At 40.8% G+C, this 124,159-nt stretch overlaps 3 protein-coding genes across 6 annotated transcripts; all 3 read right to left on the bottom strand.

The window, feature by feature from the left end:
- Positions 1 to 21,672: 21,672 nt before the first annotated feature.
- Positions 21,673 to 81,912, bottom strand: LOC110503512 (ATP-binding cassette sub-family G member 1). Its single transcript, XM_021581856.2, has 15 exons — positions 81,668 to 81,912; positions 79,021 to 79,264; positions 56,919 to 57,036; positions 56,307 to 56,439; positions 55,816 to 55,866; positions 43,914 to 44,059; positions 34,117 to 34,240; positions 33,720 to 33,834; positions 33,276 to 33,421; positions 33,051 to 33,152; positions 32,779 to 32,947; positions 32,492 to 32,592; positions 31,412 to 31,570; positions 30,660 to 30,778; positions 21,673 to 23,669 (listed from the first exon to the last, which is right to left on the bottom strand). The coding sequence occupies exons 1-15, from the start codon at positions 81,728 to 81,730 to the stop codon at positions 23,441 to 23,443; spliced, it is 2,019 nt and encodes a 672-aa protein (XP_021437531.1). The 5' UTR covers positions 81,731 to 81,912; the 3' UTR covers positions 21,673 to 23,440.
- Positions 81,913 to 88,291: 6,379 nt separating this feature from the next.
- LOC110503513 (probable signal peptidase complex subunit 2) lies at positions 88,292 to 103,532 on the bottom strand. Of its 2 annotated transcripts, none has more exons than XM_021581857.2 (5): positions 103,377 to 103,532; positions 92,463 to 92,546; positions 92,185 to 92,345; positions 89,807 to 89,941; positions 88,292 to 89,612 (listed from the first exon to the last, which is right to left on the bottom strand). In XM_021581857.2, exons 1-5 carry the CDS (start codon positions 103,413 to 103,415, stop codon positions 89,426 to 89,428), a joined length of 606 nt encoding a protein of 201 aa, XP_021437532.1. In that variant the 5' UTR covers positions 103,416 to 103,532; the 3' UTR covers positions 88,292 to 89,425. The 2 variants fall into 2 exon arrangements, with proteins under 2 accessions (XP_021437532.1, XP_021437533.1); XM_021581858.2 differs by having other exon boundaries at positions 89,133 to 89,612; positions 92,463 to 92,543; positions 103,377 to 103,526.
- A 3,520-nt stretch (positions 103,533 to 107,052) lies between these two features.
- Positions 107,053 to 116,263, bottom strand: LOC110503514 (E3 ubiquitin-protein ligase RNF169). Of its 3 annotated transcripts, none has more exons than XM_036962188.1 (6): positions 115,666 to 116,263; positions 115,019 to 115,089; positions 114,433 to 114,525; positions 114,200 to 114,309; positions 113,857 to 113,959; positions 107,053 to 108,288 (listed from the first exon to the last, which is right to left on the bottom strand). In XM_036962188.1, exons 5-6 carry the CDS (start codon positions 113,890 to 113,892, stop codon positions 107,068 to 107,070), a joined length of 1,257 nt encoding a protein of 418 aa, XP_036818083.1. In that variant the 5' UTR covers positions 113,893 to 113,959; positions 114,200 to 114,309; positions 114,433 to 114,525; positions 115,019 to 115,089; positions 115,666 to 116,263; the 3' UTR covers positions 107,053 to 107,067. The 3 variants fall into 3 exon arrangements, with proteins under 3 accessions (XP_036818083.1, XP_036818082.1, XP_036818084.1); XM_036962189.1 differs by having other exon boundaries at positions 107,879 to 108,288; positions 115,666 to 116,259; XM_036962187.1 differs by having other exon boundaries at positions 114,200 to 114,525.
- Between the last annotated feature and the right edge of the window lie 7,896 nt (positions 116,264 to 124,159).

Below are 124,159 nucleotides of genomic sequence, written 5' to 3' on the forward strand. Positions count from 1 at the left end.
AAAAAGTAAGGAAACATAAACAAATTCGTGATGGTACCTGCCCATTAAAACATATTCCAAATGCACAGTGACTTTGAAAAAGTAAGGAAACCAAAAAAAATACATCTAAAAAATTTTGAGCATGACAAATTCGTGATGGTACCTGCCCATTGAAACATATTGCAAATGCACAGTGACTTTGAAAAAGTAAGGAAACATAAACAAAAAAACATCCCAAAAATGTTTGGGTAACCAGCTGCATATTTTAGATCACAAGCTTGAATTTTGAGCATGACAAATTCGTGATGGTACCTGCCCATTAAAACATATTGCAAATGCACAGTGACTTTGAAAAAGTAAGAAACAAAAAAAAAATACATCTAAAAATTTTTGAGCATGACAAATTCGTGATGGTACCTGCCCATTGAAACATATTGCAAATGCACAGTAACTTTGAAAAAGTAAGGAAACATAAACAAAAAAACATCAACACATTTTTTGGGTAACCAGTTGCATATTTTAGATCACAAGATGACAAAGGTATAGTTTGAGCAAAGTAAAGCTTGAATTTTGAGCATGACAAATTTGTGATGGTACCTGCCCATTAAAACATATTGCAAATGCACAGTGACTTTGAAAAAGTAAGAAACCAAAAAAAATACATCTAAAAAATTTTGAGCATGACAAATTCGTGATGGTACCTGCCCATTGAAACATATTGCAAATGCACAGTGACTTTGAAAAAGTAAGGAAACATAAACAAAAAAACATCAACAAATTTTTTGGGTAACCAGTTGCATATTTTAGATCACAAGATGACAAAGGTATAGTTTGAGCAAAGTAAAGCTTGAATTTATAGCATGACAAATTCGTGATGGTACCTGCCCATTAAAACATATTGCAAATGCACAGTGACTTTGAAAAAGTAAGGAAACATAAACAAAAAAACATGCCAAAAAATTTTGGGTAACCAGCTGCATATTTTAGATCACAAGCTTGAATTTTGAGCATGACAAATTCGTGATGGTACCTGCCCATTAAAACATATTGCAAATGCACAGTGACTTTGAAAAAGTAAGGAAACAAAAAAAAATACATCTAAAAATTTTAGAGCATGACAAATTCGTGATGGTACCTGCCCATTGAAACATATTGCAAATGCACAGTGACTTTTAAAAAGTAAGGAAACATAAACAAATTCGTGATGGTACCTGCCCTTTAAAACATATTGCAAATGCACAGTGACTTTGAAAAAGTAAGAAACAAAAAAAAATACATCTAAAAAATTTTGAGCATGACAAATTCGTGATGGTACCTGCCCATTGAAACATATTGCAAATGCACAGTGACTTTGAAAAAGTAAGGAAACATAAACAAAAAAACATCAACAAATTTTTTGGGTAACCAGTTGCATATTTTAGATCACAAGATGACAAAGGTATAGTTTGAGCAAAGTAAAGCTTGCATTTATAGCATGACAAATTCGTGATGGTACCTGCCCATTAAAACATATTGCAAATGCACAGTGACTTTGAAAAAGTAAGAAACAAAAAAAAATACATCTAAAAAATTTTGAGCATGACAAATTCGTGATGGTACCTGCCCATTGAAACATATTGCAAATGCACAGTGACTTTGAAAAAGTAAGGAAACATAAACAAAAAAACATCAACAAATGTTTTAGGTAACCAGTTGCATATTTTAGATCACAAGATGACAAAGGTATAGTTTGAGCAAAGTAAAGCTTGAATTTATAGCATGACAAATTCGTGATGGTACCTGCCCTTTAAAACATATTGCAAATGCACAGTGACTTTGAAAAAGTAAGAAACAAAAAAAAATACATCTAAAAAATTTTGAGCATGACAAATTCGTGATGGTACCTGCCCATTGAAACATATTGCAAATGCACAGTGACTTTGAAAAAGTAAGGAAACATAAACAAATTCGTGATGGTACCTGCCCATTAAAACATATTCCAAATGCACAGTGACTTTGAAAAAGTAAGGAAACAAAAAAAAATACATCTAAAAAATTTTGAGCATGACAAATTTGTGATGGTACCTGCCCATTGAAACATATTGCAAATGCACAGTGACTTTGAAAAAGTAAGGAAACATAAACAAAAAAACATCCCAAAAATTTTTGGGTAACCAGCTGCATATTTTAGATCACAAGCTTGAATTTTGAGCATGACAAATTCGTGATGGTACCTGCCCATTAAAACATATTGCAAATGCACAGTGACTTTGAAAAAGTAAGAAACAAAAAAAAATACATCTAAAATTTTTTGAGCATGACAAATTCGTGATGGTACCTGCCCATTGAAACATATTGCAAATGCACAGTAACTTTGAAAAAGTAAGGAAACATAAACAAAAAAACATCAACACATTTTTTGGGTAACCAGTTGCATATTTTAGATCACAAGATGACAAAGGTATAGTTTGAGCAAAGTAAAGCTTGAATTTTGAGCATGACAAATTTGTGATGGTACCTGCCCATTACAACATATTGCAAATGCACAGTGACTTTGAAAAAGTAAGAAACCAAAAAAAATACATCTAAAAAATTTTGAGCATGACAAATTCGTGGTGGTACCTGCCCATTGAAACATATTGCAAATGCACAGTGACTTTGAAAAAGTAAGGAAACATAAACAAAAAAACATCCCAAAAATTTTTGGGTAACCAGCTGCATATTTTAGATCACAAGCTTGAATTTTGAGCATGACAAATTCGTGATGGTACCTGCCCATTAAAACGTATTGCAAATGCACAGTGACTTTGAAAAAGTAAGGAAACAAAAAAAAATACATCTAAAAAATTTTGAGCATGACAAATTCGTGATGGTACCTGCCCATTGAAACATATTGCAAATGCACAGTGACTTTGAAAAAGTAAGGAAACATGAACAAATTCGTGATGGTACCTGCCCTTTAAAACATATTGCAAATGCACAGTGACTTTGAAAAAGTAAGAAACAAAAAAAAATACATCTAAAAAATTTTGAGCATGACAAATTCGTGATGGTACCTGCCCATTGAAACATATTGCAAATGCACAGTGACTTTGAAAAAGTAAGGAAACATAAACAAAAAAACATCAACAAATTTTTTGGGTAACCAGTTGCATATTTTAGATCACAAGATGACAAAGGTATAGTTTGAGCAAAGTAAAGCTTGAATTTTGAGCATGACAAATTCGTGATGGTACCTGCCCATTAAAACATATTGCAAATGCACAGTGACTTTGAAAAAGTAAGAAACAAAAAAAAATACATCTAAAAATGTTTGAGCATGACAAATTCGTGATGGTACCTGCCCATTGAAACATATTGCAAATGCACAGTGACTTTGAAAAAGTAAGGAAACATAAACAAAAAAACATCCCAAAAAATTTTGGGTAACCAGCTGCATATTTTAGATCACAAGCTTGAATTTTGAGCATGACAAATTCGTGATGGTACCTGCCCATTAAAACATATTGCAAATGCACAGTGACTTTGAAAAAGTAAGGAAACAAAAAAAAATACATCTAAAAAATTTTGAGCATGACAAATTCGTGATGGTACCTGCCCATTGAAACATATTGCAAATGCACAGTGACTTTGAAAAAGTAAGGAAACATAAACAAAAAAACATCCCAAAAAATGTTGGGTAACCAGCTGCATATTTTAGATCACAAGCTTGAATTTTGAGCATGACAAATTCGTGATGTTACCTGCCCATTAAAACATATTGCAAATGCACAGTGACTTTGAAAAAGTAAGGAAACATAAACAAAAAAACATCCCAACATTTTTTTTTTGGGTTACCAGTTGCATATTTTAGATCACCAGGTGCACATTTCAGGTCACCAGGTGCACATTTCAGATCACCAGGTGCACGGAGGAAAATATTTACTTTTGACTTTGACTTTTGACTTCCTATGACATCATATTGCAAATGGAGAAAACATATGCCTTATGCACAAGTAAAACAAAAATAAATATGTAATACAAGTTGACAAAGGTATAGTTTGAGCAAAGTAAAGTTTGAATTTTGAGCATGACAAATTCGTGATGGTACCTGCCCATTAAAACATATTGCAAATGCACAGTGACTTTGAAAAAGTAAGGAAACATAAACAAAAAAACATCCCAAATTTTTTTTTTTGGGTTACCAGTTGCATATTTTAGATCACGAGGTGCACATTTCAGGTCACCAGGTGCACATTTCAGATCACCAGGTGCACGGAGGAAAATATTTACTTTTGACTTTGACTTTTGACTTCCTATGACATCATATTGCAAATGGAGAAAACATATGCCTTATGCACAAGTAAAACAAAAAGAAATATGTAATACAAGTTGACAAAGGTATAGTTTGAGCAAAGTAAAGTTAGAAATTTGAGCATGACAAATTCGTGATGGTACCTGCCCATTAAAACATATTGCAAATGCACAGTGACTTTGAACAAGTAAGGAAACATAAACAAAAAAAAATCAAAAAAATTTTGTTGCACATTTTAGATCATCAGTTGCACGGAGGAAAATCGTTACTTTTGACTTTGACTTTTGACTTCCTATGACATCATATTGCAAATGGAGAAAACATATGCCTTATGCACAAGTAAAAAAAATATGATAATAAAGCATGACTAAAGTATGTTGATAAAGTTCTTATACATGTGTTATTGACACAAAAATCGAAAGAATTTTGAAAAAAGGTCCAGAAAGCACTTTTTTAAGGATGTATGAAGTTTTTTACCAAATTTTGACATTTTTGACTTTTGACTTTTGACTTCCTATGAAATCATATTCCAAATGGAGAAAACATATGCCTTATGCACAAGTAAAAAAATATATATATATATGATAATAAAGTATGACTAAAGTATGTTGATAAAGTTCTTATACATGTGTAATTGACACAAAAATCAAAAGAATTTTGAAAAAAGGTCCAGAAAGCACTTTTTTAAGGATGTGTGAAGTTTTTTACCAAATTTTGACATTTTTGACTTTTGACTTTTGACTTCCTATGAAATCATATTGCAAATGGACAAAACATATGCCTTATGCGCATGTACTTAAAAAATATATATATATGATGACAAAAGTATACTCATACAGTTCTTACACATGTGTAATTGACAAAAAACTCGAAAGAATTTCGAAAAAAGGTCCAGAAAGCACTTTTTTAAGGGGTTTTAAGTTTTTTTTTTTTTATTTCTTTTTTCAAAATTTGGCTTTTGGATGTTGACTTGGGTGCCATTTGCAATATGAAATGCCCCGGTGGAACGCACACGCCCCCTATTGGAATTTTGAAGTGTTACAATTGGCAATTGCCATATGGCATTTGCAATATACTTTGCATGAATCAACGCCAAATTGGGTGGTATTGGCCATCGTGTATATGGTTTGTCCAATGCCAATATTCCGCCATTTGTTTTTGTCCAAATCAGGGGGGTATTCCCTTACATGAGTTTCTGTTACATTTTGGCAAGCAGTGTCTATTTTGACCAATACTGCAACAGGTTAAACAAGATTTTAGAGTGAATGGGATATTCGTCTACTTCTCTGCTATTCATAGCTGTGTGCAGAATCAAAATATTCCATACGGAACTTACGGTACAGCTGTTTTTGTAACTGCATTACCACGTGTTTTCAACCTTCCCAAACAACGGTCGTTTTGACCACTTTCGGAGCATTTTTGAGGAAAAAAGTTCCACAAGCTAAAATCTTCCCCTGCTTCTTTCTCTGCTCTTCATAGAAAAGGGCGGATTTTAAATCGGGGCTACCAATCTGTAACTATAGCCGTTTTCGTAACCCATCGCCTCACTTTCAAGTGTCTGTAAATCATGCCAGCAGCAAGGCAATTTATTACTTTCCCAAACAACTATCGTTTTGACCACTAAACAAACAGTTACACAAACATAGTTTGGCATAAAATCTTCCTCTACTTCTCAGCTTCTCAAGGGCGGAAACGCTTTTAAAATTGGGTCTACCGTTCTCGAGGGAGAGCGATTTAAGAAACCCCTCACCTGCTCTTCACTAACAGCTCTCTGTGTCAATTCTGATATTCCAAAACGGAACCGTTGGCTAGGATACTCGCAGACGCTGCAGGGCCAAAATCATGAGGAGACACTCCTCCTACACCGTTTAAGCTAGAAATGCCGTTCCAATATGAACAAATTCGCAACGGTCTCGATCAAGTTGTTTGTATAGAATATTTGATATCTGTTATACTGTTTCCGTTTTTCACTTTCTTGTCCTCTTTATGTCCTCCTTCCGCTTTCATTGGATCTCTCAAGTGACTCAAGTGCCCCATTGTGACATCCTCACATCCAAGTGACATTCTTTGTAAGTGAAATCAAGCAATTTTTGACACAAATCAGCTAATAAATCCACTTTGCAACCACTTAGACAAGACATGTCAAGTGTTCCAGCTTCGTCTACTTCTCTGCTACTCAAATCTGGAGTTTGGAGGCAAATATGATATTCGCATCAAAAGTTACAGGAGTTTAAGTAACAGCACCAACATGAGTTTCTGTTACATTTTGGCAAGCAGTGTCTATTTTGACCAATACTGCAACAGGTTAAACAAGATTTTAGAGTGAATGGGATATTCGTCTACTTCTCTGCTATTCATTGCTGTGTGCAGAATCAAAATATTCCATACGGAACTTACGGTACAGCTGTTTTTGTAACTGCATTACCACGTGTTTTCAACCTTCCCAAACAACGGTCGTTTTGACCACTTTCGGAGCGAGCATTTTTGAGGAAAAAAGTTCCACAAGCTAAAATCTTCCCCTGCTTCTCTGCTCTTCATAGAAAAGGGTGGATTTCAAATCGGGGCTACCAATCTGTAACTATAGCCGTTTTCGTAACCCATCGCCTCACTTTCAAGTGTCTGTAAATCATGCCAGCAGCAAGGCAATTTATTACTTTCCCAAACAACTATCGTTTTGACCACTAAACAAACAGTTACACAAACATAGTTAGGCATAAAATCTTCCTCTACTTCTCTGCTTCTCTAGGGCGGAAACACTTTTAAAATTGGGTCTACCGTTCTCGAGGGAGAGCGATTTAAGAAACCCCTCACCTGCTCTTCACTAAAAGCTCTCTGTGTCAATTCTGATATTCCAAAACGGAACCGTTGGCTAGGATACTCGCAGACGCTGCAGGGCCAAAATCATGAGGAGACACTCCTCCTACACCGTTTAAGCTAGAAATGCCGTTCCAATATTAACAAATTCGCAACGGTCTCGATCAAGTTGTTTGTATAGAATATTTGATATCTGTTATACTGTTTCCGTTTTTCACTTTCTTGTCCTCTTTATGTCCTCCTTCCGCTTTCATTGGATCTCTCAAGTGACTCAAGTGCCCCATTGTGACATCCTCACATCCAAGTGACATTCTTTGTAAGTGAAATCAAGCAATTTTTGACACAAATCAGCTAATAAATCCACTTTGCAACCACTTAGACAAGACATGTCAAGTGTTCCAGCTTCGTCTACTTCTCTGCTACTCAAATCTGGAGTTTGGAGGCAAATATGATATTCGCATCAAAAGTTACAGGAGTTTAAGTAACAGCACCAACATGAGTTTCTGTTACATTTTGGCAAGCAGTGTCTATTTTGACCAATACTGCAACAGGTTAAACAAGATTTTAGAGTGAATGGGATATTCGTCTACTTCTCTGCTATTCATTGCTGTGTGCAGAATCAAAATATTCCATACGGAACTTACGGTACAGCTGTTTTTGTAACTGCATTACCACGTGTTTTCAACCTTCCCAAACAACGGTCGTTTTGACCACTTTCGGAGCGAGCATTTTTGAGGAAAAAAGTTCCACAAGCTAAAATCTTCCCCTGCTTCTCTGCTCTTCATAGAAAAGGGTGGATTTCAAATCGGGGCTACCAATCTGTAACTATAGCCGTTTTCGTAACCCATCGCCTCACTTTCAAGTGTCTGTAAATCATGCCAGCAGCAAGGCAATTTATTACTTTCCCAAACAACTATCGTTTTGACCACTAAACAAACAGTTACACAAACATAGTTAGGCATAAAATCTTCCTCTACTTCTCTGCTTCTCTAGGGCGGAAACACTTTTAAAATTGGGTCTACCGTTCTCGAGGGAGAGCGATTTAAGAAACCCCTCACCTGCTCTTCACTAAAAGCTCTCTGTGTCAATTCTGATATTCCAAAACGGAACCGTTGGCTAGGATACTCGCAGACGCTGCAGGGCCAAAATCATGAGGAGACACTCCTCCTACACCGTTTAAGCTAGAAATGCCGTTCCAATATGAACAAATTCGCAACGGTCTCGATCAAGTTGTTTGTATAGAATATTTGATATCTGTTATACTGTTTCCGTTTTTCACTTTCTTGTCCTCTTTATGTCCTCCTTCCGCTTTCATTGGATCTCTCAAGTGACTCAAGTGCCCCATTGTGACATCCTCACATCCAAGTGACATTCTTTGTAAGTGAAATCAAGCAATTTTTGACACAAATCAGCTAATAAATCCACTTTGCAACCACTTAGACAAGACATGTCAAGTGTTCCAGCTTCGTCTACTTCTCTGCTACTCAAATCTGGAGTTTGGAGGCAAATATGATATTCGCATCAAAAGTTACAGGAGTTTAAGTAACAGCACCAACATGAGTTTCTGTTACATTTTGGCAAGCAGTGTCTATTTTGACCAATACTGCAACAAGTTAGACAAGAAGTTAGAGTGAATGGGATATTCGTCTACTTCTCTGCTATTCACAGCTGTGTGCAGAATCAAAATATTCCATACGGAACTTACGGTACAGCTGTTTTTGTAACTGCATTACCACGTGTTTTCAACATTCCTAAACAACGGTCGTTTTGACCACTGTCGGAGCATTTTTGAGGAAAAAAGTTCCGCAAGCTAAAATCTTCCCCTGCTTCTCTGCTCTTCATAGAAAAGGGCGGATTTTAAATCGGGGCTACCAATCTGTAACTATAGCCGTTTTCGTAACCCATCGCCTCACTTTCAAGTGTCTGTAAATCATGCCAGCAGCAAGGCAATTTATTACTTTCCCAACAACTATAGTTTTGACCACTAAACAAACAGTTACACAAACATAGTTTGGCATAAAATCTTCCTCTACTTCTCAGCTTCTCAAGGGCGGAAACGCTTTTAAAATTGGGTCTACCGTTCTCGAGGGAGAGCGATTTAAGAAACTCACCTGCTCTTCACTAACAGCTCTCTGTGTCAATTCTGATATTCCAAAACGGAACCGTTGGCTAGGATACTCGCAGACGCTGCAGGGCCAAAATCATGAGGAGACACTCCTCCTACACCGTTTAAGCTAGAAATGACGTTCCAATATCAACAAATTCACAACGGTCTCGAATGAAGTTGTTTGTATAGAATATTTGATATCTGTTATACTGTTTCCGTTTTTCACTTTCTTGTCCTCTTTATGTCCTCCTTCCGCTTTCATTGGATCTCTCAAGAAACTCAAGTGACCCATTGTGACATCCTCACATCCAAGTGACATTCTTTGTAAGTGAAATCAAGCAATTTTTGACACAAATCAGCTAATAAATCCACTTTGCAACCACTTAGACAAGACATGTCAAGTGTTCCAGCTTCGTCTACTTCTCTGCTACTCAAATCTGGAGTTTGGAGGCAAATATGATATTCGCATCAAAAGTTACAGGAGTTTAAGTAACAGCACCAACATCAGTTTCTGTTACATTTTGGCAAGCAGTGTCTATTTTGACCAATACTGCAACAGGTTAAACAAGATTTTAGAGTGAATGGGATATTCGTCTACTTCTCTGCTATTCACAGCTGTGTGCAGAATCAAAATATTCCATACGGAACTTACGGTACAGCTGTTTTTGTAACTGCATTACCACGTGTTTTCAACATTCCTAAACAACGGTCGTTTTGACCACTGTCGGAGCATTTTTGAGGAAAAAAGTTCCGCAAGCTAAAATCTTCCCCTGCTTCTCTGCTCTTCATAGAAAAGGGCGGATTTTAAATCGGGGCTACCAATCTGTAACTATAGCCGTTTTCGTAACCCATCGCCTCACTTTCAAGTGTCTGTAAATCATGCCAGCAGCAAGGCAATTTATTACTTTCCCAACAACTATAGTTTTGACCACTAAACAAACAGTTACACAAACATAGTTAGGCATAAAATCTTCCTCTACTTCTCTGCTTCTCTAGGGCGGAAACACTTTTAAAATTGGGTCTACCGTTCTCGAGGGAGAGCGATTTAAGAAACCCCTCACCTGCTCTTCACTAAAAGCTCTCTGTCAATTCTGATATTCCAAAACGGAACTGTTGGCTAGGATACTCGCAGACGCTGCAGGGCCAAAATCATGAGGAGACACTCCTCCTACACCGTTTAAGCTAGAAATGCCGTTCCAATATCAACAAATTCTCAACGGTCTCGATCAAGTTGTTTGTATAGAATTTTTTATATCTGTTATACTGTTTCCGTTTTTCACTTTCTTGTCCTCTTTATGTCCTCCTTCCGCTTTCATTGGATCTCTCAAGAAACTCAAGTGCCCCATTGTGACATCCTCACATCCAAGTGACATTCTTTGTAAGTGAAATCAAGCAATTTTTGACACAAATCAGCTAATAAATCCACTTTGCAACCACTTAGACAAGACATGTCAAGTGTTCCAGCTTCGTCTACTTCTCTGCTACTCAAATCTGGAGTTTGGAGGCAAATATGATATTCGCATCAAAAGTTACAGGAGTTTAAGTTACAGCACCAACATGAGTTTCTGTTACATTTTGGCAAGCAGTGTCTATTTTGACCAATACTGCAACAGGTTAAACAAGATTTTAGAGTGAATGGGATATTCGTCTACTTCTCTGCTATTCACAGCTGTGTGCAGAATCAAAATATTCCATACGTTCTTACGGTACAGCTGTATTTGTAACTGCATTACCACGTGTTTTCAACATTCCTAAACAACGGTCGTTTTGACCACTTTCGTAGCATTTTTTAGGAAAAAAGCCGAAACTTGGTGAGCGTAGGTTTGGCATAATGGGCAGTTGGCCCCGAACAAGATGGCGTCTAGGCCTCAACAGTTTTTGAGTTATGACCATTTCTCTGGGATTAAAGGTCCAAAATGGAAAAAGAGAAATTATTTTTCCACTTCACGTCAAAGTCAAGGAGCCTCCGGTGTCAATAAAAAAAGAACTTATCTATCGTCATTTAAGAGAAATTGTACAATGACAAATTGGTGATGTTCACAAATAGGCGTTTTTTTTTCAACAGTTACAGATCCAGTTGCAGGGTGTTCATACTAATCTTTTTAAAGTGTGCTGCGGAGCTCTGCGAGATTTCTGTGATTTTCTATGATTTTCTGAAATAACACACACTCACTAAACCCTCCGTAAATAACTCAGTTCTTAACATAAAGACTTAAAACTCAGGATTCTGTAAAGGCATACCCCAATCAGGATATGAGTTTATTTATAGCTTCCTGTGCCAACCGGAAGTGCCATAAATGGTGTCATAGTGGCAGTTCCCAAGGGTTAAAAAGGTCAGATCTTTGCAAAACTTCATATGTGTGATTAGGCAAACCCCATAAACTGTAAGTCAGTCATTTCTCCCAACAGATGTCAAAGAAAAGCTCTCACACACACAAACAGCAAGGATGGAGTGACAAAGTGCGGGAAGTGGTTAAAATCCCCCTAAAAGTGTATATCCATACCCTGCCTGCAGTTTGATAGACATAGTGCATTCAACCCGGTGTAAATCAGTCAGTTCTTAACGTAAAGACGTAAACTCAGGATTCTGTAAAAGCATACCCCAATGAGGATGTGTGTTGACTTATAGCTTCCTGTACCAACTGGAAGTGCCATAATCGGTGTCTCAGGGGCTGTTTCGAAGGGTTAAAAAAGTCAGATCTGTCCAAAACTTCATATATGTGATTAGGCAACCCCCATGAACTGTAAATCAGTCATTTTTCCCGTGAAATTTTTAAGGAAAACTAAATCACTCACACACACAGCTTGGAAGGAGGGACCCATCGGGGTGCGTAGAGACATACACTGCCTGCATTAGTTAACCTTGTTGGAACTTTTAAAAAGAACCGTCAGACCTAGATTTCCGAAACTTTAGAATCCTGTTCTAGACCTCATGTCGATAGTGCGTGGGGAGTTATGTGGCTCTAGAAGGTTCTCGGACCGAGAAACAGCCTCGTACATTTGCAATGACTTCAATTCATTTTGACCATTACAAAAATGACAACATTTAGAAAAGTCTCAGAGACGCAAGACTAGGTGCATTGAAACCGGCTCGGCCCATAGAGACGGACCCCAATGTTTCTGTCCGATAGCTCATTCAAGGACCCCATAGCAAGTCATGGGAAAAAAGTGGATTTTCAGCACCAATTAGGGTTTTGCTCGGACACCAAATGACCTATCGAGCCGAAACTTGGGATTCAGGGTCGCCTCAGCTAGGCCAACACATAACATAAGAAATGGACCCGCAGCTAGAACGTAACTACGTGTTTTATGTTTTTTTTTATGGTTTGAACCGAAGGCGTTGTGAATTTTGGGCCAGCTCTGAAGTATGTGATAGTTGGCTACTAAACGAGTTGGAAAAAGTGGGTTTTGTGTCAGTTTGTATCAGTTTGGTGTCAGAATGATATCTAATTGACTGATGGACTCTTGTCCACTTGACTCTTGTCCATTTGCAATATGTTTAAACAGTGAGGTACCACCACCAAAGTGACATTCTGAAATCTACCCTAACGAGCGATTGAGATGAACCAGAATCACTGCAAAGCCATCCCGAGTTCATCGGGCCAGTCAATTTCAAATTCCTGCAGGATTTTTATAGCATGACAAATTCGTGATGGTACCTGCCCATTGAACCATATTGCAAATGCACAGAAACTTTGCAAAAGTGAGAAAACATAAACAAATGGACATAATGAAATCACCATATTTTTATTTTTGGGTTACCAGTTGCACAACAATGCACGTGCATATGATTCTATAGTGAAAAAACATCACCAAATGGACATTCTGAAATCAACCCTAACGAGCGATTGAGATGAACCAGAATCACTGCCCAGCCATCCAAAGTTCATCGGGCCAGTCAATTTCACATTCCTGCAGGATTTTTATAGCATGACAAATTTGTGATGGTAAATGCCCATTGAAACATATTGCAAATGCACGTGCATTTGCAATATGATTCTATAGTGAAAAAACATCACCAAATGGACATGATGAAATCAACACAACGAGTGATGGAAAGGAACAACTATCACTGCCCGGCCATCCTGTGTTCATCAGTTCAGTCAATTTTGGCCCCCAAAAAATTGACTTTTGACTTTGACTTTCGACTTCCTATGAAATCATATTGCAAATGGACAAATCATGTTCCTTATGCACAAGTAAAACAAATTAAAAAATTATGATAATAACATTTTACAAAAGTATATTCATACAGTTCTTACACATGATTAATTGACTTAAAATCGAAACCATTTCGAAAAACGGTCCAGAAAGCACTTTTTTTACGAGGGTGATAAGTTTTTTTTTAAAGTTCACATTTTCGACTTTTGACTTCCTATTAAATCATATTGCAAATGGACAAAACATATGCCTTATGCGCATGTAATTAAAACAAATGTTTTTAAATGATAATAAAATACGACTAAAGTATGTTGATACAGTTGTTATACATGTGTAATTGACACAAAAATCAAAAGAATTTTGAAAAACGGTCCAGAAAGCACTTTTTTAAGGATGTGTGAAGTTTTTTACAAAATTTTGAAATTTTTTACTTTTGACTTCCTATGAAATCATATTGCAAATGGACAAAACATATGCCTTATGTGCATGTAATTAAAAAAAACAATTATGATAATAAAATTGGACAAAAGTATATTCATACAGTTCTTACACATGTGTAATTGACAAAAAAATTGAAAGAATTTTGAAAAACCGTCCAGAAAGCACTTTTTTAAGGGGTGATAAGTTTTTGACAAAAAATCATTTTTTCAAAATGTTGCTTTTGGATGTTGACTTGGGTTGCATTTCCAATATGAAAAACCCCGGTGGAGCGCACTGTTGGATTTTTGAAGTGTTACAACTGGCACTTGCCATATGGCATTTGCAATCAACTTTGCACGAATCAACGCCACATTGGGTGGTATTGGACATCGTGTAAATGGTTTGTCCAATGCCAATGTTTTGCCATTCATTTTTGTCCATTTCAGGGGGGTATTCTGATTCAACACACTGACTCAACTCCAGCCACTTTAATAATGGGAATTGATGGGAATTGATGTAAAATATATCACTAGCCACTTTAAACAATGCTACTTAATATAATGTTTACATACCCTACATTATTTATCTCATATGTATACATATATACTGTACTCTATATCATCTACTGGATCTTTATGTAATACATGTATCACTAGCCACTTTAAACTATGCCACTTTGTTTACATACTCATCTCATATGTATATACTGTACTCGATACCATCTACTGCATCTGACCTATGCCGCTCTGTACCATCACTCATTCATATATCTTTATGTACATATTCTTTATCCCTTTACACTTATGTGTATAAGGTTGTAGTTTTGGAATTGTTAGCTAGATTACTCGTTGGTTATTACTGCATTGTCGGAACTAGAAGCACAAGCATTTCGCTACACTCGCATTAACATCTGCTAACCATGTGTATGTGACAAGTAACATTAGATTTGATTTGAAACTCAATGTCACGCCCTGGTCTTAGTATTTTGTGTTTTCTTTATTATTTTGGTCAGTCCAGGGTGTGACATGGGTTATTTATGTGGTGTGTTTTGTCTAGGGTTTTTTTGTAGGTTATGGGATTGTGGTGTAGTATAGTTGTCTAGAAAAGTCTATGGTTGCCTAGGTGGTTCTCAATCAGAGGCAGGTGTTTATCGTTGTCTCTGATTGGGAACCATATTTAGGCAGCCATATTCTTTAGGTGTTTCGTGGGTGTTTGTTCCTGTCTCTGTGTTTGTAACACCAGATAGGGCTGTTTTGGTTTTTCATGTTTATTGTTTTTGTATATTGTTTGTATTTTCATCTTAACGATGTTTACAAATAACCACGCTGCATTTTGGTCCTCCTCTCTTTCGACGGAAGAAACCGTAACACTCAAGTGCCCCATTGTGACATCATCACTTCCAAGTGACATTCTTTGTAAGTGAAATCAAGCAATTTTTGACACAAATCAGCTAATATAACCACTTTGCAACCACTTAGACAAGACATGTCAAGTGTTCCAGCTTCGTCTACTTCTCTGCTACTCAAATCTGGAGTTTGGAGACAAAAAATGATATTCGCATCAAAAGTTACAGGAGTTTAAGTAACAGCACCAAAATCAGTTTCTGGAACATTTTGGCAAGCAGTGTCTATTTTGACAAATACTGCAACAAATTAGACAAGAAGTTAGAGTGAATGGGATATTCGTCTACTTCTCTGCTATTCATAGCTGTGTGCAGAATCAAAATATTCCACACTGAACTTACGGTACAGCTGTTTTTGTAACTGCGGTCGTTTTGACCACTTTCGGAGCATTTTTGAGGAAAAAAGTTCCGCAAGCTAAAATCTTCCCCTGCTTCTCTGCTCTTCATAGAAAAGGGCGGATTTCAAATCGGGGCTACCAATCTGTAACTATAGCCGTTTTCGTAACCTATCGCCTCACATTCAAGTGTCTGTAAATCATGCCAGCAGCAAGGCAATTTATTACTTTCCCAAACAACTATCGTTTTGCCCACTAAACAAACAGTTACACAAACATAGTTTGGCATAAAATCTTCCTCTGCTTCTCAAGGGCGGAAACACTTTTAACCCCTTCAACCTATGGGGGCGCTATTTCATTATTGGATAAAAAAAATGTGCCCGTTTTAAGCGCAATATTTTGTCACAAAAAGATGCTCGACTATGCATTGACAGCTTTGGAAAGAAAACACTGACGTTTCCAAAACTGCAAAGATATTGTCTGTGAGTGCCACAGAACCAATGCTACAGGCGAAACCAAGATGAAATTTCATATAGGAAGTGAGACAGATTTTTGAGGCGCTGTGTTCCAATGTCTCCTTATATGGCTGTGAATGCGCAAGGAATGAGCCTACACTTTCTGGTGTTTGCAGCATTGTGACGTATTTGTAGGCATATCATTGGAAAATTGACCATAAGAGACTACATTTACCAGGTGTCCGCTCGGTGTCCTCCGTCAAAACTATTGCGTAATCTCCAGGTGCGTGCATTTTTCCATTTTGAACAGAGGAGAAACCAAACTGCCACGAGTGACATCATCGAATAGATATGTGAAAAACACCTTGAGGATTGATTCTAAACAACGTTTGCCATGTTTCTGTTGATATTATGGAGTTAATTTGGAAAAAAGTTTGCGTTGTAATGACTGAATTTTCTGGGTTTTTTGGTAGCCAAACATGATGCAGAAAACGGACCGATTTCTCCTGCACAAATCTTTCAGGAAAAACTGAACATTTGCTATCTAACTGAGTCTCCTCATTGAAAACATCAGAAGTTCTTCAAAGGTAAATTATTTTATTTGAATGGTTTTCTGGTTTTTGTGAAAATGTTGCCTGCTGAATGCTAACGCTAAATGCCATGCTAACTATCAATGCTGTTACACAAATGCTTGTTTTGCTATGGTTGAGAAGCATATTTTTGAAAATCTGAGATGACAGTGTTAACAAAAGGCTAAGCTTGAGAGCTAGCATATTTATTTCATTTAATTTGATTTTCATGAATAGTTAACGTTGCGTTATGTTAATGGGCTTGAGGCTGTAGTCACGATCCCAGATCCGGGATGGCTCGACGCAAGAAGTTAAAATTGGGTCTACCGTTCTCGAGGGAGAGCGATTTAAGAAACCCCTCACCTGCTCTTCACTAACAGCTCTCTGTGTCAATTCTGATATTCCAAAACGGAACCGTTGGCTAGGATACTCGCAGACGCTGCAGTGCCAAAATCATGAGGAGACACTCCTCCTACACCGTTTAAGCTAGAAATGCCGTTCCAATATCAACAAATTCGCAACGGTCTCGATCAAGTTGTTTGTGTAGAATTTTTGATATCTGTTATACTGTTTCTGTTTTTCACTTTCTTGTCCTCTTTATGTCCTCCTTCCGCTTTCATTGGATCTCTCAAGAAACTCAAGTGCCCCATTGTGACTGTGGGAGAAAGATGTACATATAGGGAGGAACATAATACTGTAACACAAGAGAAAGATACACTTAGAGTGCATTTGCCATTTTGGTAAAATGCATTGTCTATTGTATAGGACAGGAGGCCAGAGTAAGGCCATGAGAGCATAGGACAGCTGGACAAACCAAGGTCAGAGGGACATACAAAGGAGTGGGTCACTCAAATGACCAACGGATGGACTATAGACATAGGCCATATATTTTTAGGACATGAAGATGCTGAAGGAATGTCAGAGGCACATAGTCTACGAGTCCTAATAAGGACAGACATACCAAAGAACACACCATGCTGAACGTAAGGGGGCCCATAGCATAAGATGGGCATGTATTATTTTTGGGACATGAGGTCCTGTCACCATTATAACTTGACTGAAAGCAGATATGGGCGTTATCGAGCTGAACAAGCAGGATGCACAGATTGGGATATAATGGTGGCAGATGGACTGAGGGAAGTAACTTCATTTGCATGTGGGATGGACTCATATGTTGTATGTGTATAAATCAGAGCCAGTGCTCTGGACAAGTGTGTGTGTGTGTGTTCCGCGGACCATCTAGGCTTCTGATATGTTTGTATTAAAGGCTTCTGATATGTTTTGGGATGTGTGTACAACGCAGCACAATCAACCTGAGCGAGCGACTTGGGTCGAGTGTGTGTTTCGGACTGCCCCCCTCACCAGACCATTCATTTGGGGACCTTGTGTGGTGCGGTTGTTTGCGCTCTATGGCTGAAATGCCATATGTGGGACAGCCTATACGGTCAAAACAGATAAAGTAGGTAGAAAAAAATCCTGTAATACCGCTTCAATAAAATTAGTAGAAGGACTGTATGGACAGGTTACTTATGAATACAGCTCTAAAATAATAGAGATCTGCATAAATAAGTAGTTAGAAAAATCCACGAATACCGCCCTTTATTAAAAGACATTAGAAAAGGGGTCTGCTTAGGTGGGATATTCACGACAGAAGGGTCTGTTTGGGTATATATATATATATATATATAAATGAAGCGGAATAACTCTGACCCAATTTGAATGGGTTCAACTGCAAAATAAATCCTGCGGATAAAAAACGCTCCGTCTAACTAAACGGGGGTCTGTGAATCGGTAGATCACGCCGCGATATTGCTCTAATACGAAATAGAGGCCAGTAGTGGGTGAGTGAAGTATGGGTATGAAGACAGGCTTACCCGGTTAGGCAGTAGTCTCATATCGGTAAAAATCCTATAGGATAATACCAGCTGATGTAGAGGAAGTGAATTAAGTCAGTAGGTAAGAAACTATAGGTCGTTTTTAGGTAAAATGAAGGGTGTATGTGAACGAATGTGAATAAAGAAATTGAATGAATGAAAGTAAGCGCATGAATGAGAATTCTCTGTGGTGAAAGGAAGACGGTGTTGTGCCAGAGGATGTCCAGAGGAGGGACGGCGGAGTCTTTCTGTGACAGGCAGGGTAATAAGATTAAGGGGAGACACTCTTAATCGCTCGGCAAAGGGAACAAAATCGATAAACATTGGTCAAAAGAAGCAGAAATGTACGAGGCTGTTTCTCAGTCCAAGAACCTTCTAGAGCCACGTAACTCACCACGCACTACCAACCTTAGGTCTAGAACAGGTTTCTAAAGTTTCGGAACTCTAGGTCTGACGGTTCTTTAAAAGTTCCAAGGTTAACTAATTCAGGCAGTGTATGTCTCTACGCACCCCGATGGTTCCCTCCTTCCAAGCTGTGTGTGTGATTTAGTTTTCCTTTGAAATGTTATGGGAAAAATGACTGATTTACAGTTCATGGGGGTTGCCTAGTCACACCATATGAAGTTTTGGACAGATCTGACTTTTTTTAACCCTTTGAAACAGCCCCTGAGACAACAATTATGGCACTTCCGGTTGGCACAGGAAGCTATAAGTCAAAACACATCCTCATTGGGGTATGCTTTTACAGAATCCTGAGTTGAAAACTGACTGATTTACACAGGGTTGAATGCACTATGTCTATCAAACTGCAGACAGGGTATGGATATACACTTTTAAGGTGATTTTTAACCACTTCCAGTTGCTTCAGGAAGCTTAGAATTGACACAGGTAGACCTCATAGTGGTCTGATGGACTGTCACAGAAGACAGGTTCATAAGGCATTCATAACCCACATAGGCTTCAGGTTGACTTTAGGGGTGCAGGCAATGTATTCCTATGGGGAGAATGTCATTAATCTGTGAGATCAAAAAAAAACTGTTTTACTATTAAGGGTTAATGCCACACGGTCAAGGTTAGGCTTGCACGGATCGGAAGGACCTTAGGAACGTACCTGAGGTCGAATTGTGCTTCTCACCGTAACGGTTATCTCACTGTCACCCAAAAGCAAATGACGTTGTGGGGCAGGCTTCATTTTGGGCCTACTTTTCTAATGGTCGCAAGGATGGAGTGACAAAGTGCAGTGCTTAAAGACACAGAGAGCAGGCAATGGTCAAGCGGGATATCTCGTTGAACTCGGTACGGCCTAGGGATTATGGTAATGCCATTGCCTGCTCTCTGTCTTTAAGCACCGCACTTTGTCACTCCATCCTTGCTGTGTGTGTGTGTGAGCTTTTCTTTGACATCTGTTGGGAGAAATGACTGATTTACACTTCAGGAGGGTTACCTAGTCACACATATGAAGTTTTGGAAAGATGTGACTTTTTTAACCCTTCAAAACAGACAGTGTGACCCAATTAAAGGCACTTCCGGTTGGCACAGGAAGCTATAGGTAAACACATGTCTTGACTGAGGTAGCCTCTTACAGAATCCTGAGTTTTAAGTCTTTACGTTAAGAACTGAGTTATTTACAGAGGTTTAGTGAGTACTCAGTTTAGTGAGTTATTTCAGAAAATCACCAGAAATTTCACAGAGCTCCGCAGCACACTTTAAAAAGATTCGTATGAACACCCTGCAACTGGATCTGTAATTTAAAAAAAAAAAAATTTTTAAACACCTATCTTTGAACATCACCAATTTGTCATTGTACGATTTCTCTTAAATGACGATAGATAAATGGCTGGTTCTTTTCTTATTGACACCGGAGGCTCCTTGACTTTGACGTGAAGTGGAAAAATAATTTCTCTATTTTCATTTTGGACCTTTAATCTCAGAGAAATGGCCATAACTCAAAAACCGTTGAGGCCTAGACGCCATCTTGTTCGGGGCCAACTGCCCATTATGCCAAACCATTACGCTCACCAAGTTTCGGCTTCAAAATATTTTAGGTTTTGGAGATCAGGCCACGTCATGATTCGTGATGTTTTGTACAATTGCAATATGATTGCTTATGTCCTCTTGTGGGAATTTCAGGGACAGCGGAAAAATGACCAAAATGTGATTATTTTATAAAACGGAAACCGAATGCCCGAGAAAGTTAATTCGATGACTTCCCGATAGGTCCGGCCCTGCCGCTCGGCCCGACGCCGTCCGCGAACTTTAGAAACGTTTTCGGACGTCTAGTAAGGGACCGTACATTTGCAATATGGGCTTTCTCACTAACCATACAGCAAATGTCAAAATGTTCCCTTAAGGTATGTTGGTGCTGTTACTTAAACTCCTGTAACTTTTGATGCTGGAACACTTGACATGTCTTGTCTAAGTGGTTGTAACGTGGATTTATTAGCTGATGTGTGTCGAATGGCTTGATTTCACTTACAAAGAATGTCACTTGGAAGTGATGTTGCAACTTGCTGAAAACTGTCCACAGTGTTCATATCATCCCGAATAAACAGAACACATTTTTTTTACATCCAGAGTGCATCAAACATGATTTAGAGCTTGTTTATGGAAAAATAGTTATTTTTGTATTTCAATGTTGCAACTTGCTGAAAATGGTCGACATTGTTCATATCATCACGAATAAACAGTACTGCAAATATAATGACATCCAGAGTGCATCAAACATGATTTAGACCTTGTTTATGGAAAACTGTTTATTTCTGTGTTTCAGTGTTGCAACTTGCTGAAAACTGTCCACAGTGTTCATATTATCTCAAATAAACAGTACGTTAAAAAAAAATTACATCCAGACTTGCTCAGTTGTGCACCGGGGCCTCCCACACATCTTTCTATTTCGGTTAGCGGCAGTTTGCACTGTTCTGTGAAGGGTGTCGTAGAAGATCTTCAGCTTCTTTGCAATTTCTCTCATGGAATAGCCTTAATTTCTCAGAACAAGAATATACTGACGAGTTTCAGAAGAAAGGTCTTTGTTTTTGGCCATTTTGAGCCTGTAATCGAACCCACAAATGCTGATGCTCCAGATACACAACTAGTCTAAAGAAGGCCAGTTTTATTGCTTGGGTTTTCTAATGATCAATTAGCCTTTTAAAAATTATAAACTTGGGATTAGCTAACACAACATGCCATTGGAACACAGGAGTGATGGTTGCTGATAATGGGCCTCTGTATAGGTCTATGTAGATATTCCATAAAAAAACTGCAGTTTCCAGCTACAATAGTCAATTTACAACATTAACAATGTCTACATTGTATTTCTGATCAATTTGATGTTATTTTAATGGACAAAAAATGAGCATTTCTTTCAAAAACAAGGACATTTCTAAGTGACCCAAACTTTTGAGCGGTAGTGTATTTCCATATTGAAGCAATGGCAGAACAATACTTAGAACAATATGGACTGCAAACATGTTCAATGTATTTAGCAAAGATGGAATATGCCTACATGTTGTTATTTTGTTTCTGTAGGCTATTTTACAAACTAGGCTATAGCGGACTAACCTTCAAATTGGCTTTGATAACAACTTAAAACATGAAAGACCGTAAATACACAACTAGAAGCACCCACATATTTAGCCATGGACCACGTTCTGATTGGCCAGTGAGGGGACAAGCCTCCCAATTCATCCCAGCCCTTTCACACAACTGCCAGCTACTGCGCCCATAATTTCTGCAGTGAAAATGGCAACAACAAAAAAACACCTCTGGACCTATAGCGCTACCAACAGTCTTAGCCTTAGTGACTTACCATTGCATTAAGTTTGATAAAATAGAGCCCCCAGTCTCTTACAGAAATACGGTAGCACTATATATGGTATGGTTGACAGATAAAACAAGCCCTAACCTAGGCTGCCATGTCTTTTATGAATTGATTGTGTGACAGAACATGAGCTAGCATAAAATGCTCTTCATTCTCAATTCTATTTTACATGACTGACTGTGGAGTGACTAAAAGAGTATTGTATCAATCCTCCATGCCATTCAAACTAAGCTGTGTTGGTAATGCTTGAGAGAATGTAATACTTAACTTTCTGTTTGTGTTACATGCTCAGATCTCAGGTTAGGATTTTGGCTTGTAATACTAAGCCAGCCACAGTCACATCAGAATTCGTATCCCCCATATCTTCAACTATTCAAGCCCTATAATCACAACCACAGGCCTCTGAGCAGGGGTGCTATCGTGGTACTTTATTTCTCTCAAAAACCCAGACCCCCGCCGATGCCACTCATAGAACGTGCTTAATTTTATTAATTAGTTTGTTCAAGCACAGTTACTCTCTTGCGCCTGAGAGGCTAGGATGTCGAGCGCCACATGCCACATTTGTTTTGGGAAACTCACCCAGGATAAATGACAGTATATATTGGTACTGTACAGTCTCTCACATGCTTGGAATGTATGTGATTGCTTTATCCCACATTAGCAACAAGCACTATTGTACCTTTTCCTGTATTGACCGAGGGTCCCAGATTACAGACCCATTTGATCTGGCAGTCCTATATAATAAACACACATTGGAGGAAACCAGCTCCTGTTTAAGTGTGGCCCTGTCTTCCCATTGTCCTTCCACCAAGCTATTTCATTTAATTGGTTTCACACAGTGATCATATAAACCAGTCTCGAACTACAGACTAGACAAGAGTTTATCAACAACAAACTCTTACATTACTTACAGTCCCTTACACAAGGCAATTACATCTAGATTCCTACTGTGACAGGAGCCTTGGTTTTGGTATTTAAACAAGAACGTTCTTGTAATATTGGGAATCATCCATGGCCTTAGGCACTGAGCTCCTCTCTGCCATATTTGTTTGTCTAAGCTAAGTAGAGTCATACTGCATGCACACCCTCACACAACATTCTGTATTCTGTAGTCTTTGGCCAAAAGTTTAGTGTGCATGGTGTATTTCTGGGCCACTGCCTGGAGGTCTCTAGAAGCAGAATTCCAGCTTTCCAGCGATCTGGGCCTTTCTCCTCCTTACTGCCACTCCCCAGTTTACCTCTCTGCACTGATCTTATAGCGCAGCACAAAGTACGCGAGGAGACGGAGGGTCACAAAGAACATGCCAAGCACTATGAAGTCAAGGTACAGTTTGGCATCTTCCACATCAAGCTCTTTCAAGATAGCCTCCGACTTCTGGAAGTGGCATGTTTCATCCTTGTCACAGTGGAGGTCCTTCCGGTCCAGCCCGTAGATGGAGAGGATGACGCCTTCAAAGCCATACCTACAAAATAATAGGAACTGTTTCATGGTGCTCTTAAAGAGGATGAGAGCAGTAGGAGAGAGTGGGGTAAGTTGAGGTGTTTTTTACATTCAGCATCCCAACGTCAATGGACATTTTTTATTATTTATAAGAAAGATATCTACATATATTTCAGGATGTTGTGCATCTCTCATAATTCATGTAAACATAACAGTTTTGAAAACAGTTTGTCCAGGTATGGGGTAACATAGGGTCAGGGTAAGTTGAGCCGCCTTGTGGTAAGTGGGTAATGGTTTCATGTGACTGTGGGTGCTGGTGCTGGTAGGTCAAAGTTGAATGTGGTATATTGTATATCTTAAATGTATGCCTACATTCAGATTTACATCTTTATGTTTCCATTCTATACCCCTCCATTTCTTGACCAGTTGTCTGAGACAGGGATGTTGTTTCGATGTGCCAATTCGTAGGCAAGTTCTCTAAATTTGAGGCTACTAGCCATGGAACTCGTAGTGAGATTCTTGATACGTTTAGCAAGCTCAGACTACATGTCATCAGATAAGACATTGTGTGCCTCTCCTCTATTATAGCCTCTCTTTCACACCTTGTGATGAAATAATTGAAATGTTGAAAGATAATGATTAAATAATTCACTACTCTGAAACCTTATAATTGAATGAAATTGATGAGAATCATAAAATTATAATCTGATGATGTGTGTAGTTTTAGTCAGAATTAGATGAAACGATGTATCTGTATAGTGGAAAAACACAGACTGTCTGAGCAAGGCGTAGCTTAGGATTTGAACTTGTATGTGTGTGCCTAAGAAAATATCGAAGAACAATTCAACTGTTTGAACCGACCTGGCAGGAACTCTGAGAAAACGTATGAACGGAACTGTCGGCTGGGTAGTGATACAACTATGGAGGAGGATAAAACTAATCTACTGTTTGTGTGTATGTATGTGCACAGCTATAAAATGGATGTCTTAGTATAATGGATTTATTTCACCTTTATTTAACCAGGTAGGCTAGTTGAGAACAAGTTCTCATTTGCAACTGCGACCTGGCCAAGAAAGTATAGCAATTCGACACATACAACAACACAGAGTTGCACATGGAATAAACAAAACACAGTCAAAAATACAGTAGAACAAAAGAAAACAAAGTCTATATACAGTGAGTGCAAATGAGGTAAGATAAGGGAGTTAAGGCAATAAATAGGCCATGGTGGCGAAGTAATTACAATATAGCAATTAAACACTGGAATGGTGTGCAGAAGATGAATGTGCAAGTAGAGATACTGGGGTGCAAAGGAGCAAGATAAATAAATACTGTATGGGGATGAGATAGGTAGATGGGCTGTTTACAGATGGGCTATGTACAGGTGCAGTGATCTGTGAGCTGCTCTGACAGCTGGTGCTTAAAGCTAGTGAGGGAGATATGAGTCTCCAGCTTCAGAGATTTTTGCAGTTCGTTGGCAGCAGAGAACTAGAAGGAAAGACGACCAAAGGAGGAATTGGCTTTGGGGGTGACCAGTGAGATATACCTGCTGGAGGGTGTGCTACAAGTGGGTGTTGCTATGGTGACCAGTGAGCTGAGAAGTCGGGGCTTTACCTAGCAGAGAGAACCTAGATAAGATAACCTGTAGCCAGTGGGTTTGGCGACGAGTATGAAGCGAGGGCCTACCAACGAGAGAGTACAGGTCGCAATGGTGGGTAGTGTATGGGGCTTTGGTGACAAAACGGATGGTACTGTGATAGACTGCATCCAGTTTGTTGAGTAGAGTGTTGGAGGCTATTTTATAGATGACATCACCAAAGTCGAGGATGGTCAGTTTTACGAGGATATGTTTGGCAGCATGAGTGAAGGATGCTTGTTGCGATATAGGAAGCCAATTCTAGATTTAATTTTGGATTGGAGATGCTTAATGTGAGTCTGGAAGGAGAGTTTACAGTCTAACCAGACATCTAGGTTTTTGTAGTTGTCCACGTATTCTAAGTCGGAGCCGTCCAGAGTAGTGATGCTGGATGGGCGAGCAGGTGCGGGCAGTGATCGGTTGAATAGCATGCATTTAGTTTTACTTGAAATTAAGAGCAGAGACCACGGAAGGAGAATTGTATAGCTCGTCTGGAGGTTAGTTAACAGTGTCCAACGAGGAGCCAGAAGTATACAGAATGGTGTCGTCTGCGTAGAGGTGTACCAGAGAATCACCACCAGCAAGAGCAACATCATTGATGTATATAGAGAGGAGAGTCGGCCTGAGGATTGAACCCTGTGGCACCCCCATAGAGACTGCCAGAGGTCCGGACAACAGACCCTCAGATTTGACACACTGAACTCTATCAGAGAAGTAGTTGGTAAAACAGGCGAGGCAATCATTTGAGAAAACAAGGCTGTCGAGTCTGCCAATAAGAATGCGGTGATTGACAGAGTCGAAAGCCTTGGCCAGGTCGATGAATACGGCTGCACAGTAATGTCTCTTATCGATGGCGGTTATGATGTCGTTTAGGACCCTGAGGTGCACCCAAGACCAGCTCTGAAATCAGATTGCATAGTGGGAGAAGGTACGGTGGGATTCGAAATGGTCGGTAATCTGTTTGTTAATTTGGCTTTCGAAGACCTTAGAAAGACAGGGTAGGAGGGATATAGGTCTGTAGTTTGGGAGAAATGATGTACATATATGGAGGAACATAAATATTGTAACACAATAGAGAGATACATTTATAGAGTGCATTTGCCATTCTGGTAAAATGCATTGTCTATTGTATAGGACAGGAAGCCACCATAGGGCCATGGGAGAGGGCAACACATGGGCACCAGGACAGCTGGAAACACTAAAAATGGAGACACATAGTCTGCTGATATTAGACAACCACATGGAGAGAGGGCCCCACGTTGGGCGCCAGGACAGCTGGACATACTAAAACTAGAGGAGACACACAGTCTATTGATCCGAAATAAAGGCACACATACAAAGGAACAGATGGAGCTAATTACAGGATCAAAGCCTATAGCATAGAGGAATGTATAGTATTTTTAGTATAGCTGAGCACACTAAAATCAGAGGAGACACAGTTTGCTGACCCCAGATACCACACATACAAAGGAACGCATTAAGCTGAGTGAAGGGACAAAGCAAGGGTCTTGTCATCATTATAATCTGACAGAAAGCAGATATGGGCGTTATTGGGCTGAACAAGCAGGATGCATGAATTGGGATGTAACTTCATTTGCATGTAGGATGGGCTTATGTATTTGTATGTGTATAAAATCAGAGCCAGAAAACTCTGAAAAGTGTGTGTTCCGCGGACCACTCCGGCTTGCGATACCTTTTTGTTAAAAGCCTATTGATTTTCACAAAGTTCTTGATCGCGTCATATTTGAACCGATTTTCCACGACAGTAGCAGTTTGGGTCTAGAGTGTCACCCCCTTTGAAGAGGGGGATGACTGCGGCAGCTTTCCAATCTTTGGGAATCTCAGATGATACGAAAGAGATGTTGAACAGGCTAGTAATAGGGGTTGCAACAATTTCGGCAGATAATTTTAGAAATAGAGGGTCCAGATTGTCTAGCCCGGCTGATTTGTAGGGGTCCAGATTTTGCAGCTCTTTCAGAACATCAGCTATCTGGATTTGGGTAAAGGAGAAATGGTGGGGGCTTTGGCGGGTTGATGTGGAGGGTGCTGGGCAGTTGACCGGGGTAGGGGTAGCCAGGTGGAAAGCATGGCCAGCCGTAGAGAAATGCTTATTGAAATTCTCAATTATAGTGGATTTATCGGCGGTGACAGTGTTTCCTAGCCTCAGAGCAGTGGGCAGCTGGGAGGAGGTGCTCTTATTCTCCATGGACTTTATAGTGTCCCAGAACTTTTTTGAGTTAGTACTACAGGATGCAAATTTCTGTTTGAAAAAGCTAGCCTTAACTTTTCTAACTGCCTGTGTATATTTGTTCCTAACTTTCCTGAAAAGTTGCATATCACGGGGGCTATTCGATGCTAATGCAGAATGCCACAGGATGTTTTTGTGCTGGTCAAGGGCAGACAGGTCTGGAGTGAACCAAGGACTATATCTATTCCTAGTTCTAAATTTTTTTTAATGGGGCATGCTTATTTAAGATGGTGAGAAAGGCACTTTTAAAGAATAGCCAGGCATCTACTGACGGGATAAGGTCAATGTCATTCCAGGATACCCCAGCCATGTCAATTAGAAAGGCCTGCTTGCAGAAGTGTTTTAGGGAGCGTTTGACAGTGATGAGGGGTGGTCGTTTGGTCGCAGACCCATTATGGATGCAGGCAATGAGGCAGTGATCGCTGAGACCTTGATTGAAAACTGCAGAGGTGTATTTGGAGGGCGAGTTAGTTAGGATGACATGTCCGTGTTTACGGATTTGGAGTTGTACCTGGTAGGTTCATTGATAATTTGTGTGAGATTGAGGGCATCAAGCTTGGATTGTAGGATGGCCGGGGTGATAAGCATGTCCCAGTTTAGGTCACCTAGTAGCACGAGCTCAGAAGATAGATAGGGGGCAATCAATTCACATATGGTATCGAGGGCACAGCTGGGTGCATAGGAAGGTCATTAACAAGCGGCAACAGTGAGAGACTTGTTTCTGGAAAGGTGAATTTTTAGAAGTAGAAGCTCGAATTGTTTGGGTACAGACTTGGACAGTAATACAGAACTCTGCAGGCTATCTTTGCAGTAGATTGCAACACCGCCATCTTTGGCAGTTCTATCTTGGCGGATAATGTTATAGTTAGCGATGGAGATTTCAAGGTTTTTGGTGGTTTTCCTATGCCAGGATTCAGACACAACTAAGACATCCGGGTTGGCAATGTGCTAAAGCAGTGAGTAAAACAAATTAGGGAGTAGGCTTCTAATGTTAACATGCATGAAACCAAGGCTTTTACGGTTACTAGGTACTACTAGGTACTGCAGGACCTGGATTCTTCAGAACGTTCTCGTGAATAAATACTTTGATTTTTTGTAAGCTGGGACTCTGCTTCATTCAACCAGAATCTTACAAACTCTAGGTTGCAGACTGAGTAGATTAATTGAAGTTTATGAACAGATAACAAAATTCACATAAAACCTTGGCTGCTCTCTCAAGAACCTCAATTGGGACTAGATTCCTGGTTGTTTTACATTTGTATACACAAGGCATGATGCTCTTTAACAATAAAATGCACTCCGTTGAATTCATATGCATGACACATTGCAAAAATACCATGCATTAAAACCTCTTAAGGCTAGGCAGAATACTGCCCCCTTTGGAGGAATTGCGTGCCCATAGTAAACTGAAAAAAAATCTGTCCAATTGCTAATATATGCATATAATAATTATTATTGGATAGAAAACACTCAAGCTTCTAAAACCGTTGGAATTATGTCTGTAAGTATAGCAGAACTCACAGGGCAGGCATTCTTCCAAACTAGTTTTGGGATCATGAAAGTTGGGGCAACTTTGACGTGATCACCCCCACCCTTCCCAACCAGCTATGGATCTGGGGACACTTTCTATGTCTTCCACTAGATGTCCTCATTCAGTAGAGCGTTTAATCGTTCAAATCCCGCAAGTTTTGGCCCTATGGGAGTGAATTGAGTGCGTGTCGCGAGAAAATACCTGTGCGTTAGGGCGCGAATTGGTCCCATCCATTCCTTTGTTCCAGCACTCCGGAGGAGAACTAACAATGACCGGTTGAATTGAAAATTGTTTTGTACGTTTAGAACATCCTAAAGCTTGATTCTGCACTTAGTTTGACCGGTTTAGTCGACATGTAATATGTAATTTTGAAGTTTTGATGCGCAACTTTTCGGGACCAGAGGACATTTTGGGTGCATTTCAGCTGATATTGTTAGCAGATGCTAATACAAAGACACAAGACTTGAAACCAAACGATGTTTTGGGTAAGTATGAACCCTTCCAGTACATTCTGAACAAAGACCATCAAAGGTAAGGGAATATTTATGCTGAAATTGTGTGTTTCTGTTGACTCCAACATAGCGGAGAAATATTGCTTATGTCTGAGCGCCGTCTCAGAATATTGAATAGTGAGCGATTTCTGTAACGTTAAAAAGAAATGTAACAAAGCGATTGCATTAAGAAGCAGTGTATCTTTCTAACTATATGTAGAACATGTATATTTAGTCAAAGTTTATGATGTCTATTTACGTTATCTTGCGGCGCTATCTATATTTTCTGCGGACATTTTTCAGTATTTTCTGAACATGAATTCAATGTAAATGGACATTTATGGATATAAATGGCATTTTATTTAAAAACATTTTTTACTGTGTAACATGTCCTATTACTGTCATCTGATGAAGATTTTCAAAAGGTTAGTGAATTATTTATTTTTTAATCCTGCTTTTATAATTTTATATTTTCTGGGACAAAATGGCTGCCTCTTGTCTTCGTTTCGGTGGTGGCCTAATATAAATATGTGGTGTGTTTTTGCCGTAAAACATTTAAAAAAATCTGACATGCTGGGTAGATGAACAAGGTGTTTATCTTTCATTTGAGGTATTGGACTTGTTAATGTCTGGAGGTTAAATATTTCTAAGAATATTTTTGCGTTCCATGCGCCACGTTCCAGCTGAACGTGGGAGGGGTCGTTCCCAAAAGGGAACCCTCACCCGTCACCAGGTTAAACATATTTGTTGTAAGTAATCATTTGTATGGGGTATGGTGGCCATTGGCTCAACTTACCCCAAAGCAAAAATGTTGACTATATTAGAGCACACAGTTATAAGGATGCACTTTCATGCTAGGTTTAAGACCTCAACTTGTAGCTTAAATAGGCCCCAACTGAGGTATAAAACAATCGTTCTTCCTTCACAGACTCCATGATATCTTCCTAAATATTGGGTCACATTATTCATTTTGTGTATGGTTTCCTAGAAACAAGGAGTGGCTCAATTAACCCTTTGGCTCAACATAACCCGCTTTCCCTTACTGTTCAAGTGCCAAAAAAATTGGGGCCCTTGAAAGTCTGAAAAGTATCTGAAAAACTAGTTACCTGACATATGAAATGTATGACATCCACTGAAGATACCACGGAATTGTGTCAAAACTGACAAAGAAGCCAGAGAAAAGCAGCACAGGTATGGCAGTCACCGGACCTACAAACGTGGCAACCTGAGACATGGACAAGTGCAACATCAGAGGCAGGACGTGACTCACTGTAACCATGTTACATGAAAATACTGCGGTTTATAGTGTCTGCTTAGAATAGAATTGGGTACCACCCTGATAAACATATAATTAATTATATGCATATACTATAGGTTGGTACTGTGTAAATACGAAATATAGTAAAACAACACATATATATATATATATATATATATATATATATATATATATATATATATATATATATATATATATAAGATATGTTTAATTCATTTTAAAAAGTTGTATTTACAGATTCAAATTAGAAATGTAGATGGGGGACAGGTAAGAGGGATACAGCAGAGAGTGTGAGTGGTGGAACAGGGGATAAAAACGCTGTCTCCAGGGGCATACAGTATGTGGTACAGGGGCGGCACTATGCTTAGACCAGCCCCAGGACAAAATATATATTTTTATTTGACCCCCTTTTTTCTCCCCAATTTCAATCTTTTTTTCATCGCTGCAACTCCCCAACGGACTTTGGAGGTGAAGGTTGAGTCATTCGTCCTCCGAAACATCAAACCGCACTTCTTAATTAACACATTAAGGTATAGCAGTTATTATCTCGTGTTAGTATTGAGAGAATGGAGGACATGCCTGTAGCGAGGTGGAAGCCGCTCCTATCAGCAGGCCCAGAGACTGGGCCACAAGAGAGGTGAGGACTCCCAGGGCCAAGAAAAGGATGAAACGTACAGTGTCAGGTGGCTGGGACGTCATCCAGTAGACGATGCTGCAGTAGGCGACTGGGAACACTATCTGTGAAGCAAAATAAGAAAAATACTTGACTGTGTATTTGTGGACACAGAAATGGTCTTTTCAGCTTTTTTTTCTCGACCCCCAACACATGCACGCACAGTTGCATACACGCCCAACCACACATTGACAGATTGGAAGGACAGCGTCAGTGCAGCACCCCCAGGGTCGTGTAGGTGGTTATGTACCTTGGTGAAGGGCACAACACCTGGAGAAGCTGTTGCTGACTAGGATTGTGATACGGCCACCTCACATTTCTCATGTTCAGCCAACAGTACCTCACCATGGAAAACACACTGTATCATTGAAGCATTAAACTAAAACACAAAGCCAAGCTTTTTGTGCTTTGAAATAATAATTTTGAATTGTTGAAAAAAAGCCAAATTAGATGTAATTCAATACAATAAATGAAAACATGCAGTAAACCTCTGAAGCGTAAATTCTAAAGAAATGTATTTAACCTTTATTTAACTAGGCAAGCCAGTTAAGAACAAATTCTTATTTACAATGACAGCCTACCGGGGAACAGTGGGTTAACTGGGTTAACAGGCGCAGAATGACAGATTTTTACCTTGTCAGCTCGGGATTCGATCCAGCAACTTTTCGATTACTGGCCCAACGCTCTAACCACGAGGCTACCTGCCGCCCCAAAAGCCTCCTTATGTAATGTTATTGTGGGATTTGTCTGAAATTCTGAAACAGAATTACTTTTTGGCCTCGATGCTAAAGCCCCTTTGAGCTCCCATACCAGGTTTTTTTAGTTACAATACCTTTGCTCTTTTCAGTGAATGATAGAATCATGTTTTTTGTGGTGTTTTTTTTCTCTATTTTTGCATTTTGATGAAATACCAATTTACAGATTTTTTGGGACACAACACACTACTAAAAATGATCCTCCAGAGTTATTTGTGACATTGTTATTACCTGGAAGGGGAGGTCTGCCATAGTCTTGGCCAGATAGTAAGCCTTCAGACTGTACCAGTAGTTCAAGTGCTCTCTTAGGAACACTCCCATCTCCAAAGGGACTGCAATTAGAGAGATGGAGAAAACAGGCTCATAGTAATGTCATTTTGGTAATCAGAAACAGTGCAAGGTACATCTCAGCAAAGTCTACTTCTAACATACTGTAACATACTTATGACTGTTGTGAATTCATGCACTAAATCAACGCATGCCGATGTCTGTCATTAAGAAGAGCTGAGAATACTCACACGTCAGAACAGTAGGCATTAGAGCAGCAAACATGAGGAAGAGCATGGAGAAGAAGAGGAAGCCGGAGTTGCTGAGCACTTTCTTGGCATCGTTGCCGATGCCCAGATAGAGCAGGCCAATCAGAATCCCAATCCCAATGTGAGAGGTGATTCTTAGGTGAGTCAGCACCTGTAGGACCAGAACAGTCGGAGAAAAAAAAAATGTATATATATTTTCCTATCCATTGCTGTTGCAGTACAAAATCAAATCAGTGTGCGGAAGTATGTCTTACTGTATCTCTAATGATGCATTGAAATGTCCTTTTGAACAGGATGCAGAACTGAGTCAGACAACTGGCCGAGAAACTGTGGCAGCCCTCACCGGAAGGGGAATCCTGAGCGAGAGAGAGAGAGAGAGACTGCATAACCTGAAGTGCTTTGACTGAAAATATCACCTCAATGAGATTATTCATTTCAACCCATTGAGGGCTGTAGTAATACACTAATCCCCCTTTTACCTCCTCAGAAGATTTGTGCCACAGGAAGGGGTTGAGGGGTCCATCGTTCATGTCTGTCTTGTAGACCTGCTCACATTTCCCCTCCTGCACGGCCTTCACCAAAAGAGCCGTCTGATCACCGTACTCCCCAGACGCCACCTCCATCACTGGGATCAAATGGAGAAAGAGGTACGCATGTCACAGAAACCCCAGTGAATACTGCATGAGGAACCAATCAATCAAATTTATTTATAAAGCCCTTCTTACATCCGCTGATGTCACGAAATGCTGTACAGAAACCCAGCCTAAACCCCAAAGAGCAAGCAATGCAGGTGTAGAAGCATGAACCATCTGTAAAGTTATTCTGAGAATTCATTTTCGGATGAACTAATAGATATAATAGTTTCTAGAATGCTTTATACCACATTTGACTTGTTTCTCATTAAACTGGTTAGAGTTTCTCACCAAAGTCTGCAGGATTGTGGTATGTTGGGCAGTTCAGCCCCAGCTCTCTAAGGTAAGGTACCAGGTTAGGCACTTTCCCTCTGTAGATACACTGGCCCTGGCTAAGGACATACAGCTAGGGAGGGAAACACAGGGGCACAAAGCAATCAGGATACAGTACATTAATTTAGCAGACCATTCATTTAGGGACCATAAGTATTGCGCCACATGTGTGGCTACTACATACATTTCCAACTGTGATCCTGTGGTTTCATTGGGCCTTTCATAGATTCCCATGCAGTAGGCTTGCTTGAATCCCAGATCTGTTTATGTTATCACGCCAATGGCGTAGGAGTTGGTAAGACAACTCAAACAGATCTGGAACTCAGGCTAGCAGTAGGCCAGGTTGGAGGCTGACCTTGTTGAAGAGCTCAAAGAGCTTGGCGCTGGGCTGGTGGATGGTGCAGATAACGGTGCAGCCACCATAGGCCAGGGCCTTCAGCAGAGACAACACCTGGAAACAGGAAGAACTGTCCAGGCCACTGCAAAACAAGGTATAGGGGCCAAGGTTAGTATATGGTGGACAATGTCAAAACAAAGAATAGATTGGCTTTTGCACACCTAACGTAACATCTTAGATCATCATCGTGAAGAAGCAAACAAGTGAAGTGAACTGGGAGAAGAACATTGCATAAACTTGAACTATTTGGCACGTTAATGACACAGCAACATACACTCCCTCTTGTCCATGCCTTTCTTGAAGAACTGTTTCTTGGGGGAAAACGTTACCGACAACTAATGTGAGTTGGTACAGAATCCTGTACAGTCCTTTCCATGGCCAGTGTTTGATTACCCCTCATCCTTTTTTCTACATCTGTTTCAAGGAGCCTGCAATCAACAATTGCTCAGAGTGGGCACAAAGGGGGCTTTCACAATGACTAACATTAGCTACTTAAGTTAACGTTCTTGTTTGTGATCTAATGGTCCTACCACTGGGCATGAATCATGTCAGTAATAATGAGCAGGTGAGAAGATTCTTTGGATTGGGAGTGTGTATTGTCGTGGGATAATCAGAATTTGTTGGTAACATATGTAAGATGTTTTATATTTATCAAATGTGTGTAAGTTAATTCTCATCAGAATGGTATTTTTGTATAATACTTTGGGCAGGGTTGCAGTATCTATGTCAAGACTAAGTTGCATGGCCGCTGAGAGGGGAGAGGTCAAAGTGTCATCATGTGTAAGCATATCTTTTGCTCCACTGTGTGTGTGCCAGTTCACTCCCTAGTTTTCCCATCGGAGATGGCAGTGTCTGGAATCATTCTCCTCTCTGTGAGCTTGTCCAGGATTGGTTGTATTTAGAGTTGGTTGTATCTAAATGACAATTTGATATATGCCTGGTGATATGGAGGGTTGGTTTATGGTTCTGGGGTTTGAGTAAGGAGACAAAGCTGAACGATTTATTATGTCTATGCTGTCTTATCCTGTGTGTGTGTCTTTACTATAAAGGACCTCATTTGAAATGTGGAAGGGTCTTTCAGAGAATTCATGGTTAGACACTGAATCGATCTGAGAGTCACAGGGTTGTGATAGAGCTCATATAATTAAAGATGGACTTTTATAACTAACTCTGACTTGTGTGTGTGGTTTGCTCCCATGATTTGGTAAATAGAGGAAATTTCCACGACAGTATCACAGTGCAGTTAAGCAGTCGGAGGCGGCTGAGAGAGAGGATAAAGAGGCAGATGAAGTGTCCGTCTTAGAAGGCATCAGAGGATTGGACATGAGGAATAAATCCCTTTAGGAGACGCTGCATGCTGCTGCTCTCAAAAACAGTTTCTCCTTCTTGATTGATTGAGAAGTCATTGAAAATCAAATTAAATATTTTCTAGAATATTGAAATGGAATTGCAGGTTACTTCATGAATTGGCTGACTTGAATTCAAATTGACCCCAACCCTGTTTCAGCATAATACAAAAATCCCTATAAAAATCAGTCCGTTTAATCTAGAGATAGTTAGCTGTATTTGCATTGGATGCGTCTCAATCCACTGCATCTGCCAATGTCACACTTCCCTATCTGCAGTGAAAGGTAACAGAGGGGTGTTTGTCAGACCATGAGACATCCCGAAAACTAGTATTTTCACAAAATCGTCTTGTATTATGACCACCGGCGAAAGTAGAATGTCAATCTTGGTGGGGCTAACTCAAAACACATTTTTTAGATGCAAGCCACTACACAACAAAGCCACTACACAACACAACACAACATTAAACAATACATTAATTGAACTATAACGGTGACAAATGTTACCCACAAACTGTTAGGGCCAACACCTTACCACTGTTACACCTGGCTATCAGAGGAGCCTTGTCTGGTAGCGAAACAGTTCATTCAGCCTTATTTACTGCCTTTAAAAAAAACATAGCTGATATGTCTGACTTGCTTAAACAAATTTGATTTTTTACTGACAATTACAACTATGGCGTAATGGGATGGTGAGAGGATAAGAGGCTAAATGTAATTTTGATTAAGACGTTAATGAGTGAACTAGGACGGACATAGTCATATTTGTTCAGCACTTTTTAAATGTACAGCGACAATTCAGAACATGGGTCATTCTTACAGTATTCTCTGTGTACACCAAGTCAGAACCATAGGAAAAATAAAGGGGGAATATAAGCAGACAATGAAAGCTCTTACAATATTCGATGATGACATTTCTCTAAAACATGCTATAGGCTAAATGTGCACCACCAAGTCAGAACAGTAGGCTAAATTATGAGAGGAAAAGGGACCAAATTATTGGGATGAGGTACATGGGCTACTAGCACAACATAAACTTAGTATGACTTTCTTAGCTACAGTACCCCTGGCATACCTCTGGCATATAACATCATTTATGCAGCAGCATACAAGGCATTTTTGGACTCACCTTGTTGTGCTGTGCTCACTTGAACAGGAAGGTGGTGTGGCGGTCCTTCGTGGGCAAATTTTGTCATCAAAGTCTATCATTCTCTGGATTTATGGTGCTTTCAAGACAACTAGGAACTCGGAAAAAACAAGGTCGAATCATGATGTTAGTGATCTTCAGGTCGGAGCTCAAATAAGAGGCCAGAGTCCACGACTTGGAATTCCGAGTTGGATGACCATTCAAAATGTATTTTCCTAGTCGGAGCTCGTTGTTCCCAGTTGTCTTGAACCCACTGAAGTCTGAGATTTCCCATTTCCGAGTTTCCAGTTGTTTTGAAAGCGGCAGAAGTCAAGCTGGATCTATTTAAACTTGTAAAAGAAACCCTAAAACCCAGACTTGGACCACACATCCAATCCACTGAATAGCAGGCTAGTGGGTGTTTTGCAATGCCTGCTGTTAGCCACTGATTCCCTCCAAACCACTCATTGTTGAATTTGCGATTTACATCTTGTTGTGTAATGTTTATGTCCAATGGCTGATGAGCACCGATACGTTTTATCTAGAATTTATATTTATATGACAAGGATTGAAAAGGATTTGCCAGTAGATTGTTGACCTGATTCATGATGATGAATTCTAGCTTGCTAGCTAAGATTTTTAAAGTATGATGTTGATCAGTCCAATCAAAGCTACTGTAGATATATCGTGATTTGACGTCATTTTATCTGTGGCCAATGCCCTTGAGCCTTCTTGGATGGGCACTTCTAATGTACAGTAACTCTATCGCAGCACCCAAGTGGCTTGAATTTTTGAGGTCTCCCCATAGATTTTGCGGTGACATAGTGTCCCCATTAGTGACAGAACACTGAGCCAATCACGGTGCATCTAGAGAACATTACCAACCCCTTTGCTCCGTATTTTCTGCTGGTTACCCCACCACCACAGAAAGCACTAAGATTAGGCTGAAACACCTGCCTGACTCAAGAAAGCAAAAAAGAGACATGCGGCTTTATAAACTAAATTCTTAATTTTTTATATTGTTTGCAAACTGATATGTGACATGTATCAATGCATGTAAAACAGGCCATTCAGAGCCCCACCTGTTTAGCTGGCAACGGGTCGCCGCTGATTATGAACAATGTTCCCTCTAAACTGCGCATGTGCGTGGTCGCACACTTCCTCCAGGACTGCCACACAGAAGAAATGCCAGGCCGCCCAGAGATACTGTGTCTGTTACTTGAACTCTGTGAAGCTTTTATTTGGGCTACATTTTCAAAGTTCATGACATTTTCCGCATTGACTTTTCCGCACTTCTTCATGTCTTAAAGTAATGATGGACTGTCATTTCTCTTTGCTTATTTGAGCTGTTCTTGCCATAATATGGACTTGGTCTTTTACCAAATAGGGCTATCTTCTGTATACCACCCCTATCTTGTCACAACACAACTGATTGCCTCAAACGCAAATGAACTTTTAACAAGGCACACCTGTTAATTGAAATGTATTCCAGGTGACTCCCTCATGAAGCTGGTTGAGAGAATGCCAAGAGTGTCTCTCAGATATAGAACAGACACTTCAGAACAAACCTCCTTTAGTCCCCCCAAAACTCTATCTGTTATTCCATGTAGTAAACCTGTTATTCAAAGCGTTTGTATGGGCCAATAGCAGTAATGCCAAATAAAACATTTAATCAAATCTTTTTTAAATAAATAATGTTGATACTTCAAGGTGTCTTAAAATTCAAAATGAAATAGGATAATGAATGTATGATCTTTTTAAAACAATTCCATACTCCCGTCTGTGCCAATGTCAAGCATCGCCATATCATGTTTTAGCCAACACCATGTTTGAAAATAAGGAGGCTCAGTGATGTGTTGTGTTTGCCCCAATCATAAGGCTTTGCTTTTAGGCCAAAAAGTGTATCCCTTTGCAGTATTAATTTAGTGCCATGTTTCATACATATGCATGTTTTGGAATATTTTTACGCTGTATATTTGCATTCTTCTTTTCACTCACTCATTTAGGTCATTATTGCGGCGTCACACCTATGTTGTTGATCCATCCTCAGTTTTCTCCCATCCACAGCCATTGAACTCTGTAGCTATTTTAAAATCACCAATGGCCTCATGGTTACATCCCTAAGCAGTTTCCTTCCTGTCCTGCAAGCTCAGTTCAGAAGGAGGACGGAATCTTTAATGCATCTGGGTGATTACTACACCATTCACAGCATAATTAACTTGACCATGCTTAAAGATATATTCAAATGTCTGATTTGTTATTGTTACCCACCTACCAATCACTGTCCTTCTTTATTAGGCTTTCAAAAAATATCCCTGGTCTTTGTAGTTTAATCTGTGCTTGAAATGCAATACTTGACTGAAGGACCTTACAGATGTTGTATGTATGGGGGACAGAGGGAGGGGTAGTCATTCAAAAATCACATCAAATCATATTCCTAATCCCAGGCAACAAAAACAACAAATGTACTTTACTGTAAGGTCATTTTCACACTTGATTTATCACAGTGCCAAGAGACAATTTAGTGTGCGCTTCAGGAGTAGGCAAATCCATACAGATCGTACAAATCGAAACCAAAGAAAGATAAAAGGCTGCTTTTTGGCCATTAAGGACTTTGGGACTAATCTGTGCCCCTGATGAGATTCAGTCTTTCCTAACCAGAAGCCAACTGGGAGAAACGATATTCAATTGCATCCTCTTTTCCAAAAGAGGATAGGTTAACATTGGAATTGTTCTTTCAGATTTATTTTGGTGGGGACACTGTCGTTAGCAGAATCAGAATTATTTAGGTAACATTTATAACTAAAATGTTTTATTCATTTTATTACATGCTTATGTGAGATATGTCATTAGAATGTCTATTTTTGGATAATAGTGTTGGCCGGTTGCAGTTATCTGTTCTCTGTCAGGGTTCAGTTACTTGGGCCACAGAAAGGGGAGAGGTCAAGCTTGATATGTAAACATATCTTTTAAACCATGTGAAGGGGTGATTGAGGGGGAACCAATTATCTCTAGGCTCCACAATGTCTGTGTGCCAGTCACTGTGTCTCTGTGATCTTGTCCAGGAGGGGTGTATTTGATATATGCTAGTGGATGAGGTAATGTCTTGGTACTATGTTGTACCAAGAACGAGAAGTAGAACCTCGTTTTAGGAGAGCAAACTGAACGATAATTTATAGCTAATGCTGTCTGGCTATGGGATACTCCTCTCTCAAGTAAAGTCTTCCTTTGTAATGTTCCTAAGATCTGTAAGGGAATACCCCCCTGAATTGTACAAAAATGAATGGCAAAATATTGGCATTGGACAAACCATATACACGATGTCCAATACCACCCAAAGCGGCGTTGATTCGTGCAAAGTATATGGCAAATGCCATATGGCAATTGCCAATTGTAACACTTCAAAAATCCAAGCTTTCTGGACCGTTTTTCAAAATTCTTTCGATTTTTGTGTCAATAACACATGTATAAGAACTTTATCAACATACTTTAGTCATACTTTAGTCATACTTTATTATCATATTATTATTTTTTTTTTACTTGTGCATAAGGCATATGTTTTCTCCATTTGCAATATGATGTCATAGGAAGTCAAAAGTCAAAGTCAAAAGTAATGATTTTCCTCCGTGCAACTGGTGATCTGAAATGTGCAACTGGTGATCTGAAATGTGCAACTGGTGATCTGAAATGTGCAACTGGTGATCTAAAATGTGCAACTGGTGATCTAAAATGTGCAACTGGTAACCCCAAAAAAAATGTTTTTGATTTTTTTTGTTTATGTTTCCTTACTTTTTCAAAGTCACTGTGCATTTGCAATATGTTTTAATGGGCAGGTACCATCACGAATTTGTCATGCTCAAAATTCAAACTATACTTTGCTCAAACTATACCTTTGTCAACTTGTATTATCATAATTTTTTTTGTTTTACTTGTGCATAAGGCATATGTTTTCTCCATTTGCAATATGTCATAGTAAGTCAAAAGTCAAAGTCAAAAGTAACGATTTTCCTCCGTGCAACTGGTGATCTGAAATGTGCAACTGGTGATCTGAAATGTGCAACTGGTGATCTAAAATGTGCAACTGGTAACCCAAAAAAAATGTATTTTGATTTTTTTTGTTTGTTTCCTTACTTTTTCAAAGTCACTGTGCATTTGCAATATGTTTTAATGGGCAGGTACCATCACGAATTTGTCATGCTATAAAAATCCTGCAGGAATGTGAAATTGACTGGCCCGATGAACTCGGGATGGCTTTGCAGTGATTCTGGTTCATCTCAATCGCTCATTAGGGTAGATTTCAGAATGTTGCTTTTGGTGATGGTACCTCACTGTTTAAACATATTGCAAATGTACAAGAGTCAAGTGGACAAGAGTCCATCAGTCAATTAGATATAATTCTGACACCAAACTGATACAAACTGACACCAAACCCATTTTTTCCAACTCGTTTAGTAGCCAACTATTACATACTTCAGAGCTGGCCCAAAATTCACAACGCCTTCGGTTCAAACCATAAAAAAAACATAAAACACGTAGTTACGTTCTAGCTGCGGGTCCATTTCTTATGTTATGTGTTGGCCTAGCTGAGGCGACCCCGAATCCCAAGTTTCGGCTCGATAGGTCATTTGGTGTCCGAGGAAAAACAATAATTGGTGCTGAAAATCCACTATTTTCCATGACTTGCTACGGGGTCCTTGAATGAGCTATCGGACAGAAACGTTGGGGTCTGTCTATATGGGCCGAGACGTTCGCAATGCACCTAGTCTTGCGACTCTGGGACATTTCTAAATGTCGTCATTTTCGTGATGCAAAAATGAATTGAAAGTATTGCAAATGTACGAGGCTGTTTCTCGGTCCGAGAACCTTCTAGAGCCACGTAACTCACCACGCACCATCGACGGGAGGTCTAGAACAGGTTTCTAAAGTTTCGGAACTCTAGGTCTGACGGTTCTTTTTTAGCTCGAACAAAGCTAACTATTGCAGCCATTGTCTGTCTCTACGCACCCCAATATGTCCCTCCTTCCAAGTTGTGTTTTAGTGTGATTGATTTATTTTTTTTCCTTTGAATTTTTTTGGGAAAAATGACTGATTTACAGTTCATGGGGGTTGCCTAATCACACATATGAAGTTTTGGAAAGATCAGACTTTTTTAACCCCTCAACAGCCCCTGAGACACCAATTATGGCACTTCCGGTTGGCACAGGAAGCTATAAATCAACACATATCCTCATTGGGGTATGCTGTTACAGAAGTCCTTACATTAAGAACTGACTGATTTACACAGGATTGAATGCACTATGTCTGTCAAACTGCAGGCAGGGTATGGATATACACTTTTAGGGGCATTTTAACCACTTCCGGTTGGTCCAGGAGGCTTAGAATCAACACAGGTAGACCTCATAGTGGCCTGATGGACTGGTACCGAAGACAGGTTCATACGGCATTCATAACCCATATAGGCTTCAGGTTGAATTTTGTGGTGCAGGCAATGTATTCCTATGGGGAGAGATGTCACTAATCTGTGAGATCAAAAAACCCTGTTTTACTGTGAAGGGTTAATGCCACACGGTCAAGGTTAGGCTTGTTCAGATCGGGAGGACGTTAGGAACATTCCTGTGGTGGAATTTTTCTTCTCACCCTAACGGTTCTCTCACTGTCACCCAAAAGCAAATGACATTGTGGGGCAGGCTTCATTTTGGGCCTACTATTCTAATGATCGCTGCGCCTAGACCGAGCGAGCTACGGTCAAGCGGGATATCTCGTTGAACTCGGCACGGCCTAGGGATTATGGTAATGCATTGCATTGCCTGCTCTCTGTGTCTTTAAGCACCGCACTTTGTCACTCCATCCTTGCTGTGTGTGTGTGTGTGTGTGTGAGAGCTTTTCTTTGACATCTGTTGGGAGAAATGACTGACTTACAATTTATGGGGGTTGCCTAATCACACATATGAAGTTTTGAAAAGATCTGACCTTTTTAACCCTTGGAAACAGCCACTATGACACCATTTAAGGCACTTCTGGTTGGCACAGGAAGCTATAAATAAACTCATATCCTGATTGGGGTATGCCTTTACATAATCCGGAGTTTTAAGTCTTTACGTTAAGAACTGAGTTATTGTGTTATTTCAGAAAATCATAGAAAATCACAGAAATGTCGCAGCGCTCCGCAGCACACTTTAAAAAGATTCGTATGAACACCCTGCAACTGGATCTGTAACCGTGGGAAAAAAAACCCGCCTATTTGTGAACATCACCAATTTGTCATTGCTCCGTTTCTCTTAAATGACGATAGATAAATGGCTGGTTCTTTTTTTATTGACACCGGAGGCTCCTTGACTTTGACCTGAAGTGGAAAAATAATTTCTCTATTTTCATTTTGGACCTTTAATCCCAGAAAAATGGCCATAACTCAAAAACCGTTGAGGCCTAGACGCCATCCCGTTCGGGGCCAACTGCCCATTATGCCAAACCTACGCTCACCAAGTTTCGGCTTCTAAATATTTTCCGTTTTTGAGATAAGGCCCCGTCGTGACTCGTGATGTTTTGCCAAATTGCCATATGATTCTGTATGCCCTCTGGTGGGAATTTCCGGGATAGCGGAAAAATGGTCCAAAACTTGTTTATTTTATTAAACGGAAACCGAATGTCCGACAAAGTTCATTCGATGACTGGTCCGGCCCTACCGCACGGCCCGACGCCGACCGCAAATTTTACAAACGATTTCGGACGTCTAGTAAGGGACCGTACATTTGCAATATGGACTTTTTCACTAATCATACACGAAATGCCGAAATGTTCCCTTAAGGTATGTTATTCGTCATGAGTTGAGATGGGTGTGTCTTGGCTATAAATGATACTAAGAACTGTTTTGTAAGCACTCTCGGAGAATTCATTGATAGACACTGAATTGATCTGAGAGTCACAGGGTTGTGATGGAGTTTATAATAATTAAAGATGGACTTTATGATAACTCTGACTTGTGTGGTGGTTTGGTCTCATGATTTGGTAAATACAGGACATTTCCACTATAGCAGTGGAGTATACATCATAGCAGTCACAAACACAAACAAGACAGAAAAAAACACACAAAAAGGAACACAAATAACACCTACACTTAACAACGACGTTGTATTGCCTGTACATCTTATGAAAGAATAGCATTGACTCTAAATATGGACTGTACAGTGTGCTTAGGCCGTGGCACGTTATAATCCATTCAGGACTTTCTTTGCCACTGACACACATGCATGTGTTCTATACGATGTACAATAGGACCTTCTGACCTGGTGGGCTCATCAAAGAACATGATGGGAGGGTTGTTGACAAGCTCTAGGGCGATGGCCAGCCTTTTCCTCTGCCCCCCTGAAAGATGTGACGTTCGAGTTTTCGCACACTCAAGCAGGCCCAGGGCCGTCAGAATCTCCCTCACCTTAAAAACAACACAGGAAGGTTACAAACACCTACATTGCATTCGGAAAGTATTCAGACCCCTTCCCATTTTTCCCATTTTGTTACATTACACCCTTATTCTAAAATACTTTTTTGCTCTCATTAATAATGACAAAGTGATAACAGGTTTTTAGATATGTTTGCAAATGTATTAAAAATTAAAAACAGAAACACCTTAAGTATTTAGACCCTTTTCTATGAGACATGAAATAGAGCTCAGGTGCATCCTGTTTCCTTTGATCATCCTTGAGATGTTTCTACAACTTGATTGGAGTCCACCTGTGGTAAATTCAATTTATTGGACATGATTTGGAAAGACACAGACCTGTCTATATAAGGTCCCACAGTTGACCATGCATGTCAGAACAAAAACCAAGCCATGAAGTCGAAGGATTTGTCCTTAGAGGTCTGAGACAGGATTGTGTGCCGTGGCACAGATCTGGGGAAGTGTACCAAAATATTTATTCTGTATTGAAGCTCCATAAGAACACAGTGGCCACTATCATTCTTAGATGGAAAAAGTTTGGAACCACTGTCGTGACGTTTGTATTATTAATGTGACGACTGCTATTCATCGAATAATAAACTATGTTTACAATTACTTAATTAAATTAATCAGGTAACCATGAACTCAACCTGGGGCACCATGGGAAAAGTTTGTTTAATAAAGTTACTGTTTCCCAAATTAGCTAAAAAAATATCAAACTATCGATATCATAGCAGTGACTAATTAATTAATTTCCTAATCAGTCTCATTTTGAACGTCGCATAATTCGTAAATCTGCACAAACCCGGGTCTCACTAAATCATTCCGTACCACACCAGTTGAGTTGATACTTTATTTACTAACAAGCTAGATGATAATATAAGATACACATACATAAACAGTCTAGGTCATTGGTTAGAACTTCATACAATGGCAACAGGTCTCTAGCGGACCAACACAATATGACACGTTACACAAAATGGAGATTTAAAGAAAGAAACAGAGAGAGAGAGAGAGTGCACGTGAGAAAAGCACACTTGGATACATTTGTAAACTATGCTTAGTTTAGCCCTAACACCTTGCCCCGAACTGTCGCTCTTATGGGTCAGAATTATAATGAATGTATTTACTTGTTGAAGGTCTCCATTAGGTATTTATTTCGATGGCTGCGTCTCCTTCTGATTGTCCACCCGATGTCACAATGTCCTTTTTCTTAGTTTTCTTCCTTGCACTTGTTCTGTGAGAGTGGGCTTCTGAGGAGGCTAATCAGCCGTGTAGACGCTCCCAGCTTGGGTAGGAGGGCCGTGTAGACAACCAATGACTTGAAGAGAATAACCGGTTGGTCCTTCTTGAATTCACCTTCTTAGATATAATAATCAACCGTAGCCTTGATTGTTAAGAGGTTCCTTTGTCCTCTTCCTCGTGTTGTGTTTTGGGGTAGTTGTGGACCCCGGCTGCAGCACGCGGTCAACTTAGTCTGGTATGTAAATTCTTAACTTACATGTTTCATACCCTCGGGTCACAAAGGGGCGTTTCTGCCTTTATGACATGCTCTCTGGGTTCCCTGGGGCGTGGCTCAATACAAGGCAAGGTATTAGAACTTACCAGGATCTCGTTTAGACAACTAAACATCAAAGTTCATCTTTACAAAAACATTCTCTTTGATTAGTGTATTTTCTACACAATGCACAGTATGTAAAAATCATGTACATATTATAAAAACTCTTCAAGTTACAATGTTTTCATTATAACGTTGTCATTTAACTTATAATAACATAACAAAAACAACATTTCATCTATCATTGTTACCACCAATTCGGCTGATGAAATATAATGTCCCAAAGTCTATTTATTGCATGTTACAGTTCTGAGGTAGATTATCCAGAAGGCCCACAAAGACATTCCAGCCCCAAACACTAACAGAACACAGGATTCGTCAGCTGCCTTAAGATTTACAGTTGGTGGGAGGTGTCATAACCCCTCCCATTTATACCTCTCCCCCTCTGCGGGAGTGAGAGATTCCTCTGTAGAACTGTCATCCATGGTAACCTGATCCTTACAGGCCAGTCATGACACCACCAAGACTCTTCCTAAAGCTGGCCGCCCGGCCAAACTGAGCAATTGGGTGAGAAGGGCAATTGGTCGGGAAGGTGACCAAGAACCCGATGGTCACTCTGACAGAGCTCCACACTTCCTCTGTGGAGATTGACAAACCTTCCAGAAGGACAACCATCTCTGCAGCACTCCACCAATCAGGCCTTTATGGTAGAGTGGCCAGATGGAAGTCACTCCTAAGTAAAAGGCACATGGCAGCCTGCTTGGAGTTTGCCAAAAGGCACCTTAATAACTTCTTATGGGCAACATCCGGTGAAATTGCAGAGCGCGAAATTCAAACTACAGAATTATAAATATTTAACTTTCATAAAATCACAAGTGTAATACATCAAAATAAAGCTTAACTTCGGATTTCAAAAAGGCTTTAAGGCAAAAGCACACCATGCAATTATCCGAGGACAGCACCCTGCATACAAAAGCATGAAAAACGTATTTCAACCAGGCAGGTGCGACACGAAAGTCAGAAATAGCGATATAATAAATGCCTTACCTTTGATCTTCTTCTGTTGGCACTCCAAAAGGTCCCAGTTACATCACAAATCACAGCATTAAACTCTTTCTAAAGACTGTTGACATCTAGTGGAAGCCCTAGGAACTGCAATCTGGGAGGACTTCACTTTATAATAAAAGTGACAGCCATTGAAAACAGTGGGAGTGTAACGGTTTTCTTCCGTTGAAGGAGAGGAGGACCAAAATGCAGCGTGGTTAATGTTCAGCATGTTTAATATAGACGATTAATGAGAACACTTACAAAATACAAAACAACAAATGTGAAAACCGAAACAGTCCTATCTGGTGCATAGACACAAAGACAGAAGACAATCTCCCACAAAATACCCAAAGAACATGGCTGCCTAAATATGGTTCCCAATCAGAGACAACGATAAGCACCTGCCTCTAATTGAGAACCAATCTAGGCAACCATAGACTTACATAAACACCTAGAAAGGACACACCCTATAAACATACAAAACCCCTAGACTAGACCAGACAAAACACATAAATCCCCCATGTCACACCCTGACCTAACCAAAATAATAAAGAAAACAAAGATAACTAAGGCCAGGGCGCGACAGGTAGGCATAATTTTTTTATGGGGGGGGGGTGGTTTGTCCTCGGGGTTTCGCCTGCCATATCAGTTCTGTTATACTCACAGACATAATATTAACAGTTTTATTAGATGCATATCCTAGCTTCTGGGCCTGAGTAACAGGCAGTTTACTTTGGGCAATCTTTTCATCCGGATGTGAAAATACTGCCCCCTACCCAAGAGAGGTTAAGGACCCTCAGACCATGAGAATCAAGATTATCTGTTCTGATGAAACCAAGATTGAATTCTTTGGCCTGAATGCCAAGTGTCACGTCTGAAGGAAACCTGGCACCATCCCTACGGTGAAGCATGGTGGTGGCAACAACATGCTGTGGGGATGTTTTTCAGCGGCAGGGACTGGGAGACTAGTCAGGATCGAGGGAAAGACAAACAGAGCAAAGTACAGAGAGATCCTTAATGAAAACCTGATCCAGAGCTCTCAGGACCTCAGACTGGCAACATCCCTACGGTGAAGCATGGTGATGTCAACAGGACAATGACCCTTAGCACTATGGTGCCGAAATTACAAGATTATGTTACAATACTGTTATTACATCAAATGGTTGTTTTATGCAACAGAATAGGGTTCTTAGAACTCTATTGTGTCTGTGTGAATTGAGAAGAGCTTTTGAGATTTAACTCTGGTAATTGGGCAGCAGGTAGCCTAGTGGTTAGAGTGTTGGACTAGTAATCGAAGGGTTGCAAGATCAAATCCCCGAGCTGACAACGTAAAAAATATGTTGTTCTGCCTCTGAACAAGGCAATAACCCACTGTTCCTAGACCGTCATTGAAAATAAGAATTTGTTCTTTACTGAATTGCCTAGTAAATCGATTTATGATGCCTTTGGTGATGAATCGAAGGAGCCATATTCCATTCATGTGAGGAAGATGGCTCCAGTCTGACTGAGCCTGCAATTCATAGACTGAAATGGTGTTTGTGTATTATGAGGTACCAGAGAGAGATGGCTCGGGTATGGAAAATGATGAGGGGAACCTTGTCTTAGGTGCCAAACTCTGTGCAATAAGAACAGTCTTCATAGCAAATGCTGTATGGCTGGGGGATACTCCTTTCTCATATATCAAGTCTCACTGTGTGACCCATTCCACATATCTGTTGTTTGTAATGTAAACTAAGGAGTGTAGAATGGCGCCAGAGAGGATGGCTGGCATTTTAAGTGCTCCTAACCACCTGTGCTATTTTATTAGCTTTTTTGCATTGTTTGTAACTTATTTTCTAACGTATTTTGTACATAATGTTGCTGCTACCGTCTCCTATGACCAAAAATAACTTCTGGACATCAGAACAGCGATTACTCACCTCGAACTAGAAGAAGCTGTTTCCTTTAACAAGTCTGATGAGTCCGAACCGCAGGATATACTGCTTTCTCAGGAACAGGCCCAAATCCCAGTCATTTGTTTGAAGAAAAGACGGAGAAAAAGGTTGCGGGGGTCGGGCTGCCTTCTGAGAATTCGTAGGCAAGTGAGTAAACTCCCATTCTATTGGCCAATGTGCAATCATTGGAAAATAAAATCGATGACCTACGATCAAGGTTATTCTACCAACGGGACATTAAAAACTGTAATATATTTTGTTTCACCGAGTCGTGGCTGAACGACGACACGGATAATATAGAACTGGTGGGATTTTCCATGCACCGGCAGGACAGAGAAGCTGCGTCTGGTAAGACAAGGGGTGGGGGTGTGTGTCTATTTGTCAATAACAGCTTGTGCCCGATGTCTAATATTAAAGAAGTCTTGAGGTATTGCTCGCCTGAGGTAGAGTACCTTATGATAAGCTGTAGACCACACTCTCTACCAAGAGAGTTCTCATCTATATTATCCGTAGGCATCTATTTACCATCACAAACCGATGCTGGCACTAAGCCCGCACTCAACCAACTCTATAAGGCCATAAGCAAACAATAAAATGCTCATCCAGAAGCGGCACTCCTAGTGGACGGGGACTTTAATGCAGGCAAACCTTTACCTACTTTCTACCAGCAGGTCACATGTGCAACCAGAGGGGGGGAAAAACTCTAGACCACCTTTACTCCACACACATAGATGCATACAAAGCTCTCCCCCACCCTCCATTTGGCAAATCTGACCATAATTCTATCCTCCTGATTCCTGCTTACAAACAAAAACTAAAGCAGGAAGTACCAGTGACTCGCTCAATACGGAAGTGATCAGATTACGCAGATGCAACGCTACAGGACTGTTTTGCTAGCACAGACTGGAATGTGTTCCGGGATTCATCCAATGGCCATTGAGGTGTATACCACCTCAGTCATCGGATTCATCAATAAGTGCACCGACGACATCGTCCCCACAGTAACTGTACATACATATCCCAACCAGAAGCCATGGATTACAGGCAACATCCGCATTGAGCTAAAGGCTATAGCTGCGTCTTTCAAGGAGCGGGACACTAATCCGGACACATACAAGAAATCCTGCAATGCCCTCAGATGAACCAACGAACAAGCAAAGAGTCAATACAGGATTAAGATTGAATCCTACTACACCGGCTCTGACGCTTGTCGGATGTGGCTGGGCTTGAAAACCAGTAAGGGAAACCCAGACTAGAAAGGGAAACCCAGACGCGAGCTGCCCAGTGCCTACTAGACGAGCTAAATGCCTGTTATACTCGCTTCGAGCCAAGCAACACTGAAGCATGCACAAGAACACCAGCTGTTCTGGACAACTGTGTGATAAAGCTCTCGGTAGCTGATGTGAGCAAGACCATTAAACAGGTCAACATTCCCAAAGCCGCGGGGCCAGATGGATTACCAGGACGTGTACTCAAAACATGCGCTGACCAACTGGCAAGTCTCTTCACTGACATTTTCAACCTCTCCCTTACCGAGTCTGTAATACTTAAATGTTTCAAGCAGACCACCATGGTCCCAAGGAAAATAAGGTAACCTGCCTAAATAATTACCGCCCTGTAGCACTCACATTGGTAGCCATGAAGTGCTATGACAGGCTGGTTATGGCTCACATCAACAGCATCCTTCCGGATACCCTAGACCCACTCCAATTCACATACCGCCTCAACAGATCCACAGATGACGCAATCTCAATCACACTCCACACTGCGCTTTCCCACCTGGACAAAAGGAACACCTATGTGAGAATGCTGTTCATTGACTACAGCTCAGCATTCAACGCCATAGTGCCCACAAAGCTCATCACTAAGCTCAGGACCCTGGGACTAAACACCTCCCTTTGCAACTGGATCCTGGACTTCTTCACGGGCCGCCCCCAGGTGGTAAGGGTAGGCAACAACATGTCTACCATAACGATCCTTAACACTGGGGCCCCTCAAGGGTGTGTACTTAGTCCCCTCCTGTCCTCCCTGTTCACCCACGACTGTGTGACCAAACACGACTCCAACACCATCATTAAGTTTACTGACAACACAACAGTATCTGATCACCGACAACGATGAGACAGCCTATAGGGAGGAGGCCAGGACAACAACCTCTCCCTCAATGTGAGCAAGACAAAGGAGCTGATTGTGGACTACAGGAAAAGGCGGGTTGAACAGGCCCCCATTAACATCGATGGGGCTGTAGTGGAGTGGGTTGAGAGTGCCCACATCACAAACAAACTATCATGGTCCTAACAAACCAAGACAGTCATGAAGAGGTCATGACAACACCTTTTCCCCCTCAAGAGAATATTTGGCATGGGTCCCCAGATCCTCAAAAAGTTCTACAGCTGCACCATCGAGAGCATCCTGACCGGTTGCAGCACTGCCTGGTATGGCAACTGCTCGGTATCTGACCGCAAGGCGCTAGAGGGTAGACCGTATGGCCCAGTACATCACTGGGGCCAAGCTGCCTGCCATCCAGGACCTATACATGTATACTAGACGGTGTCAGAGGAAAGCCCAACAAATTTTCAGAGACTCCAGTCACCCGCCATAAACTGTTTTCTCTTCTACCATAGGGCAAGTGGTAGCGGAGCACCAAGTCTAGGATCAAACGTCTCCTTAACAGCTTCTACCCCCAAGCCATAAGACTGCTGAACAATTAATCAAATGGCCACTGGACTATTTACATTGTCCCCCCCCCCCCCCCCCCCATGTGTTTTGTACACTGCAGCTACTTGCTGTTTATTATCTATGCATAGTTACTTCACCCCTACCATACAAGTACAAATTACCTCGACTAACCTGTACCCCCGCACATTGACTCGATATCAGTACCCCTTGTATATAGCCTCGTTATTGTTATTTTATTGTGTTATTTTTATCATTTTTTACTTTAGTTTATTTGGTAAATAACTCTTTATTGAACTGCACTTTTGGTTAAGGGCTTGTAAGCGTTTCACGGTAAGATCTACACTTGTTGTATTCGGCGCATGTGACAAATAAAGTTTGTCACATGCAGGTGCAAGTGTTTGTACACACGCATATACACACACTCTCATTCAAATAAACACATACAAGAACACACACATAGATGTAATAGTGCCAGACATGCACACAAACATATAAAGCAGGGCCTGCTGTTACGATTTCAGTTGTCCTTGATGTCCTTTGTTTTAAATGTATACATTTTTTATTTGTATTTTTTTGCATTGTTGTTTGCTAATTTCTTCTGTCTTTTCCTTTTTTCTCTTTAGTTAAATAGCTTGGTTGTTGGTGCATTGGGGGGTTCTTGGGGGTGGGGAATGGAATTCATTGTATTACATTTTTTCCAAGGGGGGGGGGCTGAGGGAGGGATCTCGAATGGTTGAGGGACAGCTATTGGGGAACTGTGGGGGGATCTTGGAGGGTTCGGGTTTCACAAAATTGTGATCATGAAAAAGGAAGCTATGACATATATTTTATATCACTATCATGCACACGCACCCTCACACATAAGGATGGCTCTGTTGTGGAAAGATTGATACAGTGCCTTGCGAAAGTATTCGGCCCTATTGAACTTTGCGACCTTTTGCCACATTTCAGGCTTCAAACATAAAGATATAAAACTGTATTTTTTTGTGAAGAATCAACAACAAGTGGGACACAATCATGAAGTGGAACGACATTTATTGGATATTTCAAACTTTTTTAACAAATCAAAAACTGAAAAATTGGGCGTGCAAAATTATTCAGCCCCCTTAAGTTAATACTTTGTAGCGCCACCTTTTGCTGCGATTACAGCTGTAAGTCGCTTGGGGTATGTCTCTATCAGTTTTGCACATCGAGAGACTGAAATTTTTTGCCATTCCTCCTTGCTCGAGCAAGGTGAGGTTGGATGGAGAGCATTTGTGAACAGCAGTTTTCAGTTCTTTCCACAGATTCTCGATTGGATTCAGGTCTGGACTTTGACTTGGCCATTCTAACACCTGGATATGTTTATTTTTGAACCATTCCATTGTAGATTTTGCTTTATGTTTTGGATCATTGTCTTGTTGGAAGACAAATCTCCCAATCTCAGGTCTTTTGCAGACTCCATCAGGTTCTCTTCCAGAATGGTCCTGTATTTGGCTCCATCCATCTTCCCATCAATTTAACCATCTTCCCTATCCCTGCTGAAGAAAAGCAGGCCCAAACCATGATGCTGCCACCACCATGTTTGACAGTGGGGATGGTGTGTTCAGCGTGATGAGCTGTGTTGCTTTTACGCCAAACATAACGTTTTGCATTGTTGCCAAAAAGTTCAATTTTGGTTTCATCTGACCAGAGCACCTTCTTCCACATGTTTGGTGTGTCTCCCAGGTGGCTTGTGGCAAACTTTTTATGGATATCTTTAAGAAATGGCTTTCTTCTTGCCACTCTTCCATAAAGGCCAGATTTGTGCAATATACGACTGATTGTTGTCCTATGGACAGAGTCTCCCACCTCAGCTGTAGATCTCTGCAGTTCATCCAGAGTGATCATGGGCCTCTTGGCTGCATCTCTGATCAGTCTTCTCCTTGTATGAGCTGAAAGTTTAGAGGGACGGCCAGGTCTTGGTAGATTTGCAGTGGTCTGATACTCCTTCCATTTCAATATTATCGCTTGCACAGTGCTCCTTGGGATGTTTAAAGCTTGGGAAATCTTTTTGTATCCAAATCCGGCTTTAAACTTCTTCACAACAGTATCTCGGACCTGCCTGGTGTGTTCCTTGTTCTTCATGATGCTCTCTGCGCTTTTAACGGACCTCTGAGACTATCACAGTGCAGGTGCATTTATACGGAGACTTGATTACACACAGGTGGATTGTACTTATCATCATTAGTCATTTAGGTCAACATTGGATCATTCAGAGATCCTCACTGAACTTCTGGACAGAGTTTGCTGCACTGAAAGTAAAGGGGCTGAATAATTTTGCACGCCCAATTTTTCAGTTTTTGATTTGTTAAAAAAGTTTGAAATATCCAATAAATGTCGTTCCACTTCATGATTGTGTCCCACTTGTTGTTGATTCTTCACAAAAAAATACAATTTTATATCTTTATGTTTGAAGCCTGAAATGGGGCAAAAGGTCGCAAAGTTCAAGGGGGCCGAATACTTTCGCAAGGCACTGTACATGTAACAAAGCGTCTTGTTTGTCCTTCATGTTCTAATACTTTAATGTTACCCCTTCCTTGTGTTTTTTGTTATAAATAATTTTTTTTACATTTTTTTTTTTATTTAAAATTCAAAATAAATAAAGTTTGATTTGATCTTTGCCATATAAAAGATCTTGGTATTCTTTGTGTTGGGGCTCTCAACCCAACAGTCAAGAGTGTTGTGTTGACTAGCCTCGTTATTGCAGAGCACTCAAATCATTCACTTGTGTGTGTGGTGTGACCTGCTTTCCTTATTAATAAGTGAATAAATATTTAGTTTAAGTAGAATTGTGACTTGTGATAAATTTGTCTGCTCATTTGATAATAAAGAAAAATCACCACAACGCAGGAGTGGCTTCGGGACAAGTCTCTGAATGGCCCAGCCAGAGCCCGAACATGAACCCAATCGAACATCTCTGGAGAGAACTAAAAAATGTTCGGGCTGTGCAGTGATGCTCCCCATCCAACCTGACAGAGCCTGAGAGGATCTGCAGAGAAGAATTGGAGAAACTACCCAAATACAAGTGTGCAAAGTTTGTAGCATCAAACCCAAGAAGACTCGAGGCTGTAATCGCTGCCAAAAGTGCTTCAACAAGGTACTGATTAAAGGGTCTGAATACTTATGTAAATGTGATATTTCCATCTTTTATTTTTGAAAAAATAATTATAACCTGCTTTTGATTGGTTATTATGTGCTATTGTGTGTAGATAGATGAGGGCAAAAAAACAATTTAAGCCATTTTAGAATAAGACTGTAACATAAAATGTGGAAAAAGTCAAGGGGTCTGAATACTTTGCAAAAGCATTGTAACCACATCCCTTCCTCTCAGCAACTTAACATATACGTATGTCTACATTAATCACAGATCTAGGGTCAGATACCCAACCCTTATTGCAAACCTTAAAGGAATACTTCAGGATTTTGGCAATGAGGCCCTTTCTCTACTGCCCAGAGTCAGATGAACTAGTGGATACTATTTTTATGTCTCTGTGTCCAGTAGGAAGGAAGTTAGAGGTAGTTTTGCAAGCCAATGCTAACTGGCGTTAGCCCAATGGCTTGAAGTCTATGGTATTTACTAGCATGCTAGCTAGCATATACCCATAGACTTCCACTCATTGTGCTAACGCTAGTTAGCATTGGCTAGAGAAACTACCTCTAATGTCCTTCATATGGGACAAATCAAATCAAATCAAATGTATTTATAAAGCCCTTCTTACATCAGCTGATATCTCAAAGTGCTGTACAGAAACTCAGCCTAAAACCCCAAACAGCAAGCAATGCAGGTGTAGAAACACGGTGGCTAGGAAAAACTCCCTAGAAAGGCTAGAACCTAGGACGAAACCTAGAGAGGAACCAGACTATGAGGGGTGGCCAGTCCTCTTCTGGCTGTGCCAGGTGGAGATTATAACAGAACATGGCCAAGATGTTCAAATGTTCATAGGTTACCAGCAGGGTCAAATAATAATAATCACAGTGGATGTCGAGGGTGCAACAGGTCAGCCACCTCAGGAGTAAATGTAAGTAGGCTTTTCATAGCCGATCATTCAGAGTATCTCTACCGCTCCTGCTGTCTCTAGAGAGTTGAAAACAGCAGGTCTGGGACAGGTAGCATGTCCGGTAAACAGGTCAGGATTTCATAGCCGCAGGCAGAACAGTTGAAACTGGAGCAGCAGCACGGCCAGGTGGACTGGGGACAGCAAGGAGTCAAAGAGACATAAAAATAGTTCATCTGGCTCTGGGGAAGTAGATAAAGGGCTTCATTGCCAAAATCCCAAAGAATCCGTTTAAGCATAAGGGCATAATATCTGACCCTGTATCAGTGGTTAGTAGCACTCATCATATCACTTTACATCCATTCCAGCCTGTTTAAAGCCAGTACTGACTGCACTAGGGCAACACTCCAGTGCTGAAATAGTAACTGGTCCTAGTTTCCAGTTTGAGGATCAGGAAACATGCAGGAGATTAAGGTGAGGGAGGATTCTGAAGCCGTTCCCATACAACTCTCTTACCATGTCTCTCTTGCCCTCATCCTTTTCCTGGAGTTTCAGATTAGCAGACACCTAGGAGAGAGAGAGGAAGATTTAGTTCACACTTTGGCTGCGTCCCAAATAAGAGAAACAAAGTCTACGTGTGCAGGTGCATGCAATCTTTCATGTCTCAGAAGCAACCATGTAGAGAAGGTGTATCTTATTAATGAAAAGAAAGCCCAAGTTTAGGAGTACACAATGTTACATATAAATGCATTGCTTAGAAAAGACAATGTGGAATAAGGAATTCTGATGCCTCTAATACATAGCATTTCTATCTGCAGCGTTCTAAATGTTCCACCCTTTTAACTTATTGTTTACTTCCGGAGCATAAATTTCCATTGTGTATGCACTGTAATGTGTTTGATCTATTGACTTGCCCTCTTGGCCAGGTCTCCTTTGTAAAATAGGTATTCTGACTTCAATGGGACTTCCTGGATAAATAAAGGTTAAATAAAATGTAAAAAAATTACCATCATGGCCTCCTGTACTGTGAGGTGAGGCAGAAGCATGTCGTCCTGCATGATGTAGCACGAGACCTTCCTGAAAGAACGCAGGTCACGAGGCTGTCCATTGATCAAGATCTCCCCCTTCATCCCCGTTTCCCTACAGACAGAGGGCAACCTGGGTTATGCATTTGATCCATATGATAGACTTGATTTATATCTGTGTTTAAAAGAGAAGTGAACAATAGAAATAGAAACAACAGAGAACAGAGAGTAACGTAAACAACATGAACAACACGTATTTCCCAAGTGGTCATCGATTGGAAGAGGACTAACAGGTTCAAACATGAAAACATAAACATAAAATAAAAATGGAATATATACAAAAAGACATATAGTAATCATTCTCAAAAATGTATTTCATGACATGGGTCAATGTTAAATTATTGCGAATGAACGTGCCGCTTGGCGTCACCCTGCGAGAGTCACATCAAGGTAAACACCAAGCTGCAGCAAGGCTTTTTGTAATGACAACTTTTTAATGCCCAGAACTGTAGGTGTGGCGTGATTCTTGTAAGTTACTCATCTATCAGCGACCTTTACACCTATTGGGTGTTAAGTGTCAGGCCTGTGGCTCACCTATAGCCGGACAGAATATTCATCAGCGTAGATTTCCCAGCTCCTGAGGGACCCATGATGGCCACCAGGCAGCCGCTGGTAAATTTCCCAGAGATCCCTTTCAGCAGGGTCTTGTAACCTGAAAGCCGGGTACAAAAGAAAGCAGAACCATATAAAACCCTCAATCAGCCTCACAATGGCACTTCAGGCTTTCAACTTCACACAGTACCTGCTTAAATCTGTCTGTTTTCCCTCCTCCTCGAATAAAACCCTCTGTGTTTCGGGTTAAAAGGGCATATTTGTATTTTGTGTTTTCTAAGTGAATGCACCTATCTGGGTGGGTGTATATTACATTGTAATCTCCTCATGCTCACATTTCAGACCACAGAACATGCTTGGTATTAGAAGGGTTCCCACCCAAACATGCTCATGGTGTGATTCAAATCAACCCACACTGTGGGAGTAACGTTTTTTGGGGTGCTTTTTGTGAAGCATTTTGCTGCATTTATAAAATATGCTTTATAAATGAAGTTATTCTCTTATGTTTTAGAATTCATTCAATTTTTACATGAGCTGTTTATCTATTCTGTTTGAACAGCCTATTTGTGTCAACGGTGAACACATTGTTGTTCTAGCCCAGCACTAGCACACCCGATTCAAGACCTTGATTATTTAGATCCCCACCGGATCATTGTTAGTGCTGAGCTAGAACAAAAATGTGTAACCCAGTGGCCAAGGTCTCAGTACTAGAGTTGAGAAACATTGCCTCACTCTAAATCAATCATATATGCTAAAGCTGTAAATAAAATGTAAATGAAATCATCCCCTAGCCGGGAATGGAATGGCCTATAGTAACCTGCTATTCACCTAATGGACACAGCTAGCTGAACGCTAATCCAGTTGATTGCGGTGGCTACCAGTTTAATTGGATTTTCTGTTATAATCCTTCAGAGCGATACACAAATACCTCTGACCTTTTCTGTCCTCTTTTAATGGAACCTAGTGTCACCTGCTAGGAGGAGAGGATGCACTTTAGTAACCTCTCCCTTGTGAGGACACGTAAGCCATGCAGTGTGTGCATAGACAGTAATTGACTGGTTCACGAAGGGCATGTTCATAACTTGTTCACTTGACGGTTTTTCTTTATTTTTATTTTTTTTAATAGTGAAGACATCAACGCTATGAAATAACACATATGGAATAATGTAGTAACAAAAAAGTATTAAACAAATTAAAATATATTTTATATTTGAGATTCTTAAAAGTAGCCTCCCTTTGTCTTGATGACAGCTTTGCACACTTATTTCATAGTTTTGATGTCTTCACTATTATTCTACAATGTAGAACATTTTTAAAATAAAGAAAAACCCTTGAATGAGTAGATGTGTCCAAACTTTTGACTGTTACTGTATGCCTAGTTGGTGTTGAATCCCACTATAAATGGTAGCTACATCCTTCAACAGACAAGCAAATATATATCCAAACCCTGGTTCACTATACTCATGTGATGAGTAACATTTTGTCTGAGACTAAAGCTAATGCTTAGTCTTTAGCTCAGCAGGCTAACATGGTTTGAGTCGTGACAACTGTCAGCATGTTACAGAAAGAGAACTGAACAAACATGTGAGAAACAAATTCAAGTTCCATCGATCTATCCTACTCGGAAAGGGAGTTGGAGGTAAACAAATATCATGAAATTTACAAAATCAATTCCTTTCAATTATTCGAGTCCAAAGCATGACCCCATGAAACGTCACAGTTGTCGGTGTCCATATCTGCATGGTATCGGACAAAAACGGACCAAAATGTTTTTCAAACAAACCTGGTAAAAACAAAGCAGGTAACCAAATTCTGCAAAGACTTAATCAGGATTAATCACGGTTCATTGAATTGGTTGCATTCACTGAAATACCCTTTGGCAAAATAATGACAGAGTAGGCTATACAGAAAGGTCGAAATCACACACTCTGCATTAAATCTGAGCTTTGGAATAAGATAAGAAGTATGTACAACCCATTTAATATGAGTTCAACAATTTGGTTCGACAGGTTTTAGGGTGGGCAGCTAATTAAGTGGGTTGGATTCGTCTTAATACATACTCCCCGGAAGTTAAAATTAGGTCAATAAAGTTGCATTAAGTGCTTTTCAACTGACCTGTATGGTCCAAATATATATTTCAGATGTGTGTGGGGAAAACTAAAGATGGTCTTAATGGTCTTAATGCATGTCCATCTGCATCAGTGAGCAGCTGCAAAAAACAGAGGGGAGATGATGAGGGAGCAAGAGAGGTGAGCACGAGGGAGGGAGGCCAGAGAAAGCTGTGAAGGGGTTTAAAAGGAAAAACACGTGGCGGGCATACCTACTGCCGCAGTACTCCAAGTGTTTCTGTTTGTGTTGGTGATGCTGAGGAAGGATGAGAGAGGAGGGCTTCCCCTCCCCTTCTCTTCCTGAGAAAGACTAATGCCAGGAAGGAGATGGAGAGCAGCCAAGGAGGATGATCACCCGATGTCTCCCTTCGCTGCTCAGCTTATAAGGCACAAACACCCAGTGTTCACTCTGTGATTCTTGAAATTGGACGAGACCAAGATGAGTCATAAAACTAAGAGCCATTCCACTAACTTAGAGAAATTATATTTCTAGAGCAAAGAAACAGTCAGCCGGGATTTGATTAAAAGTCCATGAAACTTTTACATTTCTTTAATTGAATGTACTAAGTTAGGCCTACTCAATAAACACAATCTACAGTTCATTGTCAGTCCTTTCCTGTCTCATAACAGTTCTCCGAAAGCGGTCTTTACCATCGAAAGAAGGTAGAAAATGTTGTTTGTTACCAAAAGTTATGTGTTACTCATAACAAAATATTAAATGCATATATGTAGTAGCAGATCAACAAAGTTAGGACACAATTCAAAGTGACAGTAGGATGTAGAAGTAGATAAAAAATTTAATAAAATAAATAATAAAGGAACAGAACCGATTCTAGTTTAGCACGGGTGTTCCTGTGTAGTGGGGTAATATTTATCATACGCATATTATAAATCAGGGTTCCCCAACTGGCGCCAAATCTGGCCCACCAGCAATATTATTAACCCCAAATGAATTATTAATATTTTTTCATAAAAAATAAATAATAATAACAAAATAATCTCAGACTCGAGATGCAAATACTCCCAAATGCAATGACCCAAAAAGGAAGTTACCCTACCTAAATAATGCAAAAAGTTACATTTGAACTTAATTCACTTAATTCACCAACTACTTCTCTGATAGAGTTCAGTGTGTCAAATCGGAGGGTCTGCTGTCCGGACCTCTGGCAGTCTCTATGGGGGTGCCACAGGGTTCAATTCTTGGACCGACTCTCTTCTCTGTATACATCAATGAGGTCGCTCTTGCTGCTGGTGAGTCTCTGATCCACCTCTACGCAGACGACACCATTCTGTATACTTATAATTCTTTGGACACTGTGTTAACAACCCTCCAGGCAAGCTTCAATGCCATACAACTCTCCTTCCGTGGCCTCCAATTGCTCTTAAATACAAGTAAAACTAAATGCATGCTCTTCAACCGATCGCTATCTGCACCTACCCGCCTGTCCAACATCACTACTCTGGACGGCTCTGACTTAGAATACGTGTACAACTACAAATACTTAGGTGTCTGGTTAGACTGTAAACTCTCCTTCCAGACCCATATCAAACATCTCCAATCCAAAGTTAAATCTAGAATTGGCTTCCTATTTCGCAACAAAGCATCCTTCACTCATGCTGCCAAACATACCCTTGTAAAACTGACCATCCTACCAATCCTCGACTTTGGCGATGTCATTTACAAAATAGCCTCCAATACCCTACTCAACAAATTGGATGCAGTCTATCACAGTGCAATCCGTTTTGTCACCAAAGCCCCATATACTACCCACCATTGCGACCTGTATGCTCTCGTTGGCTGGCCCTCGCTTCATACTCATCGCCAAACCCACTGGCTCCATGTCATCTACAAGACCCTGCTAGGTAAAGTCCCCCATTATCTCAGCTCGCTGGTCACCATAGCATCTCCCACCTGTAGCACACGCTACAGCAGGTATATCTCTCTAGTCACCCCCAAAACCAATTCTTTCTTTGGTCGCCTCTCCTTCCAGTTCTCTGCTGCCAATGACTGGAACGAACTACAAAAATCTCTGAAACTGGAAACACTTATCTCCCTCACTAGCTTTAAGCACCAAATGTCAGAGCAGCTCACAGATTACTGCACCTGTACATAGCCCACCTATAATTTAGCCCAAACAACTACCTCTTTCCCTACTGTATTTAATTTATTTATTTATTTTGCTCCTTTGCACCCCATTATTTTTATTTCTACTTTGCACATTCTTCCATTGCAAATCTACCATTCCAGTGTTTTATTTGCTATATTGGACAGTGCCTTGCGAAAGTATTCAGCCCCCTTGAACTTTGCGACCTTTTGCCACATTTCAGGCTTCAAACATAAAGATATAAAACTGTATTTTTTTGTGAAGAATCAACAACAAGTGGGACACAATCATGAAGTGGAACGACATTTATTGGATATTTCAAACTTTTTTAACAAATCAAAAACTGAAAAATTGGGCGTGCAAAATTATTCAGCCCCCTTAAGTTAATACTTTGTAGCGCCACCTTTTGCTGCGATTACAGCTGTAAGTCGCTTGGGGTATGTCTCTATCAGTTTTGCACATCGAGAGACTGAAATCTTTTCCCATTCCTCCTTGCAAAACAGCTCGAGCTCAGTGAGGTTGGATGGAGAGCATTTGTGAACAGCAGTTTTCAGTTCTTTCCACAGATTCTCGATTGGATTCAGGTCTGGACTTTGACTTGGCCATTCTAACACCTGGATATGTTTATTTTTGAACCATTCCATTGTAGATTTTGCTTTATGTTTTGGATCATTGTCTTGTTGGAAGACAAATCTCCGTCCCAATCTCAGGTCTTTTGCAGACTCCATCAGGTTCTCTTCCAGAATGGTCCTGTATTTGGCTCCATCCATCTTCCCATCAATTTAACCATCTTCCCTATCCCTGCTGAAGAAAAGCAGGCCCAAACCATGATGCTGCCACCACCATGTTTGACAGTGGGGATGGTGTGTTCAGCGTGATGAGCTGTGTTGCTTTTACGCCAAACATAACGTTTTGCATTGTTTTCATCTGACCAGAGCACCTTCTTCCACATGTTTGGTGTGTCTCCCAGGTGGCTTGTGGCAAACTTTTTATGGATATCTTTAAGAAATGGCTTTCTTCTTGCCACTCTTCCATAAAGGCCAGATTTGTGCAATATACGACTGATTGTTGTCCTATGGACAGAGTCTCCCACCTCAGCTGTAGATCTCTGCAGTTCATCCAGAGTGATCATGGGCCTCTTGGCTGCATCTCTGATCAGTCTTCTCCTTGTATGAGCTGAAAGTTTAGAGGGACGGCCAGGTCTTGGTAGATTTGCAGTGGTCTGATACTCCTTCCATTTCAATATTATCGCTTGCACAGTGCTCCTTGGGATGTTTAAAGCTTGGGAAATCTTTTTGTATCCAAATCCGGCTTTAAACTTCTTCACAACAGTATCTCGGACCTGCCTGGTGTGTTCCTTGTTCTTCATGATGTTCTCTGCGCTTTTGACGGACCTCTGAGACTATCACAGTGCAGGTGCATTTATACGGAGACTTGATTACACACAGGTGGATTGTATTTATCATCATTAGTCATTTAGGTCAACATTGGATCATTCAGAGATCCTCACTGAACTGCTGGAGAGAGTTTGCTGCACTGAAAGTAAAGGGGCTGAATAATTTTGCACGCCCAATTTTTCAGTTTTTGATTTGTTAAAAAAGTTTGAAATATCCAATAAATGTCGTTCCACTTCATGATTGTGTCCCACTTGTTGTTGATTCTTCACAAAAAAATACAGTTTTATATCTTTATGTTTGAAGCCTGAAATGTGGCAAAAGGTCGCAAAGTTCAAGGGGGCCGAATACTTTCGCAAGGCACTGTATTTACTTTGCCACCATGGCCTTTTTTGCCTTCACCTCCCTTATCTCACCTCATTTGCTCACATCGTATATAGACTTGTTTATACTGTACTATTGACTGTATGTTTGTTTTACTCCATGTGTAACTCTGTGTCGTTGTATGTGTCGAACTGCTTTGCTTTATCTTGGCCAGGTCGCAATTGTAAATGAGAACTTGTTCTCAACTTGCCTACGTGGTTAAATAAAGGTGGAAAAAAAAGAAGAAAAAAAACATGTGGAGAGAGAATGCAGGAGACAGTCAACTAATAAAGCAGGTGTAACAGTACTCTTCTTGCGTTGTGTACAATCAACCATTGGCACGAACTCCAACTTGTAGCACCAGTCATGGAGCTTTATTCTGATAGGAACAGTACAAAATTGCACGTCATGCAATGCACAGCTCACCATCCAACTCTGCACTCACGCACGCTGGTTTGGTGCTTGTTCACTGGGGATGTAGTTACCAAAATAATACAATTACAATATACAATATAATATCTTTAACAATGTACCTGATAGGAACAGCACAAAATTGCACGTCATGCAATACACGGCTCACCATCCAACTCTGCACTCACGCACTGTACAAAATATATTAACACCTCCACCAGACACAGTAAGTTGCTAGCTAGTATTAGCCGGAATTCTTTACAACAAAATGCACAACAAATATTCTCCAAAAAACATTGCATTTTATGTGTGATGTTCGAATAACATTTACAAACAAATTGATATACAATTTTACATTTAAGTCATCACTTGGGAGTACAAAAATCACTTTTGACGTACAGTGCTTTGCAACCAACAACTTACCGCTGGTTTGGTACTTGTTCACTGGGACGATTCTAACTGAAACATCCTCCCTCGTTAGCAAGCTACGCAAACCAGCCAATAAGATGCCATATTGAGTAGGTGAAGACAAGACAAAACTAAAACCAAAAACCCATTGGCTTAACAATAAAGTGGCATGGGGAATCACCAATATAACCCTGTTACACGGGAAGCAGACAATTTTGTGGTGCTGAAACGTAAAGATGCAGCCGCAGCACAGTCAATAGGAGGTGAACAGCGTCTGGTGCTGAAAATATATAACAAATATATAACTTGTCCTGCAAGTGTTGCTCATCAACAGATGGAGAAAACCTACACTAGTCGAGTAAAATATTTCTACAATTATTTAATTTTAATTTCACTTTACAAACAAGAGGGCTTAATTGGTATCTATTTCTTCCGAGCCTAGGCTTATATAGACGCGTCATTCAGGGCAGAGCCCCACCCGTTTTGAGCTCCACCTGTTTAGCTATGAAAAATATACAGTACAAGGCCAAAGTTTGGACAAACCTACTCATTCAAGGGGTTTTCTTCATTTTGACTATTTTCTACATTGTAGAATAATAGTGAAGACATCAAAACTATGAAATAACACATAAGGAATCATGTAGTAACCAAACAAGTGTTAAACCAATCAAAATATATTTTATATTTGAGATTCTTCAAATAGCCACACTTTGACATGATGACAGCTTTGCACACTCTGGGCATTCTCTCAACCAGCTTCATAAGGTAGTCACCTGGAATGCATTTCAATTAACAGGTGTGCCTTCTTAAAAACTAGTTTGTGGAATCTCTTTCCTTCTTAATGCGTTTGATCCAATCAGTTGTGTTGTGACAATGTAGGTGGGATATACAGAAGATAGCCCTATTTGGTAAAAGACCAAGTCCGTATTATGGTAAGAACAGCTCAAATAAGAAAAGAGAAACAACAGTCCATCATTACTTTAAGAACTTTTAAAGTTTCTTCAAGTGCAGTCTCAAAAACCATCAAGCGCTATGATGAAACTGGCTGTCATGAGGACTGCCACAGGAATGGACAAGACGAACTGGCACAAAGAGACAGGAAACACAGGGATAAATACACTGGGGAAAATAAGCGGAATCTGGAGGGGGTGGAGACAATCACAAGGACAGGTGAAACAGATCAGGGCGTGACAGCCTCAGAAATTGCAAACCAAATAAATGCTTCACAGAGTTCAACAGACACATCTCAACATCATGTTGGTTCTGTATTTTCTGTGCTCCGTTTAATTTACATAACAAATAAGGAACACTCAAAATGTGCACTTATAAATCATAACAATTTTAATCAAAATACAGCTGTACACAGAAGTCAAAGATCAAACATCGCACATACAATGATGTCTCTCCTGAGTTCTGCCCCATAGGACGTCCCAAGTAAGTCCCAAATTGTATTAAGCCCGAAGTCCAGCCCTAGTGATGTAACTGCATACGTCATTACCTGTTACTCATCCGACCAAGCTCATGCATAAAAAGCTATACCAACTTGCAAGAGAGATACAATAGTTCCATTGTTTTCTAAAGCCTCCGTAGTAAATGTCCACCCCCCCAACTTGATTTATAAAAGTATGTCTGACTAGCCTCTTATATCTTTTACTCCCCTGCAGGGCTCTATGTTTATCTTTGAAGTGCTTTCTCACAGACCCCATGCAATAATTCACACATTTCTCAGACCATTTCTTTATAAGATGCAGAGACTTTGAACAATTGTGAACAACACTGTGAACAATTTTAAAACCTTATAATGAATATACATACTGTTCATCTGTAGTCGAGGACCCTATACATGTGGAGGAGAGGTACCATAGCCCCTCCCCTTCTATTAATACAAGATAAGCATAATCAATTATTATATTACATCAAACATTTGGTGCAGCCCCTGTCATGACCCCAATTTGACCCCATCAATTAACTGTTCAGAGGACACTGTGTGAATCAATCCTTCATGGCCGAATTGCTGGAAAGAAATGAGTACTAAAGGATGCCAATAAGAAGAAGAGTCTTAGGCCTCCCGGGTGGCGCAGTGGTTAAGGGCGCTGTACTGCAGCGCCAGCTGTGCCACCAGCTGGCGATAGTAGATAGTAGCTACTAAAAACAATTGGATACCACGGAATTGGGGAGAAAAAGGGGTAAAATTCAACAACAACAAAAAACAACAAAAACAACAAAAACAAAAAAAGAAGAAGAGTCTTGCTGGGCCAAGAAACACGAGCAATAGACATTAGACCGGTGGAAATGTGTCCTTTGGTCTGTAGTCCAAATTGGAGATGTGTGGATGATCTCTGCATGTATATTTCCCACAATACAGCATGGAAGAGGAGGTGTTATGGTGTGGGAGTGCTTTGTTAGTGACACTGTCTATGATTTATTTAGAATTCAAGGCACACTTAACAGCATGGCTACCACAGCATTCTGCAACGATACGCCATCTCATCTGGTTTGGGCTTAGTGGGAGTATCATTTGTTTTCAAACAGGACAATGGGCCAACACACCTCCAGGCTTTGTAAAGGCTATTTGACCAAGAAGGAGAGTGATGGAGCGCTGCATCAGATGACCTGGCCTCCACAATCCCCCGACCTCAACCAAATTGAGATAGTTTGGGATGAGTTGGACCGCAGAGTGAAGGAAAAGCTGCCAACAAGTGCTCAGCATATGTGGGAACTCTTTCAATACTTTTTAGAAAAGCATTCCAGTTGAAGCTGGTTGAGAGAATGCAGAGTGTGGGGCAAAGCTGTCATCAAGGCAAAGAGTGGCTATTTGGCAAATCTCAAATATAAAATATATTTTGATTTGTTTAATACTTTTTAGTTACTACATGATTCCATATGTGTTATTTCATGGTTTTGATGTCTTCACTATTATTCTACAATATAGAAAATAGTCAAAACAAAGAAAAACACTTGAATGAGTAGGTGTTCTAAAAACTTTTGACCGGTAGTGTATTGTTTAGCTGGAATGGAATGTTCATATCCTGTGTACACAGAGTGTACAAAACGTTAGGAACACTTTCCAAATATTGAGTTGCACCCCGTTTGCCCTTAGAACAGCCACAATTCGTTGGGGCATGGACAACAAGGTGTCAAAAGAATTCCACAGGGATACTGGCCCATGTTGACTCCAATGCTTTCCACATTTGTGTCAGTTGGCTGGATGTCCTTTGGGCGGTGGACCATTCTTGATACACACACAGGAAACTGTTGAGCGTGAACAATCCAGCAGCGTTGCAGTTCTTGACACACTCAAACCTACTACCATACCCTGTTCAAAGGCACTTAAATATGTTTTCTTGCCATTCAACCTCTGAATGGCACACGTACACAATCCATGTCTCAATTGTCTCAAGGCCTGGAAATCCTTCTTTAACCTGTCTTCTCGCCTTCATCTTCACAAATTAAAGTGGATTTAACAGGTGACATCAATAAGGGATCATAGATTTCACATGGATTCACCTGGTCACTCTATGTCATGGAAAGAGCAGGTGTTCCTAATGTTCGATTCAATTAGTGGACTGTGATATGTGGTAGTCTCACCTAGCTATCTTAAGATGAGTGCACTTACTGTAAGTCGCTCTGGATAAGAGCACCTGCTAAATTACAAACATTTTAAATCTAAATGTTTTATACACAGATCTCATATTACAGAACTTAATTATTATAATTTTTTCAAATTTAAATATTGATTTGTACATTTATTTATAAAACATGTAGTTATTTGTTACATTTCACTGTGTAAAATTGAAGTCGGAAGCTTACATTTAGGTTGGAGTCATTAAAACTAATTTTTCAACCACTCCACAAATTTCTTGTTAACAAACTATAGTTTTGGCAAGTCGGTTAGGACATCTACTTTGTGCATGACACAAGTAATTTTCCCAACAATTGTTTACAGAGTATTTCACTTATACCTAACTGACTGTATCACAATTCCAGTGGGTCAGAAGTTTACACACACTAAGTTGACTGTGCCTTTAAACAGTTTGGGAAATTCCAGAAAATGATGTCAAGCTTCTGATAGGCTATTTGACATAATTTGAGTCAATTGGAGGTGTACCTGTGGATGTATTTCAAGGCCAACCTTCAAACTCAGTGCCTCTTTGCTTGACATCAAGGGGAAATCAAAAGAAAATCAGCCAAGATCTGGGAAAAAAAATTGTAGACCTCCACCAGTCTGGTTCATTCTTGGGAGCAATTTCCAAACGCCTGAAGGTACCACGTTCATCTGTACAAACAATAGTACGCAAGTATAAACACCATGGTACCACGCAGCCATCATACTGCTCAGGAAGGAAACCGTCTCCTAGAAATGGACATACTTTGTTGCAAAAAGTGCAAATCAATCCCAGAACAACAGCAAAGGACCTTGTGAAGATGCTGGAGGAAACAGGTACAAAAGCATCTATATCCACAGTAAAACGAGTCCTATATCGACATAACCTGAAAGGCCGCTCAGCAAGGAAGAAGCCACTGCTCAAAACCGCCATTAAAAAGCCAGGCTACGGTTTGCAACTGCACATGGGGACAAAGATCGTACTTTTTAAAGAAATGTCGTCTGGTCAGATGAAACAAAATTATAACTGTTTGGCCATAATGACCATCGTTATGTTTGGAGGAAAAAGGGGGAGGCTTGCAAGCCGAAGAACACCATCCCAACAGTGAAGCACGGGGGTGGTAGCATCATATTGTGGGGGGTATTGAAGGGACTGGTGCAGTTTACAAAATAGATGGCATGAGGACGGAAAATTATGTGGATGTATTGAAGCAACATCTCAAGACATCAGTCAGGAAGTTAAAGCTTGGTCGCAAATGGATCTTCCAAATGGACAACGACCCCAAGCATACTTCCAAAGTTGAAGCAAAATGGCTTAAGGACAACAAAGTCAAGGTATTGGAGTGGCCATCAGAAAGCCCTGACATCAATCCTATAGAAAATGTGTGGGAAGAACTGAAAAAGCGTGTGCGAGCAAGGAGGCCCACAAACCTGACTCAGTTACACCAGCTCTGTCAGGAGGAATGGGCCAACATTCACCCAACTTATTGTGGGAAGGTTGTGAAAGGCTACCCAAAACATTTGACCCAAGTTAAACAATTTAAAGGCAATGTTACCAAATACTAATTAAGTGTATACAAACTTCTGACCCACTGGGAATGTGATGCAATAAATAAAAGCTGAAATGAATCACTCTCTACACTATTATTCTGACATTTCACATTCTTCAAATAAAGTGATGATCCTAACTGACCTAAAGACAGGGAATCTTTATTAGGATTAAATGTCAGGGATTGTGAAAAACTGAGTTTAAATGTATTTGGCTAAGGTGTATGTAAACTTCTGACTTCAACTGTATAATTTTGAATAAAAAACATCATCATTTGTCTCTCTGAAATTAAACCATCAAGTGATATATTTTAAACAAATACATGTATGTCATTGAACAGCCCCATGCCATGATTAGATAGTGAAAAGCACACCAATCTCTTTAATAATTAATTTAAACAATAAAAGCTAATTAACCAACATTTCTGAAAATGGATATATAGTGTTCTGGAATGAAACTCTTCAATTGTCATTTCACTCTCAATATGAAAATACACTCTTTTGTACCAAAGGATTCTAAAGTAGGTAATAGTAATTTGTTAAACCATCAACCATCTCTTTTTAGTGAGAGGAGGTCTTCATCCATGTCCTCTGACAGCAGGTTTAGTCTTCATGTATCTTTCATGTAGAAAGAGATCTGGGCCAGTATTCACAAAGCATCTCAGAGTAGGAGTGCTCATCTAGGGTCAGTTTTGCCTTTTAAATCATAATGAATAAGCGTGAGAACCTGATCCTTGATCAGCACTCCTACTCTGAGGTGCTTTGTGAATGTGGGCCCTGACCCCGTTATTGAGACACAAACAATTCTGATGCAAATTCCTTTTGGATGAGAGGCACAGATCGCAGATTATCCTACAGAGTCTTGAATCCCTCCAGGGGAGAGAGAGAGAGAAAATGACAGACATGATGCTACAGCACACAGACTATTCAAAGAAACTAGACCATACAATTCTGATACTATATATTTGTCCAATCTGATTTTGCCACTGCCACTTTTAGCTTTGAGAAGGGGATAGAGACAGACAGACAGTCAGTTTCCTTTTCGTATTGACTACAAATATTTGCTGGATAGCTTGATGGCCCAGTTTCCATTTCAGTCAAGCAGGAACAATACAGGCTGTAATGTTGCTGAGACCTAAAGCCTGGCAGGGACAATGGTCAATTCCATGAGGTCAGACAGAAGTTCCCATCATCTGAATCAAACGTCAATTCAATTTAGATTATCTACATTTCCTTCATGCTCATTGTTGATGTGTTTTTTGTTTAAGTAGAATACACTGCATCTTACTGAAGGCTGCCTTTTAATGATTAGGTTACATGTTAGATTAGGTTACATGCTTGTATTTTCTTCACTTCTATATCTTAATGTTGTCTGTATGTTTCTCTGACCTAAACAGACGGACAGATGCACAGACAGACAGAAGGTGCAGGTCTGCATGCCAATGAACATCCAGAAGGAGAGTGCTAATGAAGACAACAGTGCCGTGCTATGATGGGAGGAGGGCCCCTCCGGTAAAAACGTGCCAGAGCTTCTAGCCAGCTGTGCAGTTGAGTCAACACGGATTCCCAGAAACACTACCACCAGCACCCAATTCCAAATGCAAAGCAACCTTGCTAACAACTCTCTCTCTCTCTCAGCTCTTGTGGGAGAGTAATCACTTACCCAGAGGGAGTAAGGATGTGCCTATTCAAAGGCTAACAAGTAATAGCTTACTTTGTTTATAGTAATTTGTATGATGGCACGTCTTTGAAGCAATAGCCTTCCGGCCCTCTCAACATCAAATCAACTTTTATAATGGTTGGTGATTCTTAAAATGGTCAGTGGGATGGAGTGTTGTCGGGCAGTTTATTCCTCTAAAAAGTGATTTGGGGTCCCTAACTGGAGCTGATACTTGTTATGTGTTATCTGAACACGAGATGTTACAAGTTTCATTGAACCTCAAAATAAGATCCTTGCAAAATCAATCTAGTGGCTATTTCTGCCTATATGCAAATCCACATTTATATATGATAATCCACAAGACATAACAATCATTGCGTAACATCATGCAGCTCTGCGAATCCATGTAAAAATGTCTCTAGCTATACAGTTGCTAGTAAAAGTTTACACACTCCTTGTTACGGTGCGTGAATGAGGACCCAAAAGCGAATTAACTTAAACAGAGCTTCTTTAATTACCAAACATAGGTAGGCTCAGACGGACCGGCAGATTCCGACAGGACAAGACAAGGTTACAGCAAACATGACGACAGTCTGGTTCAGGCATGAAACACAACAAACAAGAATCCGACAAGGACAGGAACAAAAACAGAGAGAGATATAGGGGACTAATCAGAGGGAAAAAGGGAACAGGTGGGAAAAGGGGTGACGAGGTGGTTAGGAGGAGACAAGGCACAGCTGGGGGAAAGAGGGGGAGAAAAGGTAACCTAACAACGACCAGCAGAGGGAGACAGGGTGAAGGGAAAGGACAGAGACAAGACACAACATGACAGTACATGACAGTACCCCCCCACTCACCGAGCGCCTCCTGGCGCACTCGAGGAGGAAACCTGGCGGCAACGGAGGAAATCCTCGATCAGCGCACGGTCCAGCACGTCCCGAGAGGGAACCCAACTCCTCTCCTCAGGACCGTACCCCTCCCAATCTACGAGGTACTGGTGACCACGGCCCCGAGGACGCATGTCCAAAATTCTACGGACCCTGTAGATGGGTGCGCCCTCGACAAGGATGGGGGGGGGGGGGGGGGAAGACGAGCGGGGGCGCGAAGGACGGGCTTGATGCAGGAGACATGGAAGACCGGGTGGACGCGACGAAGGTATCGCGGAAGAAGAAGTCGAACTGCGACAGGATTAATGACCCGAGAAATACGGAACGGACCAATGAACCGCGGGGTCAACTTGCGAGAAGCCGTCTTAAGGGGAAGGTTCTGAGTGGAGAGCCAAACTCTCTGACCGCGACAATATCTAGGACTCTTAGTTCTACGCTTATTAGCAGCCCTCACAGTCTGCGTCCTATAACGGCAAAGTGCAGACCTGACCCTCTTCCAGGTGCGCTCGCAACGTTGGACAAAAGCCTGAGCGGAGGGGACGCTGGACTCGGCGAACTGAGATGAGAACAGCGGAGGCTGGTACCCGAGGCTACTCTGAAAAGGAGATAGCCCGGTCGCAGACGAAGGAAGCGAGTTGTGGGCGTATTCTGCCCAGGGGAGCTGTTCTGACCAAGACGCAGGGTTACGAAAAGAAAGACTGCGTAAGATGCGACCAATAGTCTGATTGGCCCGTTCTGCTTGACCGTTAGACTGGGGGTGAAAGCCGGAAGAGAGACTGACGGAAGCCCCAATCAAACGGCAAAACTCCCTCCAAAATTGAGACGTGAATTGCGGACCTCTGTCCGAAACGACGTCTGACGGAAGGCCATGAATTCTGAAAACATTCTCGATGATGATTTGTGCCGTCTCTTTAGCAGAAGGAAGCTTAGCAAGGGGAATGAAATGAGCCGCCTTAGAGAACCTATCGACAACCGTAAGAATAACAGTCTTCCCCGCTGACGAAGGCAGTCCGGTGACAAAATCTAAGGCGATGTGAGACCACGGTCGAGAGGGAATAGGAAGCGGCCTGAGACGGCCGGCAGGAGGAGAGTTACCGGACTTAGTCTGCGCGCAGACCGAACAAGCAGCCACGAAACGACGCGTGTCATGCTCCCGGGTGGGCCACCAAAAACGCTGGCGAATGGAAGCAAGCGTACCCCGAACGCCAGGGTGGCCGGCTAACTTGGCAGAGTGAGCCCACTGAAGAACGGCCAGACGAGTAGGAACGGGAACGAAAAGAAGGTTCCTAGGACAAGCGCGCGGCGACGGAATGTGAGTGAGCGCTTGTTTTACCTGCCTCTCAATTCCCCAGACAGTCAACCCGACAACACGCCCCTCAGGGAGAATCCCCTCGGGGTCAGTGGAGGCTACTGAAGAACTGAAGAGACGAGACAAAGCATCAGGCTTGGTGTTCTTAGAGCCCGGACGATAAGAAATCACGAACTCGAAACGAGCGAAAAACAGCGCCCAACGCGCCTGACGCGCATTAAGTCGTTTGGCAGAACGGATGTACTCAAGGTTCCTATGGTCAGTCCAAACGACAAAAGGAACGGTCGCCCCCTCCAACCACTGTCGCCATTCGCCTAGGGCTAACCGGATGGCGAGCAGTTCGCGGTTACCCACATCATAGTTACGTTCCGACGGCGACAGGCGATGAGAAAAATACGCGCATGGGTGGACCTTGTCGTCAGAGAGGGAGCGCTGAGAAAGAATGGCTCCCACGCCCACCTCTGACGCGTCAACCTCGACAACGAACTGTCTAGAGACGTCAGGTGTAACAAGGATAGGAGCGGATGTAAAACGATTCTTGAGGAGATCAAAAGCTCCCTGGGCGGAAACGGACCACTTAAAGCACGTCTTGACAGAAGTAAGGGCTGTGAGAGGAGCTGCCACCTGACCGAAATTACGGATGAAACGACGATAGAAGTTCGCGAAGCCGAGAAAGCGCTGCAGCTCGACGCGTGACTTAGGGACGGGCCAATCAATGACAGCTTGGACCTTAGCGGGATCCATCTTAATGCCTTCAGCGGAAATAACAGAACCGAGAAATGTGACAGAGGAGGCATGAAAAGTGCACTTCTCAGCCTTCACAAAAAGACAATTCTCTAAAAGGCGCTGGAGGACACGTCGAACGTGCTGAACATGAATCTGGAGTGACGGTGAAAAAATCAGGATATCGTCAAGGTAAACGAAAACAAAGATGTTCAGCATGTCTCTCAGGACATCATTGACTAATGCCTGAAAGACAGCTGGAGCGTTAGCGAGGCCGAAAGGAAGAACCCGGTATTCAAAGTGCCCTAACGGAGTGTTAAACGCCGTCTTCCACTCGTCCCCCTCCCTGATGCGCACGAGATGGTAAGCGTTACGAAGGTCCAACTTAGTAAAAAACCTGGCTCCCTGCAGGATCTCGAAGGCTGAAGACATAAGAGGAAGCGGATAACGATTCTTCACTGTTATGTCATTCAGCCCTCGATAATCTATGCAGGGGCGCAGAGACCCGTCCTTCTTCTTGACAAAAAAAAACCCCGCTCCGGCGGGAGAGGAGGAGGGGACTATGGTACCGGCGTCAAGAGCTACAGACAAATAATCTTCGAGAGCCTTACGTTCGGGAGCCGACAGAGAGTATAGTCTACCCCGGGGGGGGGGTGGTTCCCGGAAGGAGATCAATACTACAATCATACGACCGGTGTGGAGGAAGAGAGGTGGCCCTGGACCGACTGAACACCGTGCGCAGATCGTGATATTCCTCCGGCACCCCTGTCAAATCACCAGGCTCCTCCTGTGAAGAAGAGACAGAGGAAACAGGAGGGATAGCAGACATTAAACATTTCACATGACAAGAGACGTTCCAGGAGAGGATAGAATTACTAGACCAATTAATGGAAGGATTATGACAAACTAGCCAGGGATGGCCCAAAACAACAGGTGTAAAAGGTGAACGAAAAATTAAAAAAGAAATGGTTTCACTATGATTACCAGAAACAGTGAGGGTTAAAGGTAGCGTCTCACGCTGAATCCTCGGGAGAGGACTACCATCCAGGGCGAACAAGGCCGTGGGCTCCTTTAACTGTCTGAGAGGAATGTCATGTTCCCGAGCCCAGGTCTCGTCCATAAAACAGCCCTCCGCCCCAGAGTCTATTAAGGCACTGCAGGAAGCTGACGAACCGGTCCAGCGTAGATGGACCGACAAGGTAGTGCAGGATCTTGAAGGAGAGACAGGAGTAGTAGCGCTCACCAGTAGCCCTCCGCTTACTGACGAGCTCTGGCCTTTTACTGGACATGAAGTGACAAGATGACCAGCGGAACCGCAATAGAGACAGAGGCGGTTGGTGATTCTCCGTTCCCTCTCCTTAGTCGAGATGCGGATACCTCCCAGCTGCATGGGCTCAGCACCCGAGCCGGCAGAGGAAGATGGTAGTGATGCGGAGAGGGGGGCGACGGAGAGCGCGAGCTCCTTTCCACGAGCTCGGTGACGAAGATCAACCCGTCGCTCAATGCGAATAGCGAGTTCAATCAAGGAATCCACGCTGGAAGGAACCTCCCGGGAGAGAATCTCATCCTTTACCTCTGCGCGGAGACCCTCCAGAAGACGAGCGAGCAAGGCCGGCTCGTTCCAGCCACTGGAGACAGCAAGAGTGCGAAACTCAATAGAGTAGTCTGTTATGGATCGATTGCCTTGACATAGGGAAGACAGGGCCCTGGAAGCCTCCTCCCCAAAAACAGATCGATCAAAAACCCGTATCATCTCCTCCTTAAAGTCCTGATACTGGTTAGTACACTCAGCCCTTGCCTCCCAGATTGCCGTGCCCCACTCACGAGCCCGTCCAATAAGGAGAGATATGACGTAGGCGACACGAGCAGTGCTCCTGGAGTAAGTGTTGGGCTGGAGAGAAAACACAATATCACACTGGGTGAGGAACGAGCGGCATTCAGTGGGCTCCCCAGAGTAACACGGCGGGTTATTGATTCTGGGCTCCGGAGATTCGAAAGCCCTGGAAGTGGCCGGTGGATCGAGGCGGAGATGGTGAACCTGTTCTGTGAGGTTGGAGACTTGGGTGGCCAGGGTCTCAACGGCATGTCGAGCAGCAGACACTTCCTGCTCGTGTCTGCCTAGCATCGCTCCCTGGATCCCGACGGCTGAGTGGAGAGGATCCGAAGTCGCTGGGTCCATTCTTGGTCGGATTCTTCTGTTACGGTGCGTGAATGAGGACCCAAAAGCGAATTAACTTAAACAGAGCTTCTTTAATTACCAAACATAGGTAGGCTCAGACGGACCGGCAGATTCCGACAGGACAAGACAAGGTTACAGCAAACATGACGACAGTCTGGTTCAGGCATGAAACACAACAAACAAGAATCCGACAAGGACAGGAACAAAAACAGAGAGAGATATAGGGGACTAATCAGAGGGAAAAAGGGAACAGGTGGGAAAAGGGGTGACGAGGTGGTTAGGAGGAGACAAGGCACAGCTGGGGGAAAGAGGGGGAGAAAAGGTAACCTAACAACGACCAGCAGAGGGAGACAGGGTGAAGGGAAAGGACAGAGACAAGACACAACATGACAGTACATGACACTCCTTGCACAATCTTCATATTTTTCTGCCTTAAAATAACATCAAAATAGGCAATATCTTTTTTTTTTATCCTACCGATCTACACAACCTACTCCAGATTTTCAAAGTGAAAGAGAAAATATAGAACATTTTTCAAATTAATATAAAGTAATATTAAGATGTTTGATTGCATATGTCTTCACACCCCACAGTTAATACTTGGTGGATGCATCTTTGGCAGCCATTACAGCTATGAATAATTTAAAATAAGATTCTACCAACTTTGCACAACTCTTAGGGCAACATTTATTGATTGTTTTTGTCAAAACTGCTCAAGCTCAGTAAATTTAGTCGGGAATTATTGATGGACAGCATTATTTAAACTTTCAATTTCAAGCAAATGTAAGTCAGAAATGAGACTGGACCACTCAGAAACACTTAACACCCATTGGAAAGCTATTCTGGTGTGTCTTTGGTACTAACATTTGTGCAATTGTCCCACTGAAAAATTAAACTCTATACCAGGGTTAAGTTTTCAGAAGAATGAGGCAGGGTTTGTGCTAACTTTTTACCTAGGCTTTGCTCCTTTCATATTTATTTTTATCCTGACAAACTCCCCTGTCTCTTTCGGTAACAAGTCCGCCCATAAGGTGATGCTGGAACATTCGGCAGCTCTAACTAAAGGCTAGAGATGCCGCTTTCAAGGAGTGGGACACTAATCCGGATGCGTATGCAAAATTCCGCTACAACCTCCAACGAGCCATCAAACAGGCACAGCGTCAATACAGGACTAAGATCAAATCTTACTACGCCGGCTCTGAAGCTCGTCGGATGTAGCAGGGCTTGCAAACTTTCATGGATTACAATGGGAACCCCAGCTGTGAGCTACCCAGTGACGCCTGCCTAGCAGACAAGCTAAATATCTTTTATGCTCGCTTCAAGGCAAGCAACACTGAACCATGCATGAGAGCGTCAGCTGTTTCAGACTACTGTGTGATCTCGCTCTCCGTAGTCAATGTGAATAAGACTTGAAACAGGTTAACATCCACGAGGATGAAGGGCAAGATGGATTACAGGATGCATACTGAGAGTTTGCGCTGATCAGCTGGCAAGTGTCTTCATGGACATTTTCAACCTCTCCCTGGCCCGGTCTGTATTGTTTCAAGCAGACCACCATAGTCCCTGTGCCCAAGAATGCCAAAGTAACTATCGCCCAGTAGCACTCACATCTGTAGCGATGAAATGCTTTGAAAGGCTAGTCATGGCTCACATCAACACCATCATCCCAGACACCTTGGACCCACTCCAATTCGCATACCGCCCCAACAGATCAACAGATGACGCAATCTCTATTGCACTCAACACTGCCCTCTCCCACCTGGATAAGAGGAACACCTATGTGAGATTGCTGTCACTGACTGCAGCTAAGCATTCAATCCCATAATGCCCTCCAAGCTCATCACTAAGCTCAGGACCCTGGGACTGAACACCTCCCTCTGCATTTGGATCAGACAGAAGTTTGACGGACCGCCCCTAGGTGGTGAGGGTAGGCAACAATATATCCGCCATGCTGACCCTCAACATGGGGGCCCCATGACTGCGTGGCCGTGCACGACTCCAACACCTCATTAAGTTTGCTGACAACATGACGGTGGTAGGTAGGCCTGATCACAGACAACAATGAGACAGCCTATAGGGAGGAGGTCAGTGACCTGGCAGTGTGGTGCCAGGACAACAACCTTTCCCTCAACATCAGCAAGACAAAGGAGTTGATTGTGGAATACGCCCCCATCCACATCATCAACAGGACTGTAGTAGAGGGTGTTTTGATTCAAGTTCCTCATTGTACACATCAATAAGGACATGGTCCACACAAACACACTCCAACACAGTTGTAAAGAAGACACAGCAACACCTCTTACCCCACAGGAGGCTGAAAAGATGTGTCATGGGCCCTCAGATCCTCAAAAGATTCTACAGCTGCACCATTGAGAACATTTTGACTGGCTGCATCACCGCTTGGTATGACAACTGCTAGGCATCTGACTGCAAGGCACTACAGAGGGTAGTGCGTATGGCCCAGTACATTACTGGGGCCGAGCTCCCTGCCATCCAGGACCTCTATACCAGGACCTCTAGGCCCTATATATTGTCAAAGACTCCAGCCACCCAAGTCATAGACTGTTCTCTCTCTACTGCCGCATGGCAAGTGGTACCGATACACAAAGTCTGGAAACAACAGGACCCTGAACAACTTCTACACCCCCAAGCTATAAGACTGCCTAAATAGTTAAAGTGGCAATATGTAACTTTCCGGGCGACCCGGCCAAATTCACATAGAAATGTGAATTATAGATCTATCATTCTACTTGAATTATAGATATATCATTCTAAGAAGCAGTAGATCAGTTCTATAAGCACTATTTCAATGCTTCCCTTTCTTAAGTTTTGTTTTTGCATCTTTTACTTTCAATTTTGTACACCAGTTTCAAACAACTGAAACAACAATATTGTTGTTTATGGGAAATATATTTCACAGCGGTTTAGATAGTACAATGATTCTCTACACTATACTAGCTTATTTGTCACATAAATTAGGCGACCTATTAGAGTTTTAGCAACCAGGAAATGGCGGATGGATTTCTGCATAGTGCAACTTTAATCAAATAGCTACCCGGACTATCTGTATTGACTACCCTTTGCACTCTTTTGACTCATCTGCTGCTACTGCTTATTATGTATCCTGGTGCCTAGTCACTTTACCCCTACCTATATGTACATATATATATACCTCGATTACCTCGTATCCCTTCAAATCGACCCGATTTGTACCCTGTGTATATAGCCAAGTTATCGTTACTCATTGTGTATTTATTCCTTGTGTTATTGTTTTTATATTGGTTTTCTATTTTTCTCTCTGCATTGTTGGGTAGGGCCTGTATCTGTTGTTTGATTTGATTTTTTTTTAAATACGATTCCTCAGAAACGTCAATAATGCACCCACCTTTCTTTCCCCACCATGGTCCCTCAGGAACTGAGTAGCAGACATCTTTGAATTCAATGTTAACTGCTGGTCGACGTGGCAGGTAGGAAAAACGTTGGGCTTCAGTTAGACTGTTCTCCACTTTCTTGAGATGCCCATGTAATAATGGAGTCTGTTGACTTCTCACATGATTGGATACCACCTCATCGATAGATACACATACAGTTCTGGGGTCCAGCATCAGATCAGGAGGCCCATTGGTGTTCTGGTGATGATGAAGAGAGAGGTAAAATAGGTGGTTTGGGGTATAAAATTATTGAATTGTCAAAAAGTTAGCAAACAAAATGCGGCAGGTTACACTGGCCACCTCACCACTTGTTTTGATAACAATCATAGACAATTCTTGTGATGCAAGGAATGACAGTCCATGACATAGTCATAGTTTCAAACATTTGAGGCTATACATTGTTTGTTTACGATCTTCTTATTAAAAAATAAAATTGAGTAAAAAAATGTTGGGTTATTATAGACCAAGACCGTTTTGTTAAGACTGAGAGGCATTTATAAGTTATATTCTTCAAGAATCAATGTCAATAATTGTAATTTGACCACTAAACAGATCCCAGACAACAATAAAACTTGAATACAATAAAGATATCTTAAAAAACAATTAATTGATAAGACATGTACATATCTGATCATTTCACCTTTCAGATTACGATTTAGGCAAAGTGCATATTGGCGTAGGCTACTGCAGAGTCGCCTAATCTGTTTCTATCTATATGCAGTGTGCCGGGGTTACAATCGGACAAAGCTTAGCTTACTCTGAGCGCAAAGAAAAACAACAGCCATGCAATAATTAGCCTGATACTGATGAACTACATGGTATGTGTTAACTACATATGCAAATTGAGTAATTCAATATTGATTATTGAAGAATGAGGGCAGCCATTCTATCTATGGTTCATACACAAAATAATGCTGTGTTGTTTGGGTGTATAAATACATTTGATTGATTGAGTTATAATTTCAGAACAAAAATATTGTCATACTGAAGTAAGAACAGACAAACACCAAAGAAAAGACACGGGTGTATAAGGTAATGTCAGCTAACTGTCAGTAACTGTCAGCTAGTTGGATTGTTTTCTTTAAAAAGAGTGCAGTTGGGTTGTTGATGCTGGGTTATTGGTGCTGGGTTATTGGTGCTGGGTTATTGAGACATGTAGATATGTACTATATGTAGTTCAGTAGGGGTGTGGCTTTCAGATTGTTGTAAGAGTAAATGTCATTCTTGTTAATCTGTTCTGTTGTATAGTTATCACATGTTATGGTAGAACATTTAAATTTTTGTAGCTTCAATGAGCCTTAAGTTCCCTTTAAAGCCTACACAAATCCCATTGTCGGGATAGATACCACCTTATGTAATATGTAATAAATAATCTTAATATTCTAGAAGAATGTGCAAAATAATAAAGATTTTAAGGAGACATTTTATTTGCAGTATCTAAACTTAACATGGTGAGAAGGAATGACATTTACTCTCATGAATAATATCTATCAGAAAGCCACACCCTAATATGCCACGCCTCCTGAAAATAACCTAGTTACATTAAAAAAACACAGCTGCTAGGTCAACCCAGCATGAAATTAAAAATACCCAATTGATGGTTAAATTAACACATGTTTGGGTAATCCCAACAACCCAACATGTTGAGTTATTCACGCAACCCAACTGTCTTGGTCAAAATAACCCAGCATATGCTCTTTCCAATATTTACCCAGCCCTGGGTTACCAAATAACCCAAATTGGGTTCTTTTTAAGCCAGCATTTCTTTAAGGTCCATAAATTAAAACAAAAAGCCTACATGAGAACCTCACACACTGATATAGTCATGTTGCCTAATAATCAACAAATATTGTTATCAATATTGAAATTATCATGATTTGAAAAGGCAAAACATCTATTCATGTATTTCCCACAGTATTGACACAATCATAATGTGTTTCCATTATTTGTAGAGGGGTTATCACAGTTCATATTCTCATCTAGGCTGCCTATTATGATGAACAATTTTGGATGAGCAAAACTGATCGACTATGAAAAGCCAAATGTAATTTACTCCTGAGGTGCTGACCTGTTGCACCCTGTGATTATTATTATTTGGTCATCTATGAACATTTGAACATCTTGGCAATGTTCTGTTATAATCTCCACCCGGCACAGTCAGAAGAGGACTGGCCAACCCTCATAGCCTGGTTCCTCTCTAGGTTTCTTCATAGGTTCTGGCCTTTCTAGGGAGTTTTTCCTAGCCACCGTGCTTCTACACCTGCATTGCTTGCTGTTTGGGGTTTTAGGGTGGATTTCTATACAGCACTTTGTGACATCAGCTGATGTAAGAAGGGCTTTATAAATACATTTGATTTATTTAAATTGGATTGATAGAAAAATGCTGATCAGACATGTTCATTTATAGAAATGCATTGAAAGAAATGCACAACTTGCCTGGCCAACATTGTAAATAAGCATTTGCTCATAATCAACTTGCCTGGTTCAATAAAGGTTAAATAAAATAATGAAATTATGTCATTTAAGAAAATACCATCAATATTACCCCAATACATTGTCACAATCACGTTATTCATGTTTAATGAATAAGAGTTTTCTTACCATTATGATGGAGTTAGTGACAGTGGCGTTATTGACAGAAAAGGCTGCCATAACACATTCCATTCCTCCTAGATTTTTTTTCTCCAATAAAAGGACAAAAATATCCCACCTAATAACCTGCAAACATCTGTTGCATCGCCGCTTCGTGTGCACTGCGCTCGATGTGTTCACTCTTTCTATTCTTTCCCGCGTGTCTTGCCTGCCCTGTGCCCAGGACGAAATAAGTAGCCTATTTGTTTACAAACGCACAACCAACCACAGTGTTAGGAAAGTGACGTCACAGACTGGACTGGCGACAACTGGAGGTGTATGGATTTAAGGAGCATACATGGACAAAGACACTCGCCTCTCTCCAGGTTGTTGTTCGTCGAATTGCACAATACGCACCTAATCTTCAATTTGCCAGACACGATGTAGGCCTACAATACAAACATTATAATAGGCTAAGTAGCTGAGCTGATATTACGTTCTCTTACGCTTCGAACACACCAACAGCTTTATCACCAGAATTACATTAATTTCCAATGAAACGCTGCGTTTTGCCTTGCAGCATTGCGTTGCAGAGGAAGTGCGTTTGGTGTGGTACATAAATGGGATTTATCGAACATATGCGTCCAACTGTATGCGTAGTAGACGGCTTGACAGACATGGTAGCAGAAGGTGAATGTTGAACTTTTGTTGCATACATATCCAGATGATGCCGAGTATTTTTTTGAGCAAAACACTGTTGGAAACGTTATGCTAACAACAACATTGATACTTGTAAAAATGTCAATTCTGAAAGTTTGTCCTGTACAACTGGGGTGCTGAAATTCTAACGTTTAATAAAAACTTTGATCCCCTGTTGATTTTGTACGTTTGCCCACTGACAAAGAATTGACCAGTCTATAATTTTAATGGTAGGTTTATTTGAACAGTGAGAGACAGAATAACAACAACAAAAATCCAGAAAAACGCATGTAAAAAAAAGTATAAATTTATTTGCATTTTAATGAGGGAAATAAGTATTTGACCCGCTCTCAATCAGAAAGATTTCTGGCCCCCAGGTGTCTTTTATACAGGTAACGAGCTAAGATTAGGAGAACATGCTTAAAGGGAGTGCTCCTAATCTCAGTTTGTCACCTGTATAAAAGACACCTGTCCACAGAAGCAATCAATCAATCAGATTCCTCACTGTTCAAATAAACCTACCATTAAAATTATAGACTGATCATTTCTTTGTCAGTGGGCAAACGTACAGAATCAGCAGGGGATCAAATACTGTTTTCCCTCACTGTACATCCGCAAGACGAATGGGTGTGTTCCAATTGGGAAAGAGGGATACCTAAATCCAACGTATGCACTGCAACTGCCTCTGCAACGCAATGCTGCAAGGCAAACGTAGCGTTTCATTGGAAATTAATGTAATTCGGGTGTAAAAGCTGTTGGTGTGTTCGAAGCATAAGATAACATAATCTCAGCTCAGCTACCTAGCCTATTAGAATGTTTGTATTGTAGGCCTACAATACAAACCCACTCGTAGCACCCGCTCCAGCAGGTATATCTCACTGGCCACCCCCAAAGCCAATTCCTCCTTTGGTCGTCTTTCCTTCCAGTTCTCTGCTGCCAATGACTGGAACGAACTGCAAAAATCTCTGAAGCTGGAGACTCATATCTCCCTCACTAGCTTTAAGCGCCAGCTGTCAGAGCAGCTCACAGATCACTGCACCTGTACATAGCCCATCTGTAAACAGCCCATATATCTACCTACCTCATCCCCATACGGTATTTATTTATTTATCTTGCTCCTTTGCACCCCAGTATCTCTACTTGCACATTCATCTTCTGCACATCTACCATTCCAGTGTTTTAATTGCTATATTGTAATTACTTCGCCACCATGGTCTATTTATTGCCTTAACTCCCTTATCTTACCTCACTTGCACTCACTGTATGTACACTTTTTGTTTTCTTTTGTTCTACTGTATTATTGACTGTATGTTTTGTTTATTCCGTGTGTAACTCTGTGTTGTTGTATGTGTCGAATTGCTATGCTTTATCTTGGCCAGGTCGCAGTTGCAAATGAGAACTTGTTCTCAACTAGCCTACCTGGTTAAATAAAGATACAATAAAAAATAAACTTCCTCTGCAACGCAATTCTGCAAGGCAAACGCAGCGTTAAGATCTAGATTATGTAAGATCTAAATAAGCAGCAGCCACTTGTATTCAAATCAAATCAAGCTTTATTTATATAGCAAATTTCAGACATGAATCATGCACCAAATACAACCTTACAGTGAAATGCTTACTTACAAGCCCTTAACCATCAATGCAGTTTTAAGAAAAAATATATATATATTTAAAGAGCAGTAGTAAAATAACAATAGCAAGGCATATACAGGGGGCACCGTTACAGAGTCAATGTGCGGGGGCACCAGTTAGGTGACATAATAGTGGTAATAAACTCAGCAAAAAAAGAAATGTCCTCTCACTGTCAACTGCATTTATTTTCAGCAAACTTAACATGTGTAAATATTTCTATGAAAATAACAAGATTCAACAACTGAGACAAACTGAACAAGTTCCATAGACATGTGACTAACAGAAATGGAATAATGTGTCCCTGAACAAACTTGCAAAATCAAAAGTAACGGTCTGGTGTGGCCAGTATCTGGTGTGGCCATCAGCTGCATTAAGTACTGCAGTGCATCTCCTCCTCGTGGACTGCACCAGATTTGCCAGTTCTTGCTGTGAGATGTTACCCCACTCTTTCACCAAGGCACCTGCAAGTTCCTGGACATTTCTGGGGTGAATGGCCCTAGCCATCACCCTCCGATCCAACAGGCCCAGGCGTGCTCAATGGGATTGAGATCTGAGCTCTTCGCTGGCCATGGCAGAACACTGACATTCCTGTCTTGCAGGAAATCACACACAGAACTAGCAGTATGGCTGGTGGCATTGTCATGCTGGAGAGTCATATCAGGATAAGCCTGCAGGAAGGGTACCACATGAGGGAGAAAGATGTCTTCCCTGCAACGCACAGCGTTGAGATTGCCTGCAATGACAACAAGCTCAGTCCAACGATGCTGTAACATACCGCCCCAGAACATGACGGACCCTCCACCTCCAAATCGATCCTGCTCCAGAGTACAGAGTACATTCCTTCTACGATAAACGTGAATCCGACCATCACCCCTGGTGAGACAAAACCGCGACTCGTCAGTGAAGAGCACTTTTTGCCAGTCCTGTCTGGTCCAGGGACGGTGGGTTTGTGCCCATAGGCGACGTGGCCAAGTTGCCGACGACGTTGTGAAGTTATTGGGATTTTTACGAATTATCTTTGAAAGACAGTGTCCTGAAAAAGGGATGTTTCTTTTTTTGCTGAGTTTATATACAACGCATATACAACTGCACTTCACAGGAAGAACCAAATAAACAATTAAAATAAAAACTGAAACATTTTCTACACAATCAACATAAGAGTATAAAAAGCTGAAACACTAAAAAAGCACCCTAAGGAAAAGCAAAGCTTTGTTTTTTAAGATCCCTTTTAAATATGTCCACAGTTTCGGCCCCACTCAGGTTCTATGGCAGGCTATTCCAGAGGCAGGGGGTATAGTAACTCAAAGCTGCCTCTCCATGCCTCTTGGTCCTAGGCTTTGTGATAGTTAAAAGGCCAGAGGACCTGAGGGACCTACTGGGTACATAACTTAAAAGCATGTCTGAAATGTAAGGGTGCTCAATAGTAGATAGATTTTGACAACCAATAGAAGCATCTTAAAATGAATTACAAAACTCACAGGCAGCCAATGCAGAGACTTTAAAACCGATGTAATGTGTGCTCTCCGTCTGGTCTTGGTCAGTACCCATTGGCTTTCTTGAGTAGGCAACACAGAAGAGCATTACAGTAGTCAAGCCTGCTTGCAATAAATGCATGGATGAGTCTCTGTATCAGCCTGAGATAGAAACGGCCGCACCTTGGCAATGTTCCTCAGGTGGTAAAAAAGCTATTTTGGTCACATTCCTAATGTGGGATTCTAAATTGAGTTCAGAATCTGAACTTACACCCAGGTTTTTTACCTAGTGTTTTATCTTTATTGCCCGTGAATTAAAATGTGCGGCCAAATTCTTTCTCTGTGCTTTGGCTCCAATAATAAGTACCTCGGTCTTGTCTTGATTTAGCTAGAGGAAGTTGTGAGCCGTCCAAGTATTTCAATTACTAATACAGACTAATCATTTATCTGTGGAGCTAAAATCATTTGGAGACACAGACATTTAAAGTTGTGTTTTGTCTGCGTAGCAAGTGAAAATCAATGTTGGGCCTTCTGATAACACTTCCAAGGGGTAACATGTACGGATCAAAAATATAAACGCAACATGTAAAATATAGGTCCCATGTTTCATGAGCTGTAATTAAAGATCCCAGAAATGTTCAATATGCACAATAAGCACATTTCTTTCAAATTCTGTGCACAAATTTGTTTACATCCCTGTTTAGTGAGCATTTCTCCTTTACCAAGATAATCAATCCACCTGACAGGTGTGGCATATCAAGAAGCTGATTAAACGGCATGATCATTACACAGGTGCACCTTGTGCTGGGGACACTAAAAGGCCACTCTACTTTTCCCAACATTTTTTGTGTTACAGCCGGAATGGTATGGGCAGGCATAAGCTACAAACAACAAACACAATTGCATTTTATCAATGGAAATTTTAATGCACAGAGATACTGTGACGAGATCCTTAGGCTCATTGTCGTGCCAGTCATCTGTCACCTTCACCTCATGTTTCAGCATGATAATGCACGTCCCCATGTTGCAAGGATCTGTACACAATTCCTGGAAGCTGAAAATATTTCACTTCTTCCATGGCCTGCATAATCATCATTCTTGTCACCCATTGAGCAGGTTTGGGATGCTCTAGATCGACATGTACGACAGCGTGTTCCAGTTTCCACCAATGCCCAATAACTTCGCACAGCCATTGAAGAGGAGTGGGACAACTTTCCACAGGCCACAATCAACAGCCTGATCAACTCTATGCGAAGGGCATGTTGCGCTGCATGTGGCAAATTTTGTCACACCAGATACTGACTGGTTTTCTGATCCACGCCCCTACCTTTTCTTTTAAGGGCATCTGTGACTAACAGATACAAATCCGAATTCCCAGTCATGTGAAATCTATAGATTAGGGCCTAATGAATTTATTTCAATTGACTGATTTCCTTATATGAACTGTAACTCAGTAAAATCTTTGAAATTGTTGCATGTTGAGTTCATATTTTTGTTCAGTACAGCTAGGCTAGCCTAAGCATAGAGCAGAGCTGTCTGACAAAATAATTGCACTAGTTTTTCAAATTAGATGAGGCATACTTTCACAAACTGTCTCTATTCCTGTCTCTTGTCCTTGTGTTGGGTACTTTCCTCTATCATGCGATCTGTGTGTATCTAAACTAACAAGTTAATTGCCTTGCCACATTTTTTGCAGTATTACTTAATTGCCTTGCTGCAAACAGGATGCATGTTTTGGAATATTATTTTTTTAGTACAGGCTTCCTTCTTTTCACTCAGTCAATTAGATTAGTATTGTGGAAGAGTAACTACAATGTTGTTGATCCATCCTCAGTTTTCTCCTATCACAACCATTAAACACTAACTGTTTTAAAGTCACAATTGGCCTCATGGTGAAATCCGTGAGCGGTGTCCTTCCTCTCCTGCAACGGAGTTAGGAAGGACACCTGTATCTTTGTAGTGACTGGGTGTATTGATACACCATTCAAAGTGTAATTAATAACTTCACCATGCTCAAAGGGATATTCAATGTCTGTTTTTCTACCGATCTACCAATAGGTGCCATTCTTTGTGAAGCATTGGAAAATCTCGCTGGTCTGTGTGGTTGAAATTAACTGCTCGACAGAGGGACCTTAGAGGTAGTCATTCAAAAATCATGTTAAACACGATTGCACAGTGAGTTCATGAAACTTGTGACTTGTTAAGCAAATGTTTATTCCTGAACTTTAGGCTTTTTATATATAAACAAAGGGGTTGAATACTTACTGACTCAAAACATTTCAGCTTTTATTAATTTGTAAACATTTCTAAAAACATAATTCCACTTCAACATTGTGGGGTATTGTGTGTAGGCCAGTGACACAACTGAATTTAATCAATGTTAAATTCAGTCTGTAACAACAAAATGTGGAAGTAAATGGGTGTGAATACTTTCTGAAGGCACTGTGTCATGTGAATTAGGCGTGAGTGAAATCATTGTCAAACCCGCAAGAGATAGGCCTACTGTTGCACGCATGTCTAGATTGTTTAATTTCTATATGATCAACCCATAAATATTCTTTCAACTCCAAAGAAATGTCCTGTCTGTGGCACAGAAACCAGACTTGCTGCCTTTTTATCAAGACACCGGCTAGTAACTCATAACTGGTTAAGACTGCTCATGACTGCTAAATATCTGTCGACTAGGTGGGACTCAACTTAAGGCTTCATGCATAGCTTTCACCCATTAGAGTAGGAGTAAAACAGCGCTACTCTCAGCACTTGCGAGGAATTTTCTACTCTGCGACACTGTGGATACAGGCCCAGATCAGCACTCCTATTCATTGAAACACAGATCAAAAAGTAGACAATGTAAAAATGCATTAACTTTATTTGAAACTTATATGAACAGGTACATACAATAAGGTTGCTAAAGCCAAAAACCTACAGACAAAAATGGCAACATCTCTGTACCCCTCACTTTTAAAGTCATACTACAGAGAAATGCAGGAATATCATCCAACCTTCACAATATAAATTACATATCTAAAATGGTCATGCATTCGAGTGAGGATAACTGATCAATATCATTTCATTTTCAAACCGTTGACAAAAACATGTACATCAAAACAATTATCCCTGCTTTAAAGCGGAGCCGCAAAAGGTGAAACAGCGCCACTGATCACCCCTAGGCCTTTTATTATTTTTTGAAAAGGAGATGAGCATCCAGCAACATAATGAAAAATAAAATATCAGTACATACTCTGCTATGCTATCACACATGCAGTGATGTGCAATATCTGGAGGGGGGAGAAAAAAAAAATTGTTCGAAGTAATGTCTTTGTTGTAATATCGCAAAAGGACATGGCAGTTCCACCTAAACAGATTCCAAATTTAAAGAAATACGTCCAACAAACCATGTACTGAAGGGAGGCATGGCGGCGACGCTACGAAATGTATGGATACAGTCCCTCCAGATCATTTATTTTGCCCTATAAAGCCTTATGGTAACAAAATCCATTTAAAAAAAATACATACATGTAGAATTGCAAAGCTTTTAAAAGGACAGTAGTTGAATAAGGCTTTCAGGACAATTTAACATAATTTCCAACAAAAATTATCCGGTCGGTCACTGCACGCATTAAGTAAGGCTTTGTCCTAAAGCATAAAATCTGGGGAAGAAAAGTCAAAGAAGACCAATCTCTTCATTTTTAACAGCCATTCAAGGGAGAAGACATTTTTTTGCACCGATCAAGTTTTGTTAAGTTGTCCTAAGGGTCCTCAAAAGCAATGTCTAGATGAAACCTGTATCAAGGTAAACATAGGGGGGAAATGTAATGACAACCCTCAAATTTATTGGACAATTATAACAAGACAACAAATGCTGGCGTGCAGACTTTTATAACAACCAATAACTAATCCAAATGCACCCAGGATTGTACAATACCAGTGTGCTCTACTGCAGTTCATGCCGGTGTGGTGCAGCATTGTAAAGGTCTGATCATTATTATTTTGTCTTCTTTTCAGTGGCCAAGGTATTATGGAGTTTTGACACACACTTTTCAAACTGGTCCATGACCAGCGTTCCGTTCCCATCAAAGAAAGCCCCCACAGACTTTGTGATCTCTTGCTCCCGTGTGTGTTTGGACTTCCCATCTGTGAAGGACACTCTTAGTGTGTACTGGTCATCAAACCTGCAGAGAGTCGAAGTCACAACACCACACACTGTTAACACTTGAAAATTAAAACAAGCAAACAAATTTGCTAGGCAGGACTTTTCAATATCAAGATAAATTAAAAACATTACCAGGCATCATCTCTCAGAAAATGTGATTGTACCAACAAAATAATGCATAAAAAGGTCAACCACCCCCCCCCCCAAAAGTACCTTTTCAGACTAGATGAAAGCTGCCAGGTGTGGTTAAGGTCCATGCCTGCGGGATCTTTCTGGACAGAAACGAGGAAGATGTTCTTCTCTTGGTAGGAGGTGTATAAGGTTAGAAAGCCCATCATTATGAAATACGTAAGGATCCGTTAGGGAAAACATGGATATATAAATTCCAGAATCCAATAACGGACATTTTCGGAAGGACAATTAAGTTACTAACATGCTGACCAGACCGCGCACATGTTCATTTTGTCCAACCACATTTTGGTTATTTTACCTGAAATGCACAAGGTCCTCTACTCCGACAATTAATCCACAGATTAAAGGGTACAAGTTTGTTTCTGGTTCTCTCTCCTCCTTCAGGCTTCTTCTTCTGAATTTATTTTGTTGGCAACCAACTGGACTGGAGTGTGGACCACACGTGAGCGGTGTGGTCAGCATGTAAGCCGTGATAAATGTAAAATAGGGTAATAATAACTCATCAAAAACATGTTATCAGTCTGTAAATGTCAAAATGCACAAGTGGACATAAAATAAATAAACTGTAGAGGCCTTTAAAACTTGTTAAGGATAGGGGGCAGTATTTCCCCTTTGGATGAATTGCATGCTCATAGTGAACTGCATCAAAATCTGTCCTAAATTGCTAATATATGCATATTATAATTAATATTGGATAGAAAACACTCTGACGTTTCTAAAACCGTTTGAATTATGTCTGTGAGTATAACAGAACTCACAGGGCAGGCAATCTTGCAAACTAGTTTTGAAATCCTGAAAGTTGGGGCAACTTTGACGTCATCGCCCCCTCCCTTCCCAACAAGTTCTGGATCTGGAAACACTTCCTATGTCTTCCACTAGATGTCCTCATTCAGTAGAAAGTGTAATGGAGCATTTGCTGTGAACTTTGACCTAATGGAAAGGAAATTGCTACAGTGTCGCAAAAGATTCATGTGCTTGAAGACGCGTATGCGTTTGTGCTTTGTCTGTTCCAATCAGCCCGAGATGAACTAGGATTGCCCGGTTGGAATGCTATTCGTTTTGTACGTTTATAACATTCTGAAGATTGATTCTGCACTTAGTTTGACCAGTTTCGTCGACCTGTAATATGTCATTTGGAAGTTTTGATGCAAAATTATCCTGGACCAGAAGTCATTTTTTGGGCATTTGAGCTGAAAGTGGTAGCAGATGTTGCTACATGGACACTAGAATTGAACATTATGAAACAAAACGATTTATTGTTGAAGTAGGACTCCTTGCACTACATTCTGATCGAAGACCATCAAAGGTAAGGGAATATTTATGTTGTAATTTTGTATTTCTGTTGACTCCAACACAGCGGAGAAATATTGTTACGTCTGAGCGCAGTCTCAGATTATTGCATGGTAGGCTTTTTCCGTAACGTAAAAAAAAAAACATGTGACACAGCGGTTGCATTAAGAACCAGTGTATCTTTTTAATTATATGTAGAACATGTATCTTTAGTCAAAGTTTATGATGAGTATTTCTGTTATCTGGCGTAGCTTTCTATAATTCCTCCTGACATTTTGGAGAATTTTCTGAACATGGCGTCAATGTAAACCGAGATTTCTGGATATAAAATGCATATTATCGAACAAAACATAAAAGTACTGTGTAACATGTCATATGACTGTCATCTGATGAAGATTTTCAAGAGGTTAGTGAATTATATATTTTTTTTAATCGTGCTTTTGTCATTTTATATTTTGTTGTACAAAATGGCTACGTATTCTCGTTGTTTTGGTGGTGGTCTAACATAAATATATGCTGTGTTTTTGCCGTGAAACATTTTAAAAATCTGACACGATGGGTAGATGAACATGGTGTCTATCTTTCATTTGAGGTATTGGACTTGTTAATGTGTGGAGGTTAAATATTTCTACGAATATTTTTGCATTCCCTGCGCCACCGTTTCAGCTGAACGGGAGGGGGGGGGGTGTAGTTCCTGTAGGGGAACCCATAGGCTTAACTTAAAGCAATATCCACAGTTGGATGAATTGTTTTATAAAAGCAATAAGGCATGTTAGGCTGTGCTGTGTTAGGATTGCATTACACCAATGGAATGTAGAAATTAAATGACATAAAATAAAGTTTACGTGCACAACGATGGCACAGTTTGACATCATTTAGCACAATCAACACTGCCATCATTCCTCCACACACTTCCCACAATTAATATTTGCTAACTTTAGTTGGACCATGTAGATGGGCGTATTGCACAGTGGTAGGTGTAACGAGGAATCATGGCGGTGGTCGTAGTAGTAAATTACCTCAAACTGTAGGCACTTATGCCATCTTTATGCATGTCTTCTACTGTGACAAAGCAGTAGTTTAATTATTTTTTTCCCTTAAAAGGATATGATATAACACAGATTGCCAGGACTGGCTTGGACTCAGGGAATGGATGAAGGAAGTCCCAAATTAAAGCTACGATGGCGAAGAGGCAGGAGATTGTGCAAATGAGGAGACGTCCATCTACGAGATTGAAGTTCTCGGCATAACCATACTTCTCCAAGAGCACCTGATGAATGTTGGAAAAATATGATCATAAGATGTAAAATGTCAAAACCATACAAGAGACTGGAAATCAGCTAATTTGTCTGTGTACATTTTTCCCCTCATTGTACTGTATGCAAACCTTCTTCGCTGCATCATCAAGAGAATTCTTGACAGCTGCACCATCCCATTTGTCAATCTTCACAGGTTTCTCATCAATCCTCCACTGAAAACAAATAACAATGGTCAATAGTATGAGCAACACAGTTCTTGATAGTTAGCAAACTCCTATTGCAGGGGAATGTTAGATGACAATTACGCCTTGTTCACACTGCAGGCCTTAATGCTCAAAATCAGTTGTCTATTTTGGACTGACTGTCCAAACATCAAGTTACAAGTGACCAAATTAGGTGTGTGTGTGTGTGTTCGTTCAGACAGCAGTCATTTGCTGACAAGGCTATGCTATTTGTCATAGTAATGAGGGGTGTGTGTGCGCTCGCATTGGTGGTGGTGTTTGTGCTTCCTGTCACTCAGGAAGTTAAGTTTCCCATTTGCTTTGAATGTTCAAAATCATAGGATAACACTTAAAGCCAAAGGATGGATATATATAAGATGATCCAACTTTCAAAACAAGTCCTAGCATAGGTAGCTGTTTTGCTTTCTAGCACTTGCTTTCCATTCACTATATTTGTTTGTAAACAATTAACTAGCTTGTTAGCTACCACATGTTCTTAACAAAAAGTTAGAGTAGCTAGCAAGCAACAAGGTATGCTGAATTAACAGTCTAAATACCACTTGAGGGCAGATAAAGACAAGTCACATGGCCAGGAATCAGGTCAGATTCCATGTGCCTTGTGACTGTTCAGACTGCATGAAAACTAAAAGATTTGAATCGGACATGCAAATCAAAAGATTGAGTCACTTCAAACTAATGATGCACAGATTTTTAGCCGATACCTAATATTTTACATGCAAAAAAAAAAAAAAAACACAATACTGAATTTTAGTGCCATTTTATGCATTCTAGTACAGGTAAATAGTTTATACACACACACACACACACACACACACACACACACACACGTCTAAGGCACTGCATCTCAGTGCAAGAGGCATCACTACAGTCCGTGGTTCGAAACCAGGCTGTATCACATCCGGTCGTGATTGGGAGTCCTATAGGACGGTGCACAGGGTAGTCGTCCGGGTTTGGCCAGGGTAGGCCGTCATTATAAATAAGAATTTGTTAACTGACTTACCTAGCTAAATAAAAGGTTACTTCGTTGGAGTTTACATATGTCCTTATTACCAGTAAAACAATCAAAACCGATTTATTTTACTTACTTGTTGTGCTGTTTTGTTGTTAGTTTGATCAGTCGTTTCATTCTCAACCAGGATTTCTATCGAACGCCGTTTGGGTCTTTGGGTGTCAAATAACACTATTTGACGTGTCAATTAAGCTTGTTGACCAATCAAGACCTGAATATGACTGCACGACACATTCAAATTGAACGCGTTCATTAATTTCTCACGTAGTTATTACACATCGATTACACTATCCACTCGTATTTCATACGTCACAACAATTCATTGAAACAAATGCTATGATGCTAGTAAAGTTGTCTCGCACACCTGCTGTGCTGGTCATAAAAAAAAAGCTAGCTAGCTCATGGATGCAAACAATGTTCTTCCTCCAAAACGACAATTTGTTTCAGTAGCTATAGTTAGCCAACCACATAGCTAGGTGTCATCCTCTAAAATAACCCTAATTTATAAGACAGTTCTTTGATGAACGGTGGTCGGACCATCTATGTGAAGCTAGCCACAATAAGGATTAGCCACAGCCACATTACCACCCCCCCCCCCCCAAGTCAATACTTTGTAGAGCCACCTTTTGAAGCAATTACAGCTGCAAGTCTCTTGGGGTATGTATCTATAAGCTTGGCACATCTAGCCACTGGGATTTTTGCCCATTCTTCAAAGGCAAAACTGCTCCAGCTCCTTCAAGTTGGATGGGATCTGCTGGTGTACAGCAATCTTAACTTCTTTGGGATAGGGGGCAGCATTTTCACTTTTGGATGAATAGTGTTCCCAGAGTAAACTGCCTCCTACTCAGGTCCCAGATGCTAATATATGCATATTATTATTAGGATTGGATAGAAAGCACTCTGAAGTTTCTAAAACTGTTTGAATGATGTCCGAGTATAACAGAACTCATATGGCAGGCAAAAACATGAGAAAAAAATCCAACCCGGAAGTGGGAAATCTGAGGTTTGTAGGCTTTCAAGTCTTTGCCTATCCAAATTTGGTCCAATTGCACTTCCTAAGGCTTCCACATGTATTGTGTAACATGAAGTCCTATGAGTGTCATCTGATGAAGATCAAAGGTTAGTGATTAATTTTCTCTCTATTTGTGCTTTTTGTGACTCCTCTCTTTGGCTGGAAAGTGGCTGGGTTTTTCTGTGGCTTGGTGGTGACCTAACATAATCGTTTGTGGTGCTTTCGCTGTAAAGTATTTTTTAAATCAGACACTGTGGCTGGATTAACGAGAATTGTATCTTTAAAAATTGTGCCTTGTGAGATTTCTGTTGATTTGTATTTGGCACCCTCATTGGCTGTTGGCCAGTCCTAGACAGGTTAAGTTATACCACAGATTCTGAATTGGATTGTGATCTGGGCTTTGACTAGGCCATTGCAGGACATTTAAATGTTTCCCCTTAAACCACTCGAGTGTTGCTTTAGCAGTATGCTTAGGGTCATTGTCCTGCTGGAATGTGAACCTCCATCCCAGTCTCAAATCTCTGGAACAGGTTTCCCCTCGAAAATGTCCCTGTATTTAGCGCCATGCATCATGCCTTCAATTCTGACCAGTTTCCCAGTCCCTGCCGATGAAAAACATCCCCACAGCATGCATGATGTTGCCAAAAACGCTTCACTGTGGGGATGGTGTTCTCGGGGTGACGAGAGGTGTTGGGTTTGCGCCAGACAGTTTTCCTTGATGGCCAAAAAGCTACATTTTAGTCTTATCTGACCAAAGTACCTTCTTCCATATGTTTAGGGAGTCTCCCACATGCCGTTTGCTTATTTTTTTTCCCACTAACTTCTTACGGCTGAAATCCCGTTAAAGTGGTCCTATGGACATATACTCCAATCTCCGCTGTGGAGCTTTTGCAGCTCCTTCAGGGTCATCTTTGGTCTCTTTGTTGCCTCTGATTAATGCCCTCCTTGCCTGGTCCATGAGTTTGGGCGGGCGGCAGTCTCTTGGCAGGTTTGTTGTGGTGCCATATTCGTTCCATTTTTAAAAATAATGGATTTAATGTTTAATATATTTTTTTATAACTCCACCCTGATCTGTACTTCTCCACAACTTTGTCCCTGACTTGTTTGGAGAGCTCCTTGGTCATCATGGTGCCGCTTGCTTGGTGGTGTTGCAGACTCTGGAGCCTCTTTCGGCACAGAGATACAGTGCCTTGCGAAAGTATTCGGCCCCCTTGAACTTTGCGACCTTTTGCCACATTTCAGGCTTCAAACATAAAGATATAAAACTGTATTTTTTTGTGAAGAATCAACAACAAGTGGGACACAATCATGAAGTGGAACGACATTTATTGGATATTTCAAACTTTAACAAATCAAAAACTGAAAAATTGGGCGTGCAAAAATATTCAGCCCCCTTAAGTTAATACTTTGTAGCGCCACCTTTTGCTGCGATTACAGCTGTAAGTCGCTTGGGGTATGTCTATCAGTTTTGCACATCGAGAGACTGACATTTTTTCCCATTCCTCCTTGCAAAACAGCTCGAGCTCAGTGAGCTTGGATGGAGAGCATTTGTGAACAGCAGTTTTCAGTTCTTTCCACAGATTCTCGATTGGATTCAGGTCTGGACTTTGACTTGGCCATTCTAACACCTGGATATGTTTATTTTTGAACCATTCCATTGTAGATTTTGCTTTATGTTTTGGATCATTGTCTTGTTGGATGACAAATCTCCGTCCCAGTCTCAGGTCTTTTGCAGACTCCATCAGGTTCTCTTCCAGAATGGTCCTGTATTTGGCTCCATCCATCTTCCCATCAATTTTAACCATCTTCCCTGTCCCTGCTGAAGAAAAGCAGGCCCAAACCATGATGCTGCCACCACCATGTTTGACAGTGGGGATGGTGTGTTCAGCTGTGTTGCTTTTACGCCAAACATAACGTTTTGCATTGTTGCCAAAAAGTTACATTTTGGTTTCATCTGACCAGAGCACCTTCTTCCACATGTTTGGTGTGTCTCCCAGGTGGCTTGTGGCAAACTTTAAACAACACTTTTTATGGATATCTTTAAGAAATGGCTTTCTTGCCACTCTTCCATAAAGGCCAGATTTGTGCAATATACGACTGATTGTTGTCCTATGGACAGAGTCTCCCACCTCAGCTGTAGATCTCTGCAGTTCATCCAGAGTGATCATGGCCCTCTTGGCTGCATCTCTGATCAGTCTTCTCCTTGTATGAGCTGAAAGTTTAGAGGGACGGCCAGGTCTTGGTAGATTTGCAGTGGTCTGATACTCCTTCCATTTCAATATTATCGCTTGCACAGTGCTCCTTGGGATGTTTAAAACTTGGGAAATCTTTTTGTATCCAAATCCGGCTTTAAACTTCTTCACAACAGTATCTCGGACCTGCCTGGTGTGTTCCTTGTTCTTCATGATGCTCTCTGCGCTTTTAACAGACCTCTGAGACTATCACAGTGCAGGTGCATTTATACGGAGACTTGATTACACACAGGTGGATTGTATTTATCATCATTAGTCATTTAGGTCAACATTGGATCATTCAGAGATCCTCACTGAACTTTTGGAGAGAGTTTGCTGCACTGAAAGTAAAGGGCTGAACAATTTTGCACGCCCAATTTTTCAGTTTTTGATTTGTTAAAAAAGTTTGAAATATCCAATAAATGTCGTTCCACTTCATGATTGTGTCCCACTTGTTGTTGATTCTTCAAAAAAAATACAGTTTTATATCTTTATGTTTGAAGCCTGAAATGTGGCAAAAGGTCGCAAAGTTCAAGGGGGCCGAATACTTTCGCAAGGCACTGTATATATACACACATACACAGTATATCACAAAAGTGAGTACACCCCTCACATTTTTGTAAATATTTTGAGTATATCTTTTCATGTGAGAACACTGAAAAATGTTTACTTTGCTACAATGTAGAGTAGTGAGTGTACAGATTGTATAACAGTGTAAATTTGCGGTCCCCTCAAAATAACTCAACGCACAGCCATTAATGTCTAAACCGCTTGCAACAAAAGTGAGTACACCCCTAAGTGAAAATGTCCAAATTGGGCCCAATTAGCCATTTTCGCTCCCCGGTGTCATGTGACTCGTTCAAAATATATTTCATATTCGTCAAAGTAGCCACCCTTTGCCTTGATGGCAGCTTTGCACACTTGCCATTCTCTCACCTGGAATGCTTTTCCAACAGTTTTGAAAGAGTTATATGCTGAGCACTTGTTGGCTGTTTTTCCTTCAATCTGCGGTCCAACTCTTAAACAGTGGGAAACCAGATGGGATGGCGTATCGCTGCAGAATGATGTGGTAGCCATGCTGGTTAAGTGTGCCTTGAATTCTAAATAAATCAGTGACAGTGTCACCAGCAAAGCACCCCCACACCTCCATGCTTCAAGGTGGGAACCACATATTTGGAGCGCATTCGTTTACCTACTCTGTGGCTGGAACAACAAAAAGTCCTCAGACCAAAGGACAGATTTCCAAAAGGTCTAATGTCCAGTGCTCGTGTTTCTTGGCCCAAGCAAGTCTCGCATTATTGGTGTCTTTTAGTAGTGAAGAGGCGACTCCGGGATGCTGGCCTTCAGGCAGAGTTCCTCTGTCCAGTTGTGTTCTTTTGCTCATCTGAATCTTTTATTTTTATTGGCCGGTCTGAGATATGGCTTATTTTCTTTTATGCAACTCTGCCTAGAAGGCCAGCATCCCAGAGTCGTCTCTTCATGGTTGACGTTGAGACTGGTGTTTTGCGGTACTATTTAATGAAGCTGCCAGTTGAGGACTTGTGAGGCGTCTTCTCAAAACTAGACACTAATATACTTGTCCTCTTGCTCAGTTGTGCACAGGGTCTCCCACTTTCTATTCTGGTTAGAGACAGTTTGCTCTGTTCTGTGAAGTGAGGAGTAGACAGCGTTGTACGAGATCTTCAGTTTCTTGGCAATTTTTTGCATGGAATAGCCTTATAATTTCTCAGAAGGTATTTGTTTCTGGCCATTTTGAGCCTGTAATCGAACCCACAAATGCAGATGCTCCAAATACTCAACTAGTCTAAAGAAGGCCAGTTGTAATTGCTTCTTTAATTAGCACAACAGTTTTCAGCTGTGCTAACATAATTGCAAAAGGGTTCTCTAATGATCAATACACCTTTTAAAATTATAAATTTGCTAACAATATGACATTGGAACACAGGAGTCATGGTTGCTGATAATGGGCCTCTGTACATCTATGTAGATATCCATAAAAAAAATCTGCCGTTTCCAGCTACAAGTCATTTATAACATTAACAATGTCTACACTATTTTTGATCAATTTGGTGTTATTTTAATGGACAATTATTTTTTGCTTTTCTTTCAAAAACAAGGACATTTCTAAGTGACCCCAAACTTAACGGTAGTGTACGCTTTTTTTCCCACTCTGTTGTACACGAGACTAATAACACCAGAAAATCAGCTCCAAGTAATTTTAATTCAAGAAATCTATTCCTAAGTATTCACACACAGAGACAAATGTGATCGTATACAGCAAAGCTGTATAAGCTGTAAGCAAGGTTTAAAATTATTGTTTTAGTAAAACATCTGTTTGAGCTTCTTGCAGTCAATTTGCAGTCTACAAATTTGTAATTATGTTCCGGCCACCCGACCATCCGCTCAAAAAAAGAAAGGCCTGCGGCTGAATCTAGTTGTTGATTCCTACAGTACAGTATGGGGAGCACAGATAACATGAATGCTACAGCCTGAGCAAAATGCCAGACAGCAAATAGTTGACTAAAGAACAAAAAATAATACAGGAATTGTAAGAAAGTCTAAATAATATACACAAAATATTTTATTATTTCACAGTCATTCTATTTTGCGATTGATGTCTACCCTATGTGGACCCGAAAAAGATAAAAATGTTCAATGTTTTGTTCACTACATCACCAAAAGTATGTGGACACCTGCTCTTCAAACATCTCATCCCAAAATCATGGGCATTAATATGGAGTTGGTCCTCCCTTTGCTGCTGTAACAGCCGCCATTCTTCTGGGAAGGCTTTCCACTAGCTGTTGGAATATTGCTATGGGGACTTGCTTCCAATCAGCCACAAGATCATTAGTGAGGTTGGGCACTGATGTTGGGCGATTAGACCTGGCTCGCAGTCAGCCACCAGTTCGTCCCAAAGGTGTTCAATGGAGTTGAGGTCAGGGCTCTGTGCAGGCCAGTCAAGGTCTTCCACACTGATCTCAACAAACCATTTCTGTATGGACCTCGATTTATGCATGGGGGCAATGTTGTGCTGAAACAGGAAAGGGCCTTACCCAAACTGTTGCCACAAAGTTGGACACAAAGAATCGTCTAGAATATCATTGTACGTTGTAGCGTTAAGATCCCTTTCACTGGAACTAAGGGGCCTAGCCCAAACCATGAAAGACAGCCCTGAGCATTATTCTTCCTCCACCAAACTTTACAGTAGGCACTGTGCAGGCAGAGTTTTCCTGGCATCCGCCGAACACAGATGGTGTTTTCGTCCATCGTACTTCCAGATGGTGAAGCGGGATTTATCACTCCAGAGAACACGTTTCCACTGCTCTAGAGTCCAATTGCAGCAAGCTTTACACCACTCCTGCTGACGCTTGGCATTGCGCATGTTGATCTTAGGCTTGTGCACGGATGTTCGGGAATAGAACCCCATTTCATCAAGCTCCAACTAACAGTGATTGTGTTGCTTCCAGAGGCAGTTTGGAACTCGGTAGTTTGTTCCAACCGAAGACAGACTATTTTTACGCGCCACACTTCAGCGGTACTGTTCTGTTAGCTTGTGTGGCTTACCACTTCGCGGCGGAGCCGTTGTTGCTTATAGACGTTTCCACTTCACAATAACAGCACTAAATGTTGACCGGGCAGAAATGTGAACTTTTTTTTAACCTTTATTGAACTAGGCAAGTCAGTTAAGAACAAATTCTTATTTTCAATGACTGCCTAGGAACAGTGGGTTATCTGCCTTGTTCAGAACGACAGATTTTTTTACCTTGTCAGCTCGGGATTAGATCATGCAACCTTTCGGTTACGAGTCCAACGCTTCAACCACTAGGGTACCTGCCATCCTATGACGGTGCCACATTTAAAGTCACTGAGCTCTTCAGTAAGGCCATTCTACTGCCAATGTTTGTCTATGGAGATTGCATGGCTGCGCACTCAATTTTATACACCTGTCATTAACGGGTGTGGCTGAAATAGCCAAATCCACTAATTTGAAGGGGTATCCACATCTGTTTAAAAATATACAGTGGAGAGAACAAGTATTTGATAACCTGCAAAATCGGCAATCGGGGTTTCCTACTTACAAAGCATGTAGAGGTCTGTAATTTTTATCATAGGTACACTTCAACTGAGAGAAGGAATCTAAAACAAAAATCCAGAAAATCACATTGTATGATTTTTAAGTAATTAATTTGAATTTTATTGCATGAAATAAGTATTTGATACATCAGAAAAGCAGAACTTAATATTTGGTACAGAAACCTTTGTTTGCAATTACAGAGATAATATGTTTCCTGTAGTTCTTGACCAGGTTTGCACACACTGCAGCAGGGATTTTGGCCCACTTCTCCATACAGACCTTCTCCAGATCCTTCAGGTTTCGGGGCTGTCGCTGCGCAATACGGACTTTCAGCTCCCTCCAAATATTTTCTATTGGGTTCAGGTCTGGAGACTGGCTAGGCCACTCCAGGACCTTGAGATGCTTCTTACAGAACCACTCCTTAGTTGCCCTGGCTGTGTGTTTCGGGTCGTTGTCATGCTGGAAGAACCAGCCACGACCCATCTTCAATGCTCTTACTGAGGGAAGGAGGTTGTTGGTCAAGATCTCGCGATACATGGCCCCATCCATCCTCCCCTCAATACGGTGCAGTCGTCCTGTCCCCTTTGAAGAAAAGCATCCCCAAAGAATGATGTTTCCACCTCCATGCTTCACGGTTGGGATGGTGTTCTTGGGGTTGTACTCATCCTTCTTCCTCCAAACACGGCGAGTGGAGTTTAGACCAAAAAGCTCTATTTTTGTCTCAGACCACATGACCTTCTCCCATTCCTCCTCTGGATCATCCAGATGGTCATTGGCAAACTTCAGACGGGCCTGGACATGCACTGGCTTGAGAAGGGGGACCTTGTGTGAGCTGCAGGATTTTAATCCATGATGGTGTAGTGTGTTACTAATGGTTTTCTTTGAGACGGTGGTCCCAGCTCTCTTCAGGTCATTGACCAGGTCCTGCCGTGTAGTTCTGGGCTGATCCCTCACCTTCCTCATGATCATTGATGCTCCACGAGGTGAGATCTTGCATGGATCCCCAGACAGAGGGTGATTCCATTTTCTAATAATTGCGCCAACAGTTGTTGCCTTCTCACCAAGCTGCTTGCCTATTGTCCTGTAGCCCATCCCAGCCTTGTGCATGTCCTTACACCCTCTCTGGTGTTGGCCATTGTGGAGAGGTTGGAGTCTGTTTGATTGAGTGTGTGGACAGGTTTCTTTTATACAGGTAACGAGTTCAAACAGGTGCAGTTAATACAGGTAATGAGTGGAGAACAGGAGGGCTTCTTAAAGAAAAACTAACAGGTCTGTGAGAGCTGGAATTCTTACTGGTTGGTAGGTGATCAAATACTTATGTCATGCAATAAAGTGCAAATTAATTACTTAAAAATAATACAATGTGATTTTCTGGATTTTTGTTTTAGATTCCGTCTCGCACAGTTGAAGTGTACCTATGATAAAAGTTAGACCTCTACATGCTTTATAAGTAGGAAAACCTGCAAAATTGGCAGTGTTTAAAATAACTTGTTCTCCCCACTGTGTGTGTGTGTGTGTGTGTGTGTGTGTGTGTGTGTGTGTGTGTGTATGTGTGTATGTATGTATGTATGTATATATATATATATATATATCTCATGTTTGGCTCTGGAATTTCCCTTAATATTCTGATGCTTTTTTTTTTTTTTACCTTAACATAGAGGGGGGGATAACCGAACCGAACTAAAAATATATATTTTTAAATATTGCTCAGCACTATTTTCCAGTGGATATATGGTCTCACATTCGTACCGCCAAAAGGACCAACTGGTAAAGTACATACAATTAGAATTGTATTCAACATTCTGGCTCGTAGAGGTCATGAGGAAACTTTCCCGATTCAAACATTCATTTCTGCCCGACGTAGAATTTAATGCAATTGAACGTCGGGTTTCCAGGCAAAAAAAATACCAGGCTCCAATTGTTAAACAATTGCACTGTTACAATGAATGCAATCCAAGATAGTACGGTTAAATTGTTGCTGCAGTATAGAATTACTGGTTATCTAGTTACTGTAGCTAGTCACTATAACTATACATCTAGTGAAGTTGTCAGCATATGCTACCTATAGTTTCCTAGCTAGCTATCCAGCGCGTAGTGTTAACATCTGGAAAGCCATCAACGAGGAATAATATTAGCTAGTAGCATGCTAGGCTAGCCATAGCTCATCCAAGTTAGCTAGCTGGTCAATAAGCTTCCCTCACTTCAAATCAGATCTGCGTTCCTCTTGAAATTAGAACATACAAACAGCCCACGTTATTTGTATAGCCAATGCCCTCAAGAAAGTGAAACTAGCTTGCTAACTACTGTTAATATTAGCTCAAAATTAACGGTCTGTCTGTTACTAGTAGACATGCCTGTCGTGGCGTAATACAATATTGGCTATGCGGTCAACTATTGAAAAATACCCAAGGTTTAATTTCCGATCCCCGTGTCTTATAAAATGTAGCATGAATTAGTGTAATATAATTCTTACTTTCTCAAGTAGACCATTCTTCCCATTTCTGGCTGCCATCTTTCCTTCCTGTAAATTTGCTGTGAGTGACCTGGAACAATGTGATTGGCTAAAATCATAATTTTTGCAGCCAACCAAACTAACTAGGAACGACGTACGTTTACGGAAGCGATGTTGAGTGTTTTTATTTACCCCCACCGTTCAAACAAAGAATGAGGATTCAATGGGTGGATCCGATTATGCAGAATCGCGGGGCACCGGCATTGGCCCGTGACATGAACGGGCAAAAGCGCTGAGGGAGGAGCACCCTTCGTAAACCGAACAGTAATCTGCGCAGCTCGGTCATGTTGTTACAAGGCAGCATGGTGCATCAACCAGAAACAGTCAAGATGTCATATATCTTCACATCACTTTTGCATGTGAATATACATAATCCTACACATTACTCCACGTGCTTAATTAAGTCACTTTTGTTATGAGGTGATTTCACCGTGGGCTTTGAACCGTTCATGCGTGCCAGATAAATCGAAACCCCTCATTTTAGCTCGCCCAGCTCACATGTTCGTTAACAATCTGGGCAAGCCGCAAAGTCATAAACCCTGCCCACATCGACAATTTATCTTCTTAAAACCTGATTTGAACCCCAACCTTAAATTAACACCAAAATTATCATTTTAGTTTTCATGATGAAATCGAAGGGGGAATATAGATTTCTCTGTCTAGTATGTATACAGAACAAAAATATAAATGCAACAATTTCAAAGATTTTACTCAGTTACAGTTCATAGAAGGATTTGAAATTAATTTAAATTAATTTAAATTCATTCATTAGGCCCTAATCTATGGATTTCCCAAGTGGGCGGGCCTATGCCCTCCTATGTCCTCCATGGCTTCACCCCTGCCCAGTTATGTGAAATCCATAGATCAGGGCCTAATTAATTAACTTCAATTGACAGATTTCCTTAAAGGTTCTGTAACGCAGTAAAAAAAAAAAAATTGTTGCATTTATATTTATGTTACAGATATGAATGCCAGCTACAGTTATCACCAGACAATGCTAGCTAGGTGCTTTAGGCTTTAGCCTACACATAGAACTGAATTAGCTGACCATCTTGAGATGGCAAGTCAGTCATGAGCGGAGAAGTACTTAACGTCCAAACTTTGTTAGCAAAAATGGCTTAGCTTAACACGCTGTACTCAATACTGCCCTTGTTAGTTGTGATTGAATGGAAAAGACACACCCAAATCAAGCCACACCCCCAAGACAACTCTTGTTTGCCTTCAGTCATGCCCGGTAGCATTCCTTAATTGAGCATTGATGAAAAGCAATGCCAAATCAGGAAGTGCAGTCACCCTTTGAGTGTTTTCTATGGCATATAATTGTTGGTGTAGTAATGGCCAGGGGGTCCTAGGGTCCCAATGTTGTTGTTTTTTTACCTTTATTTGACTAGGCAAATCAGTTAAGACCAAATTCTTATTTATGGGCCAAAATTTACCCAATTTATTGTGAGAAGCTTGTGGAAGGCTACCCAAAACATTTTACCCATGTTGAACAATTTAAAGGCAATGCTACTAAATACACTCAATTAGTATGTAAACTTCTGACCCACTGGGAATATGATGAAAGAAATAAAAGCTGAAATAAATCACTCAGCTATTTATTCTGACATACACTTAAAATAAAGTTTAAATGTATTTGGCTAAGGTGTATGTAAAAACTTATGACTTCAACTGTGTGTGCCAACCTCTTTACATACTTAAAGTGAAAATGAGACGAGCTTGAATGAAAGTCTTTCAGGTCTCCGTTCCGTTTGAATGGGTTGTGTTTCACAGTTCCTTCAGAATGTGAATGGACATGATCCGAACAAGTTGTTTCCTTCCTGTACAGCGCTGTCAGTGAATCATGTAGGCTATACAAGTGGTACATTCTGATTACTATAAAGAATCAATAACCTAATCTTTAAATCAGGAAAGTAAACAAAAAAACTGCAGATGTATGACAGTCGACAGAAATCAACCATTTGGCACTAACCTATTTCCATTTGGCACCAACTTCCCCTCCAATACTAAAATATGCATCTGATTATTTAAACTGTATGTACAAAAAGTATACAAGTATGTGTACATAATGTGCATATTAATATTGCAATATCTTATACTTAAACATTTAAGTAGTAATGGACATTAAAGCTAATATTTTGGCATATGCCATTGGAAAAAAATATCTTCAGAAAAACAAGAATCAAATAGAATATGGAAAGACATTTCTCAGATCAAATATAATAGCCCTTTGAATAAGCGTCTCAAACAATATAGTAAGTACAACTCAAAGATTAGAAAAATAACAATGCTGATGAAATATATTAATGTGGATTCTCCAATAGAAATATTGCATAAAACAGTTATCCTAATTACCACCATACTATAACCTATAATTAATATAGATCAAAACTATGAGCTTTGGCAGTGCTACAGCTTTGTAAAGTTGTACCATGCACATGCATAGAGCCATTTTAGTATGAAGTGAGGTAGAAGTGTGGGCATACAGAAAACAGACCGGTATTGAATTTGATCAGAAAATCATCCTCCAAAAAACATTGTACCCCTTTCCAATATTACTGTAATAGTTTTCAGCAGAGTTTACACATTTCATATATTTAACCTGTCCACACGGATCCTTTAACTCAACAATCTGACATGACCAGGAGCTGCAGTGCAACCGAAGAGTGTGAGCGGCTGTATACCTCAACACCCACACGTTTCAGGCTGCCTGCATTGCAGTTTCTGTCCAGATTGTCAGATCGTTAAATCTTATTGATGGGGTTTCTGCAATGTTAACCACTACTTTGGCAAATACTATCTAACATTGACAGACACAAATCAATATGACTTAAATTTGATAATCTGTGCAACTCTGTGTTGCAAGACACCCAGCTGTTCATGGTAAAACCACATCGCTGAATATACCTTCAACTAAAAAATAATACCAAATTATGTCAAATAAATTCTGCTACAAAAGGCAATGAGATTTAGAGCGATTGAGGTGCCAATGGACACCGTCTGTGTGCAAAATATTTTAGCTGAGCCAAAGGATATAAACTGGGCAAGGTTTCACTGTAATGGAACTTACATTTTATCAGTGTTTTAACAATGCATCATTCCTAATGCACTAAGATGGTACAAGTGTTTCCCAAAACATCACAGAGGTGCTAAGTGCAAAGTATCGTTGGTGCAGAAAGGAACATGTGGATCATGAAATAATCAATAGGATTGTACTGTTCTGGGTTAATGGGAATCTGAATGAAGGGTCTGACAAAGTAATAGTGCTAGATCTTGTGTCCACATCCTTGGCTGAGCTAGAATCAGAATCATACATGACCCTGAACACAAAGATTTTCAAGTGTCTGCACAGTATGAATCAACACAACATCTTTGTGTTCAGGGTCATGTATGATTCATGCCGTGAATCCTTTAGTTTTTTCTCAGTGCATTAACTGCAGAAATATATGATGTAGTGTTTTTACATTCTGTCACGAGTAACTGCAAACGAGAAGAAAATAATCATGTTCAGCAAAATCATGTTCGTAAACACTAAATCTAAGTTAATCTTTAAAAGCACTGAATTTGGAACATGGTCAGCAAAAACAGTATAGTTCTTGTATGCAAGAAGTTGGCAGATTTTAATAATTTAAAAAAGCACAAGAATAACCATTTAATAATTGCAATAAAAGTGCTCATTCCTTTTGGAAATTCTTCCTGATCTACGTGGATTGCATTCGATTCTGTTTTCACTGCAGGACCGGAGAAAGTACTTGTCAAAACTGGTCTTTTGCTTGTCTACTTGTTGCTGTTCCCTGTCAAACTGTCTTTGAAGATTCAACGCTAGCTCTCTATCCTCACTCACTTGCTGTACCTGTTGAATGTACAGGTCAGCCTGTGCACAATCTATATTGAAACCATATTGGCTCTGGGATCTTGGCCTCTTGAGTCCAGACTCGGTCTCTTCCAGGTGTTTTGTCTTCTGGCTCCTCTTCTTACCCCTCCTTGAGGTAGGTTTGTTCCGGGCACCGTTTCTATTGTCCAAATATTTTCTCTGATCCTCTGAGTCCTTTGATTTAATATTGCAACCCCTAACACTGTCATTTATATTGTGTGGGACTTCAATCAAGGTCGGATTTTGATTAATTGAAGTTGGTCCACAATGTGATACAGGTATCACCACAGACTCTGAAGAAACCCCACACTCAGTTACAGTATCCTCACTGTTTAAAGGTACAAATGGAGTATGAAACTTTGTGAATTGTTTTTGATGGAGGGCCGTCTCTCCAATGGCCTGGTAAAATATCACTCTTTGTTTATTATGTATACAAGTTATTTCATTCTCTTCAGTCTTGGCACACCTACCCAAGTGTTCTTTTCCCTTATTAGCTGCTAGAGCGCAGCTGCAGGGCTTGCCATCCTTCTCTATGGGGCTTGGTTTGAAAACAAGGTCCATGTTTATGGGGCTGGTCAAGGTGCCCTTTGAGGTCACTTTGACAGACTGACGGTCCACCTCTATCTGCTTCCATTCCTGGAGGATAGTAGGGCTGGCTTCATAGCTGGTGGGCCTCTCCAGGCTGCGGAATAAGTTCCGTGGGGTGGACTTCACAATTGTGGGTTCCATCACTCGCCCGTCAGGTAGCCGCTTTGGTGGGGTGCACGGCGAACACACTATTGGCTTGAAGTGATTCAGCTCCTCAGAGATACTGTCATTGCTCTCAGGGCTAATGGACCTCTCCTGTTTCGACTGGGGGACCATAAAAGGTGTTGATGAAGCCATGATGACGCCTCGCCAGCTATGCCTCTTGTCTTGGACAATTATGGGTGCCGAAAGAGATTGGCTGTTCTCAGAGGACAGAAGGATTCCTGCATTGTAGCTGAGAGCAATACTTGCCTGTACAGAGACAACAAACCAACAAAAAGAGGAAGAGAAATGTTTTAAAATGTCATGAAGTCAAAATCATATTTTTCATGAAATTTGATTATTTTGATGAAACCAGATCAAAGTGTGATTACCAAAGCACAAAAAATGACTGTTGCTTCTACATTGATCAAGTTTGATCATAAAGTTACTGGTCCCATCCCATGTTAAACACTTAGATTCAATGAGGCAGGATTATTAAGGGTAGGGTGACATTAGGGTGACATCACCAATGCTCCCTCAAAGTTTTTGGGGTACTGAGCAAATTACAGGCCTACATTTCATAAGACTTTTAAAAACATTTTAACATTATGAAGGGCTTGACATAAATGACTGATTTTTTTACTTAGTCTAACACCATGAGCCAAATAGGTGAGTGTAAATTGCATTCTATTCTATGATGCAAGAAACCACTTTACAAAATAAATTGTATTATTACCATGCAGAGAATTAGACACTGTAGGCTACCCCTCTGCCCATTGGCTTATTTGCATATTCAAGCCTGTCTCAAATTACAACACGGCCCCTTTTAAAGACAGCTTAAAATGTAGCCTACATGTTTTGTGCTCTTGTAGGAAGCAGTAACTCCCCATTGCTGACCTACACCTGGGCTAATAACTCACTAACTAGCAAACAATATCAATACATGTTAACATGTGCAGCTCTGATCTAAAAAGCGCATTCATTCACTTGCAGGTTATTGAAAGACCCCTCATCGGCTACCCGGACAAATTGTACTGCATTGCGCTCTGGCTATGCCTACAACAAAATCACAGACTCAATCTTAGGAAAGTTCGATTTGGTTTGTTGCATTGAAAAGGGACTGATAACGTTGATTTGATCACAGAAAAAAAACATTGATCTATATATTGCAAACTAATGTGGTGAACTCAGTGAAGTTCAATCTCTTGCCCCTCTGCGCGGCCTGGCATTTCTTCTGCCCTGCAGTCCTGTGCACACACACAGCTTAGAGGAAACATTGGACATCACCCTAACTATGATATTCTCTTACCTAATTTAAATAAGTACCACCTTGTAAACAACAGTGGAGAAGGCAAGTTTGCGGAGGGGCGTGGTTTGTATACAGTACCTTCAGAAAGTATGGACTTACTCCACATTTTGTTGTGCTACACCCTGAATTCAAAATCTCTTACCCATCTATCTACACACTATACCCCATGACAAAGTGAACACGTTTTTAGAAATTTTTGCAAATTACAGCTGTGAGTCTTTCTGGGTAAGTCTAAGAGCTTTGCACACCTGGATTGTACAATATTTGCACATTCTTTTTAAATGATTCAAAATGGTTGTTGATCATTGCTAGACAGCCATTTTCAAGTCTTGCCATAGGTTTTCAAGCCTATTTAAGTAAAAAAGTAACAAAGCCACTCCAGTGTATATTTGGCCTTGTGTTTTAGGTTATTGTAGTAAATTGTTGGAAAGCAGACAACCAGGTTATCCTCTTAGATTTTGTCTGTGCTTAGCTCTATTCCATTTCGATGATAAGCATACCCGTAACATGATGCAGCCACCCCCATACTAGAAAATATGAAGTGATGTGTTGTTTTAGATTTGCCCCAAAACAGAATGCTTTGTATTCAGGACATAATGTTCATTTCTTTGCCACATTTTTAGCACTTTTACTTTAGTGCCTTATTGCAAACAGGATGCATGTTTTGGAATATTTTTATTCTGTACAGGCTTACTTCTTTTCACTCTCATTTAGGTTAGTAATTATGGAGTAACTACAATGTTGTTCATCCATCCTTAATATTTTCTCCTATCACAGCCATTAAATTAATTGTTTTAAAGGTCACCTTTGGCCTTATGGTTAAATCTCTGAGTGGTTTCCTTTCTCTCTGGCAACTGCTTTCTTTTCTACCAATATGTGCCCTTCTTTGCAAGGCATTGGAAATCCTCCCTGGTCTTTGTGTTTGAATCTGTGTTTGAAATTCACTGCATGACAGAGACCTTACAGAAAATGGTATGTGTGTGGGGTACAGACATGAGGTAGTCATTCAAAACTCATGTTAAACACTATTATTGCAAGTTGACTGCAACGTAGGTGACTTGTGAGAATGCCTTTCATTGACTACAGCTCAGCGTTCAACACCATAGTGCCCAAAAAAGCTAAACTAAGGACCCTGGAACTAAACACCTCCCTCTGCAACTGGATCCTGGACTTCCTGAAAGGCTGCCCCCAGGTGGTGAGGGTATGCAATAACACATCTGCCACACTGATCCTCAACATGGGGTTCCCTCAGGGGTGCGTGGTTAATCCCCTCCTGCACTCCCTATTCACCCACGACTGCGTGGCAAGCTCGACTCCAACACTATTGTTAAGTTTGCTGACAACACAACGGTGGTAGGCCTGATCACCAAGAACAATGAGCGGCAGGGTAGCCTAGTGGTTAGAGCATTGGACTAGTAACCGAAAGGTTGTCCTCTTGCTCAGTTGTGCACCGAGGCCTCCCACTCTTTCTATTATGGTTAGAGACGGTTTGTGCTGTTCTGTGAAGGGAGTAGACAGCGGTGTACGAGATCTTCAGTTTCTTGGCAATTTCTTGCATGGAATAGCCTTAATTTCTTAGAACAAGAATAGACTGCCGAGTTTCAGAAGCAGGTATTTGTTTCTGGCCATTTTGAGCCTGTAATCGAACCCATAAATGCTGATGCTCCAGATACTCAACTAGTCTAAAGGAGGCCAGTTTTATTGCTTCTTTAATCAACCCAACAGATTTCAGCTGTACTAAAATAATTTCAAAAGGTTTTCTAATGATTTATTAACATTTTAAAATTATAAACTTGGATTAGCTAACAACGTGCCATTGGAACACAGGAGTCATGGTTGCTGATAATGGGCCTCTATGGGCCTATGTAGAGATTCTGTAACAAATCAGCCATTTCCAGCTACAATAGTCATTTACAACATTAACGATGTCTACTATGTGTACTTCTGATCAATTTGATGTTATTCTAATGGACAAAAAAAATAGCTTTTCTTTCAAAACAAGGACATTTCTAAGTGACCCCAAACTTTTGAATGTTAGTGTAGATCCTGGATGGCAGAAAACTTGGCCCCAGTGATGTACAGGGCTGTACGCACTACCCTCTGTAGTGCCTTACGGTCAGACAGCACAAACCGTCTCTAACCAGAATAGAAAGAGTGGGAGGCCTCGGTGCACAACTGAGCAAGAGGACAAGTACATGAATGTCTAGTTTGAGAAACAGACGCCTCACAAGTCCGGCAGCTTCATTAAATAGTACCCGAAAAAACACCAGTCTCAACGTCAACAGGCAACTTCGGGATGCTGGCCTTCTTTTTATTTATTTATTTTACCTTTATTTAACTAGGCAAGTCAGTTAAGAACAAATTCTTATTTTCAATGACGGCCTAGGAACAGTGGCAGAACGACAGATACCTTGTCAGCTCGGGGGTTTGAACTTGCAACCTTCCGGTTACTAGACCAACGCTCTAACCACTAGGCTACCCTGCCGCCCAGGCAGAGTTCCTCTGTCCAGTGTCTGTATTCTTTGCCAATCTTAATCTATTTATATTGGCCAGTCTGAGATATGGCTTTTTCTTTGCAACTATGCCTAGAAGGCAGAGGACATTTCTAAGTGACCCCAAACTTTTGAACAGTAGGGTATATACTAGGCGACATCAGAGGAAGGCCCAAAAATGCTCCAGTCACCGACTTTTCTCTGCTACCATAGGGCAAGCGGTACCGGAGCACCAAGTCTAGGTCCAAAAGGCTCCTTAACAGCTTCTACACCCAAATCATAAGACAGCTGAACAAATTAATCAAATTGAGTTACTTTTCAGATGTTTTTATATAATTATTTTTTACTTTATAGTTTATTTAGTAAATCTCTTAACTCCATTTTCTTAAACTGCATTGTTGGTTAAGGGCCTGTAAGAAACCATTTCACGGTAAGTTCTACACGGTAAGTATTTGATTTGATTTGTTAAGCAAATGTTTACTCCTGAACATGTTATGCCTGAGATAACAATGGGGTTGAATACTTAATGAATCAAGACAATTCAGCTTTTCATTTAATTACATTTGTAAAAATATCAAACATAATTCTACTTTGATATAATTATTTTTTTATATAAAAATTGTTTTTTTCATAAATCTACACACAATACCCCATAATGACAAAGCAAAAACAGGTTTAGAAATTTTTGCAAATTCATAAAAAAACGGAAATATCATATTTACATAAGTATTCAGACCCTTTACTCAGTACTTTGTTGAAGCACCTTTGACAGTGATTACAGACTTGAGTCTTCTTGGGTATGACGCTACAAGCTTGGCACACCTGTATTTGGGGCGTTTCTCCCATCTCTGCAGATCCTCTCAAGCTCGGTCAGGTTGGATGGGGAGCGTTGCTGCACAGCTATTTTTTCATGTCTCTCCAGATATGTTAGATTGGGTTCAAGTCTAAGCTCTGGCTGGGCCACTCAAGGACATTCAGACACTTGTCCCGAAGCCACTCCTGCATTGTCTTGGCTGTGTGCTTAGGCTCGTTGTGCTGTTGGAAGGTGAACCGTCACACAAGTCTGAGGTCCTGAGTACTCTGGAGCAGGTTTTCATCAAGGATCTCTCTGTACTTTGCTCCACTCGTCTTTCCCTTGATCCTGACTAATCTCCCAGTCCCTGCCGCTGAAAAACATCCCCACAGCATGATGCTGCCACTACCTTGCTTCACCGTAGGGAACCTATTTTTCACTTTCTCATTATGGGGTGTTGTGTGCAGATTGATAAGGAAAAACATTAATTTAATCACTTTTAGAATAAAGCTGTAACATAACAAAATGTGGAAAAAGTTGGTGTCTGAATACTTCCGTAATGCACTTTAGGCAAGTGACACAAAATCTCAATTTAATCTATTTTAAATACTGTCTGTAACACAAAATGTTGAAAAAGTTGAGTGGTGTGAATACTTTCTGAAGGCACTGTAGCTACTCTACTGGTGCCAAAATTTGACTGTAGGGTGTCAGCAAATATTACAAGTTTACACTATTCATATATAGCAAAGATACTTAGGTCTTCCCTTTCATCTGTGTCTGGTGTTTGCTAGTTACTGGCACAAAGGGAACAAAGGGGTGGGGGGGGGTCATTCAAAACTGCCGCAGTTGTCATGTCAACACATTGGTTTGTGCTGCTGCGAACCGCATCAGAAAAGACATGCCAATTTCAACGTTGTTTGCATCAAAGTTTCTTGACGTAGGCGTATCAAAGAGCTGTCAGTCAAGACAATTTCATGAATATAAACTCCCAGCCCTCTCAGCCTCTTTTCAAACTTCCTGGTAGTAAGCCATGAGAGAGAACTTAGCCATGATAGAAAAGAATGTGTACAATTTTGAGCTTTTTTATTACCCAAAAATATGAGTGATACAGTATTTTAGTCACTCAAAAGGCTATTTTACATGGAATCAGAATGACTGTTCGGGACCTTTTTAAAGCTTTTCAGAAATAAACATCTGACCATTTTAGGGAATAAAATCTTCCTTTAAAAAGCCCAGCTTTATACCTTGTCCAGTCCAGGAAGATGAGTAGACACCCGCATTTTTCGCCTTCCCTCCTCTGTATCAGTACAGCTCTAGCTTCTCTGCACCACATTCGTCTGTAGACCACTGAGGGAAAAGTGGACTAAGTAAATAACTGAATATAAGTAGAAAAAAACATTCAATGTAACATCAATCGTTCAATGGCTTTGAAAATGTATGTGTGCAAAGAATCAATACTGCAGCATTGAGTAAATGTGAGCAACACGATTATTCAACTGTAATAATGACATTATTACAGTTACAAGCAGCCTTCAATGTAAAAAAACAAAACAAACATTGATAATAGAAGCAAGGGGATTTCAGTACTCTCTTGTGAAGTCTGCCGAGGTCTTTGTTCTTCTAACAAATGCAGACACATTTCTGGTTCTCTTCCCAACAGGTTCTTCATTCTCCGAGTCTGACAGCAACCCAAAGAACTGGAAGAAAAGGCTGTATTATCTCAGCATCATGTTCATGTTTATTTATCAATGTGTTGGCATACCATTCGGAGCAATCTATTCAACAATCTATTCATATGATTGTTACAAGATAAAACTAACAGGATCTTGAAAGTGCTTGAGTGTTCCACATTCCTCTTTTCTGTTGTGGAGGACTTTCCTCCTCCCCTCCTCTTTCTCTTCATTCATTGGTAACTGAAAAATAAAAATGCCTTCTTACTGATAGGAACTGAACCCAAGGGATCATTCACATGACCTGTGGTTGTTTAAAATCAATGTGTTGTGTGCCCATCTACAACAATGGAATTCGAGCATTGGAATAAGATGATGATATCAATGTATTAAAATGTTCTCTAATTTAAGTCTCAAACACATAGTTCTCTCCTTTTGAGGGGTTTAGGGGCATTGTACAACACTTCTGTAAATAGCTATGTTAAAAAGAAATAAGGCCTGGGGGTGTGGTATATGGCCAATGGCTAAGGGCTGTTCTTAGGCACGACTCAACGTGGAGAGCTAGGACACAGTCCTTAGCCAAGATATATATATATATATATATATAAGATATATATCACCCCCCCCCCCCCCCCCCCCAGGTGACTTATTGCTATGATGGTATGATATGATATGATACACCACGTCTTTCTGCATTCAAGGCTCAAACCACCCAGTTTATAATAATCCAGATTACCTTTACTTGTTTTCCATACTCCAGTCGGATCTCTCCAGATTTGGATACCTGAGCAGGCGAGCTGAAAATCTCTGAGGAAAATAAAACATTTAAGTTATCAAAATCACTCAAATTTTCTCAAAACAAGAGCTGGGTCAAAAAGGTTTGGGAACCACTGGACAGAACAGGTACTCCCAAAATTCCGTAACATATTACATTGAAAAACACCCCAGCCCCAAGCCTGGGCAAGTCACAGCCAAACTTTCTATGCTTAGAATAGTATATCAGAACTGACTGGTCTTGTTCTCTCTCCATCCTTGTCTGTCTGTACAATAGCCTACTGGTTCTATGGAATGACCATCCAAGGCGCGTACGGAAGAACGCATAGCCCCGAGTTGAATAGAGTGTGTTACAATGCACGAGAAACCGTTGTAATTCCTAATTATAGCATTGTAAAACAAAGTAGCACAATTGTTAACCACTGTCAGTTGCAATGTTTGCCGCGAATAAAAAAGCCAATATGCTTTCCTACTTTGTGTTCGTGATCATAATGGCAGGTAGCCTATAAAAGGAAACAAATTAAGATCACTGGACAAAATCCTTACGACATACAAATGTATGTACCCTACAGAAAAGCCTAAAACGGAATTGTTGTCAAAAAAGCATACCTTCTCCACAAGTCTCACAGTCTCTCTGCTCCATTCTCCTCTTGCATCGTTGTGGATAACTCTTTCGAACAATTTCCCAAAGTTCGATGTTCACTAGGCTTTTCTCCCGGGACTGTTTACGGGCCCAGCTGGATACTCGCAGCCGGCAGAGGGGACAGCACAAACTGGTAAATTCCACAGTCCGCTTGAAACAGTGCAGACACACCGAGTGGCTACATGGCATAGTTACGGGCTCCAATAAAATCTCAGAACAAACCGGACACCTTGCTTCGTCCAGGGTCAGCAGCTGTGAATGTGTCCGAGTATTCAATGTATCGGCGGGCCTGGCTTTGCATTGTTGCCCTAATCCACTAGTGGATCTGGCAGACCCTGTCGCCGCCATTTTCATTGGTCTCTTTACCAAAGATGGTGGATAAATGAAGATAAGTTACTCAGGCCGTTTACCATTGAAAACCATTGTCAGTTCCGATCTTCGTAAGGGGGTGGTGCCAATAGATACCAGCGCAATATCAACTGGGTCTGGTCTACTTAGTTCATTGATCCATGCACATACCTTTTGTGCTCAAAACAAAAAAAGTCACACCCTCAAAAAAATGTCCCACTACCACGATCAGGAACTTGTTCAGCAATTCTTACAATATAAGGGGAAAGCAGCACAATATGATGAGTAAAGTATTTTGCTATTTTTTTTTTAACTGGAATAAATTATGCACTTACTAACAATGACCAACACAATTACAGTCAAAATTTAAAATTGAAATAAATACTGTGGCCTACCATTACTATAGCCAACCCAAATGTTACCACTATCATGTTTTAAAACTTTTACCAGCGACCCTCAAAAGGGAGTAGCAATAAAACGTGTGACCCCCGCGCGCGCGTCTGCAGATGCGAACATGCGCGCAGAATTGCTTCCCAAATGTATGTCATTACCGCCATAAACGGTGATGCTGTTTCAAAACGCAAACTAGACTACAAAAATAAATTGCATTTTACACCTGCAATTTGGAGCTTAAATTCATTCATGTTAGCAGCCACTATCAAGTAGGGATATATCATGTCACTTCTCTGGAGTCCAGAGCAAGCAAAATCATACAGACTACTTATAGCAGAGGTTGCAGGATTGGATGGAGAGGATGCTTGCACCGTGCCTGCCTGCAGAGTGCTAGTTCAAGCTGCCAGCCTGGAAGCCCTGTTCTTTCTCAGAAATAACGTAATAAATTCGCCAGAATATGTTACATCTTCATCGCATAAAATTGAAGGTAGTGCGATTTTACAGCTGCTCATCTTTAGGCACATAGCCAGTAGCCACCCAAACCAGGCCAATCTGAAATATGAAAATTGTCAATCAAGGTAGCCTATTTTTCTGGCTATGAATGAGTAGTACATTTCTAAATAGTATTTTATTCGGATGTTAACGTAGGGCTACTTGTTTTTGCCAGGCAAAACTAGAGGAAATTAAACAAGGTGCACCAATGGTGATGACTGGTCATTGGTCAACAATCAAAATGCGCTTTTTGGTTCTGACGCATAGATGAAAATGGTTTTGAATACCACCCCTGAAAAGGGCACTTTGGAGACAAAGGGGAGTTCTCTCTACACAGGTAGAGCCTTATCTGTGCCTGTGCTGTAATTTAACCACTCAAAAATGAGGGAGTGGGGTGTCTCTCTTCCATCTCTGTCCCTATCTCTATGTTTGAAAACAATCCCCCCCAGTCACTCAATGCATCAACGACAGCAGAGGAACACAAATTGTGTGTGCTTGATTTATTTTACCGGATTAGCGGAGTTCGAGCCTTGGAATAGCCTGCACAAACTAAGACCCTAGGGCAGGGTTTCCCAAACTCGGTCATCGGGACCCCAATGGGTGCACATTTGGGTTTTTGCCCTAGCGCTACACAGGTGATTCAAATAATGAACAAATGATCAATCTTTGATAATTTGAATCAGATGTGTAGTGTTAGGGCAAACAAATAAATGTGCAACCCTTTGGGTCCTGAGGACCGAGTTTAGGAAATGCAAACGCCACTTACCCAACACACCACATGTACTAAATAATCCTATATAGTACCACAGGGTGAATCACAATACCTATAAAACCTAGCAGTCATCCAAGGAAATGGTTCCAATCGTTTTTCCACCATTCATTTTTCCCATAGGTGATTTTAGTAACACTTAAAATAAGCACTGTGTTTTGTGTAGGTTTACCCTGGTGTGATGTTTTGATAACCGTGTAAATCTCTCTTAGACACGGTGACTTTTATCAATATATCAAATCAAACTTTATTCGTCACAATCGCCAAATACAACAAGTGTAGACCTTATCGTGAAATGCTTACTTTACAAGCCCTTAACCAACAATGCAGTTCAAGAAGAGTTAAGAAAATATTTGCCAAATAAACAAAAGTAAAACATTATAAAAAGTAACACAATAAAATAACAATAATGAGGCTATATACAGGGGGTACCGGTATCGAGTCAATTTGCGGGGTTGTAGGTTTGTCGAGGACATTTCTACATTTTGGTAGGGGTGAAGTGACTATGTGTGGCCGATGTGAAATGGCTAGCTAGTTAGCGGTGGTGCGCGCTAATAGTGTTTCAGTCGGTGACGTCACTCGCTCTGAGACCTAGAAGTAGTTGTTCTCCTTGCTCTGCAAGGGCCGTGGCTTTTGTGGAGCGATGGGTAACGATGCTTCGTGAGTGACTGGTTGATGTGTGCAGAGGGTCCCTGGTTCAAGCCCAGGTTGGGGCAAGGAGAGGGACGGAAGCTATACTGTTACCCCTCAGGTGGTAAGGGTAGGCAACAATATGTCTGCCACGCTGATCCTCAACACTGGGTTCCCTCAGGGGTATATACTTAGTCCCCTCCTGTCCTCCCTGTTCACCCACAACTGCGTGGTCAAACACAACTCCAACACAATCATTAAGTTTGTTGACGACACAACATTGGTAGGCCTGATCACCGACCACAATAAGACAGCCTACAGGGAGGAGGTCAGAGACCTGGCAGTGTGGTGCCAGGACAACAACCAATGTGAGCAAGACAAAGGAGCTGATCGTGGACTATAGGAAAAGGTGGGCTGAATAGGCCCCCGTTAACATTGACCCGTCTGTGGTGGAGTGTGTCGAAAATTTCAAGTCCTTGGTGTCCACATCACCAACGAGCTATCATGGTCCAAACACACCAAGTCAGTCGTGAAATGAGGGCACCTCTATTTGCCTGTATTCACTCTCAGATACACCAGGGTAAGCCTAAACAAAACACAACTCTTATTTTAAGTGTCTCTACTAAAATTCCCTATAGGAAAAATGTAAAATTGGAACCATTTCCCTGTTTGACCACTAGGTTTTATAGGTATTATGACACCTCCAATGTGGGACTCTATGGGCAGGCAATCTGACTGTAGGCTAGTGGCAAAGCATTTACTGTGGGCGCCAATAGTACATATGCCTACTGTCCTGGACTTAGAGTTGACGCACGCCTAAAGTTATATTCACTGCTATAATATAAGCTATTTGTAAAACCCAACTTGGCCATAGTCTTTTTTCACTTATTTATTTTTCAAGAGTTTCCCATATTTTCCCCAAGACACCCCACCCTGGAAATTAATTTATGTTATGATCATTGTTGATTGGAAACTGCCAGTTTGCAAGTGGCTTGAAAAACAATCAGTTACATAACTCAATCAATAATCTTTTGCACCTCCTCATGCAGTGGGGCAAAAAAGTATTTAGTCAGCCACCAATTGTGCAAGTTCTCCCACTTAAAAACATGAGAGAGGCCTGTAATTTTCATCATAGGTACACTTCAACTATGACAGACAAAATGAGGGGGAAAATCACATTGTAGGATTTTTAATGAATTTATTTGCAAATTATGGTGGAAAATAAGTATTTGGTCAATAACAAAAGTTTATCTCAATACTTTGTTATATACCCTTTGTTGGCAAAGACAGAGGTCAAATGTTTTCTGTAAGTCTTCACAAGGTTTTCACACACTGTTGCTGGTATTTTGGCCCATTCCTCCATGCAGATCTCCTCTAGAGCAGTGATGTTTTGGCGATGTTGCTGGGCAACACGGACTCTCAACTCCCTCCAAAGATTTTCTATGGGGTTGAGATCTGGAGACTGGCTAGGCCACTCCAGGACCTTGAAATGCTTCTTACGAATCCACTCCTTCGTTGCCCGGGCGGTATGTTTGGGATCATTGTCATGCTGAAAGACCCAGCCACATTTCATTTTCAATGCCCTTGCTGATGGAAGGAGGTTTTCACTCAAAATCTCACGATACATGGCCCCATTCATTCTTCCCTTTACACGGATCAGTCGTACTGGTCCCTTTGCAGAAAAACAGCCCCAAAGCATGATGTTTCCACCCCCATGCTTCACAGTAGGTATGGTGTTCTTTGGATGCAACTCAGCATTCTTTGTCCTCCAAACACGACGAGTTTAGTTTTTACCAAAAAGTTATATTTTGGTTTCATCTGACCATATGACATTCTCCCAATCTTCTTCTGGATCATCCAAATGCTCTCTAGCAAACTTCAGACGGGCCTGGACATGTACTGGCTAAAGCAGGGGGACACGTCTGGCACTGCAGGATTTGAGTCCCTGGCGGCATAGTGTGTTACTGATAGTAGGCTTTGTTACTTTGGTCCCAGCTCTCTGCAGGTCATTCACTAGGTCCCCCCGTGTGGTTCTGGGATTTTTGCTCACCGTTCTTTTGATCATTTTGACCCCACGTGGTGAGATCTTGCGTGCAGCCCCAGATCGAGGGAGATTATCAGTGGTCTTGTATGTCTTCCATTTCCTAATAATTGCTCCCACAGTTGATTTCTTCAAACCAAGCTGCTTACCTATTGCAGATTCAGTCTTCCCAGCCTGGTGCAGGTCTACAATTTTGTTTCTGGTGTCCTTTGACAGCTCTTTGGTCTTGGCCATAGTGGAGTTTGGAGTGTGACTGTTTGAGGTTGTGGACAGGTGTCTTTTATACTGATAACAAGTTCAAACAGGTGCCATTAATACAGGTAACGAGTGGAGGACAGAGGAGCCTCTTAAAGAATAAGTTACAGGTCTGTGAGAGACAGAAATCTTGTTTGTTTGTAGGTGACCGAATACTTATTTTCCACCATAATATGCAAATAAATTCATTAAAAATCCTGTCAATGTTGTCTGTCAATGTTGAAGTGTACCTATGATGATCATCTTTTTAAGTGGGAGAACTTGCACAATTGGTGGCTGACTAAATACTGTAAATAGAACATATAAAAACAGAAATGGATAGCATACGATCATAGACACAATTTGGATATATAGGTCTACAAACATTTACAATGAATAGCAAAATCACAATAATCACAAAAATGGCTTCAGATCAAAGTGTAAGTTGAGACCAAAGGGCGCAAGGGTCTTTAAATGAAAGATTTCGATGTTAAGGTAGACATGTTAAAGTTTTTTAGACACATCCGTTTAATAAGGGAACACTGTAGCTCCCCAAATTGTGATATTTCAACTAAACATGTAGGCTACTCACCTGCACATACTCCAACTCCTTTTAGAAGTAAGAGTTATTTTGTACCTCCAGCCAATCACAATCAAATATTGAGACATATTGCAGACACGTTGAAAAATATGTTGGTAATCTCCTTAAGAACAAACATGAGTACATATCTTTCCATAATAACCTAAAGATGAATTACAATCCGATACGTCAGTCCGTACCCGCCCTGCTGATAATGGTGGGTTGGTATACACATGGAGGACAGTTTATGTAAATGAATGTCATAGACAACTGCTTGACAACACCTTTTACAAGAAACTCAGAAGTGACCCCACTTCCCAATTTCAGAACACTATCTTTACTGTCCTAGATGGGTATTTAAGTTCTGGTCAAATCACTTAAAAAAAACACACATTTTTGGCTATTCAACACCCTAAAATTGACACTTTCTATACTTTGCCAAAATTATAACAAGAATGTTACAAAACCTCCAGGGCGCCCTATTGTAGTGGGCATTGGTGCAGTAAAGGCTCCTTTATCGACTTTTGTTAACTTTTTTATTAAACCACTCGCAGATCAGCTCCCCTCCTTTGTAAATGACACCAGCCGTATGATCTCTATTATTGAATCTGTTGATCCTCTTGATGGTGGTCACCTTGGGGTCATGATAAGGCCTGCACCAAATGATTGATGTATTATAATAATTGATTATGCTTATGTTGTATTAATAGAAGGAGAAGGGCTATAAGACCCTCCCCCACTACATTTATAGGGTCCTGGACCACAGATTAGCAATATATGCATTATAAGGTTTAATATTGTTCCACGGTTCTTTTCTAGTCTCTGCCTTTTATAAGAAACGGTCTGAGCAGATGTGTGAGCCGTTTTTAAGTGTCCACCCCGGTTGGAGGAGATTCTACACCATGGTGCCAGAGCTCCAAATTGAACAAGCTAAGCAGACACCTGTTTAATCTAAGTCTGTAATTGATTGGCATTCACTGGTGTGGTTTCCGTCTAACAAGTAAGTGGCACCTTACTCAACCCAAATATACACATAAACTTTGAATATGACATAGTCGAATTCTAGATTGGAAATATTACATATACCTGGTTATTGGTGAAATACATGATGTCAATATATGATAAATGGAATTGAGTGATTTTGATGTGTTTTGGAGAAGTAATGCAGCGACCATTCCTTAATAATAGTTTGTTTTAGTTGTTTTAGGAGAGGGGATTCAGCGATAATCGTCTATTTTATTTTGGGAGGTAATTCAGCAACAATTACCTGAATACTAGTAATTTTGCAGAGGTAATTCTGACCTATGGGGAGATTACCTAAGGCTACCCTGATTTATGGGAAGGGTGGCCTGTTGATTAAGAAGTTGATTTGCAGAGGTAATTCTGACCTATGGGGAGATTATCTAAGGCCACCCTGACCTATGGGGAGGGTGGCCTGTTGATTAAGAAGTTGATTTGCAGAGGTAATTCTGTGAAAATTACCTATACCACCCTGACCTATGTGGAGGATGGTTTGTTGAATAATATTTGATGTTGGAGAGGTAATTCTGAAAACATTACCTAGTAATGAGTTGAGTTGTTTATGAATATTGTGTTGTATGTTTCATTTGTTCGTTTGTTTGTGGATTATGGCGCTATTATTGGGTAATGGTCCAATGGAATAAAAAATTAGGAGTAGGACAGAAGTTATTTGAATAAAAGGTTGAACATATTTGTTAGTGACACTTTCCTACCATACGACAGCATAGGAAATGTACAACCCTTAGTAAACCAGTAAATTATTACAAGGCAGTTGTATTCTGTAGAAATGTGCATTTGTAAAGTTGTATTCATAGAAAATTACTTTGTGACACTATCACCTGGTGAATATAATATTACTGTTACTCTATACCCTTAAGATATAATATTAGGAATTTAAGTCTATCATGCGGTTGTCTCTGTGAGGCCCATGTGTGAAATATATTTGAGTTTGGTAGAACCATTTACTATAGCCTGGATTAAGTGAGATTAGAATTAGGATTACAGTATCACCCACTGTTGTTTAACACACACTGAAAGGAGATAGATAATAATTTATATAGGCATATTCATACATATTACACCCAGGTTGGATTTAGTCAAGGAAATAATTCAGACAAGAAAAATTGACAAAAAGATGGGGAAGAAGAAAAGTACCCTTGTATCAGAAACTGTGATAGGAATGATGATGCTGGAAGGACATATTTTCATGAACAAGGCTACTTTGACCAAACTAAAGCTGGAGAGAACAATAGAGTGCGGGAGGAAATAAATTAGTCAGGACAGAGGCAGAACAGGATATAGTATAGTGGAATAGAATAGTCCTCACCACCCCGCCGCCGTATGAGACTCAACCCAGAGGACCCCAGAGGTGACTATACACAGATCTACCCTCTCATACCACTGACAGAAGAAAAAGGAGAAGCAACCACAATTATCCTTGAGGGGACTCTGATGAAGGAGGTGGATGACACAACAGCAGCAACAAGCTGAATGAGAACATTAGAATTGGATGAAAAAAGGAGGCACAGTTCCTGGTGGGAGTTTCCCTTGCCACCCCAACTCACTCCACAAAAAAGGAACAGGAACAAGAAAGACTTGTTTGATGAACCTCTACTTGCATCTCCTAGACATAGGAGAAGATAATAACAATAAAAAAAACACTAACAACTAAAGAAGCAAAAAAAAGTACAATGTGCCACCATCCATGGTTGACCTATTCAGAGAGCAGGAAGGAAGGAAAGTCAGAAAGAGAGAAGAAGAAAGACTGGGGGAGAGAAAGAAGAGTATCTCAGACACTGGTTCAGAAACTGGAAGAAACTTAAGACTGATAAGAACTCAAGAAAAGGAGGACTAGTCACTGCACTGAAGAAGGCCCAGCTTGCAAAGATTGAGAAAGGAAGTGCTGGTTTTACTCACAATATGATGGCTGCTCAAGTTGTTTCTACAGGCTCA

This window comes from Oncorhynchus mykiss, chromosome 24 (genome assembly GCF_013265735.2).
Source record: "Oncorhynchus mykiss isolate Arlee chromosome 24, USDA_OmykA_1.1, whole genome shotgun sequence".
NCBI classification, from domain to species: Eukaryota; Metazoa; Chordata; class Actinopteri; order Salmoniformes; family Salmonidae; genus Oncorhynchus; species Oncorhynchus mykiss.

What these genes read in the sequence shown, in the direction of transcription:
- LOC110503512 (XM_021581856.2), bottom strand. Translation starts at nt 81,730, where the DNA reads ATGGAATGTGTTATGGCAGCCTTTTCTGTCAATAACGCCACTGTCACT. An exon ending in CAGTACAGGAGGCCATGATG is followed by an intron (nt 55,867 to 56,306) that starts GTAATTTTTTTA and finishes TCTCTCTCCTAG; the next exon opens with GTGTCTGCTAATCTGAAACT. An exon ending in TCTTTGAGCTCTTCAACAAG is followed by an intron (nt 33,835 to 34,116) that starts GTCAGCCTCCAA and finishes TTCCCTCCCTAG; the next exon opens with CTGTATGTCCTTAGCCAGGG.
- LOC110503513 (XM_021581857.2), bottom strand. Translation starts at nt 103,415, where the DNA reads ATGGCAGCCAGAAATGGGAAGAATGGTCTACTTGAGAAA. An exon ending in AGAATGGTCTACTTGAGAAA is followed by an intron (nt 92,547 to 103,376) that starts GTAAGAATTATA and finishes ATTTGTTTTCAG; the next exon opens with TGGAGGATTGATGAGAAACC. An exon ending in CTGGCAATCTGTGTTATATC is followed by an intron (nt 89,942 to 92,184) that starts ATATCCTTTTAA and finishes ACGGATCCTTAC; the next exon opens with GTATTTCATAATGATGGGCT.
- LOC110503514 (XM_036962188.1), bottom strand. Translation starts at nt 113,892, where the DNA reads ATGCGGGTGTCTACTCATCTTCCTGGACTGGACAAG. An exon ending in ATCTTCCTGGACTGGACAAG is followed by an intron (nt 108,289 to 113,856) that starts GTATAAAGCTGG and finishes GTCTCTGTACAG; the next exon opens with GCAAGTATTGCTCTCAGCTA.